The sequence below is a fragment of the Mya arenaria genome, chromosome 10 (genome assembly GCF_026914265.1).
Source record: "Mya arenaria isolate MELC-2E11 chromosome 10, ASM2691426v1".
In the NCBI taxonomy this organism is placed as follows: domain Eukaryota; kingdom Metazoa; phylum Mollusca; class Bivalvia; order Myida; family Myidae; genus Mya; species Mya arenaria.
In genome coordinates this window covers 41,584,639-41,728,817 of record NC_069131.1, presented here as the reverse complement: position 1 = coordinate 41,728,817, position 144,179 = coordinate 41,584,639, and the positions used below count along the sequence as shown (strand labels likewise).

Here is a 144,179-nt window from a genome sequence, read left to right as displayed (position 1 = left end):
GATTGTAACCTTGTATTTAATAGTAGAAAGCCCAAAAATATTAAATGATTGGTGAATGCTAAAAGATTTACTGTGATCTACTATAGTCTCATAAGGTAGAAATACCGTATTTTATGCTCATTTCTTTTAAATTAAACACGGTATCCTTCATAAAAATGCTCATTTCTTTCAAATTAAACATGGTATCCTTCATAAGAACAATTGTTTTCAACATGTATTCATCCTTTTTGGGAATTTCAAAACAATATTATTTAATGTGGTAAATCTTATCTGGGAGTAAGAGTGCATCATTCAAAAGTGTCAATTTTATTGCTTATCTGTACATAAATCACATATATACTTTGATTTGATAATTCATGTCAATGGGTTACACATAATAATGCATTAAACAAAAATAAATAATTTTGCACCGATCAAGTGTAACCTATATTTTGTCCCTTTAATACTGTGTCAGTTTGGCATTCGACACTTCATGAAATACATTCAGCTGTTGTGTTTTTTTTTCTATAAGTACCATGCCCTGAACCCACCTCTAAGGCAGCGAATAACACAAGTATGTAAATCATCCTGGTTCATAATGTCAGTTTGGCTGCTCCAGACCTATGTGTTGTTGTTATTCACACAAAACAATGCCCTATGGTAAACCTGGAGCCAAACTGTAACACAATAAAACCATCCCATTTCTACCTGTGTTTTGACTGATCTTGTAACATATTCATTGGTAAATTCAACCACATTTAGGTTTTTCTAGTCATACAATGCCCTGAGCAAACGAGTAGCACAAAAACAATAATATCACCCCTTTGCATACAGTGTCAGTAAGGCCTTCAATGCATCCACAAATTCATGAAACCATATTCCTCGTGATGCAATGCCCCCAGATCAACTTTTAAGCAATAATATCATCCCTTTTCAAAATGTGTCAATTTGGCCTTTAACTGCTTAACATAAATACACTCATCATCATAGATTCACCAGTACCAACACGTTACTGGTTCCATCCTATTTCCAACAGTGATTTGACCTTCGACGGTTCCAGAATTGTCTTTCCTTAAACAAACTCCTGAGGCTTACAATTCCTTGAGCTCAACTTTAAGCGAAACAGTAACACATAAATACCATCAACCAATTTCAAACTCGGTGAATTTGGCCTTTGACTTCAACAGGAACGTGTTTAACAAGTTCACGAGGTAAGCATTGCTTTGAGTCACACCATAGCCAAAGAGTAACACATCAATGACATCAACCAGTTTCATACTTGGTGAACATGGACTTTGACTTCTCGGGGAATATGTTAAACAAGTTCACGAGGCGAACAATGCCCTGTGTCCCACCATAGGCCAACCAACAACACTGCAGCTGGTTTGGATTGAACTGGACCTGAAACAGAAGCCATTGCAATAAATGAAGGGTGAACTGGACCTGAAACAGACGCCATTGTAATAAATGATGGTTCATTTGGACCTGGAACAGGTCATTGTAATAAATGAGGGGTGAACAGGACCTAGAACATACATGTACATGTAGGTCATTGTAATAAATGACGGTGAACTGGACCTGAAACAGAAGCCACTACAATGAATGAGGGGTGAACTGGACCTGAAACAGAAGCCACTGCAATGAATGAGGGGTGAACTGGACCTGAAACAGAAGCCACTGCAATGAATGAGGGGTGAACTGGACTTTAAACAGAAGCCACTGCAATAAATGAGTAGTGAACTGGGCTTGAAACAGAAGCCACTGCAATAAATGAGTAGTGAACTGGACCTGAAACAGAAGCCACTGCAATAAATGAGTAGTGAACTGGGCGTGAAACAGAACCCACTGCAATAAATGAGTAGTGAACTGGGCGTGAAACAGAACCCACTGCAATAAATGAGTAGTGAACTGGGCTTTAAACAGAAGCCACTGCAATAAATGAGTAGTGAACTGGACTTTAAACAGAAGCCACTGCAATAAGTGAGTAGTGAACTGGGCGTGAAACAGAAGCCACTGCAATAAATGAGTAGTGAACTGGGCGTGAAACAGAAGCCACTGCAATAAATGAGTAGTGAACTGGGCGTGAAACAGAACCCACTGCAATAAATGAGTAGTGAACTGGGCGTGAAACAGAACCCACTGCAACAAATGAGTAGTGAACTGGCGTGAAACAGAAGCCACTGCAACAAGTGAGTAGTGAACTGGGCGTAAAACAGAAGCCACTGCAATAAGTGAGTAGTGAACTGGGCGTGAAACAGAAGCCACTGCAATAAGTGATTAGTGAACTGGGCGTGAAACAGAAGCCACTGCAACAAGTGATTAGTGAACTGGGCGTGAAACAGAAGCCACTGCAATAAGTGAGTAGTGAACTGGGCGTGAAACAGAAGCCACTGCAATAAGTGAGTAGTGAACTGGACCTGAAACAGAAGCCACTGCAATAAGTGAGTAGTGAACTGGACCTGAAACAGAAGCCACTGCAATAAGTGAGTAGTGAACTGGGCGTGAAACAGAAGCCACTGCAATAAGTGAGTAGTGAACTGGGCCTGAAACAGAAGCCACTGCAATAAGTGAGTAGTGAACTGGACCTGAAACAGAAGCCACTGCAATAAATGAGTAGTGAACTGGGCGTGAAACAGAAGCCACTGCAATAAATGAGTAGTGAACTGGGCGTGAAACAGAAGCCACTGCAATAAATGAGTAGTGAACTGGGCGGGAAACAGAAGCCACTGCAATAAATGAGTAGTGAACTGGGCGTGAAACAGAAGCCACTGCAATAAATGAGGGCTCAATGGGACCTGGCACAGAAGTATTATTTATAATCATATTCACAAAGTCCTTAATATTTGACCTACTGACCCCAAAATAAATAAGAGGCAAATCCTTATCATGACTTATTCGCATACCAAGTTCAAAAGTTAGTCATCAGAAATAACAGTGTTACCATGATGTGGATTATGAGATTTTAAAAATTGTCCAAAATATTAAACATTGTAACTAAGTCTGTTTGATTTAAAGAAAAAATGTCATTCAAGTCAGAGAGTGGTCAAATACGATGGACACCGCCAATCCACCATGGGTCATACAATAATACGTCCCATTTTTAAACAGCATATAAAATTAACCTAGAAACCAGAAATATAAATACTAATAACCAAAGGAACTTACAGCTTTAAAAGCATAGGTTGGTGGTTGGTCATATTTCTCCGCCTCAGCTACATCATCTCTTACTTGATCAAGACGCTGTTGAGAAAAATAACACAAAATATAAATTGTTTCCTGAAGGCTGTATGAATTTATTTTTTTGTTTTGACAAATTTTGGTAGAAAAAAATAGGAATGAACAAGCAATATTACAAAAAAAATATTTCATTCAAAAACCATGAAAGTACAACCATTTTTTTCTATATAATTAATATTTAGAATTATGATCCTGAACAAATACAGTATCATTTAAAAAAATTGCTTTTACTGAAAATTTGCTGCATGATGATTAACAGCTATTTATTATTAATACAAGAGGCCCAAAAGGGCCTATGCTCTACTGGCATGGCTCTTGTGGTCATTTTCAATCCAGAGCATGTACATTTGAGTAATAGGCAACAAATATATAGTTCACTTTTAGTGTTTGGGTTAGCTGAAAACGCTGCACGTTCAACATCTGAGGACAGGAAGTGTTGTAAGCAGATAAGTTGCATGAACTATTTTAATATTTGCAAAGTAAAGGTATTCTGAGGGTAAGAAGTATTTGCTTTTAAAACTGTACTCATCGTCAAAATTTCATTTCTGTAGCCTTAAAAATAAAAAGTCGGTCAAAGGTCAAAGTCAAGGAGATCCGAGAACAACATTAATGCTTGTTTGCAAAACCGTTTACATGGTCAAAATTTCATTACTGTAGCTTTAAAGATTAATAAGTAAGTCAAAAGGGGTGGGGCCAGCTTTTACCCAAGGGGCATTATTTCAAATGTTTTCAATTGCATCATATGATGCTCCACAACAAATTTCAAAGGTATGGGCCTTGTGGTTTGAAACAAGAAGATTTTGAAAATATTTCTTAAATAAGTCTGTAGGAAAATTGTGACACCCAAGGCAGTGCCATAATTTGAACAAACCTTCACAAGCAATTGCGAATTTACATGTACACCTGGCTAAAAATAGACTTCGCTCATGTAGTCTTGGCTAAAAATAGACTTAGCTTAAAATAGCATTTTTTATACTTTCAAGACCCATAATCCAGGCATGCATGGGCAAATCTGGCTGGTTTTCAAAAGGAACCGAGTTCTAATGGATATCTAAATACTGTACAAGTTTCATCGAGATACAATCAAAACTGAAGACTGTATCGTGTTCACAAGCCAGTGTTTACACAATAGCATTTTTTTATACTATCAAGGGCCATAATCTAGGCATGCATGGTCGGATCTGGCTGGTTTTCAAAAGGAACCGAGCTCTAATGGATATCTAGATACTGCACAAGTTTCATCGAGAAACAATCAAAACTGGAGACTGTATCGTATTCTCAAGCTCGTGTTTACAGGATAGCATTTTTATATACTATCAAGGGCCATAATCTAGGCATGCATGGGCGGATCTGGCTGGTTTTCGAAAGGAACTGAGCTCTAATGGATATCTAGATACTGTACAAGTTTCATCGAGATACAATCAAAACTGAAGACTGTATCGTGTTCACAAGCAATTGTTTACAGACGCACGAACGCACGGACGAACATACTACGTACACATTACCATCACATAAAATAAAAGCATTTACACACCCATAAACTGTTACATATACTTTCATGGGTTGAAAATCATAAGCTTTTAATCTTATCAACATGTAAATGACATGGTGTAACTGGACATATCTTTGGGCCATCAGAGCGAAGTTTCTCCTCAATATAAGAATTGTTCCTAGGTCACTTGATGAAATGGTCACTTATTTTTCTATATCATTGTAAAACAAATAGGTTCTCATACTTACATGATACATATCTACGTACTCCATATAATTCAGACAAGGTTTGGATTTTTTTTGTTCTGAACATGTGCATTTATCTGTTTTATCTGGTTGAATAGTTTTTTCACGATTATTTTGTAAGCTCTCTTCTGATTGGCTGCATTCCTTTGTTTGGCCATTTTCCAAAGTCTTCTGTGACTGGCTGATCTTTGGTTGACTATCTGATTGTAAGCTTTTAGTAGATTGGTTCTTTTGACATTTAGCACATATATGAGTTTGATTCAAGTCCTCCTTTGAGTCAAGAAATGTCACATTAGTTTCACATACTTTCTGAAAAGGAAAGGATTACATTTAAGCTTTATTTCTATCAAGAAATGGTGGTAAGAAACATTCTACAGGAAACAATAAACAAAAGAAGAGTGTGTCAGAAAAAAGGACATAATTCAACAAACATTAAAGAGCTTTGGACCTTGCTTAACTTGGCAGTATTGTCTCTGACAACATATGTACATGATTATGTATAGTTTCGTGTGAATACCTGGATATGACCAAAGTTAGTTTTTGCAATGCCAGCACTGATACTAAAGCTTTCACAATACCGCAAATTCTTTTCTTAAAAAGAACACAGATAAGATTATTAAAGTGCAATAAAAGTGTATGAGGTACGACATTGAGATTACTACGGAGGTTACAGTCATCAAAATCAGACTAGGATGAACACGCGCCAATTCTTACAATGATGCTTGGCAACAAAGTTTAGCATGGTGAGAGTGGTCTAGTAGTATAGGTGCCCGCCACTCACCCAAGAAGCCGTGGGTTTGATCTCAACCTAGGGTTATTTCTCAGACTTTCAGAAGGACACCAGTACTTATTTTTTCCCAAGGAACAGACTTCAATGATATAAATCAGCTTTGAACTGTCTTTACAATCAAGCTAAAAATACATTATCAATAAAATCCAGATTTTGAACAAGCCTGGACAGCATTTTTCTAGTGAAGGGCTTTCGGGCTTGTGCTAATTACTTAGTTTATTACCATTCTGAACTTGTATGTCTTTGTGTCTGGAGATGTATACTGCACATCTCTCATAGGTGTGGCAGTTATCCGCCCTTTATTATCACACTGGGCACTCATACACAGCCAGTCAGAGAAGGTGATATCCTGTAAGAAAACATAGGATTAGATCAGTCTTCTTCGAGTGGGAAAGACATAGAAAAATCAGACACATTGAAAGCTCTGATGGGACTTTTAACCAACTAGTATAGTACACTGTAGCGGAAGTTATACATTATACCCACGGAGTACATGGGTCATGTGCAAACAGTGCTGTAATAAATATTGAAAATCTATGCTGGCTGCCAGGGAGAAATACTTTATTAACCTTGCTGTACTGTAAAGCATTAAGAAACATGATCACCATACGCAGATGTCAAATGTTTCTCTCTTATTTCATCAGAGGGCATAACTCAATAATGATTAAATCAAGTGTTATGGGCATTGCAGAACATGTGTATATTGTTGCTGGTAATATGTGACCCAAGTTTCATGTGAATAACGAAACAGTTTTTTGAGTTATGGCCAAGATAGATCTGTTTGCAATCCAAAGCTTTCAACAAAGACACAACAGCTATCAGAATACCATGACTTTTATGTTAAATTTAATTCATAATTAAAATTTGCTGTGTCCTTTCTCTTTTTCGTAATACATACAATGCTTTGGAGTTTTCAATTTTTGCATTTCTTTCGGCTGATGCTTTCCATTGCTCGAGTTTGCGATTAAATTTAATAAAAGTTATGGTTTTAATTTTATCATCATTGCCAACGGCTCAATGAACTGACAAGCTTATTTGTATATTCCATACTTTAAGGATTTTTTTATTCATTGATTTCTACATGTAGTGTCAAACAATCACTCACCCAGATACAGCAGTACAGATTACCAAGGTAGTAGCACAAAATGTCGGGTACTCTTTTCTTCGCCTGCCCTGGGGCGCCTATATACATCAGGGTGTGGCATTCCCGGTAGCGAGCCTTGTTTGTATTCAATCTGTAACATACAATAATAACAAAGTGAACGTACACACTTGAATATAGTAGCACACAAGGTCATATTAATCTGAATCAGACTGTCTGTGAAAAGCAGTGTGTGGGATTCACGGCGGCAAGCACATTAACTCCTCAACACAATAGCCACCTTTTATACAAGAATGGGAATGTTTACACTTTTAGGCAGTACTAGTGTCATAGGATGCTTTGTTTATCAACATAAGACTTCCTCTGTAGCTTTTGGGGATATTATTCCCTCACTCAGGTGGGGGAGAATGGAGAAAATTTCCTGGGGATTTTTTTTCCCACTGGCAGAAATGGTATGTATGAACACATATGGCCACTTAATAATTCAACCAAGTAAACATTCACATTTTACATAATAAGTTTAAGGTTACTTTGTTCACTGTACGGGACCTCCTGGGTACTAGTGATGAACTACCAGTAATTGATATGACTTTGTTTAATTAAAGAATATACTGAATCTAAGTCCATGTGCATAATCTTAGCTTGTCCATTGTTCCATAGTGTGAGTCATTAACTTTTATTATATGATTTTAGCAAAGCTGCAAATATCTGTTGTTAAAATTATGAACAAAGATGATCAATTGACATATTCTGAGGATACTGTACATGTAGAACGATTTAGTTGTATAAGTGGCCATCTGTCACTTACGAGTTAAGAGGTTGTGTCACCATGAAAACTTACGCATAATTGTCATCTGAGGCCAGGAAAACACCCTGCACAAGTCGTGAAGAACAAGATGACATGGCACAGCAATACTCTTCTGTGTACAGCGGGACTTGGGGGTTTTCCACATCCCAGAAGTGGGAATCCAGGCCCTCTGAACCTGAGGAGTGAAATCATAGGAATGCCATTAATTGCTGAAAAAGAAATGACAGAAAAAGGAATGTTACCATTTCTGGTAATAGAAGTTTCAGGATATTTAAAGGCCTAGTTTAATCCTTCTATAAGTGACCCCCTCATCAAAAAAAAAAATGTGTATAGTAAACAACCTCTGTGTATTGATCTTAATCTAATTGCCTAATTGTCTTATCAGATCTCCCATCTTGAGTGTCCTGCTGTAGAGTTTTGTAGGTTTTATAATAGAAATGGACCCGAAATGGCCCTGAGCCAATAAACAAATACACAGGAAATTGGTCCCTACTGTGACATCAGTGCAATTTGTAGGAGATGCACAGCAGGGGATTGTCATGCCAAACATTTCTTAAACTAGGCCTTAAAGACGTAAATGCAAAACATCCTTCTGTTATTAGAGGCTGGCCTTCAGGCTGTAAATGGCATAGTTGTAAATGGAATATACAATGAAGACCCCATCATCGCCTTATCTTCAATTTAAATATCATGTCTTTCTTATTTTATTGAAGTTAACAACAACAGAATATTTAGTTAACCGCTCCAATCTTTTTTCAAACTGCCAAAAACCTACTGGTCACAACAATGTTTGTTAAAGACGCTATCCAGGTGACAGTTCTGACAGGAAATGCGTGAATCTGATGTGTGGCAACAGGAAGTAGCTTTTCTCCCTCCTCACTTGAGAGTTTCAGCAAGGGAGAGCACTCAATGAGATTGAAGATTCTTACACTTCCTGTAGAAGCAAAGAAATAAATTAATTATTAACATGTGACATGAGCATACAGGAAAAATGGTATTTAAATGTCACAATTGGCAGTTGTTATAGCGCTAACTTCTCATCGAGGCATAACAGGTTTGATTCCCAGGACTTTGAGTATGTCATTAGGTCTGATAATTCAGTTTCCTCTGGGTACTCCGGTTCCCCCAACAACTAAACACCTCACTCTCACATAACATCATGAGTTGTGTTATTTTGTGATTTACCTAATTTTGTGATTTAAAGGTATTGGAGTTATAAGTGAAAATGACATAAACTTGCCATAATCCCAATAATAATGTCTGCCATGCTAAAAAGACGACAAACAAAATAAAATGACAAACTAACCATCAGTGTAGCCGGCTAGTATTCTAGGGTGACCTTGACTAGGGTCCCAATCCAGAGCTGTACAAACCAAGCCACAGTTTACTGGTGTTCTGTTGGGTACTAAGGTTAATAATGGCTTCACCTTTAATGTGAGTGGAGTTTCTTGATCAGCTTGTATATCTGGAATGCTACAAAACAAAACAGACAGTTAATTCAGTGCATATATACAATGCTCCCAACATTTCAACGAAAGGAGAAAAATAAAGTGTTTTTTTTTAAATAAAGATGTGGGTAATTTTTCTGCAAACAAATGTACCAAGTTTAATTTCAATACCTTAAATGCTTTTTGAGTTATGGCCTGTGTAATTTCTATGGAAACATATGTACCAAATTTCATTTGAATACCTTAACACTTTTAGGGTTATGGCCATTGTTTAAGTATTTCAATGCCAACAAGGCAGAATCCACAGAGACAGAACCAAGGCCAGTACAATACCAAGGCTTTTTCCTTCAAAAAGCAGAAAAAATGACATAAATTTCAATTGTCAATGTTTATAGCAACATAAAAGAATGGCAACAAAAGTCACACCAACCTAAATATTCTGACAGTTCCATCTGTCATAGAAACAGCTATAAGTCCTATCCTCCTGTAAGTTTCGTCACTGTGACATTTGGACTGCCATACCCCTGTGGGACACCACTTTAGTCCTGTGGCCAGGCCAAAGTCATGAACCAGGGTGTAAAGTTGTCTAGGGGCTGTGCGACTTAGTCTGAAAAAGCAAATTATTTCAATTATGATAGTTAATCTTACTTCCAAGCTCCTGTGGGGCACCACTTTAATCCTGTGACTAGGCCAAAGTCATGAACCTGGGTGTACAGTTGTCTCGGGGCAGTACAACTAAGTCTGAGTAAATAAAAAGAGTTAATCTCATGGCCAAGCTCCTTTAATCTTGTGACTAAGCCAAAGTCATGAACGTGTAGTTGAATGACTGGTGGTGGTGAGACATTGTCGGAAAGAGTTAATTATGTCAATTATAAAAGTAATTTTGAGCTTGAAATTCTGTCTTCCAAGCCCCTGTGGAACAACATTTTAATCCTGTGACCAGTCAGTTGTCTAACAGGGTGTACAGGCCCTCATTTTTCAAAAGTTATTAAAGGGACTGTACACCAGATTGGCATAAAAAAAAATACTTCTGTAAAGAATCTCAGGACAATTATTTAATAAAATGTTCTACTCATTGATATCATAACTGTAAAAAAAAAAAAAAAATGTAAAAAAAAAATTGTGTTGGAGACCGGGTTCGAACCGGTGTCGCCAAAAATTGCAGTCCAGTGTTGTATCCACTGTGCTACGAAGGCTTACCCTAAACAGTTGGAATATTTAATCTATATACCTAACTTGGTAATATCACGTGATAACATCCACTAGCCAATCACGCCTAAGGAATTAATTCTACTAGGTATGAAAACATAGGAAAAAATTGCGAAAAATAAATTAATTGTTAACTATGTGGTACTTCAGTTAGTAAGTTTCAATGCATTGTACACATCGATACCAAGTTTATGTCATTTTTCAAGAATTTTCTTCTTTTTTTTCCGCTGTTTCATCATACTGAGTGCAGCCCCTTTAAGCATAACAAGCTTAAGTAGCTTATTCCATTAAGCCAAATATCTTACTTAAATCATTTTACCACATAAAAATTAGTTCATCATGAATTTCATGAAAAAAAATCCTTAAAAGGTTCAAAATCTCTTACATTCTTGAGTTGTTGGTAAGGGAAGTCCATTCCAGGTGTGAGACACATCAAAAAATCCATTTTTGCAGTTCTGTTCATGCAGGAATGTGTCCAATAGGGGCTTGGAAGTCAAAATGTCAAAACAAAAATAGTGTGCTTAGCTTGATTGCTTTATTAGAGCCTTAATGTCAGACCTATACCGAAAGCAATGAAGTCAATATTTTTCTCTATCAGCAGAAGAATAAAAAAACAAACATATTTTTTACCATACTAAAAGGTATCATGTACATGATGTATTCCATATATGAATCATACTTAACAGAATTAACACAACATCAAAAGTCATTTACCAAAAAATTGACCATACTGTAGGGGTTTAACATGAAAATAGTTTTGGAATGGAAACTGAAGCGAAACGCCATTACTTTTCACAATTTTGAGGACGTTGCTTTTCCTGAAACAGCTGGCAAAACCCAAGAATTAGCGTTTCACAATGTCATAAATTCCTTTATAAACAGAACTGTAAATATATTTATGTGAAAAAGATTTTTATGTGTCTCACACCTGAAATGGAACTCCCTTATCAACAACTGAAGGATGTGGTAGATTCTTATCTATATTCACACAATTTCTAAGACTAACCTCGAATTACATGTGACCCCTGTGCACCATATCTGTATGACACCAGGGCCTGAGTACGTCTTTTCCCCACAAAATCTGGTCTTCGGGTTTGTCTTCCCCACTACAGCAAGTATCTGGAATTTAAAACATGACATGACCATCATTTTGATAACTATCACCTACTCTTATTGTCTTTATTGATTATCTAAAGAATGAAAATGGAAGCTTAGTTTCTACATTTTTGATTTAAAATAGTTTATATTAAGACAATAGCACTGCCTAAATTTGACCAGGCTGTATCTTGATCATACCTATACATTAAAGGATTTTCAAAAAACTTGTCATGAAGGTTCACAATGATGAGGCAGCGCATCGCGCACAAGACCCAGGTCTGTATCTCAAAGACCAAGATTAATAAGTCAAAGGTTGAAATTATCCTAATCCAGACTGTAGCTTAACCATGCATTAAAGGATTTTTTTTAAAAACTTGTTGTGAAGGTTCTCAATGATGAGGCAGCATGTCGCACACAAGACCCAGGTCTGTACCTAATAAGGGCTGTATCTTGACAATGCATTAAAGGATTTAAAAAAAAACTTGTTGTGAAGGTTAACAATGATGACAACAGCTGAACATTTCTTTTCTAAAAATAGACCAGTAGCAAGCTACTACCAAATAGTGATCTGAAACAGACTCCCAACCTGTTCATGCTTGGAGCCGAGTGGCATTGGACACCAGGCCAGTTTCCATACTTCTAAGCCTGTGTAGAAGATCGGAAAACCTGAAAATATAATGTTCTGTCTATGAAAAACTTTTAGAAAATATATTATATGATTAAAACTGCTACCCTAGAACATGCAAGACAAATACAGAAGATAGCTACTGACACTTGTAAACATTGGTTAAATTAATTACTGTTTGGTCTACGTTACATTGAATAAAATCCCAGTTATACTATTAAGCTCTGCTGCATTATGTACTGTTGGACATTTCACTAGGAAAATCTTGTAAACATGAATAAATAATGAGGAAGTTTCAGAATAGGGACCTCTTTGGAATCTAAGCCAATGAAATAACATTGTGTGTCCTTTTGAATATTTACTAACAAAAATCCTCCATGATGTGATGGTTGATGAGTATAGAATTGTAAGACAGTATTTGATTGGAAGAAGAGTTCTCTCCCTTATTCATAAATATTCACGAAGGAGAGACTTTGTGTCAGTAAATTTCCCAACAGTACGGAACTTACATAGTTCTAACAGAATGAAATAATGAGGATATCAACAGTAAACTGTATATTTCTCTATTATGCTTCACATACTCTACAACCAGGGTTTTTATATTTCCATTCCAATGATATCAAAATTGGCTGAAATGTGATTAAACGGAGCATCATAAATTATGACATTTAACAGTTTTGAGATAAAAACAATTTGAAACTCTTTTCTTTACAGCACATTGTAGTTTGTAAAACCATCATTCATTTTAAATAATGAAAAAATTCAGACAATTTTTTTTTCAGACCAATAGTGCTTTAAAATTTTCAGGATATTTTAGGTATTGACAATAAGCTATTACGAAGTACAACATATCATTCTGCAAGCATACAACCAATACCCACCTTCAATAATGCTGCCAGTTCCAGTTTCCAGTTGTGTGTGTTCAGCTTGTTTCCCTACTGTAAAACTAACACTGGTTTGACATATAGGCCGGAAGGGCACGCTTTCACTGAAAAAAAAACTTGCCCAATAAATACATGTAAGAGCCCTGGCCCATTCAAATACTTACTGTTAAATCATTTTTAACACTTATTTTCATTGTATCCAGAGTAGCATTGTCGGCAACCACAGTCCTTTCTTGCGTTACTCTTCATACGTACTGTGTGACAATTGACTGACAAAATCTCGTTTTAATGAATATGCATGGAGATACAACTCTTCTTCCAATGAATTTGCATGATACACTCAAATATTGTTAATAACTTTACAGTGTCAGAAGCCTCTGTGGTATTGACAGTTCAACTCCACCAATTGCCAGAATATTTTTCAACCATAAAGCATCTGGAACTTTGAGGAACCAATGAAATTGCCTCATGAATTATTCATGAATACGAAATTTTTGTAGCCAAATTGCCCACAGTACACAACAAAGCATAGCGTAAGTGTGTATTGGGGGTATCCTACGATGCCTGAGTAGTGACAACCACAAAATTTAATGTCAAATCCTGCTGAAATAACTACTGTTGATACTTGATACACAAAACTGAATATTTTTATAACACAAGAAAATATATTGTTTAAGAATTTATAGTATTTTACAGCATGATTATAGTTCAGTTGATCAAAATTGACATTTCTTGCCACACATTGTTGTATATGTACCTACCCATGTAAATATAGGTTTTTCAACAGCTTTAACATTTTTCACTTTAACTATGATATATTTAAAATGAATTCAATTCTGGCCTATATTTCCACTGATGCCGTTGATGGTGAATATAATCCAAAAGCAAACCTGCTATTGCTGTAGTAAATTATGGTTGCAAGAGAGCTATGGAGCAAATCCCATTCAACGCTTGACTGATGTTCTTTTTTTAGTCAAAAATAACTTCACAAAAATCTTCACAAATATTCACAGCTATGAAAATAACTGCCATACTGTTTGAACACTGTTTTTATGTAACATCCTGGTAAGATGGATAATAAGGCATAAAAAAAATGTTTGTTTTCAGTTTCATGCCCAAAAATGGAGTAGGTTGGTCAGAATATATATTTATTTCTTTTACGCAAATTGTTACTTGGATTTTCTGTGACCAAAAAATATAAATTATATGCTAACAAAATCTATACAATCAGTAAAAGTATCAATGGTATTAAAAGCCAAAAGCACCTAATCTTTAACTTTAACTTTCAAATAAAAGGTTGTTTTTTCAATGCAATAAAAAAGTTAAAGCTGCACTCTCACAGATTTACCATTTTTACACAACTTTTTTATTTTTTGTCTGGGAATGAGCAATTTTTTGCATAAATATCTGCAAACCAGTGATAAAAGACTACTGACAAAAGATCAGGTTGTAGATTTTCATATTTCCATTCTAAAACTAATGTTGTATGGCTTCAACCGTTACTAACAGATTCAGAAAAATGCTTTAAACATCATTTTTTGAACTTCAATATACAAATCTGCCATCAATTTTTTTTCTCAGCAGTCTTAAATGACTGGTTTACATACATTTTCGAACAAATTGGGTCGTTCCACAACAAAAAATAACAAGAGCTGTCACAATATGTGACGAATGCCCCCAAATGTGACATTGACCTACGAACAAGGTCAGTACATGAAAAGTTGATCTTGCCTTTACGTGTCAAATACATATGGCAAGTTATTTTAAATTGCCTCTGAACATAAAAAAATACCACCCATACTTGACAACCTAAACTGTTATGTCCTTATATTCAGAATTCCCCTGTGAATAAACACTTAGTGTATCTTTCACCTTAAAGGTAGGGACATGGGTCTTGCACACGACACGTTGTCTTCGTATGTGGAACACATGTAGCAAGTTTTTTTAAAATCTGTCCATACAAAGGGAAAGCTACAGCCCGGACACGACAACCTATACTCTATGTCCTTATATGCAGCACTCCATTGTGAATTAACACTATGTGTGACCTTGACCTTTGAGGCAGGGACACGGGTCTTGCACGCGACACGTCGTCTTGGTATGTGGAACACATGTGGCAAGTTATTTTAAAATCTGTCCATACAAGAGAAAGTTACAGCCCGGACACGACAACCTATACTTTATGTGCTTATATGCAGCACTCCATTGTGAATAAACACTAAGTGTGACCTTGACCTTTGAGGTAGGGACACGAGTCTTGCACGCCACACGTCGTCTTGGTATGTGGAACACATGTGGCAAGTTATTTTAAAATCTGTCCATACAAGGGAAAGTTACAGCCCGGACACGACAACCTATACTCTATGTCGTTATATGCAGCACTCCATTGTAAATAAACCCTAAGTGTGACCTTGACCTTTGAGGTAGGGACACGGGTTTTGCACGCGACAAGTCTTCTTGGTATGTGGAACACATTTGGCAAGTTATTTTAAAATCTGTCCATACAAGGGAAAGTTACAGCCCGGACACGACAACCTATACTCTATGTCCTTATATGCAGCACTCCATTGTAAATAAACACTTAAGTGTGACCTTGACCTTTGAGGTAGGGACACGGGTCTTGCACGCGACACGTCGTCTTGGTATGTGGAACACATGTGGCAAGTTATTTTAAAATCTGTCCATACAAGAGAAAGTTACAGCCCGGACAAGACAACCTATACTCTATGTCCTTATATGCAGCACTCCATTGTGAATAAACACTAAGTGTGACCTTGACCTTTGAGGTAGGGACACGGGTCTTGCACGCGACACGTCGTCTTGGTATGTGGAACACATGTGGCAAGTTATTTTAAAATCTGTCCATACAAGGGAAAGTTACAGCCCGGACACGACAACCTGTACTCTATGTCCTTATATGCAGCACTCCATTGTGAATAAACACTAAGTGTGACCTTGACCTTTGAGGTAGAGACACGGGTCTTGCACGCGACACGTCGTCTTGGTATGTGGTACACATGTGGCAAGTTATTTTAAAATCTGTCCATACAAGAGAAAGTTACAGCCCGGACACGACAACCTATACTCTATGTCCTTATATGCAGCACTCCATTGTGAATAAACACTAAGTGTGACCTTGACCTTTGAGGTAGGGACACGAGTCTTGCACGCCACACGTCCTCTTGGTATGTGGAACACATGTGGCAAGTTATTTTAAAATCTGTCCATACAAGGGAAAGTTACAGAGCCGGACGGACGGACGGACGGACGGTGCGATTTTAATATGCCCACCTTCGGGGGCATAAAAAAGTTGTCAAAACGGTCAATCTGTGAGAGTGCAGCTTTAAGTGTTGGGAAAAGAAATAGACTAGATCAGGAAACCAGAAACAATTTTTACACTTTTACGCAGAAAACAGATTCAAGGACTTGCAACACTAAACATCCCCATATCACAATTTACAAAATTAAACAGACTCTTACCTCTCAGATAAGGGCTGAAAGAGGGTCTTGTGAGGTAGAAATTGAGGGAAGAGGTCCTTTTTGTTGAATTTCTTCATATTCTCCAGGGTTGGAGCATAAAAGCGAAGCTTGAAACAGTCCAGGTTCACAGCTGGTGACAAAAACACAAGTTCTTTTTTTATTTATTAGACAAAGGTGCATAATTCAATTGTTATTTAAGCCAGAATTATGAGCCTTCTGAGCATGTGTGCATTGTGCCTGGCAAAATGTGTACCAAGTCTCATTAGTATAAAATGGCCATGTTAAAGTGTTGGCACAATGACACAAAGGCTAAGACAATACTTCTGTTTCAGAAAACAGACTAGCTAAAAATAATTCAATGAAGTATACATTTCATACTTAGAATTTCCAAAATGGGGCTCAAACCCGCAAACCTGTAGACCTTATTGACTGAGCTAGCCGGGAAAACCCTTAAAAGATTGCATATCTGACCATAAAATGCTGACACCATTCCACAAGACTGCATTGCGAAACATCAGAAAAATACATAATACACCCCAATTAATATTAAAGTTCAAACAATTCTGTAAAAATCACCAAAAATAATGAGACGGTATTCTAACTATTAAAAGAGATGGTTAGACTTTAAACCATCATTTCAATAACAAGAGCTGTCACAGAGACAGCGCGCTCTACTATTTCGCCACTTTTCAATGTAAGGATTGAAAAGTTTTGGCGAAACATGCATGGTTCACTGTTAGAATAGATTTCAATGCAATACATGATGTGCTGAGATATTAACATAAATATGGTTATATGGAAAATTTTGACAAGAATTTTTAAGTCTAATAATAAAGGGCCATTATTTGAACAAAACAGTTATCTAACTTGGTTATTCACTTACACTGGATGGTTGAATACCATTGTAAAAAGTCTCAACGCAATACATCAAGTAGTTGCTGAGATATTAACCTATGTGTGATTACACGCAAAACCTTAACCAGAATTTCAAAGCAAATAAGGCCTATTTTTTGCATGAAATGCAATCTAGAGTTATCTAACTTGGTTAATTAAGTAGGTTGGATGATTGAGTACCATTGTATAAAGTCTCAATGCAATACCTAAAGTTGTTGCTGAGATATTAACCTATGTGTGCTTGCACGCAAAACCTTAACCAGAATTTTTAAGTCGAATAATAAAGGGCAATAAATTGCATTTAATTCAAACTAGAGTTATCTTACTTGGTTAATTAAGTAGGTTGGATGGTTGAGAACCATTGTATCAAGTCTCAATGCAATACCTTAAGTTGTTGCTGAGATATTAACCTATGTGTGCTTGCACGCAAAACCTTAACCAAGGTGTGACGCCAACGCAGACGCCGAAGCTTGGGTTGAGTAGTATAGCTCTCCATATTCTTCGAATAGTCGAGCTGAAAACAGAATTCCCACTTACTCAAACTGTAGCCTTTTCCATGTGCATACACGATTTTGTTACCACCCCCTTCATCTTCCTCATCATCCTCACCAGCGTCATCTTCATCATTGCTAACATCTTCATCCACTTCAAACTCTTCAGCATCATCATCACTTTCATCTGCATCTTCCAGCTTAACCTGTACATTAACATCAGATAATTTTCATTTATTTTAATAAGTTTTTAAAACAAAACTTTTTTTTTCCAAACAAAAATCAACATATAGATTTAAATTGCAGCTATGTATGTACAGTTCATCACATTTTTCCAAGGCCAAATGTTTGCCAAGGAAATCTATTTGGGCAAAGGATTTATGAAAAGGGACACCAGTGATGAGAAGCTAAATCATTTTTTCTCTGGCTACTTGCAAAGTTTTCATATCTGACAAACTTTTTTGCCAGGTTTTGAGTTTGACTTTTCCACAAACTTTGGTATTAACAATTCTATGGTGTCAAGAATTGCTTCACTATCCAAGACACAAAATATGAACCTGATTTTTTAATTCAAGCAAAAATAAAACCATGAAGCTATTATAACTCCATAAGGAAATCCCTATATACCTCTGGATCATCAACATCAGAAACATCGCTGTCTCTACTGGGTTGCATATCTTTGGAAATGTCGGCAACCATTTTCTCTGCTCTGAAAAATGGGATAATGGAAACTTTTGCAAAAGTGTTTGATTAAGGCCTTGTTATGAACTTCTTTATTCTAACGATTGTGAAGAAAGTCATATTAACTTATATTAAGTCACTCTCGTTGGCACTATGTTGCAGAAGGCTGTGGTCTTGTGTTGTTTAGGGAAACACGTGGACCCAGAGAAAACCCACTTGTCTGGTTTGGTGACCACAAACCAAAATCAAATGCACCCAGGCCGTGAATCAAACAAAGGTCCCCTTGTCGAGAAGCAAGTGCACTTACAACTGCCATAGCTAGACAACTATAAATATAACCTTAATTATAGAATGTTGTATCTTACCGTACATTCAATGTTTGGCCCAAATATGAGTTAAGGATGAAAATAAATACCGTAATGATTTATATATCATGGATGTATTCCTAGTCAACCATGCACAGCAAAGCAAATGAAAATATAACTTTACATAAGTGAGGGCATATAAAGACTGTCTTTTAAGAAGTTATAAAATTGTTTTACATCAGAAACCCTTATTAAAAGGACTCCTTCAAACAATCTGTGAGTGAAACCCTATAAAAGGCATCAACTAAACAAGACTCACTTTTTAGCTGCTTTCCTCTTCTTCCGACCCCCTGGAGTGACCTCTTTATTGACATCTTCATCAAGCTTACTCTTATCTTCTACAGGGGCATCAATTTCCTGGATTTCTCTCAAGGCCGGGCAGGTATTAATATGAACTTGCTTCCACATCAGCTTAAGATCGTCTTTGTTGCAGTGTTCGCATGTGTACGTCAAGTGCTATCAATAAACATGTGCAGGTCAAATGCTATCAATAAACATGTGTACGTCAAGTTCTATCAATAAACATGTGTACGTCAAGTGCTATCAATAAACATGTGCAGGTCAAATGCTATCAATAAACATGTGTACGTCAAGTGCTATCAATAAACATGTGCAGGTCAAATGCTATCAATAAACATGTGTACGTCAAGTGCTATCAATAAACATGTGCAGGTCAAATGCTATCAATGAATAATGTGTCGGTAATTTTCTGTAGATAAATAAGTGTTGGAAAAACTCTGCCAATGAACGACATTAATTCAAATCCTGCCAATCCATTAAACATGTGTACATTAAATTCTGCCAATGATATGTGTACATAATATTTTGCCATTAAAAATGTATTTAAGTAAAATTCTGTCAAAAAACATGTGCAAGTAATATTCTGCCAAATCTTGCGTATGTTATATTCTGTCAAAACATGTGACCTGTAACAAATTATTCCAATAAACATGTTTAGTTGATATTCTGCTAATACATGTTCAAGACAAATTTGGTCAATAGATATGTGTACCGTAGGTAAAAAAACTGCCCAAAACAATGCATTCTATAGTTTGGTGAAGTAAAAACCATATGCGGTGCTGCTTATAGTAGTGTGTAGTACTAGACCTACCTCCCTACCACACCATATGCGGTGCAGCTTATAGAAGTGTGTAGTACTAGACCTACCTCCCTACCACACCATATGCGGTGCTGCTTATAGTAGTGTGTAGTACTAGACCTACCTCCCTACCACACCATATGCGGTGCTGCTTATAGTAGTGTGTAGTACTAGACCTACCTCCCTACCACACCATATGCGGTGCTGCTTATAGTAGTGTGTAGTACTAGACCTACCTCCCTACCACACCATATGCGGTGCAGCTTATAGAAGTGTGTAGTACTAGACCTACCTCCCTACCACACCATATGCGGTGCTGCTTATAGTAGTGTGTAGTACTAGACCTACCTCCCTACCACACCATATGCGGTGCTGCTTATAGTAGTGTGTAGTACTAGACCTACCTCCCTACCACACCATATGCGGTGCTGCTTATAGTAGTGTGTAGTACTAGACCTACCTCCCTACCACACCATATGCGGTGCTGCTTATAGTAGTGTGTAGTACTAGACCTACCTCCCTACCACACCATATGCGGTGCTGCTTATAGTAGTGTGTAGTACTAGACCTACCTCCCTACCACACCATATGCGGTGCTGCTTATAGTAGTGTGTAGTACTAGACCTACCTCCCTACCACACCATATGCGGTGCAGCTTATAGAAGTGTGAATAAACCATATGCGGTGCTTCTTATAGTAGTGTGTAGTACTAGACCTACCTCCCTACCACACCATATGCGGTGCTGCTTATAGTAGTGTGTAGTACTAGACCTACCTCCCTACCACACCATATGCGGTGCTGCTTATAGTAGTGTGTAGTACTAGACCTACCTCCCTACCACACCATATGCGGTGCAGCTTATAGAAGTGTGTATAAACCATATGCGGTGCTGCTTATAGTAGTGTGTAGTACTAGACCTACCTCCCTACCACACCATATGCGGTGCAGCTTATAGTAGTGTGTAGTACTAGACCTACCTCCCTACCACACCATATGCTGTGCTGCTTATAGTAGTGTGTAGTACAAGACCTACCTCCCTACCACACCATATGCGGTGCAGCTTATAGAAGTGTGTATTACCAGACCTACCTCACTACCACACCATATGTGGTGCTGCTTATAGTAGTGTGTAGTACTAGACCTACCTCCCTACCACACCATATGCGATGCTGCTTATAGTAGTGTGGGAATCTTGTGGTTTTCCCGCAGTCTTTACATTCCAGGACTTTGCGGTGCTTTAAAATGTTCATCAGTTCACCATGGGTTTCTGAACTGCCATCCATGTTAGCAATGGTCCACTAAAGAAAGCAAAAATGTTATATATATCATACACAAAAAGCACAAATCACAATTGTTGGATGAAGTAATTTTAACAGTCAGTTACGGTACCATGTTGTCAAGGTTACTGTGTAATGAGTAGCAAGATTATCTTGAAATAACATTGTACTTTATCTGAACACTACTATTTGCATGGTTGCTTGCTCTGTCTCCTGGTCGCCATTTTAGTATTAGAATTAATGCCTAAAAGAAAAAAAAGATAAAGATTCTTCAAAATGGTTCTAATTACATGTTAACTTAGTTATCCATATAAGTGAACTTGCACATCATATGAACCTTCATGCAAAATATGCTTTAATTCCATATTCCCCTCTGTTGACATAACATCATTATAACAAGTTTAAGTGTGCAATGATAAAATAATATCAGACAACAAAACACAGAGTGTGCTTCTATGTGACTTCTTAACTTCTAAATGAAAATACCCCCTCACCCTAATCTAAATGCAGTACTAATGATGGTAGACCTTATATTTTCTTATTCTGTGTTTAATTATACATTAACACAAATATGTGATCACTTCCATCAAGCTCATACAACAACACGTAAATCAGGCATTTTTTTCCTTCGACAAACTACATGACCTTGATTATTTAAATTTTACAGCATTTTTTCTTCACCACTTGCAAATGGGGCCAGGGCCTCTCTGATTGAGAAAGATGGGTCTTAACAGTAAAATTTCAGAATTTTAATTTTACCTAGAAACAAACAAGAATGCTATAAAAATATACAGAAAAGCAAAAAGAATGTGATTATGTTTGTTTCTTTAAGAATATACCATTTCTTCTATACAAAATAAGAGAAATCAAAATAAATAAATATAAACAAAACCTGATGTTTCAAAACAGTTGTATGAAATTTCAATATAAATGGGGGAAAAAAGGTACGGTACACATTTAATCCTTGCGAATGGGGCCAAACCGTGTCTATAAATTGGTCAAATAAAAACACACGGTCTTACCCAAAGATGGTGGACTCTGGCAGAGTGAGACTCCATGGCGGACTTTATCCCTTCATATTCACAATGTCTACACTGGTACGGGGCAGCCTGGAAATGTAATTGACCGCAATGTTAAAATTTGACACCTGGTGACCTTGGATAACTTCTGCATTTATTGTAATGGTATAAGAAGCCTGTTGATTACCAATTTTGGAGAGAAAAATGTTGAAACTACATTACATATTAAATTATGACAGTGTATGTTTTTGATCTTTAATTCAATTTCATATAAAAAATTGGACGTGAAATTACAAGATTTGCAATGGAAAGCTTGTTTAAAGTAATTATTCATTCATTTTAGGATGTTTCCAAAATCAGCTGATGCCAGTATACTGGATCCCTTGATATCCAAAATTTCACACTAAAAACAATTAAAATTATAACATAGTCTGTTACCAATGGTCTATCATAAAGAGATATTCAGTTTGCAATGGCTTGATCAAGAGTATTGTTTGTCAACAGCACACAAACTTATGGTGACCGTAGCTGCTTTTTCATGGTCTCTATTCAACGAAGAAATTCATGGTTTTATATTCTGTCATCTTCTTTATAACTTAAAATAATTGTCATCTGTCATCACTGCAAAATTTGCAAAACAATTTGAAAAAGTCTTACAAGCAGGTGAGATGTTTAGTGGTATAGGTGTCTGCCTCTCACCAAATACTTTGTTGGTTTGATCCCTACCAGGGGAACTTTCCCATGGCCTTTAAAATGGACACCTAATTTCCACCAAGATTATGGAATTGTGAGTGATACACAACAGCTTCAGCTGTCTTCACAATCAAGTTAAGGCATCAAACATAATTTGTTTGTTTCCAGTTTCATGCCCCTCCCCCATCCCCTCTCCCCCCCAAAAAGGGTCGGGAAATCTTTTTCTTTTTTAATTAGGCAAATTGTTCCTTAAAAATTTTGTTATCAAAAACAATAAATTATATGCAGCAATGCTTAAGAACATCGATACGATCTGTATAAGCATCATTGGTATTGTTCAAAGCCCAAAACACTTCATTTTTAACTTCAAGTGGATAAAATCAACAAATGAAAAAAAAAAATTCTCAAGGCGATAAAAAGGTGAAGGTCCAGAAACCGGAAACAAACATTATTTTTTACGCCTTATTAAAAAAAAATTGTAAATTGAAGAGTTACAAATTGTACCTGCGTCTGCTCGGCCTTGGTTTTTTTCTTTCCAGTCCCCGAAGTTTTCTTTGCTGATTGATCACCATCTTCAGCACCATCAAGAGTTTTGGTATTGTCCAAACCTTCACCAACTGCAGATGCATTAGTTTTGACTTTATCCTCTTTGTTAGTAACTGATGAATCATTCATTGCTGCCTTTCTTTTTCTCCCTCTAGAGCTGGTATTTGCCTTGTCACCTAGTGTACTATTAAGACTTGTGTCCTTCAGTGACTCATCTCCAAAGTTTTGACTAGAATCTCCATCATTCTGATGTTCAGCTTTTCTCTTTCTGCCTCTCCTCTTCATTCCAGTGTCAACAGCATCAGTCTTAGATGCTTCACTATTTGCGTCCCTTACTTCATCTACACCTGCAGAGTTTACTACTGCATAATTCACTACTTTCCTTTTTCTTCCTCTTTTACTTTCACTTACATTATGAACTGAGGGAGTGGTGTTTTCTGTTATGCTAGCATCATTTTCACCCTCTATACTTTTGTCTCCATTCAAAGACTTTCTTTTTCTCCCTCGTTTCTTTCCAGTTGGACTTACTTTTACTTCAACTAATTCAGCTTCTACCTTTTCTTGATCTTGAAAACTATTATTAATTACATTTGCATTACCAACCTCTTCATTAGTCTTAGTCACTCCTGATTTCTTTCTACCACTAGACTTTTTCTTAGCAACACTCTTTGCTTCCGTTAAAGCTGGTTCTGTTTCAGACCCTTGTTCTATTTTATCACTTTTATCTTGCCCATGTTCATTGTTTTCATCTTTTTCTTCAACTCTTCTTTCATCTTCTACATCTTGAATTTCACTTCCTGCATCTGTAATAGAGTTTACAGTTTTAATTATACTAGTACTACTTTTGACCTCTGCAGCTGTTGAAGAGATCTTGCATGCATTACTTTTTATTTGGTTATGAATGTGATCATTGCCAACTTTCTGAACCTGCAATGTGTAAGGTATCAGTATCTTATTTCCCTGTTGTCTCTGCTTCCTTACACTTTCAACTGCATTTTTCAATGCAGTTCGCTCTGTACTAATGCTATCAGAAATTTCAGATAAAGTACCATTACAGGAACTATTTTTTTGAGATGTTTCTAACCTAACTGTTTTATCAGCATCTTTTCTCTGAGCCTGCGAATCACTATCATCTACACTATTGTTTTCATCTACAATGCTAACATTACTAGAATAAGATTCATCTATCTCTTGATGATTGCCACCAGCATCTGAGAACTTAAATGATGCATTGATTAAGTTACCTTTCTTTTGACCATTTCCTAACTGTCCTTTTTTATCACTCTCCTGAACTTCCAAATTCTTCCATTGCCTTGGCTTTCGCTCTCTCTTGGAGTACGACTTGCTGCATGGTGTAACCTTGTCATTATCAATTACATCTGATATGTCCTTAACAGGAGTTGCCTCAATTGAATCTCTTTCAAGCTGAGAAGCTATTTTAGGGATTGGAGAAATTGGAATGGCTTTTGGTGTTCCCTTGCTTCTTCTAGTACGGGTTCTAACTGTTGGTGTTGAAGTCTCCATTGTGCTGAAAAAGAATGTCAAAATCCTTACTGGCTTAGACTATCAGTATGAATCTGTTTTTTTATATTGTTAGCGTTATGATTGTCAGTGTCATCATGTATTTGCAAGTTAAGCAAAATAAAACTATGTTTCATGCTTAACCCCCCTGTAATGCTTTGTTTACATTCTGCTTGAAGTTGGGGAAGCAGTAGTCCACCTAAATGGACGTCACCAAGTCTTTTGATGATTTTTTTACTATGGCAGATTTGAGACAGGGATTCATATTAAGAAATGTCAAAATAATAAAAGAGATTCCCTGATCGCTCATTATTGTAGCTAGTGAAAGCATGTGCACGTCAAAGACGTCAATGGAGCTGTAAACTGTTTTGCATGATAACCAGTAAAATATAAAATAATAATGAGATATTTTTTCTATTAGTTTGCTTTAATCAATTTTAGTTGGTATGTTATAGTATTTAAGAGACAGTTTAGGACATTGTCTAATCTATTTTACATATATATAGACAACTGTCGTTGGTCATCTAAAAATCATGGCAGATTTTTATTTCTTTTGTTTTTTCTTTGCCATACAATACAAACCTTGACAATTAACATGTAAAATTAAGGCAATAAATGTATGTGTCAGATCAAACATACTTAATCTGTGTTTTTAATCATTTATTGTTGTTAGAAATCAATTGTACTGAATATTTGGGATGAAAGTCGTTGACAAGTGCATATAAGCTCAGGACAAGTATTGTTTGCCCGATTGGACAAGTGGATTGAAAAGTTAATGTTGAACCCAGGGAATAATGACGGATTAATGTAACCCCATGGACTAACTCAGGCAACTGCTGTATGATGATAATGCACCAGTCAATTGTAACCACAGCCCCCCCAGGTCTGGGGACATACCGCGGATAGCCGGGGAAATGGGCCGTGTTTTTACTTCCCAGGTGGCCCCGAGGTGCCGGGTGAATGTGTAGTCATTCTAAAATGCCGTCCAGGCTTTTTTTTAATGATGGTTAGCCTGGACCCGGCTAACCATCATAAAAAAAAAGCCTGGACGGTGCTTTTGTCTTCCCGCCAAACATAGCGAGGAATGGGCCTTACCTAGAGTGAGGGGGCATTTGGCGGGGGTTTCATCCGCAGTTCGTCCCCGCATGGGGGTGCATTTGCCCGGGCTTGGCTGGACCAAAAGTCAAAGACCCCGCTATTCCCCAGACCTGGGGGGGGCCTAGTTCTGGCTTCCATAACTTTAATGTTGATATTTATTTTTTTGATGTTTACAACGCATTAAAGTTATGGCGTAACCCCCATAGTAAAGTCAACCAGAATCAATTAACTGTGATGATGCAATGCAATCACATGACCATGATGACGTCGATGGATTCTATTTATAGCATCGGATTCACATTGTTCATTTAGTTGAATCCAATTGCAGTAAGGCTGTAAATACCTTTTGATAAGTAAAAACAATTTATTTATTCCAAATTTGTTATTAGTTATTTATTAATTATTCGAAATAGAAAAAATAACAGCAAAATAAACACTAGGTCACATGGGTATTTTCTGAAAATCTTGGTGTCACGTGATTAAATTTGAACACAACTATGACCTAGATAAGGAATGCTTGTAATAGGATTTATTAAAATGCTACATCAACTATCTTTAAAGCGTTTTTTGGTTTTGAAAATGAGTTTGTGAACTACATTTTACGTCATTAACCTATGGATACAGCTATTTTGTCTGTACAATGCATACAAGTGAAATAACAGCGTGACATAAAAATGTCACGAATTCTGGTAGGGTTTGGATACGGCGTTCTCTTCAGCGAACACATCCAAAAAGGTAATATATAACGTGTTTGCTGAAGTTCTTTAGCTAGGGGGGGCCGTGGTCACAATTGACTGGTGCATATTGATCCGTCTTACTGCAAGTTAGTTTCAGTCAGTTCAGCTGCACTACAGAAACAACGTAATGTCCAACATCTATCAAAACAGGAAACATTAACCGAAGTGACTGACAATAAATGAAATTAAATAACTGAACAAATTAAAAAAATATGATGCAAACATCAGAAATACACATTTATCAACATTTTTTGTTTTCACTATTAAATGTCACTGAGTTTAATAACTTCATCAATGTAATGGGCTATATTTCACAAAAGTGATAAAATGTCAAACATAGTGAACATTTTACCAACAAAAGTTGCATGTACTGCAGTTTGCGGGACTCGAACCAACACCACGAATATCTAGGTAACTTCCGGGAGGGGAAAACAAATTATTTCAATCCGTATCAACATTTTGGTTACAAAACACTAATACTTCTGTAATTATTGGTTAAACTCTTTGCAGCGGTTACTTCCCTTTAAAGTGAAAAAGCGATACAAGATACAAGGATCTTTATTTAAAGTTTGGTATATGTTAACAAGAAACATAAGCTCGATGAACTATTTTCCGAGATGAATGAAAAACATACTAAACATATCAAAACTTAACAATGAGCTAGCGACCTGGAAATAAAAGCATATGCATTTTAGTTCAAAATGACCAAATATTGGAACAAGTATTTTTAAAAGCCGTTCTTTGTTATATTCATGCATATCATTACAAAAAGTAGTTGGATTAAAACATTGAAAACAGTGATAACATTAACAAGTTTTCCCGGCTGTATGGGAAATCCACACGCGCACGGTACTGCTAGTTGACGTACCACTGTAAAATGGTTTAATAGTTTTTTCAAAAGTATAACTTAAAGGATACTCGTATACATTTAAAGAGCAAACTTGTAAAAAACATTATATACATGGGAATAACAGCATGGTACTTTGATGTGTATTGGTAAAATGTTATTATTAATCTAGCTAGATAGGAAAAGTCTCTGGAAAGTATTGCTTAGAGAAGGTATTATGTTTATCATGTACAGTTAAACCCCGTTGGCTCGAACTCGCTTGGCTCGATTTCCTTGTTCGCTTGAACTGGATGTAAAGGGCCGATTTCTTTCAATTGAATGTAAGCAATCTCGCTTGGCTCGAATTTTCCGAGGCTCGAGGTATTTTCGCATGTCCCGTGATGTGAGTTCGAGCCAACGGGGTTCGACTGTAGTTTAACTACTACTAGATTTTGCTGATATTATCAGAAACAGTAGCGCGCAAAGGCATTGTTTAGCCCATAATTGGGTCAATCCCTACCTACAGGTAACCATCCAAACCTCTGCCCGGCCACTGTCCTGTCAATAGCAGCACCTACCACTGTGTAAGAATGTAAATTGAAAATGCCAAGTCGAAACACCTAAACAAAATACTTGCCGAAAAAAACCACAAGTAGTTGTATGTGTTCGACATATGTTATATATTAATTTGAAACAATCAAAATAGTAATTATCCATTGTTATTTAAATTGATTATATGTTATCTTTATTCAAAATGTCCGCTGAAATATTTTCTGGTAATTGAATGCCATAACTTGTCCAGTGGGTGTAGACCATCTCACTGAAAACAAAACTCAAGGGTTCATTTGATTTACTCTTTGACAAGCCTTGTAGCTGTAAGAGAAATATGCGCATATTTTCGGCAGACTGGATCAACTCACAGTCGTTTTGTTCCATTGTTTAAAAACCATATACACTCGACGATACGGATGACAACATTTTTCTCACCACAAAGTCGGATGTGTTGAAGTGGTATCGGTGTCCGATTCTCATCTAATTCGTCACCGGTTCGAGATCCACAAGTTTTTTTTTGTTTTGTTTTTTGTTGTTGTTGTTTGTTTTTGTTTTTTTTGTTGTTGTTTTTTTTTTTTGGGGGGGGGGGGGGGGCTTGGGGGTCTTAAATTCCGAGCCACCAGTATTGGGCCCGTAGTTCAAAGACTTTTTCAAGAAATAAGAATTTCTTCAGAACATGTAAGGATAACACCTTTTGCTGTTAGACGCATCTGCGTTGACATCAGTATACATCGTACCTTTTATATACACGGATGCTTTTTTTAAGTCATCGCTCAATTTAAAGACAACAACACATCCTCAAGCACAATTTTGAAACGAATCGTTTTTATTTAACAGAACAACGAACCAATACCAATAAACGTTATAGGTCCGTAATAGAACTAATCAAATCCCTTTCTTATAAGTTCGGCCTCTCCGGTACTAGTCGACTTCGCAAAGCTTACAATGGTTTACACGGACTTTATTGTATTCAGATATGCTTGAACAATTATTTGCAACAAGTTCTGCTCAGACCATTATTTTCTACTCTTAATTTAATTTAAATATACTGTACATAAATGTATAATTTAACTATATATCCTGTTTTGCCTATATATATAAATCTTCTGATCGCAATGATCCAAATAATTATAGACCAATTTCTATCCTTCCAACACTGTCAAAGGTGTTTGAACGGCACTTGGCAGATCAAATCAAAACATTTGTTAAAAATACGAATGTCATACATGAATTTCAATCTGGGTTTCGAGAAAAACATTCTTGTCATACAGCGTTGATAAAAATAATTGATGATTGGATTGATGGAATTGACAATGGAAACTATGTAGGTGCTCTCTTTCTTGATTTACGAAAGGCGTTCGATCTAGTAGATCACCAAATACTTATACATAAATTGAAATTATACAACTTCAGTGATAATTCCGTCCAACTGATAACTTCATATTTGAAAGATAGACACCAAATTGTAAAGTTCGGGGATTCCCAATCTTCACGAAGATGTATAAGGTCTGGAGTTCCTCAAGGATCCATTCTTGGTCCTATTCTTTTTCTTATATATATTAATGACATAACCTTTGAAATTGAAAATTCCATGATTGACTTATATGCTGATGATACTACACTATATGCAAAAAGTTCAAATACGCAGGAAATTGAACGTACGTTGCAAATAAATTTAGATATGGTATCGGATTGGTGCAAAGTAAACAACATGGCAATACATCCACAAAAAACTAATTGCATGTTGTTGGGTTCAAATGCAAAATTAAGAAATGCATGTGCACTCAATTTATTCGTAGACAAAGTACTAATTGAAAATGTAACTTCGAAGAAATTGCTTGGAATTATTATTGATTCATCATTGTCGTGGAATCTGCAAGTTGAATTTGTCTGCAAGAAAGTAATTGCAAAGATAGCCCTTTCAAAAAAGACTCAATTATTTTTTAACGGATCAAATGAGACAATTGTTTTATAAATCGTATATACTTCCTATGTTTGACTATTGTTGAAGCGTTTGGGGGAAAAGTAAGCAAACGCATATGAGAAGAATCACCTTGCTTCAAAAAAGAGCTGCAAAAATTATTCTCTTTAAGCCTATTAGAACGCCATCGCATGAATTATTAAAAAAATTAGAATGGCTTCAATTTGAATACCGTTGCAGATATCAAACGGCTGTTATGGTATTTAAATCTATTAAAAGTCTTACACCGAGTTACATAAGAGACATTATTAAGATATCTAGCAACACAAGATATGGATTACGATCTTCCAAGCGACAAGACATTGCTCACTTTCGACATAAAACACAATACAAGAAACACTCGTTTGCATGCTACAGTGGGAAAGTTTGGAATTTTTTAAAGACATTTAAAACCCGCTGTAAGAAGTTCTATTTACATCATCAATCGCAAAATCCGTTGTAAATATTATATGCATAATTCCATGCATACCACAGGTATAGTTTATACGTATGTATTTGTTGAGTAAGGTGTTAAATAAATGTGTGACTGTCCTACTTACTCAATTAAACAATTTTGATGAGTTTTCTTATTAACATTTAGGTACAAATTGATGTATTATTAAGCATTGATATGTTAAATGAATGTATTATATTCATGTTTCTTTATGTTTTCATATTACATTTTAATACGTACCTTTCTGAAATCCCATTCTAAGCATTTTACATGTTAAAACGATCATTAATTCTAGTTATAGGCCATGACGAAAAAATGTAATAATGCTTTTTTAACAATATGTATTTTTGCGGTATTGTTCAAAAAGTGTTTTCACATTTGTGTTTTGAGTATTAATTATTTGCATCACATCTTATTTAGTGTGTGTGTGTGTGTGTGTGTGTGTGTGTTTGTGTGTGTGTGTGTGTGTGTGTGTGTGTGTGTGTTCTTTCAGAAGGCCGCATTGTAAATAAGACGTGTGTTATGTTTTTCATAATATGATGCCTATGTCTTAATGTGTTACCTTCTATAAATAAAGTTATTATTATTATTATTATTATTATTATTATTATTATTATTATTATTATTATTATTAGTATTATTATATGTATGCATCGAGTCTAGGGGGTTCTGTGTAAAACGAATAAACTATCAAAATGGTTTTAACTTGTACTACTGAAAAAAAGACATTTATACAAACACGAACAATTTTATTTGGTGAAAAAATTCCCAGTAGAAGTAAAGTTACATGTATAAGCATTTTAGTCCCTGAAAATGGCACATTTTTGTAATTACAAGCTCTATATGAGGAATGCTTGAAAATGGCACCGTTTTTTTTTGTGCAATCGCGCATTTCATTAAAATGAGATGCCCGTGTCAAGTCTGAGATATTGGTATACATATTCTGAAAGATTATGATGTATAGAATATTTTAGAAAGTTGATAAAATGCAAAAATCCAATATGGCGGACAAAATGGCCACCGCAGATAAGAAAATAGTAACATACATTGGACTTTCATTTAAAAAAAACGACTATGACGACTAAATACGTATTAGAAAGTTTATATTTACTGATATGTTATGACATACGGAATACCTTTGAAAAATAATTACATGCAAAAAATCCAATATGGCTGACAAAATGGCGGACAAAATGGCCGCCGCAGATAAGAAAATAGAAACATACATTGGACTATCATTTTTTAAAAAAACGACTATGAAGACTAAATACGTATTAGAAAGTATATATTTACTGATATGGCCGCCGCAGCATTATACAATGCATTACGTATTTACAAACATAGACTTTTGTATGTGATAGACCAGGGCCGTATAATGAATTTTCACTAACGTCTGAGATTGAGTCCAATTAAACTTTTTTTTCATATTTGATGAAAAACTCAGCAATATCCCTCCAGGTGGAAATAGTGATTATATAAAAATTGAAGTAGTCATATTTAGTATGTAACATTTACAGCGAATGAGCAATGTTTAACAAATGCTTGACTTATCATTGTTTTAAAAGAAAAAACCAAGATTTGAAGTTTTGAGCACTGGGGCTTAATTTCAGACTCGATGCGTTAGTGAATGCGGGTCCAGTTCAAAATAGCCTTAAGTCACGATTAAAAAAACACACAAATGACATTGAAGTATGTTTTCTGTTGAATTATAGTCAAATCCAGCTATTGGGGTATGTACATTAGAGTGGTCGAAAACACGAAGGAACTATCACGGAGCTAAAAATACACTTGCCCAATAACAAAATAAGGATGCAATAAAGCAAGATGTACAAGTAAGATAGCAAGATATAATGTATATAATAAAGAGGTTATTAGTTCTGCGTTCTTCTGGTAGATTTTTGCAGATTTTGATTTTAAATTCCGAATCTGCAAAAATCCACTCGAGTCGAATACAACCTCCCGGATCAAAACGCAGTACTAATAACCCTATTTTCTTTTTGCATATGTTTAATAAATCTGAGTTTCAAATGTTTTTACCTTCGAAAGCAAAAGAGGTAAAAAGCATAGCAGCAGATACAATGCACTTCATTTTTAATGATTGAGATCATTTTAAAATTTTACATTGTTTTTCTTATCCGAAATAAGATATTATTTTACTCTCGAAAGCAAAATGAGTAAAATAAAGCAACGGATGTTAATCAGCAATATATAAATAAATAGCAGCTAAAGCTTAATAGTAAAGCTGGTAAACACTTATACAAGTTTATACATGACAATAGTCCTTACGGTGTCTGACTAAGTGTCATACATTCTGAAAAAAAGAGCCAAAAGGAGATATCAAATAATAAAGTACTCTTTAACTAGTTCTACTGACCGGTTATTGTCAGACCATTTAAATTGATCTAAAGTAGATAACCCTATTTTTTTAAATGCCTATCATAAATCCACACGCAATTATTATCGCAAAAAACAGTAGTTCGTATTCCACTCCATTGCAATATGGCCGTATTCCACTCTTGTGACGTCACGTCATAACACGTATCGTTGCGTGATGTTAAAATAACAAAATAGTGCTTCGTTAAAATGACATTTATTAAGAAAACATGTGGCTTTTTAGGGATCTAACCAGTAACGTATATAATAAAAGGGGTATTACTATTAGCACGGCGTTTTGATCCAAAATGTCATATTCGACCATCGTTGATTTTTGCAGACATTGATTTCAATCGGCTTGCGCCTCGTGAAATCCGAATCTGCAAAAATCCACTCGAGTCGAATACCACCTCCCGGATCAAAATGCAGTTATTTAATAGCCCTATTTTACTGGGTTAGGGTGTTTAGCTTTTTTTTTAGCTGAATGCGGGAATTTGTATATTCATGACGTCATGTGGTTTACGTCACTTCCGTAAACAAAGCTTGTATAAACAAGTTGAAAAGGTCAAACGTAATTATTGAAAATGCGCTGTCTAGCGTTTGTGTTTTTATGTTATTTGCTGTTCCTCTCGTCGACAGAGGTTCGTGGGATTCAGATAAGGAAATATATCATAGCCTTGCAATGCTGCAACGAAATAAGACGATGCCACCAAGGGGAGAAGTGCATACAGACAAACCAAAAACTTGGCCTTGGAAGGCTCCAAAAAGATCCGTTTATGGCCTGCAGGTAAGGCTTAAACAACTCTAAACCATTGTAAGCAACTCACCTTAAGTAAAACTGTTTCGGCTTCTAAAGGTCAAAAGTATTTTTTTCTTAAATTAAAGACCAAACTTTTCATCTTTATTTTTATCGATGTTCATCAAACCAACCAACATATTAGTTATTACCAAACTCAGTCACATTACCTTAACTAAATTACTAAGGAAACCACTCCCAAACTAATCGACACACCCAGTACCGGGCCCTCTTGCCATAGCCGATACCCGACTATTTCCCAAAAGGCCAGTCCCTGTTTTTTCCCGGAATAACCTCTAAGATTCCCCATTTCCAATAAAAATAAATAAAAATACTTGTATATATACATGTAATGACAAAAACCCACCTCACACTCACTCACTCACTCACTCATTATGCAGTAAATCAGTCAGTTTCCCCACTACACACTCACTTTCGTTTGTTCGTACTCACTCACTGACCATTTCATTCATTCTTTTACTCATGCATTTATTTATTCGTTTGTGCGTTCGTTCTTTCATTTATTCATTTATTTGTCTGACTAGGTGCGTGAGCATGGATGTGCAAGGGAAGCAGATATATTCAGAAAGTTACAACAGTGTGGCATTAATTTTGCCAATATTAGGGACTCAAGTTGGATGATGTTACAAGACAAGACAACATGGGAGATATGGTGAAACTTCAGTGACATTTAAAAAAAACCCTCATTCAACGGGTTTCTATCAGTTATATTTTACAGTATATGATATTAAACATATTGTAAATCTTCACTCGAAAGCAATGTTGAATAAAAAAGTTCTAGATAAAAAGTGAAAATAAAAAAATAGCTTGTTGTACTGAGTTACTGTTACTCCCAAGAGAGCCAAGAATGTGTTTAAAGGGACTGAACTCTGCATGATGTAATAGCGAAAAAAAGTAAATTGTCGAAAACTGACATAATCTTGGTATCGATGTGTACAATGCATTGAAACTTACTAACTGAAGTACCACATAGCTCACAATTAAATTATTTTTCGCAGTGTTTTCGTTTTTTTTCCATTAAAAAGATTACTGGGTATATATACTTAGTAGAATTAATTCCTTATGCGTGATTGGCTAGTCGATGTTATCACGTGATATTACCTAGTTAGGTCTATATATAGCTTAATTATATCACCCGTTTAGAGAAAGCCTTCGTAGCTCAGTGGATACTACGCTGGGCTGAATTTTGGCGACACCGGTTCGAACACGGTCTCCGGCCCTTTTTAATTTTGGTATTCTTTTTTTGCAATATTTATATCAAAGAGTAAAACATAATATTAAATAATTTTCTGAGATTCGTTAGAGGAAAAAACTTTTTTGGTGCCAATCTGGTGTACAATCCCTTTAAAGATGCACTCTTACTCACAAATAAGATTATCCACAATTAATACAATTGTTTTGATATACCAAAAGGAAAAAAAACCCTAAACAATGGTTCTCATGAATGCTAACAAGTTTAATTTGAAAGAAAGGTGCAGAAAACACAGTATTTCTACCCTATGAGACGATAGTAGATCGCAGTAAATCTTTTAGCATCCTACAATCATTTAATATTTTTGCGTATTCAGCTATTAAATATACGGTTACAATCTGATTATCAGAAGTTAATATTTTACATAAATGCATTATTTAGGAAGTAGTTAAAGGTTTATTAGGCCACTCCTTTTTTATTTTTTGGTTTACAAGATTTTTTGGAAAAAATGTCCACTGGGTGGTCGAAAAAAAAAAAAAAAAAAAAAAAAAGGAAAAAAGTCACAAAACATACTCTTAAAGGGTGAAAATCAGAAAACAACATAAAAACAGTGAAAATTTCTTTTATATCATTTACTTGTTATTTTAAATTCTTAAACTGCTATTAATGCATGCTTTAATACACTCAAAGTTTCAAAGTTCTTATTAAACACACAGTTTAAATCTAACATACTGTGCATATAAAACATCAATGATATTGACTATAAAACATGTTTACATGTATAAACTACACTTTTAATCAAAGATACATTGAATATCACTCAGCAAGACATCTGTTTAGCTTTAAGGGTATGCTAAAGCAAAAGTGAATGCAGAACACTTAAAAACTTACCAATATTAAATTGAAAAAAAGAGGAGGCGAATTTTACGCATTAAAATACACAAAAATTGCACTGTATTAAAACAATACATTACATTTTCTAAACATTGTTTAAGTTATTTTAATATTGGAAAATGTCAATAAAGTGAAATAATTACCAATTTTGTAAATAAGGAAGTAACATTTATGAAGACATTTGAGCTTTAATATTGTGAAAACAATTCCTGAAAAACTAAAAGCTTAACAAGACCTAGATTTGAGTTTTAATAACTCTTACCATGCGGGTTCCTAGTTGTGTGTAACCCGATTCATGCTAAGTCTGGATATTTTCGGACCGGGATACTTACCATGAGCTGTTCGCCAAATCCATTTCAAATTCTTGCAGCAAATTACCACATCAGTACATAAAAATCACATAGCAAAATAATAAATCTAGCATGTGGCTTAACTTTATGTACCAATGATAGCGAACTGACAGAGAAATCCATAATTATTTATCGGATATTTTCATCTTCTCCCAACTCCGCCATTTTGTGTATATATGCGTTCACAGGGCATCTATACTTAATGCTTGTTTATTTTTTTTCATTTTATAGAGTATTCCTTGGTGACTACAACAAATCTCATTTATAGTAAAATATCAAGTTCATTACAAATTGAAATGGACTTATTCAAAATAGTTTTCCGTGTTGTTTTATCTAAATGTTTTGCACACCACTCCCGGCATGAGTTAATGTCATTGACACGTGTGTTCAACTCTTTGTTTGTTTTTTAACCCAAACATGAATAAACATGTAATCTAGAATAAACACAAGCTTTACATTGACCCAATGACAAGTATTTTAAAACCATTATGTGATTTAAAATCCATAAACACCACCGACCGAACTTGTGAAACTAGGTCACCGGTGTCAACTTAGAAATTTTACTTTCAATTTCACCACTCACGTTTTGTGGACTGTTATTTGATATATAACCATAAAATATTATAAAATGTTTTTCTCACACATAATTTACAGATATTTGTGTCTACTTATTCGATGGCAGCCGCTGACACTTTTATTTTTTATCTATAAACAACAATATTTTCATGACCTAAATTAGCGGGGAAAAAACAACAATCATGTGACAGTTATTGTTTGTGTCGGCTGTTAAATTTGCAAATGTTTATTGCTATTGTTATTTTAACAACTCCTTCATATTTTAATTAATTATTTTATACAAAGAATGACTGCTATCGTCAATTCCGCCATTGCCAACGGCGCTGCCATAACAGTTGACTTGCTCATATGCTATCACTATAAATTGGCGAATATGGCTACGGAACAACAAACCAGTCGAGATCCACTGCATTCGTACTCTTATCGATTCGTTTTTCTTTCGTTTCGCACCAAAACCAATACGGTCGGGAAAATAATTTTGAAAATAAAAGTGAAATTCATTTTTTATTTTTTTTGTACTTTTCAGAAAATTAGACCCGCCGGTTTTGTAAACCAATTTATATAAAAGTAGTGGCCTTACCCAAAATTTATGTTTTTTATACATGTGTATGTATTGATTTTGAATAAGAGTATCACTTTAAATACATAATATTTATATTCTACGGTCAACTTCATACACTGTTTTCATTAGATCAAGAAGAATATGAGTATCTTTCACATAATGGAAATCCGACCCGAGAGCACGTGTGGAAGCCGGTAGCGAGGCTTGCCTAGGTGTCTTTTGACGTCAATGTCATGACGGAGACTTTAACACTGAACTCCCTTCAGAGAGATGTATAAACACAATATTAGGATCAAGGGGATCACAACTGTTACATATAGCAAACCGACATAATCTTAAATCTTTAAATACAATGTCATTTTGTCAGGGTTCGAAGTTTAGCAATGTACCTTTTAATACTAACAGAGAAACGCTTATTGACCAAATTTTTGTATCAAAAATGGCATTTGATTGTTTTACATATTGTAAAATTTTAGAGGATCATGCAACAAATGTTTCTACCCGTAGGCCAATAATTTGTAAACTTAGCATTCCAAGTAACGAGGGCTCTCTTCCTTCTAAACTTGGGGGCATTATCAACTGGCACAACGTCAAACCAAACAATATAGATAATTATAGGAACTTTCTAGAAAACAGCGAGGTCCTGCGTCTTGCACATCAGATATTGACGATCTCTATTCGGGTATCGCTGTGATAATAAATCTAGCCACCGACTTGTTTATCCCTAGAGTAAAATTTAAACCGCATATAAAACCATATTGGAATGTAAGTCTAAATACACTTCACAAAAAGATGGAAGTTGCGCGGGCAGCTTGGACAGCACCGCGACGTCACTTCCGGAAGCTACAAACATTACAAACAATTAAAAGCAATATTTCGTCGAACTCACCGCCATGAAGTTCTCGCATTTATAGAAAAAGTAGAAAACCGGTTTGATAGTGCCGCTGATCTTGATAACAATGAATTCTGGAAATTAGTTAACAAACACAAAACAAAAAAAGAACTTTACACCCGGCTTTGAAATGAATTTTGATGGCAATAAAGACTCAGACCCCGAACGTATTAACCATGGCTAGAAAACATATTTCTCAAAGTAATACTCAGTGAACGGAGACAAATCTTTTGACACCGAATACAAAACGTATGTTGAAAAGGAACTAAACGACTAAACAAATAATACACGTCAGGGGTGCACACAGTTTCCAAGAATATCTATCGATATGGTTACAACAGCGCTAAAATCATGCAAAAAAAGAAAAGCTTGTGGATACGACAATTTGTTTTATGAAAACTACATCCACGGCGGAAATCACTTAATTAAATGCATAACGAAATTGTTTAATCATATGATACAATTCTCGCACACTCCAACAGAGATGAAGAAGGGCGTGATTACAGTTCTGTTCAAGGGAGGCAACAAAATAAGATCTGACCCGTCAAGTTATAGAGCTATCTCCCTTTGTTCTACTATATTAAAACTTTTCGAATAGATCGTTTTAAACCTTCTTGAAAAAAACGGTTCTATACAGTTAAACCCCTCTCAAGGTGGCTTTCAAAAGCACGTAAATTGTACTATGACGTCATTTATGTTACGTGAATGCATTTACTATGCCAAAGAAAATAACTCGAAACTATATAGTATATAGTATAGAAGTATATACATGTTTTCTTGACGCCAAACAGGCCTTCGATCATACTTGGCTATCTTCGCTTCTTCTGAAGTTGTACAGAACCGGAGTTGATATTTCTCTATTTAGAATATTAAAATCGTTCTTTGAAAATAGTTTCAGTTGTGTCAAAACCAACGGATTTTCGTCTGAATTTTTCCCGATCCTACAAGGCACTCGCCAAGGCCAATGCTGTAGCCCGCAATTTTATATCCTCTTTATTGATGAATTACTACATAAGATTGACGCCTGCTTTAAGATACATAACATGGTCTGCGCATGTCCTACATCAGCTGACGATATGGTCATTATCTCTAATGTAAAAAGGAGTCTCGACGATCTCCTAGATGTCTGTTTTCACCATGCCGGAAAGGAAAGATATTACTATAATCCATCAAAATGTAGTTTTAGTATTTAATGAAAATAAAAAGAGCCCTCGGACATGGAAACTTGGCGATTATTTAATTGATGAATCCGATTCATATAACCACCTTGGAATACTTTGTAATAAACAATTAAATATCAATGAAAACATAACAGAAAACTGCCATAAGCTTCGAAAAACGTTTTTCAGTGTGACAAACTGTGGAATCGGTAAAAACGGGCTAAACCCAATCACCTCAATACGCATCTACGAAATGAAAGTTCTCTCAGCCGCTCTATAGGGGAGCGAACTCTGGAGCGGTGTCACTTCGAACCAGTTGCTCCCCTTGGAAAGAATCCACCGGCAATGCCTTAAGTGGATCCAATGGGTCCCAAAAGAATCACGCACAGACATTGCACTCAGTTGTCTTGGAATCCAACCAATTCAAAATATCATTGATTCGCAAAAATTAGCATTCTTATGTCACTTATGTCACGCTGATCCAAATATGAAATTTAAAAAAAGTCTTTGTCAACAGACTTTTATCGTTTATATCACAACCTATAAAAGCTCAGGGATTTATCCCTGATATATATATAGTATTCTAGGTAAATACGAACTCACAACATACTTAACAGAACAGAAACAGAACAGAAAAGGAAAAGTGGAAAAGTAGAGAACACGATGACGAAAACCTGAAAACCTCATACTATTCTCCCTTTTTCACTCCAATTATGAATTTTGTCTGATATGGCGATTTCTAAAAAGCCTCTCAGTCTATAAAAAGCAATGTTTCTCAATGTTCGGTTTATTATGCAAATTATTTGCAAGGAAGTACATCATTACATGCTATCATTGTAATGCAGTAACAAATGAAATTGTTCTGCATAAGGTGTTCTTTTGTCCATATTTTGAAAATGAACTATGCCGGCTATGGTCCAAACTTATAAACCTCTTAGGTGAAGAACAATTTAGAAGCTTGATATTATTAAATCTGAACCATCAACTTGTTGAGATGTTAAGAGGATTCACCGATCTCGACATCACTGATGAATGTCGAATCCAGTGCTTTATTGTAGTGTCAAATTTTGCAAGAAATATAAATTGACAATAAATGTCATTGTAACCACAACACAATGGTAAACGGACTTTATTTCAATCAAACGATAAGCGTCAGTTCCTGTCAAATGACAGAGCCAATGTATTGTTTGTGTATATTGTAAATAACCTTATTCTTTATATGTGCCCATAACGTTTGTGTGTTTGTTTGTTTGTTGTTGTTATTTTTCTATGTCTATACTTTGTATTGTATTGTATATATTTGTGTATGTGTATATAAACTATGCTTCTCTTCACATGATTTGGAGGATAAACAGAATAAACTAAACTAAACTGTATTAATAGTGACAGTGCGTGTATACCACGTGGTAAAGTAAAAGAAAAGTTACCTTTTTTAAAGTCTTTATTGTAAGCAAAATCTTGCCTTTGACGTAGCATATATGGCGAAATTTATCACGTGGTTTACACACATTAAGTTGTGTCGATGTATATATTGTTATGACTCTGCTCTTCTTAAGCGTTCCATTTCTTTAGTATCACTTTCCATCCAAAACTTATTATAAAATTGCGCCAAATTTTTTGGACGGTTTACATAATCAAAAATTGTTATGTTTTCGTCCGCTGCAAGTAGATCGCTTAGTATTTTAATTTTGCAGTTAAAGTTAATGACTTAACTCTTGGTAATCTTAATTATTTTGCAATACTACACTTCACTGGCAACAACTCTTGGTAATCTTAATTATTTTGCAATACTACACTTCACTGGCAACAACTCTTGGTAATCTTAATTATTTTGCAATACTACACTTCACTGGCAACAACTCTTGGTAATCTTAATTATTTTGCAATACTACACTTCACTGGCAACAACTCTTGGTAATCTTAATTATTTTGCAATACTACACTTCACTGGCAACAACTCTTGGTAATCTTAATTATTTTGCAATACTACACTTCACTGGCAACCACTTTAAACTTAGATCAACAAATATAAGCTTAACTGCTACATTTAATTAATGATATGGTTTAAATTTTACTAACTACATCTACTGATGCACCGGCATATATCCGAGATTGTTTTGATAAAAATGGCCGAGGATTTCCGAATGAAACTCAGTTCCGTTGGGCATGATAAAAAATATCTCTGTGATTTATGATTTTTGCCATTCCGATGGTTTATGAAATTGTTTCATTGAGCTCTGTAATTATTATCAAATTGTGTCAAAACAGTGAAATAAAATTGTGGTATCAAACACTGTTTTGTTGTTCAAATCATTTTTTTTCTATAATTTAGTGCCGTCATTGAAGGAATGAATTGCGGGATTGATGTCATTATCGGGGATATGAACGCAATTGGGCTGGTCAAAAGTGTGTGGAGTCTGTGCGTTCATATCCCCGATAATGACATCAATCCCGCAATTCATTACTTATATGTACACCAATAGTTCATTAGTTCATTCAATAATTGTTAATTTTTTTTACTTCATTTCATTTAAGAAAATCTTTTAGTTATCATTTCTTACCCATTTTGTAAATAGAACGACCCGACTGTAACCGGAAACATTTTTCAAATGACGTCACAATAACGCGGGAAAATTGCAAACACTTGAAATCACTTAAACGTTAAATTGAAATACTTATGGCAACAATTCATTTAAAATATAATAAATTAACACTTTCTGAAATGTAGATTTATATTTTACGGATACAGCGGACACAATACAAACAATAACAAGATTAATAGTATTTATGTATATTGTTATGCGATGAATTGCGATCCGAACATATTCGAAGATGTTGCGTTCATCGATTGATAGACGCAATTACCGAAAGGCAGTTCATTTAAAGGGACTGTACACCAGATTGGCACCAAAAAAAGGACAATTATTAAATAAAATGTTTTACTCTTTGATATCATAATTGTAATAAAAATACCAGAATGTAAAAAAAATCAAGTCGGTGACCGGGTTCGAACTGGTGTCGCCAAAATTGCAGTTCAGTGTTGTATTACTGTGCTACTAAGGCATACCCTAAAAGGTTGGAATATTTAAGCTATATACCTAACTTAGTAATATCACGTGATAACATCGACTAGCCAATCACGCATAAAGAATGAATTCTACTAGGTAGACATACATAGTAATCTTATTTAATGGAAAAAATACGAATAAACTGCGAACAATTAATTAATTGTAAACTATGTGGTACTTCAGTCAGTAAGTTTCAATCCATTGTTCATATCGATACCTAGTTTATGTCAGATTTCGACAATTTTCTCCTTTTTTTTTCGCTATTTCATCATACGGAGTACAGCCACTTTATGGAATGGAGGTTGAGGTGTAAACATTTCTTTAATGAAGTGATGTTAGCTAAAGCTCTCTTTTCGAACCGATACGTATCCATCATGTGTTTCAAAAAAAAAATCCGACGAGCATGAGCGTAAGCCGGTCACGAGGCCCAGCGTTTCCGGTCATCTGACCAGTGCTGAAAAAAACTCGTCTTACACCCCCATGTACGATGAGTCACGTGCAACAACGCGCCGCTTCATATTTCTTTTATTGTACGGTTTTTATGAGGAGTACATTATACCATTTCAATAAAGCGAAATCAAATATATGAGTATGCGGGATTTTTAAAATAAAATTGAAATAAACAAACCATCAAAAATGCGATTTTAAGAGGAAATATTTGACGTCAAAAATGAGACTGTGTTCAAAAATTACTACGCTTCATGCAATAAGTAAACAACGTCATAAGTAAACAACGTCGCACGCGCCTTTTGGAGTGATTCCCTAATTATTTCACCTACAAATTGATACAAAAAGAAATATCAATCATGTTGCCGGTCCGGATGGAAAACACCGATCCTTCAAAGGCCCTGGGTACGCTACGTGGCCGATTATGCGGCAAGCTACGTTACCGGCTTACGCGAGTGCCCTCGAGGCGAAATTTTCTTTTCGGTCTGGCACCACAAGAAATATACTTATTATTCTGTAAATGATACACATGTTACTATACATAGTAACATTTTGCTTGAGAAATTCCTTCCCGCAAAAATGAGTATTGGCTCCACCCGTGAGAGTATCACGGCACCTGCTTAAATACTAGTAATTGCCTGACGCAGATTAGCACGCGCATCCCTAACATCATTTCCACGAACATAATATGGTCGACGGATAGGCAAACATTTACACAGGCAAACGTTTTAAAGGGATTTAAACGGAATATTGCTGTAACGAGTGCCCCCGACGGTTTTATTCCCCAGAAATCAACTCGGAAAACCCGAGGAAAGACGGAAAAGTTATATGTAATAATAAGATGATATGAAGGAACAGTTTAATGATTAAGAATTGGCGGAATAAGCAAACCGAAAGAGCCTTTCTTCATCATTAAACTGTTACTTCATGTCATCTAACTGACATAGACAACGCTTTCGCATTGTCAACGCAAAATCTGACACAGGGATTGTGAATCGGATGAGTGGCAGTGGACGGACCTTTAAACACCCGCGATAGTGGAAATTCTTAATGATTAAGCCATTGGCTGAAAATGTAGGTTTCAGTTTAACGTTATTTATTTTACAACGATTGTGAAACAAGTTATTACAACATTATATAAATCATTCGGAACTCCTCGGCCATTTTCATCGAAAACATCCTCGGATGTATGCCGGTACATCAGTTGAAGTAGTTCGTAAACTTTTGAATTATATCATTTATGAAATGTAGTGTTTTAGAATTGTATTTATTGATCTAAGTTTAAATTGATTGCCACTGAAGTATATTATTGCAAACATAATTAAGATTTCCAAGAGTAAAGTCATTAAGTTTAACTGCTAAATAAGATCATTACGCGATCTTCTTGCAGCGGACTTAAACGTACCTCTTTTTAAGTATGTAAACCGTCCAAATACATCCGAGGTTGTTTTCGATAAAAATGGCCGAGGAGCTCCGAATGTATATAAATCACTCTCGTTGGCAAGATTTTACGCGAGAGTGTTGTGCTGGAAACCGGAATACCCGGCGGAATATAAGTTTCTTGGATACCGGACGTGTGTTTCCGGTCATGTGACCAGTGCTGGAAAACCGCGTCTTACACCCCCATATAAGATGAGTCACGCGCAACAATAAAAAAATCAGACATTTTGTTTTGACAGTTGATTCTTTTCCTTTTTAGTATATGTATATTAGGGATATAAAATGATAGCTAATTGTAGTTTCTAGCTGTAATGGTCAAAAGCAAGTTTTGCTATAGTTATCATGCCAATCTTTTTTAATTGCATCGCCTTCACTTAAAATGGTACGATTGACAGTGTTCGACTTTTTGCAAAGATAGTCTGTAAATATAAGCGTTAACGTATCGATGTTACATGCATCATTGATTTCTGCAGTTATACGACTATACCCCAGCAGAGCTACTGTAAAAGTGTCTTCTAACGCGTGTAAGCGGATCGTGCACGTGAATTTCGAATAATACCACAGGCCGATACAATGTATTTAAATAGGCTATAAAAATAATCTTATGTTTCTCTTTCGGAAAAAAAAATATTTCTATTTATCAATTCATAAATCTGTTTTTATTCATTAATGTATTTATCTCCTCACAATATAAAAATTATGCTATACACATATAGTCGTATAAGTCTTCAACAAAATAAGGGTAGAACGTAAATGTAAAATATGTCCACAAAATTCTACTATGTTGTTCCCCTTAGAGTGATATACGTAGAAAACATTGAATTAGATCAAACTGGCCTAGCTTAGTTGAATTTAATAATTTATATCAGATGCTATGAAGTTTTTGCTCATGTGCGTTTGTGTCTTGGCCATATCGATATTTATTTTGTGTAATCAGCCAAAGGCAAACTGCTGATTGGCCAATAAAAACTTGTGACCTGTTTTAAACGAAGTAAATGCATACTTTAACTTCGCCCACCAGGACAGTACACGCTATGATTCATCTAATCAGTGCCAGGACAGCAACAGCTCTAAATTTTAAATATCCAAACAAAATAGACGGTGGAAGGATTATAATTTATTGTATTCAAACAATGAATTCTAGCCCGTGGACATGTGTACAATTAGGTTTGAGTGAACGGAGTCATATGCGGTCAACCTTGCAAATATATACATGTGTTAGCTATACCTTTGTCAGTTGAAGTGTAAAAGCAAACAAAAAAGAAATTCTTATAGTGGCTGCCATAAGGGAAATCTTGTCTGTTTCCAGGTATTTCTTTTGGGTTGTGCTTGGATATAATATTGTGTTAGACTGTGCGTAACTGTTTCCATTGAGTTTTCGCTTTTCTTTCATTTGCTGGTTGTGAAACAAATCGTGCAGGACATTGGATCATTAAATGGAACCAGCTAAACAGTTCAATAGCGACATATTTACAAGAATGTCAGCTTTATCTATTTTTTCTGTTGAACGATTTTATATACGAGTGCTCTGTCCGGAAGCATTTAAAATCAGTTTTATTTAGTTCAAATAGTCGCTGACGTCTCTCCAGGACTCACTGACGAACACCCACGACGTATCTACCTTCGCCCCATGCAGCTGCCATGGAAACATCAACGTAAGGCAAGTTTAATTTTGCTCTGTCCATGTGTATTAGAATGAGTTTAAACCCAAAATAACTCTTTTACAGTTTAGCTATGGCACTATCTGCACTATTTGGATCGTTCCCCATGAAAGGTCAAGGTTAAACTGTTTTCTCTAAATAGGTCACTTTATAATTATTTCAAAAGCTCATCATTCTTGAACTACAACAAAATGGGAAAAAATAAATGATGTTCTCTTATGTTTACAATGAAATCAATAGCTGTGTGAGAGACAAAAATAATCTACGAATTAATAATTAATAAAAAATATTGAAATTTAAAAATTTCAAGAATTCCAAACAGGCTTTTTCTGTTGATTTAAGTGAAAAACATCAAGAAAAAAATCATTATAGTTTTGCTATTTGTTTTAGTAAACTTTTTATTGAATAAGTGACTGAATTAGTTCAATGGTTCAGCTGGTTAAAGTTTTTGGGCAAGTTAGGTTGTAAACTTATAACTCCAATACTATTCATTTAATTCACTTAATACTTAACACAGTTGTTCAGGTCCATCACATAATAAGGTTAGATAACTACAAAATATCCTTTATACAAATTATGGCCCCCGATTGACGATGGAACTTAGGTTAAAGTTTTAGGGCAGGTAGGGATATTTATTAATAACTTAATATCTTTCATTCAATTGACTAAATACTTCACACAGTTGTTCAGGACCATCACACTATGAGGTTACATAACTCCATATTGTCTTTGATACAAGTTGTGACCCCTGATTGACTAAGGCTAAAGTTTAAGGGCAGGTAAAAGTTGGGATTTTAATAAAAAAAACAACTCCATACCTTATATCGACTTGATGCTTCGCAGAATTATTGACGACCATCTTACAACATGGTTACATAACACCTTTTTAAACCAAAACACAAAGTATTGCCCATGAGTGACTTTTTTTATTTATTTTTTGACGGGCATACTTTTATAATCATAACCAGGTGTTCACAAAGGGAAAACTATTTATTAGAATGACATGCGTCATTGTTTGGGCAGGCTTCTGGGATAGCAGCGTGAAAGTCACCTTATGTATCGAATAATTTCATCTAGGTTTGACATATAGTGACCAGACTTGGTATATAGGAAGAGTTTATGGAGACCTTTCATGGGATTGCGTTTGAGGCCCCTAGGATCAGGGTCAAGGTCAAAGATACTATTCATAGAAAAATGGTCAGTATTGAATAACTAAAGTAAGGGTCGTTTTATATAAATGTTACAGCGTCCAGGGTCCCTGTAGTGGCCAGCCATCCAACCGGAAGAGATGCCCTCTGCAGTGGAGTTGGCGAAGAGGCGTTATGCGGCTACAGTTGCAGTCAGGTTTGCGTAAGGTTATGTGGACAACTTCATCAACAAAGATATGTATTATTTTGGTCACTTTCTTGTTTAATTTTTATTTGCATTATTGGACTCAGCATTGTTGTTTTTTAAACAATTCATCTTGAAAGAATGTTTTCACTAAGTAGGTCACTTTATATTTCATAGCCTTATTATGAATTAATTAAAGTATGTGGACAACATTTTTAAAGGTCCTTATTAAATCCATTATTGTATTAAACATATCAATGATACTTCGAATTAATGCTTCTTTTTTTCCAAATACACGAAAATTGAGAATGCATTTTCTGTTGGTTTTAGAAATCTTACAGTGAAAATGCTAAAAGGTGCCAGCATCCTTACCCAAGTTTTCTTTAACCGAACCCAAGAAGCAGAAAATGTTTATTTCATTTTCGTGTATGTAATAAATATAATATTTAAAAAAATAAAATGTTTCACATTGGAGGGGCTTCATTTGTATAAGTCTAAACGTGGTTTATAATTAAACTAGTAGGAAAGGCTCATGAAATGAGAGTGCAAAACAATATAAAACTGATTTAATTCATATGAAAATATTTGTTTAATGAACATAATTTAATTGAATTCGAATGTCATTTCTTTATACCTACTTTAATTCACCTGTTTAACAATTGTATATCTAATTATGACACTTGATTATTTTATATATAAACTGCTTATTGAAATAAGTTCCTGCATCGGTGTTTTATATAAATATAAATGTTACAGCGTCCAGGGTACCTGAAGTGGCCAGCCATCCAACCAGAAGAGATGCCCTCTGCAGTGGAGTTGGCGAAGAGGCGTTATGCGGCTACAGTTGCAGTCAGGTTTGCGTAAGGTTATGTGGACAACTTCATCAACAAAGATATGTATTATTTTGGTCACTTTCTTGTTTATTTTTTGTTTACATTGTTTGGCCCAGCATTGTTGTTTTTTAAACAATTCATCTTGAAAGAATGTTTTCACTAAGTAGGTCACTTTATATTTCATAGCCTTATTATGAATTAATTAAAGTATGTGGACAACATTTTTAAAGGTTCTTATTAAATCCATTATTTTATTAAACATATTAATGATACTTCGAATTTATGATTCATTTTTTCCAAATACACGAAAATTGAGAAGGCATTTTCTGTTGGTTTTAGAAATCTTACAGTGAAAATGCTAAAAGGTGCCAGCATCCTTTCCCAAGATTTCTTTAACCGAACCCAAGTAGCAAAAAATGTTTATTTCATTTTCGTGTATGAAATAAATTTAATATTTAAAAAAAGAATGTTTCACATTGGAGGGGCTTCATTTGTATAAGTCTAAACGTGGTTTATAATTAAACAAGTAGGAAAGGCTCATGAAATGAGAGTGCAAAACAATATAAAACTGATTTAATTCATATGAAAATATTTGTTTAATGAACATAATTTAATTGAATTCAAATGACATTAGTTTATACCTGCTTTAATTCACATGTTTAACAATTGTATGTCTAATTATGACACTTGCTTATTTTATATATAAACTGCTAATTGAAATAAGTTACTGCATCGATGTTTTATATAAATATAAATGCTACAGCGTCCAGGGTACCTGAAGTGGCCAGCCATCCAACCAGAAGAGATGCCCTCTGCAGTGGAGTTGGCGAAGAGGCGTTATGCGGCTACAGTTGCAGTCAGGTTTGCGTAAGGTTATGTGGACAACTTCATCAACAAAGATATGTATTATTTTGGTCACTTTCTTGTTTATTTTTTGTTTACATTGTTTGGCCCAGCATTGTTGTTTTTTAAACAATTCATCTTGAAAGAATGTTTTCACTAAGTAGGTCACTTTATATTTCATAGCCTTATTATGAATTAATTAAAGTATGTGGACAACATTTTTAAAGGTTCTTATTAAATCCATTATTTTATTAAACATATTAATGATACTTCGAATTTATGATTCATTTTTTCCAAATACACGAAAATTGAGAAGGCATTTTCTGTTGGTTTTAGAAATCTTACAGTGAAAATGCTAAAAGGTGCCAGCATCCTTTCCCAAGATTTCTTTAACCGAACCCAAGTAGCAAAAAATGTTTATTTCATTTTCGTGTATGAAATAAATTTAATATTTAAAAAAAGAATGTTTCACATTGGAGGGGCTTCATTTGTATAAGTCTAAACGTGGTTTATAATTAAACTAGTAGGAAAGGCTCATGAAATGAGAGTGCAAAACAATATAAAACTGATTTAATTCATATGAAAATATTTGTTTGATGAACATAATTTAATTGAATTCGAATGACATTAGTTTATACCTGCTTTAATTCACATGTTTAACAATTGTATGTCTAATTATGACACTTGCTTATTTTATATATAAACTGCTAATTGAAATAAGTTACTGCATCGATGTTTTATATAAATATAAATGTTACAGCGTCCAGGGTACCTGAAGTGGCCAGCCATCCAACCAGAAGAGATGCCCTCTGCAGTGGAGTTGGCGAAGAGGCGTTATGCGGCTACAGTTGCAGTCAGGTTTGCGTAAGGTTATGTGGACAACTTCATCAACAAAGATATGTATTATTTTGGTCACTTTCTTGTTTATTTTTTGTTTACATTGTTTGGCCCAGCATTGTTGTTTTTTAAACAATTCATCTTGAAAGAATGTTTTCACTAAGTAGGTCACTATATATTTCATAGTCTTATTATGAATTAATTAAAATATGTGGACAACATTTTTAAATGTTCTTATTAATTTCATTATTTTATTAAACATATTAATGATACTTCGAATTTATGATTCTTTTTTTCCAAAAACACGAAAATTGAGAAGGCATTTTCTGTTGGTTTTAGAAATCTTACAGTGAAAATGCTTAAAGGTGCCAGCATCCTTTCCCAAGATTTATTTAACCGAACCCAAGTAGCAGAAAATGTTTATTTCATTTTCGTGTATATAATAAATTTAATATTTAAAAACATGAAATGTTTCACATTGGAGGGGCTTCACTTATATGTTTTATAATTAAGCTAGTAGGAAAGGCTCATGAAATGAGAGTGCAAAACAATATAAAACTGATTTAATTCATATGAAAATATGTGTTTAATGTACATAATTTAATTGAATTCGAAAGACATTAGTTTATACCTACTTTAATCCACATGTTTAACAATTGTATATCTAATAATGACACTTGATTATTTTATATATAAACTGCTTATTGAAATAAGTTCCTGCATCGGTGTTTTATATAAATATAAATGTTACAGCGTCCAGGGTACCTGAAGTGGCCAGCCATCCAACCGGAAGAGATGCCCTCTGCAGTGGAGTTGGCGAAGAGGCGTAATGCGGCTACAGTTGCAGTCAGGTTTGCGTAAGGTTATGTGGACAACTCCATCAACAAAGATATGTATTATTTTGGTCACTTTCTTGTTTATTTTTTGTTTGCACTATTTGGCTCAGCATTGTTGTTTTTTTAAACAATTCATCTTGAAAGAATGTTTTCACTAAGTAGGTCACTTTATATTTCATAGCCTTATTATGAATTAATTAAAGTATGTGGACAACATTTTTAAAGGTTCTTATTAAATCCATTATTTTATTAAACATATTAATGATACTTCGAATTTATGATTCATTTTTTCCAAATACACGAAAATTGAGAAGGCATTTTCTGTTGGTTTTAGAAATCTTACAGTGAAAATGCTAAAAGGTGCCAGCATCCTTTCCCAAGATTTCTTTAACCGAACCCAAGTAGCAAAAAATGTTTATTTCATTTTCGTGTATGAAATAAATTTAATATTTAAAAAAAGAATGTTTCACATTGGAGGGGCTTCATTTGTATAAGTCTAAACGTGGTTTATAATTAAACAAGTAGGGAAGGCTCATGAAATGAGAGTGCAAAACAATATAAAACTGATTTAATTCATATGAAAATATTTGTTTAATGAACATAATTTAATTGAATTCGAATGACATTAGTTTATACCTGCTTTAATTCACATGTTTAACAATTGTATGTCTAATTATGACACTTGCTTATTTTATATATAAACTGCTAATTGAAATAAGTTACTGCATCGATGTTTTATATAAATATAAATGTTACAGCGTCCAGGGTACCTGAAGTGGCCAGCCATCCAACCAGAAGAGATGCCCTCTGCAGTGGAGTTGGCGAAGAGGCGTTATGCGGCTACAGTTGCAGTCAGGTTTGCGTAAGGTTATGTGGACAACTTCATCAACAAAGATATGTATTATTTTGGTCACTTTCTTGTTTATTTTTTGTTTACATTGTTTGGCCCAGCATTGTTGTTTTTTAAACAATTCATCTTGAAAGAATGTTTTCACTAAGTAGGTCACTTTATATTTCATAGCCTTATTATGAATTAATTAAAGTATGTGGACAACATTTTTAAAGGTTCTTATTAAATCCATTATTTTATTAAACATATTAATGATACTTCGAATTTATGATTCATTTTTTCCAAATACACGAAAATTGAGAAGGCATTTTCTGTTGGTTTTAGAAATCTTACAGTGAAAATGCTAAAAGGTGCCAGCATCCTTTCCCAAGATTTCTTTAACCGAACCCAAGTAGCAAAAAATGTTTATTTCATTTTCGTGTATGAAATAAATTTAATATTTAAAAAAAGAATGTTTCACATTGGAGGGGCTTCATTTGTATAAGTCTAAACGTGGTTTATAATTAAACAAGTAGGAAAGGCTCATGAAATGAGAGTGCAAAACAATATAAAACTGATTTAATTCATATGAAAATATGTGTTTAATGAACATAATTTAATTGAATTCGAATGACATTAGTTTATACCTGCTTTAATTCACATGTTTAACAATTGTATGTCTAATTATGACACTTGCTTATTTTATATATAAACTGCTAATTGAAATAAGTTACTGCATCGATGTTTTATATAAATATAAATGTTACAGCGTCCAGGGTACCTGAAGTGGCCAGCCATCCAACCGGAAGAGATGCCCTCTGCAGTGGAGTTGGCGAAGAGGCGTTATGCGGCTACAGTTGCAGTCAGGTTTGCGTAAGGTTATGTGGACAACTTCATCAACAAAGATATGTATTATTTTGGTCACTTTCTTGTTTATTTTTTGTTTACATTGTTTGGCCCAGCATTGTTGATTTTTAAACAATTCATCTTGAAAGAATGTTTTCACTAAGTAGGTCACTTTATATTTCATAGCCTTATTATGAATTAATTAAAGTATGTGGACAACATTTTTAAAGGTTCTTATTAAATCCATTATTTTATTAAACATATTAATGATACTTCGAATTTATGATTCATTTTTTCCAAATACACGAAAATTGAGAAGGCATTTTCTGTTGGTTTTAGAAATCTTACAGTAAAAATGCTAAAAGGTGCCAGCATCCTTTCCCAAGATTTCTTTAACCGAACCCAAGTAGCAAAAAATGTTTATTTCATTTTCGTGTATGAAATAAATTTAATATTTAAAAAAAGAATGTTTCACATTGGAGGGGCTTCATTTGTATAAGTCTAAACGTGGTTTATAATTAAACAAGTAGGAAAGGCTCATGAAATGAGAGTGCAAAACAATATAAAACTGATTTAATTCATATGAAAATATGTGTTTAATGTACATAATTTAATTGAATTCGAAAGACATTAGTTTATACCTACTTTAATCCACATGTTTAACAATTGTATATCTAATAATGACACTTGATTATTTTAAATATAAACTGCTTATTGAAATAAGTTCCTGCATCGGTGTTTTATATAAATATAAATGTTACAGCGTCCAGGGTACCTGAAGTGGCCAGCCATCCAACCGGAAGAGATGCCCTCTGCAGTGGAGTTGGCGAAGAGGCGTAATGCGGCTACAGTTGCAGTCAGGTTTGCGTAAGGTTATGTGGACAACTCCATCAACAAAGATATGTATTATTTTGGTCACTTTCTTGTTTATTTTTTGTTTGCACTATTTGGCTCAGCATTGTTGTTTTTTTAAACAATTCATCTTGAAAGAATGTTTTCACTAAGTAGGTCACTTTATATTTCATAGCCTTATTATGAATTAATTAAAGTATGTGGACAACATTTTTAAAGGTTCTTATTAAATCCATTATTTTATTAAACATATTAATGATACTTCGAATTTATGATTCATTTTTTCCAAATACACGAAAATTGAGAAGGCATTTTCTGTTGGTTTTAGAAATCTTACAGTGAAAATGCTAAAAGGTGCCAGCATCCTTTCCCAAGATTTCTTTAACCGAACCCAAGTAGCAAAAAATGTTTATTTCATTTCCGTGTATGAAATAAATTTAATATTTAAAAAAAGAATGTTTCACATTGGAGGGGCTTCATTTGTATAAGTCTAAACGTGGTTTATAATTAAACAAGTAGGAAAGGCTCATGAAATGAGAGTGCAAAACAATATAAAACTGATTTAATTCATATGAAAATATTTGTTTAATGAACATAATTTAATTGAATTCGAATGACATTAGTTTATACCTGCTTTAATTCACATGTTTAACAATTGTATGTCTAATTATGACACTTGCTTATTTTATATATAAACTGCTAATTGAAATAAGTTACTGCATCGATGTTTTATATAAATATAAATGTTACAGCGTCCAGGGTACCTGAAGTGGCCAGCCATCCAACCAGAAGAGATGCCCTCTGCAGTGGAGTTGGCGAAGAGGCGTTATGCGGCTACAGTTGCAGTCAGGTTTGCGTAAGGTTATGTGGACAACTTCATCAACAAAGATATGTATTATTTTGGTCACTTTCTTGTTTATTTTTTGTTTACATTGTTTGGCCCAGCATTGTTGTTTTTTAAACAATTCATCTTGAAAGAATGTTTTCACTAAGTAGGTCACTTTATATTTCATAGCCTTATTATGAATTAATTAAAGTATGTGGACAACATTTTTAAAGGTTCTTATTAAATCCATTATTTTATTAAACATATTAATGATACTTCGAATTTATGATTCATTTTTTCCAAATACACGAAAATTGAGAAGGCATTTTCTGTTGGTTTTAGAAATCTTACAGTGAAAATGCTAAAAGGTGCCAGCATCCTTTCCCAAGATTTCTTTAATCGAACCCAAGTAGCAAAAAATGTTTATTTCATTTTCGTGTATGAAATAAATTTAATATTTAAAAAAAGAATGTTTCACATTGGAGGGGCTTCATTTGTATAAATCTAAACGTGGTTTATAATTAAACAAGTAGGAAAGGCTCATGAAATGAGAGTGCAAAATAATATAAAACTGATTTAATTCATATGAAAATATTTGTTGAATGAACATAATTTAATTGAATTCGAATGACATTAGTTTATACCTGCTTTAATTCACATGTTTAACAATTGTATGTCTAATTATGACACTTGCTTATTTTATATATAAACTGCTAATTGAAATAAGTTACTGCATCGATGTTTTATATAAATATAAATGTTACAGCGTCCAGGGTACCTGAAGTGGCCAGCCATCCAACCAGAAGAGATGCCCTCTGCAGTGGAGTTGGCGAAGAGGCGTTATGCGGCTACAGTTGCAGTCAGGTTTGCGTAAGGTTATGTGGACAACTTCATCAACAAAGATATGTATTATTTTGGTCACTTTCTTGTTTATTTTTTGTTTACATTGTTTGGCCCAGCATTGTTGTTTTTTAAACAATTCATCTTGAAAGAATGTTTTCACTAAGTAGGTCACTTTATATTTCATAGCCTTATTATGAATTAATTAAAGTATGTGGACAACATTTTTAAATGTTCTTATTAAATCATTTATTTTATTAAACATATCAATGATACTTCGAATTTATGATTCATTTTTTCCAAATACACGAAAATTGAGAAGGCATTTTCTGTTGGTTTTAGAAATCTTACAGTGAAAATGCTAAAAGGTGCCAGTATTCTTTCCCAAGATTTCTTTAACCGAACACAGGTAGCAGAAAATGTTTATTTCATTTTCGTGTATGTCAAAATATAGTATTTTTAAATAAAATGTTTCACATTTGAGGGGCTTGGTTTGATATTTGTTTATTAGCTTTTCAATTCATACCGTTAACATTTGTTTATTTGATGGTGAAACTTGATTTTATTATATAGTTAACGTTGTTGTTTTTTAATATAAGTGACTTCGTTTGTTCAATGTTTCAGCGTGTGTCCCACCATACGGGTTGGAAGCAATGCTCCATGCATTAAGCTTTGGATGACATATCACGTATTGTACTTGGACAGGAGCAGGTGAGCATTGTATATAAAACTTGAGTTTGAAAGAAATGATAAAACAACGATTCGGTTACACACGGTCAATTGTAATTTTGATGAAAAATGCTTACAGTCACTGTACAGGGGATACTAGTGTTTTTGATTGTCAATTCGGTCTTGCAAAATGATTGTATTTTTCTAGTTTGACCTTTCGAAAAAAAGGAGGGCTATATTTATCGTTTAAGCATTGTTGTCAGTGTGCATACTTTACAGCATTGTTCAGTACCATCACACAATTAGATTACGTACCTTCATATCTTACCTTACTAAATACAAGTTATGACCCCTGATAGACTATAGTTTAACCTTGGGTTTATGTTGTGGGTACAGTGTTTTCTTGTTAAGTTTTAAGGGAAGTTGGGATTTTCACAAATAATGTTTATACTCTTCTTTCTGTTGACTTGATACAACTGTTTACGGACATTAAACAATAACGTTACATACCTCCATGTTATCGACAACGAACTTTTGGGGTTTTTACTAAGATATGAAATGACGTTCATTAAATGGATTTCATTTTTAAAAGTTGTACACGGCCATCTAAGAATAAGATTACAAAATTCCATATTATCCTAAATACAAATTATTACCCTTGATCGACATTATTTTTAATCATGATGACGGTTTTTAACTTTACCCTCACTAGACCTATATGTGGTTCAATATTTCAGTGTCCAGAGAACCGGAAAGTCCCACCTTGCAACCCGAAGTGATACCTCTTACAATCTGAACGATGCTCCATCAGTGGCATTTGCAATGGTACAGATTGATCATAGCATTGCCTGATTGAATTTTACAACTTAAAAAAAGATAATATTTAATGGGAATATCAATGTCATTCGTACAACACAAATATAAACTTTAACTGATATTAAAGTTAATGATTAAAATTATAATGAAGATGGTTAAAACGATAATTGTGGTGCTGTTGTGATGATGCTGATCTTGTTATGTTCAAGGATAATGATTTTGGCGCCAAGATACCTAGATATGATTGACCAGTCTTCCATGAAGCACTTGTGGCTCTGTGTGACAACTCAGTGATAACACAATGGGTTACACCTCACTGGTGACACAATGGCTTGGTTGCTAACCTGTATCCGGCTTTTCACGGGAAACGCAATGGAAAATAAAATATTCAATACATTGACGCTCTATTTTAGGGCCTTGTGTTGATCGATAAGACTTTTACATTTATGTGACAATCTTATATTGTTGTGACATTATGTTATGTTACATTCTTTTACTGAAGTCACTTTCATATGTTGATTTGACATTATTGTGTTGATGTGACATTCTAATGTTATGTGAATTCTTATATTGCTATGACATTTCGATGTTTATGTGACATTAGTATATGGATGTGACATTCTTATATTGATGTGACATTAAGGTGTTGATGTGACATTCTTATAACGATGTGGCGTTCTCATATTGATGTGACATTCTTATATCGATGCGCGGGTCATTTGAGCGTGAAGGTCCCGTGATATTCGAGCAAGGGTAGTTGGTTATATTGGCGGGAAAATCAGTTGTAGTCTTGACTTCTAACAGCGAACATCGATTTCATTCAAATTCGAAAAAAGAATGTTTGTATACATATTTTTGATATGTGTTAATACATGCATGCATGTCCGGATGGATTCCGTAGTTCCTATATTCTGAGGAATGAATTAGGGCTTATCTGTTTTAGTTAAGCCCTACGTGCATCGCTACGGTAAACACGTTTCATCCTCCGGGTGTTTTTCGTGGGCGGCTGTCATTCCTATGAAGGATATATGATCAAATCTGTATCACCGTTAGTAAGAATTAAGAGGCGCAATTAAGACTCTTTGAAACTTTGTAATTATTTATTTTTGACGACTGGTAGTATACAGGTTTGATCAGGGCATGTGCCGGAGGGGCCGGCAACATTTAGACAGAATGGAACAGTATGCTCGAGCTTTTCAGTGTTGTTAAAGTATTTGTGTAGAGAATTTGCATTATAAGAACATTGTTTGTATGCATTTGTGTGTGACACACTGCTCCAACATGTGACAAAATAAATATCGAAAACTTGCCCCTGTAGTATTGTATTGTATCAAACTATATTGATTTTGTTTGAACTTAATAAATATTAAAATTATTTTTTCGTTATGTTTAATTCTTTGATGAACTAATATTTCAGTTGTTTGGGAATACCCAAAAAGGTATTGAATAAGGTCCAAATGTTAATTGGTTACCCTACAGGAGAGGTGTTTGCGTGCAACCACTATCTAGCAAGGAAAATTACCTCGTATTAAGAAAACCTACATGGACCTTGTTGTGGCATTCTTATTAAAATAAAAACACATGTATAACCATCATTAATTTGACTGATAAACCTTTAACTACTTACTAAATAATGCATTTATGGAAACTATATTAATAACTGATAACAAGATTGTAACCGTTCATTTAATAGGTGAAAACGCCAAAAAAAAGATTGGTGAGTGCTAAAAGATCTACTGTGATCTACTGTGGTCTCATAATATTATTCATCGTTTTGGGTATATTAAAACAATTCTATTAATTGTGGTAAATCTTATTTGGGAGTAAGAGTGCATCTTTAAAGTAATTGTGTCTACCAAAGCATGGAAAAACATACAAGAGATTACACTTATCGACGTTCAACCCAATGTGAGAAACGTGGACATATGGGGGACTTGAGACAGCGCATGGAACCTGACAGGTGGAATTTTGAAATATAATAATCATATGACGCAGAAAACATCATTTAAAGATTTCTCACTACGCCATTCTTGAAATTATAAGTTATTGATATGATTTTAGCGAATCTTCTTGAAGTCGTTCCAATATCCCTGATATATGCAATCAGTCGAACGACCTTATAGAGCACTGTATAATCAGTGTGGAGTCATTTGGTTTACTTCTTTGGATATATTAGTGAACTCATTATATATATATTCACCTGAATGAGTACAGTGTTAGTATCAGTTATATAATCGATACAAAATATAAAATTGGTGTTCGTCCTAGCGAAACGGTTTCTTACCTCTGTAAGAAATATATCACTTTTGAATGATAAACGAGTAACTGTATCTGACTTTAACGGCGATAAGTTTATTGCATATATTAGTGAGCAAATAAATGCATTAATCAATAAATAAATACAGATTTATAAAAAGATAAATATTTCCCGAAAGATAAACATAATCAGTGCTTTTCTAAATACAATGTATCGGCACGTGGGAGTACTCGAAATTCTCGTGTACGGTCGACTTACAACCGTTAGAAGACACTTTTTCAATAGCTCTGCTGGGGGTTTAGTCGTATAATCAATCAAATTGGCCAAGTCATACAAAAAGACCTGCCAAAGCAACCGTTGTGGAGACATTATGTGTATTATCAATTGGCTCTCCGATACGATGGCACAGAGGTGACATGTGTCTATGCGACAAACTAAGTCAGAGTGCACACGAGATACGAGATAATTAAGTCGTGCGCACGACATAATTGGCCAATCAGAATACACTTCACTTACAAGAATATTGTTTGAGAATGGCTAATAAATAGCGCAAAAAAACGGTGGCCGAATCAGGCCTACATTACAATCATCAAATCTCTGTGACGGCTAAGGTAAGTCAAGAGTAAATATTTTTACTTGACAAATACACAGAAATATTCGACATCTCCTCTATCAACCTGCGTCCGTCTATTTCCTATGCATACGTAAATAAATTTGGATGTCAGTTGGCAAAGTGTCAACAATATTACTTATCTGAAACGGTGCAGTGAGGATTATAACGCAAGTAGTGCTTTTTCCCTGTAGTAAAGTACACACATAAACACTGATAAATTGGTCCGGTATTTTTTTTATATATAAATGGACCGCTGTTTTGGGCCGAGGAGTACTAGGGCCGTCGTTTAATTTGGTAAAATTCTCACATTTGAAATCATCACCTGTATACAGTAGAGGAATTCAGGAAAAGAACTCCACAATTGCATTCACAGATGGATCATACTTAGGCAATCCAGGGCCATGTGGATCAGGAGCCTGCATATACTTTAACAATCAGGAAAGAGTAGACCTGAGCCAGCCAATTGCCAAGAGTGCTTCAATACTAGTTGGAGAATTGGTGGCAATAAAAATGACTTTACAGTGAATTATTGATGAGGGAAATAAGAAGCAAATACGAAATGTAAGGATACTAACAGACAGTTAAACCTCAGCTGGATTTCTCACTTTAGGATGGTCCTTCTTTTCTTACAAAAGCTTGATCACTGAAATTCGAAACCTTCTGCAATCTTGTGAACAATCAAACATGCATGTTAAAATTTCCTGGCCATGCTGACATTCAAGGAAATGAGGTATCTGATATGCTGGCCAAAAAAGCTGCAAAAGAGGCTAAGCTGCTGAATGAGGGTCTTATGACAGTAGTTTCCCAAGGTGACATCAACTTAGTAGCAAGAAACGTGCTTCATATCAAATGGGCAAGAAGATGTGACATTTCAGAAAAGGCAAGAAGACTACATTCCAACCGCACCTCTGCATCCTCGGCACCCCACTGTATCATAACCTATATCATGCTTGGTTACTGGGGTGACGAGGATGCACCTGTGTTAAACAGAAGAAAATTTCATTCAACTTCCTTCCAAACCTAAGCATTCTTCTACAGCTCCAGAGTGGGCACTGCAAATTGAATGATCACCTTCACACAATTGGAGTTAAAGAAACACCCTGGTGTATATGTGGTAAACCTGAAACCGTTTCTCATTACCTGATTGACTGCAATCTCTTCAGTGCTGAAAGGGAAATAAAGTTCTCTAACCTCTACAACATAACTGGAATACAGCACCAAGAGGTCACAGAACACCTTCTCCTCATTTCTGGACAAGATGATCCATGGGAAGAACATAGATAAATTATCGCTGAAGAATAAAGTACTTTCGTCGAAAATACAGAACGGTTTTCAAGTTAAATAGTAAATGGACTCCGCAATGTGATGTCACTAAAACAGATTTACCTGTGAGACTTTATTTGTTGACATATACTGGTGAACGAGTTCTGCTGGAAGTTATTGTGGTTAATTGAGGCAAAAGAAAAAGACAATTTAACATATTTCGCTTTGAATTGACACTGTCTAGTTAATGTAAAACTCTGGTATATCGTATGTACAAGTTATGAAATCAACAACAAAATTGACTTGACATTCTATAAATAAAACGCAGTCTCAACATTTGTTTTCAATTTACATGTAGTATTCGGATTTAAGAATAAAATAATTCGGATAAACGATCGATTTCCATAGAAAACTTTGTGTGTATACTGTAAAGAGAGTAGATTATACATGCATTAATACTGTCTAGTAAGTGATCGTTTTTATGTATTTTTATTCTTAAAATGTTGCATTCTTTATGTATACAGTACAAGTAGAAATGGAGGGATTTAATAATTTGTCTGGTCCGTAATGGCCATGGTCTGTTATGTCCGTGATTCTATTCATGTAGTCAAGTCCAAATAATGCATCCATAGAATATTTTTTCCAGAGTTGGCATAGATTAACATCATGAAACCTTATCTACATCTACATCAACGTTAAGGATTATGTCTGATTTGCAATTCACCGTTTTTTTTTCTGCATACTAGCATACACTATCTGTCCATAACATTTTTTTTGGTGAAGCGCAAATATGCCCTATACTATTCATGGTAAACTGGTAATTGTATAAGTGTATATCATATGTTTCCGATATTGATAGAAAAACTGCACCCAGCGTGCCCGAGGGTCGTATTTTTCGATCGGGACCAAAATCACACTATTGATATTTTTTCTTGCATATCTTAATTTATGAATTTGTGGAAAAATGAAGTAGAAAATGAACTTTTGTACATTTCACCAACAAGCGCGTGCGACATTGTGTATTATTATACCTCACGTGAACTGCCCATATTAAATTCTCATATACCCATCGTGGGTATTTTCGTACTGCCACACACTGTAAGTACCGTTTTGACCAGTTGACATGATACAGTCACATGGCACGCGCGTCTAAAAATAGGTTCGCCTAGGGTAACAGTATTTCTCTCATGCTGACAATATGTACTGTCACACTGGAAGCCATGCAATATTTATATACTGATGTCATAAAGCGCTGTAATTTTAAATCACTATTGACGTCAAATAGTTCCTCTAAAAATCGCGGTTTTAAGAATTATTATTTTTTTCAATTTTAATTTAAACTATTGCATACTTATATTTTTGATTGCGCTTTATTGAAATGTCATAGTACTTTTCATAAACCATACAATAAAAGAAATAAGAAGTGGCGCATTGTTTCCCGTGACTCATCTTACATGGGGGTGTGAAACGAGTTTTTCCAGCACTGGTCACATGACCGGAAATACACGTCCGTTATGCAAGAATGAATGTTATTACAACTTTAATGGGAATGATCTGGCCATTCTGGGTAGTCTAGTGGATAAGAAACTGGCACATTCACCAGGTGCTGTTTAGGTCAAAGGTTAAGACCTACATGCACCGGTTAACAGTTACTGTGAAGAATATAAGTATCTTCCATGGCCAAGAGTGTAAGATAGGTTCATCCCGACCCGAGCGTAGGGTGTTTTTCGGAAACGAGGTTTACCGAATATCTTACACGAGCGGTTAGAACTCTTTTGCGCGTAGTGAAAATAAATGCGTATGGATATATGTGATAATTTGTGCTTGTCATGGACATGCGCGCAGTGAATCAGATTATGTTAAAAGTGAAATCGGTATTTTAATAGTTCTGAGGAGAGTGAAGCATTATTTCTTGAAAGGTGCGTGAAAACTTTTTTTATGGTGACATTTAAAGCGAGAAATCATAAATAAGCATTCTAATTATTGCCACAAGGCATGGATTTTATGATGCTACAGACGACGCTCTTCAACAAGGGAGGTAATTACAATGTGATGACCATTAAAAAGGAGTTCCATGCGGGCGTTTTATCTTTGCCCGTGGGCAAGATAAGAATTTCTAGCATGGTTAAATTTTTGGATCTACTTATCTGAGGTGGGAAAAATAAAATTCCTTAAGTTTTGAAAAATCAGAGATCCAAAGAGCTCGTTTCCGATTAACCTTTATTTTATTTGACTTATTTAACAAAGACCAACGTAATTTCTAAAAATAAAGGTTTATAATGACAAATGAAAATCTAATGTTTTATTCCGTTCATTCCTTAGATTTTCACACTAAGTCAGGGTGAATCCAGACGCCTCCCGGCCAAAAAATACATGCACACGAATATGATTTAATGTGTCGAATATGATTCTAGACACTAATTATCCTTGGCAAAATCTTTGCAACTGATGGAAAGTGAAACTTCCCCGTATATGTACAATACCACGATTATGTGTTTCCCCTACACAGTGTCACAGTCTATATTTAGCACATACTGACACAGAAGAGCATGTCACAATAAAGCCTTATGTACATGTATATGTATACGATTCCACTGTTGGGGCGTGGTCACAGCGTATTCCACCTAACCACAATTTACACGATCAATCCTCCTCCAGATACCCCAGTTGCCTAATGGCGCGGTATTGGTCGGGGATTTCCATGAGGCAGGCGAGAGCGAATGCAGCGGCCGGGTGCGAAGAGCTACTCATCACTTCAGCAAAGTCTACAAATTGGAAGTTGTCAAAGTTGCGCGTCGGAAGTCGGTCATCAAACTCTTTCATTATCCCCCAGGGACCGTCCCCGACTCCTGGTTAAAATAAACGAGTGTTAATTTAACAATCACAATTTGTTCTGATATTCAATATTCAACTAACTAAGTCAATCTTATTGGCATACACCATTGATTTTTATTGTGTAGGTCGGTTATTTATATCGAAAAATCCGATTAGTTACATCGTTCTTAGGTTCAATAAAGACCTATATTAAATACCGTCCCAGATCTAAATGGCCGAAATGTCAGTGTCCTCACTTTTAAGATATTGCCCCATATAATGACTCGATTTTAAATAAACAGAAGTGTTTATTGTATTCTGACAACTCAGAAATAAAAGCTATAATATATTGTTCGATGTTCTCTGCCTTTGTAAATTCAATAATCTTAGGCAACATCCAAATTATTCCATTCGTTTTACAAATATAAATTTGAACATTAAACATTTCAACACTAATAAAATTTCAGCAAATTTCATCATCATAACTTTAATTTAAAATCAATGAAATATTTGCAGTTTTGCCAATTTTGACTGAACTCCGATTTGAGACTTGTCGTAAACATGACCCCATATTTCCAAGTATGTTAAACGCTCTTTTAGTAATTGCTTATTTTAAAAAAAATCGCACCGACACCGCTATGTCTATGACAACCTCGATGTTTTTAATTGTCTCCGAAAAAAGACCAGCTAAAAACAGTAAAAAAAATCCGAAGAATTTAAAGTTACTACCTATCACGATAATTGAAAGTGGGTGATGTGATGCGGCCACGATCGCGTGTTTGGTTTCGTCTTCCGCTGTTACCTGTCCGTCCGCTACAATGACAAGGATGTGGTACTGCGCATGCACCGGAAATCGAAATCAGTAACATGTCAAAATAGGCAAATATGGAAGGCAAACGGAGGATACTGGAACTTGAGATTTTGTCTGAAATGGTGGCTAACTGTATAACTAGAACAGTTCATCTTATATATAGAGCACTGCACATGGGTTTGTACTTCTTAGTTTAATCAAGGCACGTAACTCCACAATGATATTAGCCTAGTTGTTATGATTGCCAAAATTGTAACATATTCTGCATATATTTGTTATTCGACTTGTATCGCTCATCTATACCCGCGTCTAACTGTGCCATTCACAAGTAAAATAAGCTTACCTTTTTTGTCGCTTGGACTATACTAATGGCTTTGTAAATCAGAGGGGCAAAATTTGTGGGGCGATGTAGCTTTACCGACGGGGTAATGCGGTTGTAGGCGTCAAGGACTTCCTTGAATCCCTTACAGTCACCCTGAAATCAAAACCAGTTAACGTTAAAGGCAATCGGTCATGTTAATAATAGTTTTTTTCTTTATTGATTTCGAAATTGTAGAAAACAACAATTTAAGTATACAAAACTGGTTGTAGTGGGGAACGAACTCTCGCCAGTTAAGTCATTTTTTGGAGAAAATATTAACAACTAAACCGCTCGCCCACAAGGACTCTTACAAAAGTTGGTTGATAAATAACCTAGTAAGCCTTTTGTTGAAAACCGTTACTAACACTGTTCAAAATAATGATAAACCACTATTAATTTTAGTCAGAAATAAATGCATTTTACAAAACATAAGCGAGCCCCTTCAAGTTAATTTTACAGATGTGTTTGCTTTTAATTACAGATGTGTTTGCTTTTAATCAAACATATTTGAAAACACCAAGGAGCGTGGTATATTTTACCAGTATTTGAAAAAATATATCGTATTTAAACCAAAATCTGTCTTCTATTTCTTTATTATGTAACATAACAAGGTAGGTAAGCAAATTAGAGCACGGACCCCTTTTTTGAGAGCAAATATGCCCTGATCCTTTGTTGTGATGTCACCAAATCCGTAAGAAGGGATGTAGTTATCGTCGTCAAAGTACTCTAGTGTTTGGCCTAAAATCTTGATAACCTGAAATAAATTTAAATGAATTGGCCTAAAATCTGGATAACCTGAAATAAATTTAAATGAAATCCTAATTCGATGCTTAATGAATCCCATGTACAAATGCAATCGGAACAACTCGGCAAATATATAACATACTTGTCTATCCCGAAGCTTGCCGGAGATGGCCGAATTGTTACGATTGTTCCACAATTATGAATCTACATTAATAGATGGCTAGCTACGCCCCTGCTAGTGACCACATATCAGTGTTGCATCGTTTAAAAGGGAATTGTTACATGAATATCACTGCTATGTAAGAAAACTGTGTAAACATCCACTTCAAATGAGGAAGTCCTTACAGTGTTTGTCTATGATGTAATTCGGCATGGTCAGAAAAGCTTGTTTGTAATACTTTGTTCCGTAAAACTGTACAAAAACGTTGTCTTCAGTTTAAACCCTTTTAAATGAAACCTAATCGATATTGGGTCACCACTCACTAGGCATCCCAAAATGACATCCTTGTTTTTTGAATATCATAAAGGGGCACACTATACGTTGAATCATTTTCTTTTAAGTTAAATGCGTTATCATGTTTAAATAATTTGACTTTAATAATAAAAAACAAAACAAAATATGATAAGACATATCAGCCTTTATATATTATATAAAACTTGTTAATATCTATCTACGTGGCCATTACTTTCACACTTTAAAGGCGCCGAAAATCGCCAATATGTATTTCATATCTTTATACAAATCATGTTGTGTTATAAACTCACAATGAAACAAATCTCATTTATTTTTTAAACAACAGTGACTTGATGGCAGGAGCTCATATTTGTCGTTTGTCGTAAAATCTGTTAAACTAGCTAAAGATATCTTTAACACACACTTGAACATATAAATCATTTATATAATGTATTGCTTTAAACATTACAGATATATGACATACATACATACATACATGTCATTTAAAGGTTTCTGCAAGTTCGATATCATAGAGTAACATAATGATATAATAAGTGTTTCTAGATACATTGCCGTGAAAATGCTCAATATGCACTATTTCGGACTAGAAATTGATAGAAAAAATTAGGGGAGCAATTTCTCAACAATTTAACCAAACTAATATTGGTTCTGATGGTGGGGCGCAAGTCAAAAGGCTACGCCCCTAAACAGTACACCCCATCTAAGACTAAATCCTTAATCCGTCCCTTAAGGATAAGATAGTTAAGCCTATGATAACATATGATATGAAAATATAAGAAAGAATGAGAAGAAATAAGGTATATAATTTCACAAACCTCTTGGTACGGGTTGAGTCTGTCCTCGCATATTTCATGTAAACTCTTCCCATGAAACGTCTTCTCTCCCTGCACTTTGTTGCTCATCGTGTAATCTATTCCTGCAAAATGCATTCATTTATCTATATAGAGCCATGATAACCTGCCCTCAACTGTGTTGCTCATCGTGTAATCTATTCCTACAAAATACATTCATTTATCTATGTAGAGCCATGATACCTTGCCCTCAACTGTGTTGCTCATTGTGTAATCTATTCCTACAAAATACATTCATTTATCTATATAGAGCCATGATACCTTGCCCTCAACTGTGTTGCTCATCGTGTAATCTATTCCTACAAAATACATTCATTTATCTATGTAGAGCCATGATACCTTGCCCTCAACTGTGTTGCTCATCGTGTAATCTATTCCTACAAAATACATTCATTTATCTATGTAGAGCCATGATACCCTGCCCTCAACTGTGTTGCTCATCGTGTAATCTATTCCTTCAAAATACATTAATTTATCTATATAGAGCCATGGTACTCTGCCCTCAACTGTGTTGCTTATCGTGTAATCTATTTCTTCAAAATACATTCATTTAAACTATATAGAGCCGTGATTTCCTGCCCTCAACTGTGTTGCTCATCGTGTAATCTATTCCATAATCTATATAGAGCCGTGATTACCTGCCCTCAACTGTTGCTCATCGTGTAATCTATTCCATAATCTATATAGAGCCGTGATTACCTGCCCTCAACTGTGTTGCTCATCGTGTAATATATTCCATAATCTATATAGAGCCGTGATTACCTGCCCTCAACTGTGTTGCTCATCGTGTAATCTATTCCATAATCTATATAGAGCCGTGATTACCTGCCCTCAACTGTGTTGCTCATCGTGTAATCTATATCTTCAAAATACATCCATTTAATCTATATAGAGCCGTGATTCCCTGCCCTCAACTGTGTTGCTCATCGTGTAATCTATTTCTTCAAAATACATCCATTTAATCTATATAGAGCCGTGATTCCCTGCCCTCAACTGTGTTGCTCATCGTGTAATCTATTTCTTCAAAATACATTCATTTAAACTATATAGAGCCGTGATTACCTGCCCTCAACTGTGTTGCTCATCGTGTAATCTATTACTTAATCTATATAGAGCCGTGATTACCTGCCCTCAACTGTTGCTCATCGTGTAATCTATTCCATAATCTATATAGAGCCGTGATTACCTGCCCTCAACTGTGTTGCTCATCGTGTAATATATTCCATAATCTATATAGAGCCGTGATTCCCTGCCCTCAACTGTGTTGCTCATCGTGTAATCTATTCCATAATCTATATAGAGCCGTGATTACCTGCCCTCAACTGTGTTGCTCATCGTGTAATCTATTTCTTCAAAATACATCCATTTAATCTATATAGAGCCGTGATTCCCTGCCCTCAACTGTATTGCTCATCGTGTAATCTATTCCATAATCTATATAGAGCCGTGATTACCTGCCCTCAACTGTGTTGCTCATCGTGTAATCTATTTCTTCAAAATACATTCATTTAATCTATATAGAGCCGTGATTCCCTGCCCTCAATTGTTGCTCATCGTGTAATCTATTCCATAATCTATATAGAGCCGTGATTCCCTGCCCTCAACTGTGTTGCTCATCATGTAATCTATTCCATAATCTATATAGAGCCGTGATTCCCTGCCCTCAATTGTGTTGCTGATCGTGTAATTTATTTTTTCAAAGTGCGGCCGTTTATCTATATAGAGCCGTGATTCCCTGCCCTCAACTGTGTTCCTCATCGTGTAATATATTCCTTCAAAACACATTCATTTAATCTATATAGAGCTATGATACCCTGCCCTCAACTGTGTTGTTCATCGTGTAATCTATTCCATAATCTATATAGAGCCGTGATTACCTGCCCTCAACTGTGTTGCTCATCGTGTAATCTATTCCATAATCTATATAGAGCCGTGATTACCTGCCCTCAACTGTGTTGCTCATCGTGTAATCTATATCTTCAAAATACATTCATTTAATCTATATAGAGCCGTGATTCCCTGCCCTCAACTGTGTTGCTCATCGTGTAATCTATTTCTTCAAAATACATCCATTTAATCTATATAGAGCCGTGATTCCCTGCCCTCAACTGTGTTGCTCATCGTGTAATCTATTTCTTCAAAATACATTCATTTAAACTATATAGAGCCGTGATTACCTGCCCTCAACTGTGTTGCTCATCGTGTAATCTATTACTTAATCTATATAGAGCCGTGATTACCTGCCCTCAACTGTTGCTCATCGTGTAATCTATTCCATAATCTATATAGAGCCGTGATTACCTGCCCTCAACTGTGTTGCTCATCGTGTAATATATTCCATAATCTATATAGAGCCGTGATTCCCTGCCCTCAACTGTGTTGCTCATCGTGTAATCTATTCCATAATCTATATAGAGCCGTGATTACCTGCCCTCAACTGTGTTGCTCATCGTGTAATCTATTTCTTCAAAATACATCCATTTAATCTATATAGAGCCGTGATTCCCTGCCCTCAACTGTATTGCTCATCGTGTAATCTATTCCATAATCTATATAGAGCCGTGATTACCTGCCCTCAACTGTGTTGCTCATCGTGTAATCTATTTCTTCAAAATACATTCATTTAATCTATATAGAGCCGTGATTCCCTGCCCTCAATTGTTGCTCATCGTGTAATCTATTCCATAATCTATATAGAGCCGTGATTCCCTGCCCTCAACTGTGTTGCTCATCATGTAATCTATTCCATAATCTATATAGAGCCGTGATTCCCTGCCCTCAATTGTGTTGCTGATCGTGTAATTTATTTTTTCAAAGTGCGGCCGTTTATCTATATAGAGCCGTGATTCCCTGCCCTCAACTGTGTTCCTCATCGTGTAATATATTCCTTCAAAACACATTCATTTAATCTATATAGAGCTATGATACCCTGCCCTCAACTGTGTTGTTCATCGTGTAATATATTCCTACAAAATACATTTATTTATCTAAATAGAACCATGACACACTGCCCTCAACTGTGTTGTTCATCGTATAATCTTTTCAGTCTGCAAAGAAGTAAATGTTGTTTGCATCAACAGCAACCGCAACACCATAATAAAATTAGGAAGTAATTGTGAAACATGATTTCTCAAGTTTACGCATATTTTGATCAGATTTACCTTTTACGTTTTTACTTTATTCTGGATTGTTGGGATAAGAGTGAAGTTATGTACACAAACTGGTTAAAACCGCCAGAAAATTTAAATTTATATATTATATCTGATATCTGATATAGGTAAATCTGATATATATATATATATATATATATATATATATATATATATATATATATATAGTATGAATGCACTGTGCTGTTTGTAGAGTTTTGTGCTGTTCTTCCATGTTTCTTGTGGGTGAGTTTTTGTTTTTATGTTCTATGTCCTGTTGGTGATTTTTTGTTTTTATGTTCTATGTCCTGTTGGTGATTTTTTGTTTTTATGTTCTATGTCCTGTTGGTGATTTTTTGTTTTTATGTTCTATGTCCTGTTGGTGATTTTTTGTTTTTGTGTTATATGTCCTGTTGGTGATTTTTTGTTTTTATGTTCTATGTCTTGTTGGTGATTTTTTGTTTTTATGTTCTATGTCCTGTTGGTGATTTTTGTTTTTTTATGTTCTATGTCCTGTTGGTGATTTTTTGTTTTTATGTTCTATGTCTTGTTGGTGATTTTTTGTTTTTATGTTCTATGTCTTTGCCGTTTACCCAGTGCCATTAAACCGGGTTAATGTTTAAACTTTTTGCTGCTGGGCTTGTTTCTGTAGCTTTTCGCATAAATATAAATAAAATTCCGAAAATATCTTGGCATGGGCAACACGAACCGCTTTATGTTTTATGCCACATTTTGCGATGCATTTCTGCAATCAAATCATCATGTAAATTACCAATTATCTAAACATTGGTAACATGGTACTTTTTCTAGGAAATCGTGTTTAGCCGATTGTGGGAATTTATTCACCCACGACGTCATGGTGTGTACGTCATTTCCGTAAACAAACTAGCAGGAAACATTATTAAAAATGCGTTGTTTGGCTTTTGTATTTCTATTTTGTCTGCTTTTCCTTTCGTCGACAGAGGTTCGTGGTTATGGGGGCTTTTTAAAAAAGGTTTTATCGTTGAATTGCTGCAATTCAATAAGACGATGCTTAAAAGGGCAAAAGTGTGTAGAGGCAAACACATACCTAAGCTATCGACAACTCAATAGAGATCGTTCTAAAGCTTGCAGGTAAGACTTAAAAACGACACTTAAATATTGTGACCATTTCACCTTAAGTAAATTTGTTTCCGTTTATAAAAGGTCGAGTGTAACTTCATTTTATTTGCTTACTCACCCATGACAAAACATTCCGTGAATCATTAAACCAACCAACAGATCACTCAGTGACTCACTCACACCCTCACTCACACACTCACGCGCTCGCTCGCTCACTCACTCACTCGCTCTATCACTCACACACTAACTCACTCGCTGGCTCGCTCACTCATTCACTCATTCACTCACTCACTCACTCACTCACACACTAACTCGCTCGCTCGCCCACCCACTCGCACACTAACTCACAAACTCACTCACTCACACACTAACTCGCTCGCTCGCTCGCTCGCCCACTCACTCACGCACTAACTAACTAACTCACTCACTCACTCACTCACTCACTCACTCACTCACTCACTCACTCACTCACTCACTCACTCACTTCTTCCCCCAATCATTCCCCTATTTTGTTCGCTTATACATTTATTTACGCACTTATTTATTCATCCGTTTGTGCGTTCGTTCATTCACTATTCACTGTTTATTCGTTATGTTTCTGACTAGGTGCGTGGAAATGTCTGATAGAGAGAGATACTCAATGCTTCGCGGAGGTCCGTTTCGATATATATTCGGATAATGAATCACCACCCTACCATGCAACGCCCACACTCGTCACCAACGCCATGGATGATTGACAGACACGACAACCACGGGGCTATGGCGACAAACCCCACCCTTTTTTAAAATTTACTGCACATAATAAATTATTAACTGTTTGTGAAATGTTGTTTTAAAAAATAAATATATTGTATTATACAAAGCGTTACTGGTTGTTTCAAATAAGGCAATGATCTGTTAAAATTAATAAACAGTCGACCCCGTTGGCTCGAGTTCGCTTGGCTCGAATGCCTCGTTGGCTCGAGCTGGATGTAATGGACCGATTTCTTTTAAGGTAAAAACTCCCGATTAGCTCGAAATTTTCGAGGCTCGATGTATTATCTGGTCCCTGGAAGTTCCAGCCAATGGGTTCGACTGTATTCTACGTTTAAACACTTTTTTGTCGGGTAATCGATGAGTTATTATCAGCTTTCCTATTTTTATTATTTCGGTGGTTCATAAGAATTCCTCAGTGACCTATTATTTATGTCCATTTGTTTCAAAAAAGTGAACTAACATTTTTTATATCAATCACTGTTTTGAAAAAAATGACCCGTTTTGCTGTTTAAATCAAACTTAAGCGCGTACAATCACCTTGTGGTGAATCAGTGACGTCATTTTCGGAATGACTAGACGTTAACAATATAATTATTTAAATCTCTATTCGGACATTATGCAAATACCATTAGACAATGTAGTATAAGTCAGTTAGATGACATGAGTAAAATCTTAATGATTAAGATGGGCGGAGTTAGCGTTGTGAATGAGCCCTTCTTAATAATTAAGATACAACTTCAGGTCATCTAACTGACTTAGAATACAATCTCAATGGCTGACACATTGTCAATGACGCAGGGATTGTGTATCAGATCACTGATTAAGTCTAGTACCGAATGATTGCAAATCTGCAATTATATTGGCTGAAAATGGAGGTTATATTCTAATGGCGGTTGTTTTCTTAAGCGCAAGCATCGAGCATCGAATACAAGATGGAACACACCGGCCATTTTTCATCAAAAGCAACCTCAATGTCAAAATATTTAACATTTAAGAACGCTACAAGCAGATTGCGAAGTAATTACATTAGCAGTTAAACCTTAGTACTTCACTCTTAGTATTCTTATTTTTTTGGCATTAATACACCTCACTAGGAACTTTGTTATAAAAACACGTCAAACACTTAGATTATTTAAAATTATTATAATTATTTTACGAACTATTTCACTGATGTACATCCAAGGTTGTTTTCGATGGGAAATGGCCTCGGTGATCCGATTGTAATAAATGGTGGCCCTTATTTGAACTATGACCACTGCGAAAGTGTTTCTATGCACAACGGCATCACCACCGACAACAAAGAGCATATATATAACAATAACTCGATAGTTTTTCTTTGGAAAAAATATAATAAATTCTCACCAAAAATGAGTCCGCATTTTCCAAGTCCCTCCTCTCTGATGGCTTCCGCGACTTCCGTGAGCGTCGAGAAGCGGTCCGCGTACGCACGGAACTTCCGGGATGCCATACCTGGAATGATTAATTATGAGACAAACAAAATATACAACAGAATGAAGAAAATAAAGAACAGATACGACTTGTACGACTAAAAAAAACAAAATAGTAATCTTTAAAGGCATGTCGCAAATATTTATGTGTGTGCCATAACTGGTAACAATCTGACGGTAACGCAACCACAAAAACTGAAGGTTTTGAAACGTACTATTCCACTCAAGGTTTACAATAAAATAATGGCTCGATTACGCCTACATAGAGTGAAGTTTTGTGGAATTTTGGTATAAGATACATGTATAAAAATTACCCACTGAAATTATCCATATATTCCTCCTGTGCAGGCGTAAATAAATCATCCTCTCGTTGTAAGGCCCGGGCATGTTGAAGGCATATGAACCCAGTTTTATCATGTTTATGTTAGTTGTGTTAAATTCTTAGTCATTTTTCAAACATTCGGGGGAAAAATGGAGTAAAATGTCAGTGAAGCAGTAAATATATTACCAATAAACATCGTGAAATACACATCCAATAAAAATGGGGAATTTCAAAGGCTTTAGGACGTAGCCGGGCTACGGCATAGATGAGGACTGTGACCTTGACCTATCAATTTAACCTTGTTTTAGAAAAAAAGATACATGTACAATCGGGACACCACGGCCAGTATCCAACAGAATTGACTCCACGCCGATTACGATAAGGCTACGCCTACAGTGTCACGTGACCCCTCAGTGGGGGGCCCCGACATGAACACAGAAGCAGACGATAATTATACGAAATTTATACCTGACAATCAGAAAAAAAATGCATGGAACATGGTAAAACATAGCAATAAAAGCTAGTTTAACATTAAATTAGTTAATTATTATAAGAAGTTAAATTCAAAGCTAAATTCAGGTAGAAATAATTTAATGTCTAAACTTGAAAATAATTAATTTCTAAAATTCATCGGAATTTTGTTTCAGTAGAAAGGCAGTCTTTATTGTAAACCGCATACCTAGGGAAACAAAACATGTATTAATTTCCTTTACGAAAGTCAATTTATTGTTGATGTTTATTTAGATCAAATGGATTTTGCTGCCGTTTCTCCTTTCTCCAAATCAACTTTTATACAAGTTTAGTGAATTGTTATTATTGATATAACTACGGTAACCGTTACTGGCGTAATCTTTCTCTCAAATTGAATGAATTAATATCCGTATTAAATGAAATGCGAAACTGTTCCAGTAAGGAAAATACACGTAGGAGTTAGAAGTGATCATAGTCATTATAAATACATTGATTTGCGTCATTTACGAGGATGTTTTTTATCTATATGTATTAACGTTTTGTGACCTTTAGCTATATGATATTTTAAGAGGCAATACTACAAATGTAACTTTTACTTCCTGTTGAGTATTGATGATGAAAACCTGCTGATTTTACATCTATTTGAATTGTACAATTAATTACATTTATTTCTGTTTATTTAGAATATTGTTTTGGTAATTTAAGAAAACTTTAAAGTCTTTGTTAAGGTGGAGTCTACAGGGGCTCCAGGAATTGACGTTAGAGGGGGCGCAACCTCCTGGCATACGCCCCTACCCTAGAACCAAAAGTATATGGCAGAAACTATTTGCATGGTGGGTTGAGGTTACTCCCTCATTTTGTTTATCAATTTGTAGTCGGAAATGGTGCATTTTTTTCTCCCATATTAAAATAAAAAGTAAACTTAGACGATATCTAGAGGGGGCGGGCGCAGGGTGCGCGCCCCTCCTCTCAAAATCAGCTAATGGTCTTGACTTGAGACTTGACTTGAGAATGTTCCTTATCATGGGCCCAGGTAGCCAATTATAGTAATAAAAAAGCAAAAATAGTAGTAAATATCATTTTAAAGAACCAACCTTTTCCCTAGATTTTAATCCAATTATCCAAAATGCAGACACTCAGCACAGTAAGCAATGTCAATTATGTTTATTTCCCTGCTCCTGAGCACACTAGATAAATACGAGAATATATTGGCCGTGTTCAGTCTTTTATACACACATCCCATCACTTGAAACGTAATGTCAACATGCATTCACTTGCTTCCTGATCGGGTAATATAATCCATGATGATAAAATCAATGACGATCAAGCTTTTTGCAGTGAATACTGTTCATCTTAAGACACATTTCTTCATTAAGCCATTGGCCTTAAATGTTAAATCATGATGCCCAGTGACCATGTCGATATCATTTGAAAAGCATTAACTTGAAGGTTACCAGGCGCGTAGATGCCTTTACGCATGTACGCGGCTGAACCCACATTATTTTGACAAAAAAATCAACCAAAGTTGCAGTATGCGTAATTGACTACATGATCCTAAAACTGTCCATTTTCCAGTACTAAATAAAGCACCCCAGAACGCCCAGAGGGCACCAGATTGCACAATGGTTTTCAAAATTTTCCGAGGGGGCATGCCCCCGGACCCCCCTAGCACAATTATGAATCCACGTGAATAGAGGGCTAGCTACGCCCCTGGTTACTAATATATACACTTAATGATCAGACTCATACTTCAGTCAAGGCCATCGCAATTTATATTTGTGTGCTTTATTTCAACTGAAATCGGAAGTGAACTAACCGATTGTTCAATCTTTCAAAATCAAAGTCGCAGTACATGTATACTATTCACATATTCTTCCTCTAAACATTAAACCATTTCAAATGATACCTGAATAAAATGATGCGTTAGCAGGCATCAACAATTAACAATTAACATTGCTGTACACCGGATACCTCAAGTTATAATAAACTATCATATACAGGTGTGTTTACCACGACCCTATATATGAAATACACTCTCAAGTAAACTTCAAAAACTCTTATTAGTATAAAGTTAATACTTTATTCAATAAACAAGTTTTTTTCCAGTGAAAACATATTATCTTATTAACATAAATATTAAATATAAGTTTATCATGGCCTACCTTTTATAAAATATATTCACAGGTAAATTTAAGTTCATACAACTTGATAACAACTTTCACTTAGATCTACATGTAGAAATTACGTAGAATTAAATAAACATACTTTTATCTATTCCGTTGATTTTCCACTATGTGAATGACAAAATGCAATCACATTCATCGAATATATGGTCAACAGGTTAAGTTCACACTTTCTACTCATAAATAGTATTATCCTTAAACTGAAAAGTACGTTTTGGTACGGTAGTTCATACCATACTCATCCTAGATGTTCAACTGTGTCACAATTAAAACTTTGATAACACACTCATATTATGAATTAAGTGCAGTATAGCACTCGCATCTATACGACTTAACTTTGTCCTTCAATGCAAATATAAGCAAACATTGATACTTCACGTTTCCTAAGGTCAGACATCGAAACAAATAATATGATGTTAAATGTTTACAAAATGCTTGTAACAATAATGAAATATCATCAAAATTTTAAATAAGAGTTCTATTTCATCCCATTTAGCCGCTTGTAATGATAAAATTGAATGCTGGTTGGCGTTTGTTTATAAAACAATATTGTGGCTGACATACTACCAGCAAGAATCCCTTTAAGTTACTCTAAAGTTTGTTTATAAAATGTTATCGCCGACATACATAACATGTGAATAGTATACATGTACTGCGACTTTGATTTTGAAAGATTGAACAATCGGTTATTATTTAACAATGTCCAAGATAACTAACGAACATATCTGCACGAGTCCCTTTAAGATACTAATTAAAGAGTGTTTGTAAAAATATTGTCGCCGACGATATCTCCATGGATTGTTTATTCGGTCAGTTACCTGTATCTTATACATGTATGTAGTGCGCCTTGTTAAAGGAAGACTTATATCGTATTACAGTGAGAATTATTACTGTGTACACGTTTCGCATATGGTATATTTCTATATTTTATGGTAACTTAATTATTGTTTGGTATTCAAACAACTAAATTAGTAATGCAGTCCTAATTGTTATGGTTTTCTACTAGTTATATTATGCAGGCTCAAATTCAGATGTAATCATTAAGAAGATTTCTGACAACCAAACGTCCATTGAGCAGATTAACCACACAAATTACAAAAACAACCGCTTAAAAGTTCATTATGTGTTTATTAAGTGAGTTATTAAGAAGCTCGTAAGTACTTAAACTTATTCATCTATATGCCACTCACCATAACATAATTAATTATTTAACAATATCCAACATAACTAACGAACATAGCTATATCCAGTTGTGTCGTATGTCGGGAGACACCATATCTTTGCAAGTTAAGGTCATTTTGACAATTGATCTTTTGGCCTCGAAATAAAAAGGGGGTCATCTTCTGACCATGATCAATATGCCTACCAAGTTTGAAAACTCAATAGGTATTGAAGAGCCCGTAATGTTTCTAGTTAAATGACATTTACCATTGACCTTTTGGCCATAACTTAATCGACCATGCCCAACGAGCAAGCCAAGTTTAAAAACGCTTTACCTAGTCGTCGCCTTGTCGGACGTATAGCCAGTATGAGAGCAAAAAAAATATTTGTAAAACATCTATGCCCCCCCCCCCCGCGGCAGCCAAATTGTCATTTGTGAGATGTACGCGCGTCGGAGTTTTCTATCCATACCGGAAACACACGATATATACTTATAAGGCCATACATAACCAGCCCCTCCACCAGGTTTGGGGACCCTGGATCCAAGCGCTCTTTTTACATTGATCGGCCAAGGTTTTTGTGTTTAAAGACACAGTGGCCCTTGCTTTTTACCTGCTGACTACACAATTTATACGGGTCACCAAAAGGTCTTGACCAAGAACCATACCAATTTTGTGGGTCGTAGGCCTAAGCATATTATAGTTACTAATCAGACAAGCACTTTGTATCCAAGACCATCGCGACTATGACCTTTGATATAAATATAAACAGGGTTCATCTTCTGGTCAAGACCAACCTCCATAACATTCGAGGACTGTATAACCAATCATTCTCTAGTTATCAATCGGGCAAGCTTTTCTGTGTTTGAGGTCCTGCTGCCGTGATCTTTGACCTTCTGAGATTAAAATAAAAAGGGGCCATCTGCTTGTAATGACCAACGTCAATACCAAGTTTGAGGACTGTATGAAAAGCAAACTTAAGATACCAATCAGACTGCTTTTTGTGTCCAGTGTCGCCCCGACTATGACATACATGTATGACCTACTGACCTAAAATTGATACGCGTCATTTGCTGGTCATGACCTAAGTTAGAGGACCGCAAGGGCAAACATACTCTAGTTATTCACTATACAATATTTGTGTTTCTCTTGTTATCAAACAGGGTTATCTGCTGATCATAAGCAGCCTCCATGCCAAGTTTGATTATCGGTTTACCAAGTATACTCTAATTATCAATCGGACAAGCTTTGTGTGTCCAAGGTTACCACGCACGTGACCAACTGACCTCATAATACATAGGGTTTTTCTGCTGGCCATGACCAATCTGCCTGCTTAGTTTGAGATCTTATGTTCAAGCCTACTCTAGTCTTCAATCGGACAAGGTTTGGCCTACCGGCCGACTGACAAACAGGTAGAGCGACGGACCGACAAGTGAAAAGCAAAATTACCCGCTTCTTTGAGGGGGGGGGGGTATATGAAACAATTATGATTTTTTTAATATCGGTGTGTAAAATCAAAAAGAACCTTTTAGAAAATAAATTCATATTTACATATTTGTAATCAGCAAGCAATATTTTTTTCAAATGGTACCAAAATGGCATTGGGTTACCAGTTACCCTCGTCCCCAACTGACGATGTATAACTCAATCTGTTCAACAACAAGGGTTGTCAAGAATGTTTTGATTTGGTACAAATTATCAGTATTAACAGAAAACCAAATACATCGAATCATGATGTTGGCTACTAACTGTACGCCCCCTTCGAAGAAGTGAGTGTATGTTGCTTTGCACATAACGTTACGTCGATCGGTTTATAGGCCAAACGACTGATAGGGTAGTCTTCGACCTAAGGGCTTAAACTTGGTAGGCACAAAATGCTTGTTTGGTTGATAATCAAGAGTTTGCTTCACCCTACGGTCCTCAGACTTGACGGGAGGGATATGACTCCTATTCATTTTGAATTCAGTAAATGTGAAAGGTCATGGTTGTTGTAAGTCATGAACTTGGAATTTTAAATAAAGCCTGTCCGATTCATAACTAGATTATGCTTGATCCTACGTTTCACAAACTTGGGAGGTTGCTCATGGCCAGCAGATGACCCCTATTCATTTTGAGGTCAGTAGATCATGGTCGCGACGACTTTGGACACGAAAAGCTTGTCCGATTGGTTAATAGAGTATGCTTAGTCCTACAGTCGATATTTTAAGCCTTGCCTGTATCTTGATAGGTGTCCTCAGGTTTTGATGATTAGAAACAATCTTTAACTAAAAGACATTAACCATAACAGTTTAATGACCTGTTGGTTACGTTTAAGTTACCATTTCAAATTACAATACCCAAGTTAAAAAAAAACCATTATACAAAGGGGTTTAGTTTCTAAGAAGGAGTGTAAAAATAAATCTTGAAAAATAGAAATTCAAAAAAAATGACAGCGTTTAATTGTTGTCAACAGTCTCCTTTAGTTATGGTAAAATATATTATTTAATAGTGAAGTTCTTGAAATATATAATTTAATGACACCAACTATGAAATTTCGCCCGCAATCTATCTGAAAAAAAAATCTGGTGGTGGCAGGGACATGACCCCTAGAACACGGACTACACTCTATTTTCAGCAAAGCTACGCCCCTGTACATGTACAAATATGCTTCAAACATCAGACAACATGCATTTGAAGCAGTAGCATTAAAATGTCTCCTCATGGGATATATGGCCCCAAGTGAGAAGCCTCCATTCTAGAAAAATATAATATTGCAATCACATTAAATTGAATTTTAATGACATTTCACTCACTCATTTTGCCAGGTCAAAAATCTTTTGATCAAGGCGATCTTTTCTTCAATATGGATCAATACATAAAATAGAATGATAAGGTCTTCTTACCCAAAAATAAGCTAAATTGATACTGGTCAGAAATAACTAGAAGTCATAAAACTTTATTATAGAGACATACCAAAAAACACCAATAAATGTAAGCTTAAAGCAGCCAGTATTATATACAAATGAACACAATATAACTTACATTTAAAATTGAAATTATTTCCCCTACTTAGCGTTTGATGATTATTATTCACATCTATAACATGCAGCTTAGCTCAAACTTAATTCACAACAAATGTGAAGGAAGCTTTAATTGTCAAACTTGGTAACCACCAACAAAATTCACATAGGCCCAGGCCAGGAATGGTCTGTGCTATGTCTTGTCAATTTTTGAATGATCTTCATATACACATTACACTTGAACTGTGGCTATAACTACATTGTAGTCTGGCAGCTTGTTGATAAAGGTTCTTGGCAACAGTCTGACTAATTCTAGTCTCATAGCAGTGTGTTCATGAAGATTCTGGGCGACAAACTGTCTAAATCTAGTCGGCAGTGGTTTGTATCTAGATTAAGTCTCATCTGGTGCTGGCTGCTGTCTTGGCGGTGATTTGTATCTAGATTAAGTCTCATCTGGTGCTGGCTGCTGTCTTGAGCGGGTCCGTATTGGTTCTGTTCTATCTGGGATGAAGTGTGTCAAAATGAAGTCCCTCTTGTCCATGCTCTCTGTAAATAAACGAGAACATTTATGACAAAAGATATACATGTAATGATAAAATTGTAATGAATATATGGTAGAGAACTCCCACAAAAACACAGTTATTGTCATATTTTTCAAAAAAACAAAGAATATAATATTATCCAGTCAGCAAAATTAAGACTTTTGGATGAACATGCCCGAGTTCTTATACTTTTGCTCTGCATCAAATTTTTTAACAAGCAGTGCTATAAAAATTTAGAATTTGAGCAAGCCCGGATGACATTTTACCAGTGCAGTCCATTTTGCCGGCCTGAGTTAATTTCGACCACTGCTAATCATGTAATGAAAGCAATTAAGTTTGCACTGTTGACATATTGTTTTTGGTTTCAATACCACTTATTCTTAACGCTGATAACAATACAGTCTCTGATGTCCAGATATTACAATTAGTCTGAAAAAATCCCACGCTACACCAACCATCAAAACTATAAAGCACACAGTGAACATTAATAAGTTTCTGTGGTTAAAGGGAACATACTTTCCCCGTATTCGTCATCCATATCTTCCTCCGTGTCAGATGCCCCTGCCCCCTCGTCATTGTCACTCACTCTACTCCTTCTCCAACTCCTCCGTCGACGCGGTCTCTCAGGCTTCCTCCTCTTCACCTTTTTAATGGCCCTCTTTTCACCTTCAACTTTATCATTTACCTGGTCTTTACTCTGATCTAACACACTATTCACAGCATCTTCCTGATCAGCTGTAGTTTTTAGTTCTGCAGGTACAGCGAAATCTAACTTCACTCTTTTTCCTATTGGATCTTTGATAAACACTTCTTGACTGATTACCCTACCTTTTGGATTACTAGTGTTTCTTATTTCTGTATCCCAATGAAGTTCAGTATCCTCTTCAGCTCTTTCAAAACGTTCGAACACAAGTCGTCTTTCATCTTCATACTCAGGAAAATTGTCAATGTCAGGATTTGTCCATTTTCTATCTTGACCAGATTCACTAATAGCTTCGTTTATGTATTTAGGTCTCTGTATCATGAAGCTTGTCTTATCAGCTCTTGTTTTGTTAACGTCTTCTTCAGAAGAGTCTGTGTTATAGTTGTAATCCGGATTGTTTTCTTCGTGAACTGCATAATGAAAATAAATACAGTACAGTGGTTGGCTGGTATTTATGAAACATCTTATGTCTCTTCCTTACTCAAGTCATTTTCCTAAGTCAAGTATCATACTTTCAAGTGATATTTTAACTTAAAATTATCTGAAATACTTTTTTTTATTGATTGTATAGAAAAAATAATAATAAAATTTTAAAAACCATATATTTTTTGTTTGATATGACAATAAACAGTTTAAGATGGTGACTTAGTTAGAGTTTAGAAGCCACTTTTAAGATGTTTTATGAAGACCGGCCCTCATATTCAATCGGTTAAAAAACAAACACTTTAATTTTTACAATAATGACTGTTTAGAAAAAACAATTTCTAATACATTCTGTTCAGTCATATCAAACAGAACCAAGCATTGAGCTACCATTTAAGAAGATAAACATGCTCTAAAGTGCTGTCATATCAACTTCGGTCCAACAAAATGAAATATTGTAAGATCAAGAGTTTTAGTTGAAGGTTGGATTAAGGCCACTCAGGGTTCCCACAAATTATAAAAAACATATTTCCCTGACCCTTCCCTCGCCAAAGCTCAATTTTCCCTGACCATACTATCAGTAACTTTAAAGCTTTGGAACTAGCGTCATCCTGCAATCTTAGCCTTATTTCCTTCTTTCTGCTATTTTCCATGGCCCTCGATCAAGATTCTCAAGACTTTTTCCCATTTCTGAAGTTACCCTGACAAATTCAAAATTCCCTGTCTTTTCCCTGACCTTGAAAAAAGTTATTTCCCTGACTTTTCCCTGACAGTGGCAACCCTGTCACTTATTGAATTGCGTCACTTGCAAATTCAAACTAGCTGTGTGTTGAGTGACCAGTCAGTTTGTTTCCATATAAGTAAATTACTACTTGGGATTACCATATCATAGTAGTGTATGTATGCTAGGATGGTTGACATGAATCTGTTCCTGGCATTTGATATCAATCATCGTTGGATATCTCAAGGCGCAACAATGTGAATTTTGGATGCCTGGTTAACCCCATATCAATTTAGTAGGATTTAATAGAGTTATATATGAGTAGAGAAAGAATATGTAGAACACTTACATAATTCAAACTAACAAGCTTTTTTGGCCTTAAAAGATGGCAAAAAAGGTAAGTTCTAGCCCAATTTCCTCTGTTGGTGATTGTATATGTCCTGTAAATCCATTGGTTGCTGCTGTTACTAAACATACCTTGACAGAAGCTCAGGAAATCATACAGCAAGTGTGAGTTTGACTGTACAAACTCATCCCCTCTGTCTGTTCCAATATTTCCCGTCCATCCATTAGTTGCGTTCACTGTCACAACAAAACATTCTTCCCCAAGCTCTGATAGCTTTGTGCACTGCAAATGAACAATAAAGATAAAACCCTTTGAATAGTTTGATGAAAAATTGATAATAACAGCAATAAAATTAAATTTTCTATAAGCCTTTGTACCCAAAGGTTTGTCACATTTAATATTTATGACTCGGTTTTTTTTAAAACATACACGGAGATGTGAACTCTATCATTGGTAGGTAGAATCTACCGCTTTTGAGACCATCCCCTACCGCTATACCGACAAAATCTTCCTCTCTTTGAAAAAAGAGAGCAATTTTTGGCTTTAAAATTGAGATACAGATTTTAAAATATGTAAACAAAAATATAAAATTGGCCTTTGGCCTTCTTTCTAATTACAACTGAGGACCATGTCAATTATGACAGGCTGTCTGCCTAAGTTATTCAATAATCATGTTACATACCAGATTTTTCATGGACCTCTTTATGTCCCATCGCAACAGTGACTTCTGAATATTCAATGTCTCCTGCCAGGAGTTGCTGAAAATGTAATAATTACACTTGTAAATATTTCACCAAAAAGCGTGTGTGAAGTTGTTTACTGACGTCATAAAGCCAGTAATTTTAAATCACTTTAAACATCAAATAGTTCCTCGAAATACCGTGTTTTTACATTTACTTATTTTCAACTTTAATTAAAAAGCTTGCATGTATACTTATATATTTGATTGCGATTTATTGAAATGACATGATATACTTTTCATAAACCATACAATAAAAGAAATAAGAAGTGGCACGTTGTTGCACGTGACTCATCTTACATCGGGGTGTTAGACGGGTTTTCCAGCACTGGTCACATGATCAGAAACACCCGTCCAGTAAGTCCAAGTAATTGTACGATGACAGATTTTTTTACCATTTTTAATATGGCAAAACCTTCAAGATAGGGATGAGAAGAATCCCGTATAACATGTCTATTATTTTAGACTACCCTCCCGTATGCAAAAAATATATACTCACTTACTAGGCTAACCCAAGTCAAACAAGCATTTTCAGTGAAAAGATATCCCCCGCCAACGATGGCTTGTTTGTGCTTGATGACTTGTTTGTGCTTGAAGGTTAAAAAAAATCTCTGAGAGAATAAGATAAGCACATTGGTTTTACTGAGAAACGGCTGCAAACAATGATTTTTTAATAAATCAAGGGCAATAACTCTAAGGAAAATTGACAAATCCAAAAGAAAAATAGACAGGCATCATCACAGTATGTTGGTTCTTATTTATTCCAAGTGTCATGAAATTCTACCAGCTAGTTGCATAGAAAAGGCTGCAAACATGGATCTATTAATAAATCAAGGGCAAATAACTCATATAGAAATTACACAATCCAAAATATAAATAAACAGGCATCATCGCAGTATGTTGGTTCATATTTATTTCAAGTTTCAAGAATTTCTACGAACTAGTTACTGAGAAATGGCTGTAAATGAGAGTTTTTCAAAAAATCAAGGGCAATAACTCCAAGTACAATTGACCAATCCAAAAAAAATGAACAGGCATCATCCCAGTATAGTAATTCATATTTATTTTAAGTTTCATGAAACTCCAAGGACAATCATACATGCCATATCCCCCGGAGGGGATAAAATCCCCCGGAATTTCAGTCCATCCCCCGGTCTCCCAGCGGGAGATGCAAATCCCCCGGAATTTCCAAAACAAAACAAAACAGATTTTTTTTTTTTAAACCTCCGCTTACGAGCGTGTTGTGACTGGTTTTATTACCCGAGATTTGATCCGCGTGTTTACGGTAAGGAATTTGATGCGCTATGTTTTACATCTGGATTATTGATTGATGGTGTGTATACAGCCTTGCACAAACTGCCAATCAGTAGGGTACAATGTTTTGATTGTTACACAGTGTGCCATAATAGCGCCTTTGATCTCTGCGTTATACGATCGAAAGGTCGCAATAAATTTGTATAGGTGTCACTAATTATTATTGTTTGTTTGTTTTTAACCCTGTAAGGGTGTTGACATTAAATTACAAATGAAGATGTTAACACGCAAATATTGGACAATTTTCCGACGTGTGAAAATGTTACGGTATACTGTACTGTTTCTGATAATGATGGATTATTCGACAGACAGCTGCCTGGCAGATCACAGAGGCAGTTTCCTACCATTCCAAAGGTTGCTCTGGCATGCTTGGCAATTCCGCATTCAAATGCTGACCCAGAGCGTTGTTTCAGCATATTGAGAAAAATTCAGACAGACTCAAGGTCAAGATTGACTTCAGAAACAATTCACAAACTGCTGAGTGTAAAGTTTAATGAACATAACATTTGCAGCTCATTTGTTCCTTCCAAGGACATGCTATATAAATCAACCAATTCATGCAATTAATTGTGCATGTGTTTGCTATCCTGATTGTCATGTGGACCTAGTGCTGTGAAGTGCCTAAAAATGATTTTTTTAGTAGTGCTTACTTAGTGCTGTGAAGTGCCTAAAAATGAATTTTTTTTAGTAGTGCTTTTAGTAAAAATTTACTTTTTTTATTATTTAACATTATATATATATATATATATATATATATATATATATATATATATATATATATATATATATATATATATATATATACATTGAAGTGTTATATGCATAATATATTATGAATTGATGTTAGTTCAGTTGTCATTGCAATATTGAATGAATATTTTTATATAATTATGTGAATAAAATACAAAAAATTGATATTTCGTGAACTTAGACTTTCGATATAAAATCACCCTGAATACTTTCCAAATCCCCCTAAATTTTAAGCCTTTTGACCAAATCTCATGGAATGGTCTCCAAAAAATATGGCATGTATGGACAATTGACCAATCATATTTTTTTTTGGACGGGCTTGATTCCAGTATAGTGGTTCATATTTATTTTAAGTTTCATGAAATTATACCGTCTAGTTACTGAGAAAACGCAGGTGACGGACGGAAGGAAGGAAGGAAAGACGGACAGACGGACGGACGGACAACGCCATTTCAATATCCCCCTCCCTATTTCATAGGCGGGGGATAATAAACAGCTGCTAACAGAGACTTTTGACATTGTCTTTTTAGGGGGCAATTAGGGGCTACATAAAGAATGTTCAAATATTTAAAAAAGATCCCCTCGCGCACATTAATTATTATGGATAGGCCAAAATGATCCAGGCCGATTGGTAGCTGGACAGAATATAGTCTAAAATAATAGACGTGTTATACGGGATTCTTCCAATCCCTAACGTCTAAACGGGAATGTGCAAAAAACGGAGGTGTTTTAAAAATATTGAAATTGTTTGAAGTGAAGTATTTTATGGTTGAAATTGATCATAAAGAGTTATATTCATATTGAACCATGTAAGTGAAATGTTATTTTGCACTAAACAAGCATTTAATGCATTAAACAAGTTGTTTACCTTTCCAATAAAACGAAAGTTGACTGACACAGAAAACAATTATGCGAAGAACAACTCAATACAATCGTAATAACTCGGCCTCCTCCGACAATCGAAATCGTACATTATTCAGTGATAATAACTAGCTAATAACTTACCTGTATAGTTGACTGTTAACTGTATTCATTTTTTATTCTTATTTCGCATGCAAAATACCTTATTGTAATATATTATTAGTGTACACTTATTGTTTGCCTGTTGTTTAAACAGCAATGAAATATTTACAAACAAGGGAAGTAATTAAGTTTTACCTTTGGTTAAATGGTGTGATGCTAAAACCCGGTTAATACCGGGCTGGTGATACTGGGTTAGAATCAATGATAATGCCCGGGAACATCTGGTCCGGTTTTTATTGCCTATTGAAGTAATGGTTATCAGAAAAGATCGCTGTTTTGTAAGAACACTCCATTACTTATTTTCCTTTTGTACCTCGTATGTTTAATTTTTCGACATAAGTGATAAAGTTGTAAAAAAATGCTTAGTGCAAAGTCATACAAAAAAAAGTGTTTCATAATTTATGAATGGTTGGAATAAAAAGAAATGCGATTGACAAAATAAATAAAAAAATGTCCATAACGTATTATGTTTATGATAATTGTTTTCTTAATTGTAACTGGGGTTATTATTGGTCCCAGATTGTAATAATATCATGCATTTATTGAAATTGTAAAACATCAATCATATGACTGGGTTATTATGTATAAAATATAACATTTCTGTTATTTTAATCTTAAAAGATTGTTATGATAATTTCAATACTCTTTTTTTCATTTCTTAATAAAACCTTGAGTATTGCACACTGGCTAGACCTCGGAGATCTGATAGATCTTTATTTCATTTTCTTTATATTTATGCTAGGATATGAAACAGATTCTTTATTTGACTGCAATTCCATGTGATATGTGTTATATACTTCATCATTTTTCTTAATATATGTATCACTATATATCAGTTCTTCGGGTAAGTGTCTGGCAAAGGTTTTATTATCAAAAAATAAACAAGGGGAGATAACTTTACCAAAAAAGTGCCACATTTATAATTCTTGCAAGAGGCACATCATATGATGTCATTGGCACTTATCTAAGTTTGAATCAAGTTAAAGAAGAAGAAGCATTAGGAGAATAAAGAGTTGAAGGGGAGACACTATTAATGTAGTTTTAAAGCTGCACTCTTACAGATTGAACGTTGTGTCCACTTTTTTTTAATTTTTTTTGTCCTGGAACGAGCTATTTTTGCGACAATGCATGGAATCCAATTATACAGGTCTGCTGACAAAAATAGATCGCAGATTTTTATATTCAAGTTCAAAAATTGATGTTTTATGCAATTTTTTTGAACCGTCAGTAACGGTTTAAGCCATAAAACATAAGTTTTTAAACGGAAATATGAAAAATTGCGATCCTGGTCAGCAATCTTTCATCATTGGTTTGCAGATATATACGCGAAAAATCGCTCTTTCCAAGACAAAAAGGTGTAAAATCGGTATATCTGTGAGGGTGCAACTTTAAGGTTGCATGTATGTGCAGAGCGTTTTTTCAGAACGGTACGGCTTCTTAAACTGCGACAACTTCCCTTTAAAATAGATAGTGGTTGCATCTCTCATGTAGTGTATAACCAGTTGACATTTGGACCTACCTCAATACTTAGGCGAGTGCTTCCAAACAAATGAGATCATGATATAATAGGTCTTAAGGCATCGAAAAGTTAACCGAACGAAAAAAAAACCACAACATTTTAACATTTATTAAGTTCAAACAAAATAAATTTTGCTAAAATACCGGCAAAAATCTGCCATAATACTACTTCTTGATTAAGACCATTCCAATTAGATTTCGAATCACAATGTCAGGAATCATTTGCTGAATTTGAAAATAGTTTAGTATCATTTACATGTATCTTTTATTTTAAGTGAAAAAGTCATCATAGAAGACATTATTATTCAAATATAATCAATAATTTTCTAAAATGATTGATTTGAATTCAAATGTCTTTGTTTTCCTTCACTTAAACAACAACACATGTACATGCAATACCAGACGAGCAGTTTATTGAGTGATGACGAGCAACCGGAAAAGGAACAATGTCAAGACAATGTCAAGCACACTATAACACTGAAGCATTAAACACTGGCTACAAAAGTCCTGAGCTGTAATGTCCGGCATACATCCGAGGTTGTTTTCGATAAAAATGGCCGAGGAGTTCTGAATGCATGCATGACAACCGACTGCCGTACATGCTGTCGTCACAGACAATGATTCCAATTATTTACACTCGAATTCACGCGATTCTCACGATTTCGGATGTCCGTACCAAATGTATGTTGTTGTTGTTGTAGATAACGCTTCCTGGTAATCTCTGATGTCTGTATTAATGGCGTTGCAACTGACTTTGCCTTTCGTGATAACCGGCGTCCAACTAAGTATATATACTACGCCGTAATTACCTGCGTGCGTATTCATGCCGCCGTTTCCTATTAGGCTTGTGATATCCGACGTCCATGTACGACGTTGATTCCTTCTATGCTTCTTGTGATAACCGACGTTTGTGTGTGCCGTCGTTTTCTACTATACTTTTTGTGATAACCGACGTTCGTGTGTGCCGTCGTTTTCTAATATACTTTTCGTGATAACAGACATTCGTGTATGCCGTCGTTTTCAACTATGCTTCACGTGATAACTAACGTTCGTGTATGCCGTCGTTTTCTACTATGCTTCACGTAATAACCGACATTCGTGTATGCCGTCGTTTTCTACTATGCTTCACGTGATAACCGACGTTCGTGTATGCCGTCGTTTTCTACTATAGATGCTTCACGTGATAACCGACGTTCGTGTATGCCGTCGTTTTCTACTATGCTTCTCGTGATAACCGACGTTCATGTATGCTGTCGTTTTCTACTATGCTTCACGTTATAATTAATATAACCGACATTCGTGTATGCCGTCGTATTCTACTATGCTTCTCGTGATAACCGACGTTCGTACGTGCTTTCGTTAGCGATTAGCCTATAGCTGGCTAGCTATTTGTTGGTTATTAGTCACCGTATTCAAGCAATCTTCAGATTTTGTTCAGACTTATGAAACGTTTTCCATGCGTTTTGTTTTCTCGTGGTTTATGAATAAACGCCCGTCTGGCTCCATGCCTTTGTCAGAAACGAATATTGCAGTGTTCATCGTGGCTAATGCCAACCGACAGGGTTTCCTTTAATTGCCAGATATTAGTTAATTTAAACTAATTTAATTTTACAACGATTGTGAAACAAGTTTTTGCAACTTTTATTAATCACTCTCGTTGGCACGACGTTGCGCGAGAGTGTGGTCTTGTGTTGTGGGGAAAACCGGAGTACCCGTAGAAAACCCAGTTGTCCGGCTTGGTGACCTCTCACCAAACCGTCACATGCCGCGGCCCAGGCCAGGATTCGAACCCGGGTCGCCTAGGTGCGAAGCGAATGCGCAAGCCACTGCGCTAACCGGACAACCTTGCCAGATATTGCTTTCAATTTTGAAAAAAAGAGCATAGTTTTCGGTTCTGTTGGAGGGTATGTCGCAATCCCCAAGTCTGTTTTCATGTTGTCTGGAAGGCGACGTATGTACGCGTTCTACCAACTCGTGATAACAGACGTGGAAGCCCGTCATTTTGTTACTGCCCTTACCTTCAAACCCTGGCTCTGCCGTTGATCTTTATCGGTAAAATTGTGACAGCAAGTAGTAACAATTCATAATGAGAACAGGTTCTCAAGTTTTCGAACTAACAGGAAACGGTACGGGAATTAGCAATCTGGATGATAACGACAAAAAAAATAAAATAAATACTCTTCTCCATAGAGGTACAAAGAGTCACGACTGACACCTCGCCTTGCGTTTGCGATTTTTCTTCACACTTTTTACTAGTTTGTAACATTTAATACTCTGTTATAACTATTTATTCCATGCGGAAAACGATGTTCGAAACGTGTCTTATAAACTGTACTGTCTGTAAATACCTGCCCGCGTCAAATATATGTAATTTTTCTTCTCTAAATTGGAGAATGTCGGCACGCGATTTCCATGCCTTTTTAAGTAGAATTCGTGCGCGTTCCAAAACAAAAGTAAAAAAACAAAACAACAAAAAATAAAATTTAAGTGTGTTTTTGGGATAAAAGCTCATTGTTTTGACATTTTGTATCTTGCAGGACAGAAATCCCACCATGTCACAGAAGTTGCCTGCAGAATCTGTGAAAGAAATGGGACCAGGTAAAAATAATTAAATTGTGACCTCACATGCTCCCTCAGTCACTTGTCTTTGCTTGTCATTTCATCATCAATACACTGCATGTCAAGGCGCATAATTTGTATTAATAGACTCGGCCATTATGAAGAATTGGTCAGAAAATGCACATTGAAGCCACATGCCCATCATTTGTAAAAATGGTTAAATTGGTTACCATGCTTTTCCACTTCTTTAAAAAAGTTAAGCTTATTTAATTATTACATTCTAGCCCAAGGATAGTTGTTTTGGCTATTGGAATTGCCTAGATGACAGTCTGTTCAGGTTAACATTTTTGTCAGCACAATAGTTCAGAACGAATTGCCTAGAACCAATTGATCATTGCCAAGATAATCACACATTACTCCCATAGAGCATTCGCCCTGTCAGCGAGGGGTCCCGGGTTTGAGCCTCAGTCTAGCTTCACATTTTTCTCACCCTGTGACATTTGGTGTAGAACAATGACTTCAATGCATTTAGTTCTCAGTCTGGTTTTTGAAATGGTTATGGTCAAAGTGGTTTATAGTGAATGAAAGCGGTTCATCGTAATAAAGTGAGCTCTTACCACACATGAGTTAATGATTAAATATTTGTATAAGATACAAATCCAGAAAATGAAAGCTACACCTGAACAAATAAACATATGGCCTAGGTATACTTAGTCTTAATGTTCTAAATACAATTTTAATATTTAGGCCTGTGAAAAGGCTTGGGGGCGAGTGGTTTTGCTATTCCTAACAGTCAGAGCAAGCAACACATTCTATAGCCATTGAAATGATGAGCTTGAATTTGAATTAACAAGTCTGAATTCTTGCTTAAATTGACTAAGACTCAATATCAACATTTTCAGTAAGCTGAAGCATACTGCGGCAATTGTTTTAAACCCAACTGCAACTAGCTGGTCACCTTTCCCAAAGGACCTATACTTGTTTTTTAGCGAAGCGAATTTAGTCTTATATTGGCCATTTTAATAACTGATATTTGGTTTTGCTCTCATATTTTTTTCAAAATGTTGAATAAAAACTATAATCCGACATTTAAAAAAACCCACTTCACTTTTCTCTTTCAATTGAAGTACTGTTTGAAACAGTTCAACATTGAAGTGGATTATTGTTGAAGTTTTAAAAGTCCACAAATGAATGGTTAATTTGTTTTAAGAGTTTTTAAGATGCATCGTGCGATTTTGGTTTATCAGAAATCAACTATAAAAATGAGTTTTTTTCAATGTCTTAATTTCCTAGTTTCTAATCTTTTTTTCAGAAGGATTGTCATTGGGGCATATTTCCTTGTAATTTTATCAAAATTACTTTACTTGTGTTTCCATAGCAACCACATATTTCATCCCAGCTTATTTTGACTGCATTCATAGTGTTTGGTCTTTCCATAAAGATTCCATGTTAGGGCAACAAAGAACAATTGATATGTTGATGATACTTACAGCACTATTTTACTATTATATTTTCGTTATGAGGAGGTGTGTGTGACATAAAATTTACCATTAAAAATGCGAAATGCATGGTTTTTGCTTGTAAAAACATGTAAACACATATATCTTAAGCAATTTTAGTAATATTGTTCTGAGGTGGTATTCATAATGACTTAGGATGTTATATGATTACCGGCCATGAATTTTTCAGCATTGCTTTCTGAAATGTCCATCAATGGCCCAAAATCTTTATATGTGGCTTATTTAGTATATTCCACTGACATAATTATTTATAAACAATTCTTGGTGTGGTGAAAAACAATGTGAAAACTCCCAATTCCATGGGTAGATGTTATTTCCCCAAATTTCCAAGAAAATAACCCTGCAGAACATGTAAAACATTTCATCTAAATGGTTATTTCAGATGATGTCACCAAGCCTGCCATTCGTAATGCGGTTTGGAAGTACATCGAGGAGAACGACCTGGCTGACTTTCCCAGGCCGGTTAACAGGAGGATACCCAACGTGAAGGTTTGAGACTATGTATTTCAACGTTTTAACAGTGATTTAAGTTTCCGTACATTTTGAAGCCATTGCCCAAATTTCTTACGAAAATTTAAAAAAAAAAAATGTAGGAAAGATGATGTTTTCTTTAAAGAAAAAATCTTATTACAGTCTTTTACTGCATTTATCTCTTTAAGAGTTTTTTTCTATTAATGATTAATGGGAATTTTCCAAAGTTAGTCAAAACAATACAACCATGAAAGGCATTCTGGGTGATTTGACACTTATGGTAGTCTGGTAGCCAAAAATTCTGCCCAATACACAATAAAAAATTAACATAATCCCAAAACACCGCTTATGCCAAAGTGCCAAACTTGATCCATCAAATTCAAAAGTAGTCGATAATAGCTGGTGTTTTCACATAGCCATTGTTTACTTGCGGTAAAATTTGAACTTGAAATGAAAGTGAAAGTGGGACTTAAAAGAATAAACATAATGTTATTCTTTCATGACTGCTAAAAAGCTGGTGAAAATTTTGTGTGGATAATTCCTGTTCTGAAGAGTCAGGATGGATTGTTAAAAAGTTATTTTCTTCCTTCTTTTCCAGTGTTTTGGTTGCGAATTTCTGGAAACAAAAATACAATAAGATATATTGTTTGTAAATTTGGACTATCTGTATTTAAGATCCAGGAGTCTGACTATCTGGTGAATAACATTAATGTCTTACCCTGATTTTGTGTTCTGGCTTGCAGTTCATCACAATATATTATTCAATTTTTAAACACAGAGGAGTCAATCATTGTCTTGAGAATTTAGGTTAGTGAGATTTATATGATGTTATAACTTTTTTTTTTATAGGGTGCTGCCACAGCGGCAGAGCTAATACCTACCATGCAGGAATTCAAGAAGGCCCAAGTGGTCAAGATTAACCCAGACAAGCCTCAGGAACAGGCCCGATTCTTGACCCTCGATGTGAGTATTACCATAGTTTCTTAACATTGTAGAGGACAATATTCAGTATTATTAATGAAAATAGGATTTAGATCTTTCAATAAAGTTTAGGTGTTTTTTTGCTGGACATTATAATTTTACATAATTTAACTGTGCCCAATACCAAGTTTTGATGAAGTATTTATAATATATCCATTTCAAGATATTTTCTGTTTATAAAGCAAATGACCTGACTTGGCATTAACTCACTTTTAAGCTCTTAATCCTGTTGTTCAGAATACTGATCAATTTCCGATACCCATAGAGACTTAGCGGTATGACCCAGACAAACTGTCAAGGTTATACTGTAAGGGTCATACCCCTCAGTGTCATTGGGATTGGAATTTGATCAAATCATGTAATAGTTCAGTATAAACTGTTTTGTATTTGATTTGTGAAGCCTGATAAAGACCATGTGAAGGTCAAAAACGCTTGGTTAGTTAAACAGAGCTCACTGTTTTTTTGCATACTGTCTTCCAATCCTCTCTTGTAAATATAAGTTTCAAAATTTGATAACCCAACAACAAACAGATGCCTCTGTCTAAGATAAGCATAGTCATGTTGATGTATCGAATATGAACAAACACAAATGTCAAATAAAGAGTGAGGAGTGACCTATAAGTGACCAGTACACAATTCGAAAATATTGACCAAATGGCTAAATTGTCCAGGGAAGAGTTTAATCTGACTTCATTTTGAAGTCAAATTATTAAGTTTGAATTTAGCAAATTAGTGGTACATTATTGATATGTTGATATTCAGGCTGGGAAGACATTGCTAGTGCCAACCCCACGCCTAAGAAGTGGGCTGTTCAACAAGATTGCCCCACCTGCTGGGGCCACCAAGGACATTCTGAGGATCTGCGCCACCTCCCAGGTAATGTGAGGTGATAATCATTTGAGAAATAATTACACAGGGATTCACCAGCTCATTTTAAGCGAAGATATTTTGCAAAAGATTTTAATTTTGAAACTATCCCTATCAGAAAATGCCTGTATGGAAATAAAAAGAAGGAAAAATTATAGACGCCGACAATGTAGAAGCAATTGAGACCTGCGATACATGAAACACATATATGTCATATGCACTTCCTTCTGGTAATACAGTTATATTGAAACCCCTGCATATCTTGATATGGTTGTACTTTGAAATATCAATTTAGATTATAAACATTAAATAATTTAACTGGTAAAAAAATAGTAAACATTTTCTTAATATTCCTATATTTGCACAGTATAATTTCATTTTTTCAAACTGCATAGACGTAAGAACCATTTTATCACCAGACTTGTTTGTTGTATGATAACAGTTTGAGTAGTTTGAATAAATGTTTCAAACCTTCCCTCTATCAATTGGTTTAGGCAATAGTTTTTGTTTTATTTTGCAAGTAAATTGTTCAATCTAGTGTGTGACACTAGTTTCACATGTGACTGAAACTCTTGACCTTATGAAACTTTGCTGTGTGCTATTTGATGAGATTACACAATAGATAATAATGATACAGTATAAGGCAAGAAAAAAATATTTGTTTCCAGTTTCCTTGACCTACGCTAAATTGTTAACCTACCCGTAATTGTTTTTTATGCTTCTGGATCTTTTTAGTGACTGTCATTTTTATCTCCTTTTGGGAAGTTAAATGCAGCAGAAAGAATCTTAAATCTTCTTTATAGATCACTTTGACCCACTCTAAATTTGGACAGTTTTAAAGTGTGAAATTGTTCTCTAGACACAGCTGAATCTAAAAAATAAGACCCAGACCCATTTATCTTTAAATAAAAAAAGCAGTGAAATGGGTAACTATTTGTTTATGTTTTGGCCCCATCTGCAATGTAACTGACTACCTACAGGGAGTGCGGGAGTACAGCAGCACCATGAGCTTGGATGAAAAGCTGAAAGTTGACCTGGTCATCATCGGCTCCGTGGCCGTGTCTCGCTCAGGTATTGAACGATGCTCACACCAGGCATTGTGTTGTCTTCTTTGCTACAGCTTTGTGCTTGTGTTCTACCTGGCTTTGTTTGAAGAAAACATTTTGCTCAGGAAAAAGCTGCCTTTTTTGCCTTATATCAGCATGCTGAGAGCAGCTTTTTCCAGCTTATAATTTCTTCTTCATGCTTTGCATTGCAAATACATGTACTTGTAGGCCATGTACGGTACTTGTTCTAAAAGATGTGCAGAGCCAAATTTACCCCCTGCAAGCTTATTATGAACCTGATTACCTGAAATATATTGTAATAATTATAATATATGTTTTTTTGTGTTACCTCCATAGTGCAGTGGATAGGGTAGTGGGTTAAATTCAATATGTCAGTAGGTGTGCTCAAAACAAAATGGTGGCCAGTATGTTTACCGCATAAAAAACTTTTCAGTAGCTGAATCGGACAAATACCCACAAAAGACCCCCTACATAATTAAGGATTAAGCTGTAAGAATGCAGGAGGGCTAACAAGCAAACTCCATCAAGCGCACTGCAATTGGCTATTTTTTGTTAAAGAAAGGTTACCAGCATAAAATGTTTGTATAAAAGAAAAGCTGATATTTATAACGTCACATAACTTTGGTTTAATGTCGCTCGATTCCAATCAGAGCTTGATATTAATATAAACAATGGCTAGATATACAAGATGAATGTCAGGTATGAATATGCATGCACTTCTTTAAGGACAAGTATGGCAAATGATGACCTACTGTATTTGCAATGTTCTCTGCCTAACAGACTATATGTTATAACTATGCTCTAATTGTTTTGGCAGGGAATCAAGGACTATTCCAAGCCAGTTGGCTTATATGATAAAATCACTGTTGACATGGTTGTCATTGGCTCTGTTGCTGTGTCAAAAACAGGTTAGGGTTGTTCAAAATAATCAATGAATGAATTTTATTCGACTTCATATTGAGGGCTAAATAATATAATGAAAAAGGATTTTTTTTAACAAACTTAAAAAATCTCTTGTTGTTTTAATAGGAGTAATTCTAAATTGCTAAAAACTTTTTCTTTTCCTGGTAAATGCTTGTAATTTATATTCAGCCCTCAAAATTGTTTTTCTGCCTACTGTAAAAAGATAATACCTTTCTCTGATGATTTATGATAGAAATTTGAACTACACTAGTACACTGTTGCTTCATGCTTTTACTGAAATCCCTGGAGCTACCTGTATAACCTAATGGAATTTATAAAACTTGAAAGCACCTTAAGGTATCCAACTCACATATCTGCTAATTTTGTATGCCTGGTGACCCCATATTATTTTGGTATCATTTGAAAGAGCTTTCGGTGTAGAACAAGGTTATGTAAATGAAATTACCGAAAATAATATCAGTGAAAATATTTCTTGGCCTTAAAAGATTGCAAAAGAGGTTATTTAACGTCTGATTTCAGTTGAAATAAAGGGCAAACATGAAAACTGTTAAAACTTGGTGTTCAATGAATTTTGCTCATATATTTTATTTATTAATAGAAATTCAAATGGTACTAAAATTATATGAGGTTACCTGTCGTCAGCATTCTACAGAATGGTTATGAAAGAACTAGTTTATTTATGGGTCGGAATTTTTAAGTTAAAATAGTTTCTTTTCCTTAAATTCAACAACTTTTTTAAATGTTTTATTACGTTTGTAGAAAATGTATATTATGCAACTGAAGGTTTTTGAAGAAATACAACAATTTTTCTTCTTTTTTTATAATCTTCTGTTATATTTTCTCAGTACACTTACAATTTAAAATTTGCTACTTTCATTGATATTTTTGTTTGCTGCAAAGCAAGTTAATAATAGTTTGTTATCTGGCTTGTCTTTTTGTCAAAAATATAATGTACAATTTTCGTAACTCTGATTCTATACACATTTGTGAACATTACATTTAATTTGACATCATTGAAAGAGACTATCAGTTAAATTCAGATGCAGTTATCTCATGAATGTATAATGCATAATTTGCCATTCTGTGCAGGTCTGCGCATTGGAAAAGGAGAAGGCTTCGCTGACCTGGAGTGGGCCATGATGTCCTCTATGAAAGCTGTGAACACAGACACTGTGGTCATCACCACTGTCAATGACTGTCAGGTATGTGATATGATCAAACAAGTGATGCTTCAATGCTCATATGTTCATGGACGGAAAAAAGTTCTGGTACAAATGTCACAAAAATGCCAAAGTCTTGGTTTAACCAGTATTTCAGATAGTAATACATAATATATATTTGGCATTGAAACTGAAAATTAAAGGATGATTTTTTTAAAATGATGATTATAGTGAAGTGAAATATAATTAAGTACAATGATAAGTTGATAATGACATAGACTATGCATAAAATATAGTTGAGTCAGAAAATTGAGGAATGATGTTTATCAAAAAACTACATCTAAACGTGAAACTACCGTTATTAATAATTTTGATTCATGCCATACTGTTTTTGTAGATATTAGTTGAGCTCAAGATAGGGAAACAACTTAGGTTTTTTCCTGATTAATTGTATAAATCAGGTTAAAGCTTTGGTGTGGTTAAAGTTTACCAAAATGATTATTGATTGACCAATGCTTATCCATATTAACCAATCAAATCATTTGAATGTGCAGACTAGCCAAAACATAATTTGTTAACAGCTTAACAGGGTTGCTAGGTGTAAAAACATATTTATTTTGTGCCTGTAGATTGTGGACATCCCTGACAGCCTGATCGAGGACCATGACCTGACTGTTGACTACATTGTCACCCCACAGGAGATCATCAAGTGTAACCGTACACGCAGCAAGCCGTCAGGCATCATCTGGTCGAAGCTGGAGCCACTGAAGGTATGTGACATTAACATGCTGCACATGAAATAGTTTACATATCCCTACACTGTTGGAGCTAAAGAGATCATAAAATGATATTGTACACAGAGCAAGCAGACCAGCATCTTTCCTACTTAGCCCCTGCTATGGAAATCATCAGATGTAACTGTATACAGAGCAACCGGTTCAGCATCATCTGGTCCAAGCTGAAGTCATAAAAGCAATCTGACATTATCATGCTGCATGTAAAATTGTTTTGATATCCCTACACTGTTCGAGCTAATGAGATCATGAAATGTTATTGTACACAGAGCAAGATTACCAGCATTATCTGGTTCAAGCTGGAGTCACCAAAAGTATGGTACAGTTGAACACCGTAAATCCAAAATCCAAGATATCCATAAGTTTATTTTGAAATAGCAATATTTCGGATTAACAAATTTCAGAAAATGACAGCGTTCGCGAATTATAGATGTGAACTATTATGTGGTGAAGATTGCAGTGTCGGTTACATGTTACCAATACGATATGTTCGGTTTGAGTGATTTTTCGTATACATGTTTGTTGAATTATTGTTAAATAAATGACAAATAATCCGTTATTATACTACTTTATTAAAACGACATTAAACATTTAGAACAAAATGACAGCACATGTATGCATTCGAAACATAGCACAGTTTATAAAAAGCATGTATAAATAGCACTTTGTTTACTCAGTATTGTTTGGTTAACTTAATGATGTGATGTCGCTCAGTTGATTCCGTTTGTGTTTCTTAGTCACTTATCTGTCCAGTTTGTTAATGAAGTCCTAGACATTGATGTTTGTAACAAACACATGGTCATTGTTATTTTTTCACAAGCGCTAAATGTGCTCCATTGTCACCTTAAGCCGATGGAGTGCTTTCACATTATGGTGTGTAAAACTATGAGATGATTGTGTTTGAGTTAAGGATTGATAAATAGGTATGAAATACCATATTAGTTCTGTAATTTTTACTTCAGAATAGCGTTTATTTCAGACTAGCGATTTCGGATGAAAGATTAAAAAGTTAGTTTTAAACAGAGAAGGAATAAAATCGGGACCGAAAAAATAATTTCAAAATAGTGATCATTTTGGATAAACGATGTTCTGAATAGCGGTGTTCAACTGTAGTTTACTACTTGCTCACATCAAATGCATCAGGCATCGAATAAAAGTAACAATCATGGACAAAAAGAAACGATTAAGCATGAAAAGTAGTAAAATAAATATGCTTTGCATGATGAAATTTATACCAAAAAAAGAGGAACAAAATTGTTTCATTTGGAAGTACTTCCCCTTGCACAAAGGTTTTTTTTTCCAACAATGTTTAGACAGAAGTTGGGCAAAGTATGGTATGATTATTTTATTTTCAGCTGAAGCGTGTGCCGATTCTGCGCAAGCTGTGGCAGACGGAGAAAGATGCCGGTGTTGACGTAACACTGAAGGACGGTGCAGAGTTTGATCTTGAGGCAGCTGAGAAAGAAGATGCTGAGCGTGAGGAAAGGCGCCAACAGGAGGGCGGTGACCAAGAGGGAGGGCGCAGAAGGTAGTTTAGACCATTTGTTTGTAGTTTAATGTCCTTTATGCACAATGTAGTAGGAAACCATATTGAGTCACTTACATACTGGTACAAAGGCGAGGAATCTCAGCGCTGCATAGTTGTACAAATTTCTGTCAATTCGCAATTTTGGCCAAGGATTGCATCATAAAATACAAGCAAATCTAAAATATTTCACAAGTGTGAAATCAGAAAATAGCAGTCTTTTATAGGCAAAGAAATATTCTCATATCTTTTTTGTCAAAAAAGTTATTTAGAAATTAACGTCACTTGTTTGTTTACTACCAACATTATTTGGGATGGGAAAGTAGGTGTTTTTGTTTTGTTTTTTTTTACTTCCTGACCCCTTTATTTAGTAATGAAAATGATGACCATGAAGAGTCTTGAACAACTTTTTGGTAACTGTTCCTTTGTGTGAAATGGTCGAGGGAAACTAAACGAACTATTGTTGCCTTATCTATAGTAAATACTAGTTTTACTTGTATGTTTTTAAGAAAACATTTTATTGCATTTTTAGGTACCGTCGTAGGTATGGCGGAGGATTTGGCGGGCGAGGACGTGGGCGCGGCAGGGGCAGAGGAGGCCGGGGTGGGAGGCCCACCAGTGGGGATAGGGATCGTACAGAGTCTGAGGGCGGAGAAAACACAGATGGGGAGAAGGGAGCTGGAGAGGGCAGCACTGAACGCAAGCAACGCAGGAGGTAGGCTAATGTTATGTCTGGGTTGGGGTAAATCAGAAGGTAGAGGGATCGCAGAATCTGAAGGAGGGGACAACAGTGATGGGGGATAGTAGCTCTAAAAAGTCATAAAGGAGGTAAAAGGGGAAGATCTCTGGGGTTAAAATTAGGATGGGTGGGGGCAAAACAGCAGGGAGATGGATTATGAACCAAGGCAGATGGGGGGAAAGGCAGTCTGGAGGGCATTGCTGATCACAAGACACAAAAGAGGTAGATGGGAGTGATATCTCATGTTTAAAATGGGAGGGATGGGAGATGGAACATAACAGTTGGGAAAGGGATTGCACAGAGTCTGAGGGCAGAGGGTGACCTAAGAAGGTGCTATTTTCAGGCTATAAGGTAATTTAACAATTTTGGGTGGAAAATACAACCAACATACAGTTTGAATTTAGATATGTGCAAAGTGGTGATTATTGCGGCTATTAAAAATAACAAACTTGTTTCAGGCCAAGGAGGTACAGGCGTCGCCCAAACCAGCGCAGGTCCAAGGACTCTGAGGGAGAGGCTGATGGGAGTGGGGATGGCGGAGAGAGGAGAGAAAGGCGTGAGAGGACCGAGAGTGAGGGGGAGGGGCGTGACCAGCGCAGAACTCAGAGAAGGTATATGTTGTACAATGTAAATTCCTTTTTATAAGCTTATATATCCCACTAACAGTTGAGCATGTTTATGGAGTGCTTTTGGGCTCTTCCTTAAGGGTTTGGAATTTTGGGGTCAAATTTATGGTTTGAGTGGTATAGGTGTCTACCCATCACCCAAGAGGTTGTGGGTTTGATGCACATCAGTGGTACTTTTCTTATGTTCTTTCAGAACAGACACTTCTGGATTCTACTCTGGAAACGCACTTGGGGTGATGCAAATCTGTTTTCAGTTGTCTTCACAACGGGGCTAATAAAGCGTATTGTGATAGTATAGCCCTAAGAAACATATATCTTATGAGCATCCCGAATAAGATATTTTCTGTGTGCAGTTCTTTAGTTTCTGCCTTTCTCTCGTTATTGTAGGTTCAGGCCAAGACGTGGACGCCAGCCAGCCCTGTTTGTCGGTGGTCTGCCTCGTTCACTGCGCGTGAGCACATTCAAGACAGAAGTGCGCGGCCGCGAGGTTGATCCACTGCGCGTCATCTGGCACGGCGGGAACGGCCATGCTTTCCTACAGTTTGAGAACAGCGAGCTCATGGAATCCGCTTTGTCTGCGTTGGGCGACCTGAACATCAACGGCAAAAAACTCCGCGTCGAGGAGGCTAAGGGACGTGACACTCGCCAATCGGAAGATATGGGGGAAGCTACTGAGCAGAGGGCTAATGTTGACTAAGCAGCAAATGAGCAGTTTGGCCGTATAGCTTGTTTAGCTTGATTTGTCAAGACGGCCCCATATATGCCACTGTAGGCATTGTATATTCATTTACAGTATAATGTTACATAAGCGTCGTTTTTGCTGTAGTCGACTGATAGTAATTGAGCCTATTGTAATTCATACGGTTTAAGGGTGTACCATAGCGGATAATTGAAACTTGTGACTGATCGTATATGACAACTTGTGTTTATGTCATTTTTTTCACGTTTTATTATTGCGGAAAATATTAACCCCTCCCCATGTTAGCTTTATTCTGCAGAGTGTTAAAGGTCTTAACACATTTGCCCAAGTAGGGCACTGTTGTAACATAATGACATTGATATGATGTATCATAGCCTTTTTTCATGTGCTTAGTAGCATATGCTTATTGCCAGGGGCTATACTTTTGGCCTGAAAAATAACTGCCTTAAGTGGTGTTTGAAATTGCAATAATTGAAAAAAGTGATTCGAAGGCAGCAAAAATATAGATATAATGATAATTCTTGTTCCAACTCAGTGATTTATATTCGATTTCATGTGTTCACTTATTTTAGTATTGTTCAAGGTTTTAAGTATTTAAGAATTGTTTGCGATCTAGTTCCCGCTTGTTTTAAAGTTAAGGTGTTAAGAAATTGTTTTAGACGTTTGATACTTCATCAAGTGCTGAAGTATGACTGGCATTGAATGACTGAATATGTTTGAACTTTGAATTATACAGGTAACTTGACACAAAAATGTGCTTAAACATTGAACATAAGACTTTTGTTTTCGTATCATTTAACTCAGTTGTTGTTTGAACATTAACATAATTTAACATTATTCCGCCTGCAGGAAAATTAAAACAACATTTTTTAAGACTTTTTAAGAAACTTGCCAAAGAAAGCAATATTATATTGTTTGCTAGATAGACAATAAAAAGTGTGCTTTGACATTTTAAAACATTTCAAAATTGTTGAGTTTCTACATTTTCATATGAATTCTATGCAATAATAGTCCTTGATATTAATCTATTAAAGTACTATTTCTGTTGTTAAGAATGCATGTATTTTATGACATATCTTTAAAAATGCATAATCGTTTTTTGGTGATTTTTTTTTTGTTTTCTGTATTAAAACTTTTTTTATATGTTTATGCATTTAATTATATTTCTTTAAGGTTTGTAAAACAATTCCTTAACCTAAACGTTGTCAGTATTTATTAAAAAAAGAGAATAATTTCTTCTTGTTTTTAGGTATAACTTCTCTTTTTACAATTTGTTACATTTATAACACATTTATTTTAAGCTACTGCTCATTTCCAATTCTGTTTACGAAGGTTACTGATTTTTGTTGAATGAATTTATTTATGTGTGATCGTATGCAACTTTGTAGATCATTTCTTTCGTGTGACTAGTTCTGACAATATAAGGGTTTGATTCTCTAGAATTCCAGGGATATTTATTTTTTTTATCTAGTATTGGTTCTTTTACATATGGGGAGCATTTCATTAAGAATCCCAGGAGTGTTTTTTTTTACCATGAAGAGGTTTTTCAACAGTGTTAAATCTCTCCTAGGTATGAAGACTGCTCCTAGAATTCTTAATGAAACAGCCTGGATGATATTATATAATGTATCGTGGGTTTTTGTTTCATGTATATTTTCAGAACTAGTCATTGTCATTTTATTCATTAGCGTATGTCCGTCACAAGTATTTTGACAAATAAGAAAATAAAGTATTTTCATGAATAAGTTGTCATGTTATTTCTTCTCAGTGCAAGTCTGCGTGTTAACATGACGCAAGCCTCACCGCCTAGGCACTTTTCGGAGGTTGCCTGCTTGTACGAGGTGGTCAAAATTATCCATTGAATTATACAACAATATTTGATTACAAAAATATTTGATTACTCATTGATGACATTTGGTCCTTTTCATTGTTCAATGAAATGCTTGAATGACAACCAGCATCCTGCTAATTTTTAGGTTGAGTGGGGATTTTTAAAGATGGAAGCGTGGTTAAGTTATGAAACTGTTTGTCTGGAAAGGAATATCAGCGTGATGTGTGTTTGAATGGATCATAACTACCACAATGCTAGAGATGATGGTGAATCAGATGACATATGTAGCATTGATGATGATGCTGAGATAGATGATGACACCGAGTATGATTGTGATGAGGTTGATGACGGAAAGATTATGATGTTGGGCAGGGTTAACATTAAAGGAAGTTCGGAAGTATATTACTCCCTAGAAATGGGTTAAATTGGATGCTTTGGAAGTACAAAATACTTCTAAATTTATTGTAGAACTTGCAAAGTTAAGGGATTTGAAGTTCCAAATATCAAAACCTGCTGTTAATGTTATTTTTATGGTGGCATTTTCAATCAGTCTTGAAGTACCATGAATTATTACAATAAAAAATGTGAAGCTGGAAAGATAGTTGATTTTTGTTTACATAAAAGTTGAAAAATAGTGGAACAAATTTCAGACTTATACTTCCACATTTCAGTGAAAATCTTCCATTATTATGGCAATGATACAGAAATTCATACTTTCAGTTTCAAATTCTTATTGATTGGGTAAATATTATTGAAGATAATTATAAGGTAGATGCTGGGTAGACCATATGAACAATGATAGAATAAGGATGAGAGAATAGCAGTTTAGCTGCTGCTTTAATGTTGACAGCTAAATTTGATGGTTACCATTGTGGTGATGGTGAAAATAGTATTTGTGATGTTATTAATGATGTTGATGTTATTGATAAAGATGATAATGGTGATAAAAATGGTCATGGTGAATTTGATGGTGGTGATGATGGTGCTAATAATGAAAAGATGATTTTGATGATGATGATGATGATGATGATGATGATGATGATGACTGGGAGTAGGATTTGTTATTGGTCCCAGATGATGATGATGATGATAATGATGATGATGATTAAAAGATTTTTTGATGATATTTATGTTGCTCGTGATGATGATGATGATGATGATGATGATGGTTGTTATGACGGCGATGATGATGATGTCAGCAGACTACATTGATAACGACGACTCTAGTCGTTAAAATAAATCCACACGTGGGTTGCGCAACTGTCAAACTGATAACTGTCCGTATTTTCGACAAAACGTGAAATGGATCTGGCTCCATTACAGCCGTCGACTGCAGTAAACTACATGTAAGAGTTTTGTTTATATCTCTCTTTTTGGTATATGCCCCCGTTTCCTCAATTTTCAGTACCAATTTTACGATTCAGGTGTAAACTTGGTGGGTGGGGTATGTTTCATAATGTTTATTTACATTTTCTTTATCAGTGTGTTCATGATTTAATAACAGAAACTAGTCCATGTCATATTGAAAAGTGTGTCAGAGATCAAATTTGTCTTGATGAATTATTAAAAGAGAAACCGAAACTTCACGATATTAGCCTTTTTAGGCCGACGGAGGCACCCCTTGTCCAAATAAATGTACGTTTACGGACTTTTTTACGATTTTTGATATGGCAAATCCTTCACGTACAAATTGTTTAGTATCAAAAGTGGGTAGTTATTCCGATCAGGATTCCGGGTTAAAGCATTTAACATCTAAAAAATATCATAAAAACAAGAAATATTCCCAGATTATGTTATTTTATATCAGTTCCATACATATAAATGTCATACCCTACGAATGATTATGAGTTTGACGTGTTTTTTTTCATTTCTCGCTGTCAAAACTTAGCAATATATACATGAAGGGCACCTGCAAGGCTTCAGGGCACAATTTGTAAACAATCGGAACATTTCGGCCATGGCCGAGTTGTTACGATTGTATTTACGAGGTCTATCTCGAAGCTTGTCGGAGGTGGCCGAGTTATTACAATTCGGTCGAGTTGTTCCGCTTGGCATAATTGTTGTCTGTGTCAGTCACATTGCGTTTTATTGGAAAGGTAAATAATGAGTTTTAATGCATTAAGTCTCGTTTTGTCTTGTTTTTAGCTTTGCACTTCCATGGTAAAATAGGAATTATCCATTTCAACCCTAAAATACTCACTAAATACAATTTCAATATTCTTCAACCACCCACTTGTTTTGCACAAACCCGTTTAGACGTTAGGGATTGGAAGAATCCGGTATAACACGTCTATTATTTTAAACTAAGTGTCATAGAAGCTCTAGTGTAGTAAAGATTTTTCATTTATTCTCTATCAGTCTTTGTAAAGTCTGATCACAGACAAATATCAGACCTATGAGTCTGATCAGAATTAAATCTGATTTTTGTCTTTGTATTTAAAAAGTCATTGTGATTGAAGCCCTATTTGTTTAGTGGCCTGTGGCTTTAACCCACTTGCAGTTAGAAAACACATAAAGACAGAAAGTAACATTAAATGTCCTATTTCAGACTGTGTTGTCAATGCGGCGTACAGATCGAACCCAACCCATCAAACATGTGCGTGGCCTGTTTGAGGTCAGAGGTTGATATCTCAGAGGGCATTCCAAAACAGGCAGTCCTCTACTTCTGCAGAAAGTGTGAAAGGTAGGAATATACAAAGATGTATTTATATTTATACTGGTTGAGAAGCAGTTTCCGACAGTTTTTATACGTTTTTATTGAATTATTTATACGTGATTAAATACCTACTAAAATTATTCACATTTTAGATAACAACAGCTCAAGCTGCTATTGTTGATATATTTTTCACTTGTGTGACGTCACATATGGTGTATCTAATGGGGGCTCAAAGAGGGTACTTACCCTTTTCTGATTAGCTTGTGATGAGAAGCAGTTTCCGACAAATCGAATGCGGGGCAGATTTAAGGTGCCTATTGTGTTTTTTATTATCCGTTTATTTAATATACTGAACATAAGACTGTAATAAGAGAAATATTATTTAATTTTTCAGCATTTACGAAGAATTTAAACCTTAAAATTTACGATAGTCAATTCATACTCGAGATCAGGCAGACACTGAATATCAATGATATTTTGATTCATGTCTGATAGAAACTTGTGTTTGTATACATTTAAGTGAATTCAGGTGCGAAACAAGCATGACGCCAATGTTCACAAATATGTACACAATGATCATCGTTTGTATTTTATAAGTCAATTTAGGTAAACCTTGTAGCTTTCATAGATATGCAAATAAGGTTCACACCCATGCACAATACGCTGGGCGTGCTGATCCCCTATGTGCAAGTTTGTGTACAAAATGAAAAATAAACATTAAACATTAAATAATAATAAAAGTTACTTACGTGTCTCGGTAAGAATTTCAACTTTTGATTACCTAGTTACCATATAGTTGAATTGCAGTACCTTCTTTATGAAGATCTAAAGAAAGTACGCAAAAAAGTTATTTGTCAGAAACTGCTTTCCGTGGGAAACTGCTTCTCAACCAGTAGAGAATAATATTTTTGATGCCAAGCACTTGTTTCATGTGCTTAGATTCAAAAGTCTTATTTCAGTGAATGAATAATGTTCAGTGGATGCACAACATAGGCAATTATCGATAACGATCATCAATAAATGGTATCACATTTTGTATAACATAAACAACATAAAATATCAATTGTTTTTAACTTGAGTCATTAATTATAATAACGTTGTATATCCAAGGTTGTGCTATGAGATCGATGTACTATTAAAAAGTTATAATTTTCTCTTTTGTCAAGCAGTATGTTGGGCTATTTTTATATGTATATGAAATCATGATAGATGCAATGAACACAAGTAAAGTGTTATTTTCATACCAATATTTAGTTAAGTATGGAAATAATTTTAGATTTGTATTCATGTACATGTTTCTCAGTGGTCAAAATTAGCCGCTGAAATTCAGGATTTTAAAAAGCAGGACTTGCAGATTTTTTATGCCTTAAGCAGTGAAGCACTAGTATGGAATTTGGGCTTTTCTTCCACATGTTTAATTTTGATGACAGGTTTCTAGGAGCATTGTAAATGGATTTTATTTATTATGCCCCCCTTCGAAGAAGAGGGGTATATTGCTTTGCACAGGCATGTCGGTATGTCGGTCGGTCCATCGGTAGACCAAAGCTTGTCCGAGTGATAACTCAACAATTCCTGGACGTACGGTCATCAAACTTGACATGAACGTTGGGCCTGACCAGTAGATGACCCCTATTGATTTAAGGGCTCATCGGGTCAAAGGTCAAGGTCACAGTGACCTTTAATGGTAAATAATTTTAAAGCTTGTCTGAGTGATAACTCAACAATGCCTAGAACTATGGTCATCAAACTTAATATGGAAGTTGGGCCTGACCAGTAGATGACCCCTATTGTTTTTTGGGGCCAAAGGTCAAGGTCACAGTGACCTTGAATGGTAAAAGGTTGTCCGAGTGATAACTTGACAATGCCTGCACCCATGGCCCTCATACTTGACATGGGGGTTGGGCCTGACCATTAGATGACCCCTATTGATTTTGGGGGTCATCGGGCCAAAGGTCAAGGTCACAGTGACCTTGAATGGTAAAAAGTTGTCCGTGTGATAACTCGACAATGCCTGCAACCATGGCCCTCATACTTGACATGGAGGTTGGGCCTGACCAGTAGATGACCCCTATGGCTTTGGGGGTCATTGGGCCAAGGATCAAGGTCACAGTGATCTTGAATGGTAAATGGTTGTTCTTGTGATAACTCGACATAGCCTGGCCCTCAAACTGGACATTTAGATTTTTTGTGACCAGCTCCTATGGATTTTGAGGTCAAAGGTCATGGTCATAACACACTCTTTCCTCACACTTTGAATGGTCATAATCTTAAAACTGCCTCAACGGCATCCAATGTCAGTGACAAACCAGCTGTCATTTCGGTTCATGCATATTTCATTCAATTGTCCATATAATCCTGACAACATGGCGCTCAGGGGGGCATAATGTTTGACAAACATCTCTTGTTTATGTTATATTTTTCATAGTCAATTCCAAACTTCAGAACATAAAGACATTTCCAATTATTATTAAGCATTTTTTAAATTTCCTGTCTTGTGTAGGTATCTTCAGCCCCCAGAGCACTGGGTTGTTGCATCCCTGGAATCCCGAGAACTGCTCTCCATCTGCCTCAAGCGTCTCAAAGGACTGAACAAGGTAAATGCTGTTTATAATGATGTGATAGACCATTCGGGGAAAAGCTTGGCAGCCAAGAACTTAATGACATACCCAATCTCATTTCACCTAGCCATTGGCGACGGTGCTTTTTTATCCTTCTTTGCCGTAGTCAATACCCTGCTACTTCCTCTTAAATGCCAATTTTCAAAAAATGTTTTTATATTATTTACTTCTTTGTTGATATTTTACTCCATTTGCTCCCAAAATATACCATTTAAACATATTACCCCCGGGGAGAAGGCACTTCTGAATTTTTCCAACCCCTTACAGAAGCAAATTTACCCTTTTGGTGTTCAAAATTATTGAAAAAGGACACCCACCCATATACTAAAAAAAATCTGCCTTCCCCCCTGGAGTTATATGTTTTACTGGAATAGCACTGAGAAAATTTCCCCCAAACGGAAGTAACGAAAAAAAAATCTCCACAAAAAGGGCTAAAAAAATTCCCCATAACTGGTAAAGAAACACTAGGCGATAATGCTCTATTTTGATGGATGATGACTCTGTGTAATTTTTGTTACCATTTGAAAGGGTATTGCTTGCTGATAACTACCGTATGTAAAACAATTGACTGAAAATACACTATTGATATCATAATGTTATTACAGTTTATGATTTTTTTCTTTCTATCCACTAAAATCAGGCATGAAAAAAAATCATTTTGAAATATTTCAAGGCAAAGCAATCTTGTGTGTAATATTTTTTTGATATAATTTGTTCTGTTTCAATCTTGACTCATAAAACCTTTTCAAGGGATATCAAAGTAATATAGGGTTACAAGGCTTTGTTCACATAGCTTTACATCATATAAAATTATAAGTCCCTTCCATGGCCAGTAAGATAGGTTCATCCTGACCAGAGCGTAAAGTGTTTTGCGGAAACGAGGCAAAACACCCTGTGCGAGGGTTGGGATTAACCTATCTTACATGAGCGACTATGGTAGATGCTTTTTCTACCAACTCAGTTAAACAAAATTAGGTAGAAATGTATTTTTTGCTGGAACTCTTTTGTGCATAGTGAAAATAAATGCGTATGGTTATGTGATAATTTGTGGTTGTCATAGATATGCGCCCAGTGATTCAGATTATATGTTAATAGTCAAATCGGACTTGAAATAGTTCTGGGAGGTAATTACGATGTGAAAACCATTAAAAAGGAGTTCCACACGGGTACTTGTTTTATCTTTGCCAGTGGGCAAGATTAGAATTTCTAGCATGGTTAAATTTTGGTATCTACTTATCTGAGTTGGGAGAAAATGTAATCTTCTTATGAAAATTATAATGAATGCTTGTCTTTGCAAACAAAAATGAAGTATTGTTATAACCAAGACTTCTTGATATATCTTCAATATAATGGTCCAGCCTGTGGATTTTTTATAGCCTCGCTTTTAAGATGAGCCCCCTACTTTCAGGTTAAATGAGGACCCAATTTCCTCGTCTTGTAAGCAGGGAAATACTGTATATTTATTTGATTATGATCTGAAATCTTCACTGTAGTAGATGATGGCTTGTGTTTAACATGGCAGCAGTGGTCGAATATTGCACAAGCCTGCAAGCACTGCACTGGTAAAATGTTTTCCGGGCGTGCTTAAATTTTTGGATACTATAAAGGAAGGCTTGTTGAAATTTTATTATTACAAGCACTTGTGAGAGACCACCTGGTTAGTTCTTTTAATTGTATAATTTGTGGTGAAATCATCAAAACAATCATGTATTGTTCGCTTGTAGGTACGGCTGGTGGATGCAGGATTTGTGTGGACAGAGCCTCACAGCATGAGAATAAAAGTCAAACTCACAGTACAAAAAGAGGTAAGGCTCCTTAATATCCTATATATCAAAAAAATTATTTTCTAAAATAAATGAGAAATATAACTATATGGATTGAAATTCATTTTGGTGGCATTTATGCGATCTTGAATACCATAGATCAAACTGGCAATTAACAGAAGAAGCGCTAGCGGCTTCATGGGAATTGCCATTTCACCTAGTGCATTCAAGATCATAATATGAGCCCCATCGCCCCATTTTAGGCCTTCAGACATAATTATTACAAATGAAATAATCACTAATAAAAAAAATGCGAAAACTAAAGATTTTTTCTATGTATATCAATTTCTTCCAAACTCTCTTTGGTGTGTATCATTTTTTCGACGATTTATGACCATTGGTTTTTTGTTTCCATAGACTGCATTAATAGTCTGTGTTTAAAACGGCCAAAAGTAATAAAATACAAAAATGATTAATTATTTTATACAAATTTATGTAAAAAATAATTTAATTACTTAAAGATTCTGAGTTAAGAAAATAATTTAAATTATAAGCTAGTTGAAATATTGATACTTTAATTCTGCACGTCATTTGAATAATGTGCTTTCGTACCAAAGTCATATGAATGATGTTAAATTTAGTCGAAATACATGGTCTCACTTGTAAACATGTATCTTACGCAGTTTAAGTGATATCATCAAGGAATTTTCACAATTTCTTCCTGAAATATCATTTAATTCAAATACCTTAAAACATTATAATAGCAAATATATGTCCGAAGGCCCAAAATAGCACGATGTGGCTGATATAGCCATGGAGTGAAATTTAAATCCTTAAAAGATATACTCATAATACTAAATTCCCATTTAACTAGTGACACACATGCATATCAAGGCCCATAACTCTGGTTGATCACATGTTTCAGGTTCTGAATGGTGCAGTGATGCAGCAAGTGTTTATCGTGGAGTATACGGTAAACAACCAGCAGTGCACTGACTGTCACAGGGTGGAGGCCAAGGATTACTGGAGGGCGTGTGTACAGATCAGACAGAAGGTGCTTTGTCACGACATGCTTTGTATTTATCTCAATATATTTTTTTTTATCTCAACATATATTTATCTGAAAATATTTTGTATTTATCTTGACACATTTAGTTAGTAGGTTCAAATTATGTTTTTATCATGCAGTATTTATGTCACAGTTTACTGAATGCAGGGCCTTTTCTGCCCATTTTGGGAAAAAGACTTGATAGACATTTTGGGAAAATTTGCGTCATAAAATATGCAGAAATTGGGAAATTTTACAGTTTCCTGCTAAAGAGGAAATTATAAAATATAATTTATTTTTCCCTTTCCAAAGACCTGAAACAGCTGAAATACCAATCCTTGATGTGTAAATAAATATCTAGTGCAATTGATTAAATTTTAATCATGAATACTATTTCATACTGATCTCTGAATGTGATGAAAATTAATGATTCCTGAATTCAATTATCCCCAAAACTCAACATCACATAATGCATTGGGATGTTGAATGAACCAGTACAAGTTAAAAGACTTTTATAAAAAAGAATAAAGAGTTGTTTTTTGTTTGTATGTTTTTTTACTTTTGATTGGAATTTATTCTGATGATTGGGAAGTATATCATATTTTGCGGGAATGGGTTTAAGAGCTGGACCTGTGGGTACTACAGAAAAAGGCCTGACATGTCATAGTGAACTGTATGTCATGGTGTACTGAATGTCACAGGGTACTGTATGTCACAGGGTACTGAATGTCACAGTTTACAACTTCAGATACCCTAATACCAGTGATTGATTATAAAAGTAAATTGATAAAAAAGATTACCATCGACAACTGATTTTGTTATCAGTATTTGGAATTTTATGCTCCTTGATTTTTATACTAGACTCTTTTGTGATGAATTCAGACAGAGCACAAGAAGACATTTTTCTACCTGGAGCAGCTGATATTGAAGCACAAGGCTCACTGGAATACAGTCAACATCAAGCCTGCCAGTGGTAGGTATATTTGAAGTGATATAAATTTGCCAACAGGGCTTTTAATTGACCAAAGCTCCTGGGTTTTGACGCGCACAAATCATAAATGACAAGAAGTATTGTAAAGTTTGTCTTTAATCATGAGGCCTGGATGAATACATTCAATGTCAATCTTGCCAGCGAAATGTATAATTATGGTTTAATATGTAGTGATACACTTGTGGTCATGAAACCATGTACAGAGCTACAGATAAGGGTCGTAATGGGCATAAATACACTTTAAAAATTGCCGATTACGACGTTATAACAAAACAGCTGTTCATACCGGTACGATTAAATAAAATAAATTGGGCGTAACGTTCTTCCGAGTATTTTTGACCGTTTTTATGCTAGATGTATTGACTAAATGTTACACCGGTTTGTAAAAATCGAATCACTATCCCATGCAATGGGTAAGGGGACGTAACGGCTTCGGAGCGTTTTTTTTATCGATTCTATTCTGTGTAAATCAACTTTCACAAACTTTAAATGTTGCTCAGCAAATTAGATAGGACTTTTAATTTGCTGAACAACATTTCAATTTTGTGTAAGTTCTTATATATGTGCTTTATAAGTTTATTTAATAAAATGGGTCATTTATATTTGCAATTAAATGTACCAGTACACTTTGGAAATCGCCATTACACTTTAATGAATGACCCAAAGGTGTATCATACACTTTACTAGATTGCATAAGGGTGTAAAATACACTTTAAGTAAAAAAGTTATCTGTAGCTCTGCATGTACCATTGTGTTATCTGGCGTGTTGAGCGTAAACAATCTGATCTTAAAACACAAGGCCCATTGGAATGATGTCATGTAGAGATACACTTGTCAGGGCAACATTTGCAAATTGCGAGTGACTTTTATTCAAGCTCGCAAAATTCTGCGAGTGGCTTTTTCTAGACCACAAAATGTATAAAGGAAAGTAGAATAAACATGAACCTAACTCGCTTCTTAGTCGAGTGTAAACAGCCTATAAGTGGCATGTTTACACTAACAGTATAAAGAAGACAGTAGGGAGTCACGCTCTAGTAAGTTTTCAAAAATAGAACAAATACGGAAAAGGCCGAGTTTTCACCCCTCAACAAGCCATCAACAAGTTCTAGCAGTCGAGTCACTTAAGATTGATACTTTTTAATATTCATAAGCAAATAATAAAATTGCAAGTTGATTTTTCCTTTTGCCAGTTGCCTCAAAAAGCACTCGCAAAATCTTGCAAGAGCTCCTCAAAGTTAAATTCAAACCCTGACTTGTGGTCATTAAACCATGTACATGTACAAAGTATAAATTAGGGTGTTGGGCCTAGAAAAGCTAATCTTAAAGGCCTAGTTTAAGCCTTCTATAAGTGACCCCCCCCAAAAAAAACAACAACAAAAAAACAAAAACAAAACAACAACACAACAACTGTGTACAGTACACAAGCTCTGTTGATTGATCTCAATCTACTTGCATTGATCCCTCTTATCAGATCTCCGATCTGAGTATCCTGCTGTGCAGTTTTGGAAGTTTTATTGTAGAAATGGACCCTAAATGGCCCTGAATCAAGAAACGAATGCACAGGAAATTGGCTCCTACTGTGACACAAGTGCAATTAGCAGGAGATGCACAGCAGGGGATTATCATGCCAAACATTCTTTAAACTAGGCCTTTGAACCCAAGGCACATTGGAATGAAACTTTATGTAGATATACACTTGTGGTCATAAAACCATGTACACGTACAGAAGCCTAAGCCGATTTAAACAAAAGGCCCACTGGAATAGAGTAACAGCCAACCTAAAACCTGCATGTAAGGGGTGAATATTGAAATTTTAGTTACTAAGTGGTATAACTGTGGCGTCGTCATGAAAAAGCGTTCAAGATATTCAAATGTGTTATGGTACAGATGTTGTCAGTATGCGCTCGTATTACAAGGCCTCTTACTCTGTGTCGAACAATTGATGAGTTATGCCTTTTGCTTAAATTGAAAGAAACCCACATAAGTGTGTTGTCTTTGGCCAAAGATTATTATTGTATATCAGTTTAAAAGGTTTTCCTATGAAACAACCCACTTGCCTGAAGCATCTGACATGTAAAATTAAGACAGGGCAAGATAAACATTCAGACAGCCCATTTTTTTAAGACCAATAAGAATTTGTGTGCCAGCAGGAACAAAGTCTGAAGAAATGATGGTTTGGTGATTCCAGACTTTGTATTTAATCAATCTGTGTTACAAGTCTATAACATTTATTTCTTCTTTACAGATGGACTGGACTTTTTCTACCAGAAGAAAGACAGTGCCAAGAAGATGGTGGAGTTCCTGTCTTCCGTTGTGCCGTGCAAGTGAGTGATTCCCAGGATTTCTATTGTTTGATAACCCAAGTACCGGTACACTTTTATACTCGGCTTCCTTTGATTACCGCTCGGCATTACTCTAGGAAGATTTCGTAACCATGATTAACTAATAATGCAGTTTCATTGGTGCCGAAATAATGGTGTGTTTTCTTTTCAAAATTTAGTAACAAAACCACTGTATTATATCATGAATCTTCTTCTAAAAGTTGAAGAGTTTTAAATTGTAACATGCAACTACATGGCTTTACTCACTAGTATGCATGAAAAAAACAAAGTTTTGGTGTAAAAGGAATACATTTTGGGGCTGTTTATCATAACCGTGTCTTCCCCTCTGTAAATGAGTGATATATATAATCATTCTTTTACTTGCTTTTTATGGCAGACCAATATGGGTCATGTGATGCCCCTTTCCATCCTATTCAGCATTTTCTGGGGGGAGAGGAAACTTTTAAATCACATAAGATCCCTTTTTATTTCCTTTAAGTAAAGAAAACCCTTATAAACTCTCTTAAAATAAATGGTGGTGTGCGCTGTATAGTAGAAATGGCTGAAAAAATTACCCTGAACACAACCAGTTTTATACTGGTACAATCAAAATGTGCATTCAAAAATATACCAGATCATAATGTCTCCAGACATGATTTGATACTAGTATACTCCTTTGTACCTACATGTAGAATCAATAATAAACATCATTTTCCCAGTTTGTACATGTAATATAGTTCCATCAATGTGTTTCGAATAAACAGCATGTTTTCATCAAACTAATTTCATGTTCAGCACAATTGTCTTTATTCTGTACATAATGTATAAGAAACACTAGTTAGTAGATAATAAATACACTAGATACATGAGAAATACTGTTGAGTTGTGTGTAACCTAAACTCTAAATATAGACTGTGGTAGTGGATATTGATCAATCTATTTATATCCGGATTGTACTGCCTAGCTGGTTAGTATAAAGTCAATATTTTAAAGCCTGTATTACCAGTGTCAGCCTAGTCGTGAGGTTACTTCGTTATCAAATACCTAGCTTCTCCCTGCTGGATTTTCTGCAGGTTCAAATCCTGTGAACACCTCTGACGCAAACTGGCATTTTTTTAAAAACTGTAACTGTAAATAAAAACGTTTAAAGTCTGTTTTATCATTTCAATGTTTTGTCAATATGAGAAAAAGTTATTGAAAAGTTATAGAAGTTTTCCTTGAGATCTACCGGTTTATGTTTTAATATTACAAGCATGAATCTTACATTGATATACATTAACATATGAGCCGCATCGCGCGATTTTGGGCCTTCGGACATAAATATTACAAATGAAATAATCATTAATAAAAAATGCCAAAAATAATGAATTTTTTTTGTTAATAAATTTCTTCCAAACTTCTTTCTTTTGAAGGTTTGTCATTGGTGTGTCATTTTCTCCACAATTTATGACCATTGGTTTACTCATATTTCCATAGCAACCATGGATTTCGTCCCGACATATTTTGCCTGCATTAATAGTCTGTGTTTAAAACTGCCAAATGTATTAAAAATACAAAACTGATTCATTATTTTTATCATATATGGTCATTGAAGATTCTATGATAAGAAAATAATTTAAATTATAAACTAAATGTGATATTGATACGTTAATTTTGCACGTCATTTGAATAATGTGCTTTCGTAACGACGTCATTTGAATAACGTAAAATTTAGTATTCAAAATGTGCAATACATGGTCTTACTTGTAAGCACGTATCTTACGCAAATTTAAGTAATATCATCATGAAATTATCAGAATATCTTCCTGAAATATAATTTCATTCAAATACCTTAAAACATTGTAAAAGCAAATATATATTTCCGAATGCCCAAAATCGCGCGATGCGGCTCATATGTAAACAAAAAATGAACACTGAAAATAAACCAACATGAAAAGAATAGTGCCTGAAAATAAAGAACATTGCTTATTCACATCTTTAGTTTTGTGTGGCTGGAAACAGGGACATATGGGGATTACTTTTGGTTGCGGCAGCATCAAATTCCTTGTTCAGACAATTATAGAAGTATTTATTATTCAATATTGATGAAACTTAATGGTCAGACTGTGCATTCAAAAACATTTATATTTCATAATAACTCCACAACCATTTTTTAAAGATGTCTTATCTACTTGATTCTGAAATTTGTCAAATGATTTCTTGTACTCCTTCCTTTTCTTGGTGCAATTTACTGCCTTCTAATGGGTTTTTCCCCAATTAATCATAATATTTTCCCAATTCAGTATAATTCATTTTCATGATCAACAAAAACATGTATTCTTTGAGAACAAACAAGATCTTGATGAGATCAGCTCTAATACAGTTAAGTGTTAAAGTATGCATAAAAAATCTCAGACATTTTTATTTGCTTTTACAGGTTTATTCACTATTTTTGCCATAATTTTGTATTTTCCCTGAAAAGAATTATTTTCCAATTTGTAAGGAACAGGCAGATTTTCTCCTTATATCTATGTCCTGTGTATCTTTATTTCATTGATGTGTTAAATAATTGAGGTTAACAGCATGTTATTGTCAAACAAATTTTGTTTCATGCAAACTTTTCTTTTTCCCCACTTATGTAAATATAAACACGTTTAATCTTTTGAAAACACTATTTAGTAGTATGTAACCTATTGTTAAACTCTAAATATAGACAGTGGAATTGGATATTGATCTTTTAATATTTATACTGTAGTGGGTAGTATAAAGCCAATATTATAAAGCCTGTATTACCAGTGTCAGCGTAGTCGTGAGGTTACTTCGTTATCAAACACCTAGCCGGTTTTACTGCAGGTTCAAATCCTGTGAACACCTCTGACGCAATCTGGCATTTTTTAAAAGAAAATGTATTTTGTCTTCAGTTGTTTTGCATTTTGGGATTCATATACAACTGCTGGCATATAAATGACTGCTTGTCTGATTTGTAACTGAAATAAAAAGGTTTAAAGTCTGTTTTATCAAGCTAAAGTGTTGTCAATGCAAGAAAAAGTTATTGAAAAGATATAGGAGTTTTCTTTGAGATCTTACAAAACTTGTTTTAATATTACAAGCATGAATCTTACATTGATAGACATGAACATAATGTAAACAAAAAAAATGAACACTGATAATAAACCAGCATGAAAATAATAGTACCTGAAGATAAAGAACATTGCTTATTCGAAATATGGACATTAATAACATTGTATTGTGGTCCTTTATGTTTCTCAAGATGGTCCTAAATGTCCCGAAATATCATCCGTTATGTCTGGCCCATAATGGTCTGTAATGTCCGTTCCCTGCTTATTCACACTTTTGGCTTTTGTGTGACTGGAAAAGGGGACATATTGGGATTACTTTTGGTTGCAGCAAAAATGTCTCTGTCCTGTGCATTGTTATTTCATTGATGTGTCAAATATTTGAGGTAAGCAGCATGTTATCGTCAAACAAATTTTGTATCATGCACACTTCCCCTCTTCATTGTATATATAAGCACATTAAATCTATTGGAAATACTTTTTAATAGTATGTAACCTAATGCTAAACTCTAAATATAGCCAGTGGAATTCATACATGCCATATTTTCTGGAGACCATTCAGGGGGATTTGTTCAAAAGGCTGAAAATTCAGGGGGATTTTGGTTGTATTCAGGGGGATTTTTTTAGCAGAATTATTTTATGTCATGATTTATCATATTCTTATGCTACACTGTCATGTCATACTGTAATGTACTTGCAGAACAAAATATGTCATTGGAAAAATATGTTTTCGAGAAAATTAAATTAAATTTACCTTCCTCCAAAGTCTTTTAAAAAACTGTGCTTAATTCTATCAGCTTGATGACTTTCAGACAATAAGAGAATAGAATAAATATTATTAATTTCTTCCTTCCAAAATAGTAATATTTCTTTGCCTTTGATAATTACTACAAATTAATTGATCATTTGTTGTAAAAGTTTCCTTTTGGCATTTTACCCTTGTGGAGTTGTTTCTTTACATTCAGTCACATACTGTGGTTTCACTTACTTTGTCATTATTGCCTGATGTAAAATTTCTAAAAAAAAAAAAAAAAAAAAAAAAAAAAAAAAATTATAATTCCGGGGGATTTTTATCTCCCGGGGATGGATCGAAATTTTATCTCCCGGGGATGGATCGAAATTCAGGGGGATTTTTCCCCCCGCCGGGGGATATGGCATGTCCACTGGAATTTGATATTGATCTATCTGATCTATATTCTAGTGGTTTAGTATAAAGCCAATATTATAAAGCCTGTAATACCAGTGTCAGCGTAGTCATGAGGTTACTTCGTTATCGCAAGCCAATTGGATTTTCTGCAGGTTCAAATCCTGTGAACACCTCTGACGCATCCTGGCATTTTTATAATTTTTTATTTTTAAATTTATTTGGATTTCAGTTGTTCATTTTAGGATTTATACAACCAGTGACATATGAAATGCTGCCTTTCATTTAATTGCTTTATCTGAAAATTAGATGGTTTAAAGTCTGTTCTGTCATGTTAAAGTTTTGATAAAATTGAAGAAAAAGATCTAACAAAACATGTTTATTACAAGCATAATTCTTATATTGATAGACATTAACATCTTGGTAAAAAAATGTTATAAAAAAAAGAGAACAATGTTCAGGCCTTTTTCTATAGTTAACACAGTTCTGACTATTGGACCCATTCCCCTAGCTAAGTATATGATATATTTCCCAATCTGGAAAAAATATCCCAATCAGAAGTGACACAATGAAAGTCTTTTTACCTGTCATTATTCATTCAACATCCTAATGATTTGTGTAAGGTAAGTTTTGGGGATAATTAAATTCAGAAATCGTTGTTGTTTTTTATCACATTCAGAGATCAGGTTGCAATATTTACTGTTATGATTTTTAATATTATTGCAATAGATATTTATACTGACACAGATTGATATTTCAGCCATTTCAAGTATTCTTAAGGAGAAAAGGAACTGATATTAAAATAATTTTTGATGTTTAATGAACCAGCATGAAAAGAATAGTATCTTAAGATAAATTGCATTGCTTATTCACATGTTTTTTTGTGTGTGTGTGACCTGAAAAGGGATAATTACTTTTGGCTGCGGCAGCGTCAGAAGCCTTGTGCCGACAATGATGGAAGTATTTATTATTCACTACTGTTGAAACTTGGTGACAATGTATGTGATCATGATTTATGTCACAGAACCACAGTAAATGCCCCTTTTACATTAAAAAATAGTATGCTTGCAGACACTTACTTAAATAAATTTTTTTTATCTAATCATAATAAAACTTGATGACTATGTTTGTTGGCCTAATGTCTCAGTGGAACTTGACTGTTGAAATCAATAGCTGTGGAAACCCCAGAGTTATGCCACTATAAAGTTAATAGTAGTAGGCTAACATCTTGTGCATAGTATCATTTGGAGTACCGGTATGTATTACAACTGAGGATGAAACTTGGTGACAGCGTTTCCAGATTTGATGACATTGTTTATGGACATAATTTTGACTAAATGCACCTTGTCTGCTCTCTAACTAGATCTCATCCAGTCTGAATAAAACTTGGTAAAATATGTATGGGCATTAATAAAAATATTGAACAAATTTGATCCCAGTTGTTGTACTCAGATGTTATTTATATCTTTTCACAAGTCCCATTCAACAGACTGCACAAATATTCTTAGGTCATTTTTCTAGGGTATGTTAATGTTATTGAGTGTTGTATGATGATTTATAAATGTTATTCTCCAACTCTCGTGTACCATCATGACATTAAACCAATTAATCGGGGTGACGGCCGAGTGGTAAGCATACTGGATTCTGGATCGCTGGTTTGATTCAGTTTTAATTGGTTTCTGCTTTGATACTTACCCTCAGAGGTTTGTCAATATCTATCTAGAACTGGTGTTAGTTTTTCCAAAAATCTTGAAAATAACGTGTTCAAATTTCTAACACTAACTTGCCTATTATTTTTTTTAATTAAACACAAATGAAATAAGGTTGTTTAATTTATCTTTTGTTCTTCAGAGCTTATGTTACTCGATCTAGCAGCATTTATAAGATTGATTTTTCATTTGCTTCCTATTTTATCATTTTCCAGACACGTGTGTGCTCAGGAGTTGATATCCCATGATGTCCGCAACAATACCTTCAACTATAAACACACCTTCTCTGTTACGATTGTACCTATATGCAAGGTATGGATATGTAAAACACTAGTTAATGTTAAATATTTACACTCATTTTCCGTAACTGTTGTACTCATGTAATGTAAGGATATGCAAAACTGATGCGAGGTAATGATATGTAAAACTTGGGCAAAATATGGATATGCAAAACTTATGCAAGGTATGGATATGTAAAACACTTCTAGATAGTTGATGTTAACCTTCATGAGGAAGATGATAATTTTGTTGAATCATTTATTTTGATGAGTTTGCCATGAATTTTTTTACAGGACAACATAGTATGTCTCCCAAAGAAGCTAGCTTCATCACTGGGCAATATCAACCCGATATGTGTCTGCTTCAAGGTCACTCAGACTGTCCATCTGATTGACCCAAACACTCTCCAAGGTAGGTCAAGGCATTTCACCCTATAATCTTGGCTTAAGGTATCTGGGGCTATGATTACAAACAGTTTTAAGTCTAAGACTCAGACTCAGAACTGCTTTTTATGAAGGAACAAAAAAAATATTAATTCCATTTCTTTTACAAAAAACATATTTAAATAATAGTACAGCACTCAAATGATAATATATTTCAGCAAATTTCACATCAATGCTTTGCTAGAAGGAAATGTACAATAAACTTTAAGTTTTGCCATATTGAGTCATGATTCTGAAATCAGACTAAAATGGATTCCTTTATACTTGAATGTTTCAAATTTATCATTTTTGGTAGCACCCTTCTGCCCTCATGGAGACTAACAAGGGCACCCTTCTGCCATCATAGAATGCAATGCTTTAACTTGAAAGCTGTAGTTTAGGAATTTGTTTACTAGTGGGAAAACTGGTAATTTGGAAAGATGGAGATTTGTTAGTTTCATATTTTCTTCCATATTTTGGTTTCCATCCTGTTATGAAAATATGACAGTTTGAAGTATCATCATACAGATACGAAATTACATATTAAGGGGGGAAAAAGTTCTAAATATTACCAAACTCACGAAATTATGAATGTTCTGTGTAAAATATAGCAGTCATATTTCTTTTATTTCGCAGTTGCTGAGGTGAGTGGTCCGGTGTACTGGCGTTCACCGTTCGCGAGTCTGTGTTCGCCTCGTCAGCTGATTGAATACATGGTGATGGACGTTCAATACGTGAATGATCGGGATAAACCTGTGATCAGGGGCCAGGTCTCCCAAAAGGTAGGTGCTATATTTGAGAAACTTAATCATGTTGGAACTAAAATTGCCATTTTTGGCATTAGGCATGGTCTATGCATGTCACATGCACACACATATTTTCTGGTTGTTGTTTTTTAGCAATCAAAGCACAAAGCATGATTAATTTATGTATATATTTCATCCACTAAGTACATTGAAAATGTAATCCATTCCTTCTTTATTGTCAGCACGTGCTAGCCGACCTGTGGGTGTCGCGCATGAGCGACCTAGGAGTGAACGACCAGCAGTTCTTCTGTAAGACCCACATCGGGCACCTGCTGAATGTAGGCGACACAGTGCTGGGGTAGGTGTATTGTTTGTTTTATTTAAAATACCTGATATTCAAACACTTTTATCATGCCATTAACTATGTTAAATTTTGATGCTTGGTGACCTCATTTACAATTTTAGTGAAAATGTTACTTCTTGCTGATAACTAATATGTTAAACAATTGACTGAAAAATGGTTATCTGTAAAGGTATTGTAGTACACATGTTTTATCGTTGTTCAGTATGTTAATCTTTTAATGTTACAGGTTTGATTCATTCCATGTTACAGGTTTGATTCATATTATGTTGCAGGTTTGATTCATTCCATGTTACAGGTTTGATTCATTCCATGTTACAGGTTTGATTCACTCCATGTTACAGGCTTGATTCATTCTATGTACAGGTTTGATTCATATTATGTTACAGGTTTGATTCATTCCATGTTACAGGTTTGATTCATTCCATGTTACAGGTTTGATTCATTCCATGTTACAGGTTTGATTCATATTATGTTACAGGCTTGATTCATTCTATGTACAGGTTTGATTCATATTATACTACAGGTTTGATTCATTCCATGTTACAGGTTTGATTCATTCCATGTTACAGGCTTGATTCATTCCATGTTACCGGTGTTTGATTCATATTATGTTACAGGCTTGATTCATTCCATGTTACAGGCTTGATTCATTCCATGTTACCGGTTTGATTCATATTATGTTACAGGCTTGATTCATTCCATGTTACAGGCTTGATTCATTCCATGTTACAGGTTTGATACATATTATGTAACAGGCTTGATTCATTCCATGTTACAGGCTTGATTCATTCCATGTTACAGGCTTGATTCATTCCATGTTACAGGTTTGATTCATTCCATGTTACAGATTACAGGTTTGATTCATTCCATGTTACAGGTTTGATTCATTCCATGTTACAGATTACCGGTTTGATTAATTCCATGTTACAGGCTTGATTCATTCCATGTTACAGGTTTGATTCATTCCATGTTACAGATTACAGGTTTGATTCATTCCATGTTACAGGTTTGATATGTTCCATGCTATAGATTTGACATAATCAATGTAGTAGGTTTTACATGTTCCATGTTTAAGGTATGACATATTCCATGTTACAGGTTTGTCATATGTTCTAGATTGCAGATAAGGCAAATTTCATGTTGCAGGTTTTACATATGTCATGTGACAGTTTAACATATTCCATGTTACAGGTTTGACATGGGTAATGCTAACCTCAACAACGATCACATTGAAAAACTAAAGGCTGAAAATCTACCGGATGTTGTAAGATTTCTTTGCTTTCTTTATAACTTTGTTTGATAAAATTCGAAATGAAAGGTTTTAATAACAAATGTGTATGATCATTTTTACTCTATCCTGCTTGCATACAAGTACACCATTAAACTTTGGTACATTTATTCTTATGTACAGGATCAATTTCCTAAAGTTTATGTAAAATGGGCGTTTAAGTTTGAACAGATTTAATTTCACCCGATTTGGAAGACAGCTTTAAGCTGATATGAATCACTCTTCGGTCCATTTCCATGGTAGAAATCAGTACTGGTGCTCTTTGAGAGGGTATGAGAAATAACCCCTGGTGGGGATTGAACCCGTAACATCTTAGGTGTGGGGTGGACACCTAGACCACCAGACTACTCTTACCCTTGTTGGGCTCTTTGTTTCCTGATCAAGCAGTTAATTGTCACAAGAACCCCGAAAGGGAATCCCCTCATTTCCTGATAAGGTCTCCATTCTTATTTTAAAAAGGTTTGAAAAAATTGATTTAGTTCAAAATTGCCACGAAACACAACTCTTTAAGATGAGCAACGATTTGTTTTGAAATGTGCGTTTTATATCTTAAATCCAGTTTAACAACTTATGTTTTAATTATAATATATCAGCGGTGTAAAGCTAACAGACCAACAATTTAATGCGATTTCTAGACTGTATTGCCATCTTTATATTTTCGCAGGTGATTGTAAAGAAGGTCTTTGGCGATAAGAAGAAGCGTGATCGCCACCGTCGCTGGAAGCTGAAACATCTGAACGACAAACTTCACCAGATAGAAACTGACACTGCCATGAAGTGAGTTACAATGTTTAGCTCTAATCTAATATGATATGGGGTCGACCCTGGTGATGTATTTAATAACCATCTTAGTTCTAACCTAAGTTTGGTTAAGGAGTTGAATCTGAGTCTTTTGATCCTGTAAAATTAATTGGCCACTGAACTGAATGGAATCAGTGAGGCATGACTAATAAGCCCCCCCCCCATAGTACACAACTTCTGTGTATTGATCTGATCTAATTGCCTGGTGCCATCTTATCAGATCTCTGATCTGAGTATCCTGCTGTGCCATTTTGGAGGTTTTATAATAGAAATGGACCCTATTGGAGCCAATAAACAAATACACAGGAAATTGGCCCCTACTGTGACACCAGTGCATATACAAGAGATGCACAGCAGGGGATTGTCATGCCAAACATTCCATAAACTAGGCCTTTAACATTCCCCAGTGTACAGCACTGGCACACAGGATCCCCGTGGAGAATCATACCTTCATCACCTGGGTGGACAGTTCATGGTCTTACAAATAGACCACAAATCCACCACTAACTGCTATCATTAACTATATCAGGGCTTCATTCTGCCAATTCTTGTCCCCTCAACACAAGACCGCACTCTTGCGCAGCATCGTGCCAATGAGGGTGATTAATAAAGTCATCTAATAACTTTATTCACAATGGTTGTAAAATGAATAATTTTTAAACTAATACATCCTTCTATGTTTCAGTGACTACACTGACTTCCTGGAAGACTTGGAGGAAGATCCGACCATCCGACAGCATGTCAACATCTATAAAGGTTGGTACTGGAATTCAATGTCCTGAAAACCCTCATTCAATGCTACTGTGTTTGGTACTTAAGAAGTAAAGATATAAAAATATTGTGATATTCAGCATGGTTTGGAAAATCTACATGTATTAGCTTATCTCATGTCCAAGGTTTTATTGTTAATTTCCGAAACCAGCTGAGATCTATTTTCATGTTTTTATAATTATTAAACTGAATTAAAAAAACATACTCATTATGTAACTAAATTCTGCCTAAGAAGTTTAATATGGATTGATTTACAAACCTATACCACTACCCCTTTGCAGGAATCATGTCAATTATCAATTTCTACATTTTCAACTCGTACAAATAATCAATTCTTCCGTTGTTACTATTTATAGACAGTGACAAGGTCCCAGTTGACACAGATGACACGGATGATGAGGGGGTTCCCCAGATCAGCCTCCAAGAGATGCTTGATGACCTTCATATTGGAGATGACGCGACTGGTGAGGAGGGGGCCGCCATGATCGACTAGAACTTGCTTTGAACATTTTTTGATGACCCTTGTATAAACGTGTATTTTTTGCCTTTAAAGCTGCACTCTCACAGATTTACCGTTTTGACAACTTCAATTTTTTGTCTTGGATTGAGTCAATTTTTTCGTAAATAATTGCAAACCAGTGATATAAGACAGCTGACAAAAGATCAGATTGCAGATTTTCATATTTCCATTCGAAAATTAATGTTTATGGCTAAAAGCGTTACTAACGGTTTGAGAAAAATGCATTAAACATAAAAAATTTAACTTAAATATGAAAATCTGCGATCTGATATTTCGTCAGCATACTTATATCACTGGTTTCCATGCATTTTCGCATAAATTAGCTAGTTCCAAGACAAACAATATTTTTTTGTCAAAACGTTCAATCTGTGAGAGTGCAGCCTTAAAATCGTATAACTGATCAACACATTAGTACAATACTGAAATCAGACTTCAAGAAATACTTCTTATTTTTTTCAAACAAAACTTTCACATCAGAGGATGTTGCAACACCGGAGGAGTCGCCTCGGCTATGTTACTGAAGTTCATTGCATAAGCCAATTTGTTGTATTAAATGAATAAATGGAGAGAAAATGTTTCTGTACTCTGTGTGGAAGAAAAAGGGATCGATGTGGTTACAGAACTTCTCTGAGTAGAAATACTAATAAATATAATGACATACCTTTACTGTATCTCGGTATTTGAATATATTGTTGCATATTTAAGTGATTTATTTTTTTCTGAAAATGTATTTGTTATGATTATAAAAATCAACTTCATAGAAATTTTGTGCACTTTTGAATCTTGTTATTATTGATTTGTTTTGGAAAAGAACCTTCTGTAAATAAACTCCTAATACTTGAACTTTTATTTGTTCTTATTTAGTTCTCGGGATTTGAAAAGAATGTCAAGATATTGTCATCGACTTGGTGTCACTGGTGTCGTTAACACTGAATGTCAAGATATTGTGATCGACTTGGTGTCGTTAACGCAGAATGTCAAGATATTGTGATCGACTTGTTGTCGTTAACGCAGAATGTCAAGATATTGTGATCGACTTGGTGTCGTTAATGCTGAATGTCAAGATATTGTTATCGACTTGGTGTCGTTAACGCAGAATGTCAGATATTGTATATATTGACTAGGTGTCCTTAACGCTGTATGTCAAGATATTGTGATAGACTTGGTGTCGTTAACGCTGAATGTCAAGATATTGTGATCGACTTGGTGTCGTTAATGCTGAATGTCAAGATATTGTGATCGACTTGGTGTCGTTAGCGCTGAATGTCAAGATATTGTGATCGACTTGGTGTCGTTAATGCTGAATGTCAAGATATTGTGATCGACTTGGTGTCGTTAATGCTGAATGTCAAGATATTGTGATCGACTTGGTGTCGTTAATGCTGAATGTCAAGATATTGTGATCGACTTGGTGTCGTTAACGTTGGTCAAAGTGTTGGTGTTAACGGTTGCAGATCAAAACGTCCCCAGGTTAAAACGTCCTACGGTCAAAACGTCCCCACCAAAAGTCAAAACGGTATTAACTACATCTTTTTCAATGTCTGTTTTAAACATTATACATGTGTTGACCTGGCCCCAATTTTGAGTGCCTTGCAATAGGATTAAGAACAGAACAGAATAGTTTATTTGGATTTAAACATACAGTTCATCGTCCATCAACATGATCATACATATAAACAATAGTCAATGTATCATTTAGTATTACATTAAGAATACATTACAAACATATCAAATATATACTAATTACTATTTAAAGGAGAACATGGATCGAAACATTATCAAAGCAAATATTATACTAGTATCAATGATAATTTATAAGCATATGGCATAGTTTTACGTCTTATTTTTATGAAACAAACATAATACAAAAAACATCAACACAACAAGAACAGCACATCATTAAGGTAACAAATTCGTTCGTATTTTACGCCCACAATTTATGAAAGTCACTAATTTCAGAATAAGTTTCTCATTACTTGTGTTTGTGTTTATGAAGTGAAGCTGCCTATTTTTTTCTGTAATTTGCGTAATAATTACTGCATAAGACGTTACAAGACTCTGGATAGGAATTATGATAAAGATATCTACGTATTTTGGCTAATTGAAATAAGCTACTAAAACCAGTTTAGCTTGAGAAGTTTCAAGAAGTGACGGCCGTTAAGTCCTACTAAAACCAGTTTAGCTTGAGAAGTTTCAAGAAGTGACAGCCGTTAAGTCCCTTATAACAGGACCAAGTTGAGCTCAAGTTTTGTTTTGGTAAAATTTGTTTATTATTTACACTCCACAAATTTTGGACTTGAAAAGCAGTTTATCTTATAATTCTCTAACACTGCTGGATTTTCATACATTGTTCCAGATGCAAACTTGTGATGTGTACAGTTTTGCATATTTTGAGTGGCTTCCAGTAAAATGCGTGAACATGCATGCGCTATTACACGGAGGATCATTTTTCTAATTTGAATTTTAAGAAAACGAACAATGTTTGTACACCAAAAATATGAAAATAAGCAAGAAAATGGTCTAAACAATATATGCATATGAATAAATCTGATGAAAAGTAGCGGGTATTTAAAATAATCGTTGTCAAAAATTACGAAATTCTCACTAAGTTGAAAATATTCACTAAGATGCTTATTGAATACGGCCCCTGGGCTATGCGGTTTAGGGGAAGTAGATTTTCAAACTGTTTGACTACATAAGTATAAAGACATCGTGTTACCATCTGTATTATAGCAAACTTGTATGTGTACGCTTGTGCATGGAAAGCTTTAATGGCATAAAATTATGAACGGCATGAAGCACAGGCGCTGGTGTTGATCACTTTGATTCTAAGGTCAGACTGTTGATGTCCCCTCTACTATTTCGTCGTTTAATATCCACCATTGTCTTATGCACAATTAACTACGCATTGAAGCTATGTGCATAACACATATTCCTGTCCTGCTTGTTTTAGATTATGGCCATACTTACCGACAACATGTCGAAACCAGTGCTATTGTCTTTCAGTTCTAAAACCTAACTATGTAAACGATATAATATACATGAGTATGGTACGACTCCTCCAAATATGGAATACGACCATGGCGTGTTGGTAGGACAGGAGAAGGACTTTTCAACCCCTTCTCAAAATTAAGTCAATCTTTTCAACTAAGTTTTATTCAAGCAATGCATAATGAGATAGATGAATAAGAAAGATGGACTAGTAGCCAAATAAACGTGCATACGGTTAAACATATTCCAAATTAATAAATGTCACACATTCCAGTCACTACACAGTTATTGGATTTCGTTTCTAACCTGAAATTAATGGAGTTGAAAGTTAAAGTGATGATGTCAGAAACTTACAAGACTGTTTATGATGATGTAGAACTATGAGTACCTTAACAAAATATAACAGACGTTTGTAGCAGTATTAGCACAGAACGGACTCCAAAGCTGTAAAAGACAGCGAACAATAGCTATGGTATTGGATCTTTTATCAAGGCTGTACCAGACAGTAAGTCAGACTCTCCAAAACTTGAGCACAGGATCCCTTAGAAAGTCCATGTACATTCGACTCCACAGCATATGCCTCCATTACAGCTGCGGCAAGTTGGCCTGCAGCTAAAGCCTCGACGAGCTCTGGACTTACCTGAATATAATTATCAACAAGTTATATTTTTTCACATCATAGATTAAGCTAATTTGATATTGCGTCATAGTGAATGTCCAAATTTGACTTGTTTTTACCCCAACACTCATTGTAACCATTTACTTTCATGTGATCAGCCCTACGGTATATGTTATACGCACGTATGGGTATTATGTGTCCAATGCACTAAACAAATGCTATTCGCAATTCCAACACAACACACACCTTATTAGAAATAAATATCAATCTATTGTTGCAGACATCTTTTACAAGTAAATACATGCCATGTACAACCGTTACGGTCAGTTCTTATTAAGACTAGTTTGTATAAACTTGCTCTTACAAGGCGAGTATTTCTCGGCAAACACCGCCTTTCCTCGGCAAATCTCGGTAATCCTCGGTGGCACAGCTTCATCGGTCATCGGTTCTCGTTCTTTGCAGGTCGATCTATCTTCGTCTTCGTCTTCGTCATCGCTGGTCTAGTAACGAAATCGAATATATGTATGCATAAAGTATTTCACAAATAAACCCATCTAAATGCATCGCTAGTCCTTGGCAGTTCTCCGCAAGCCTCGGTAACAGCTCTTTATCCGTCAACGTTGCCTGCTCAGAACGCTTCATTTCTTTTTCGGGCATCCTCTGTTTTAAATGAACAGTTTAAATGTTAATATAACTTGCAGAAAACACAAGTGTCTCCTAACAAATGGCCGCCTTCCTAACCCAAGAATTTTAGGCAGTTTTTCATCTGAAATGATATGTTAAAGTCATGATCCAATACTGACAAAAACAACGATTTCCGACAGAACCCTTTGACCCCCCCCCCACACACACACACTACAATAGGCTTACAATGGTATGAGTCGCACCATACTCTTAGTCAAGGTCCAGTGATTTAAAAGGAACATGTTTGATGTAAAATAACCATGAAAGACTTATGCAAGCTCCTTTATTTTTCGAGAACAATGTCAAGGTTTTATGATAACCAAGTGGCGTCGTCCGCGTCTTCATCGGTGTGCAAAAACTGAACCTTTTGCCAAACTCCAAAGCAGTAGAAATTCAAATGAAACTTGGCATATATGTTGTAAGGGACAATGCAAGTACTAAGTACTTAAACAACAGACGATCGCAACAGTTGGCGTTCGCTTCACGGCGCTCTTGTTTTATTTCAATTATGATAAAATAGCACAACAATATATCACCTTCTGAAGTGGTCTGACGTTGCACACTTCCTGATCTCCGGGAATATTGACGATGACACCCTGAAAAAGAATGGAATGAGTTGTATTGTGCCAAAAACACGACTAAGTCGGTCAAAGTGTCGAGAACGGATATTTATGTTTTAAAATTTCTTTTTTTAATATTTTGAATACGAAAGATCATTCCACTTTTATACATGTACTATTTTATGAGTAAACGAAAAAGTCTGAGATGAAAACCAATTTATCATATGGACAGAAAGAACGTTATCGCCATCAGAGTTGAAAACACGCTGAATCACGTGGATTTGTCTACCTCGCTTTTTAAAACGTGGGTGACGTCAAGAACGTTGCCGGTTGGAGTTCTGTACGTTAACGTCTTTTGCCCTCCTCTGACGGAGATTTCGACGTCGACGTCACCCAAGGTTTCGTCATCACCCAGTTGGAGGAACGGCTGAAAACATTATTTATTTTCCTGAGTTATCGCCTTGAAGTTAAGATGTACAGCTGATACATTCAGTAATAAATATGTTGACTCTTTCACGTTTTATTGGGTCAGATATCGTATAAAGGTATTTCGGTGTGAAATGTGAAGAAAATGCTTGTTTTAAATAATAAGACATCATCGAATGGTCAAATTGGTGCTCGATATATCAATAGATATATAAAAATGGGACCGGAAATGCTCTATTTTGCCCTTATAGATTAGTAACGCTATTGAAAATTGGATAAATTAGGGCTTGGATTGACCTTTTGCTTGCAGCGCATGTCTTTTGTTTATATATATGAATTTGGTGTTTTTAGCAAAGATCTCTTTATACCATTAACCGTATTTTTGACGCGATCTCAGATTTTGGGTCCAAATGAGGTTACCCAGATTTCGAGAAAATCGACCATAAAGATGAAGTTTTAAAATCATAGTTTTTTCTTATGAAAATAAAATTTAAGTGGTTAACTATCGCATGCCGATAAACCCGATTAGTAAATATCGAGATAAATATGTATTTATTTCCATTGCGCAGTAATCCATTTAATAAAAATATACACGAAGAGGAAAAAAAAACACGAAAAATGATTGAAAAAAGCTCGTTCATACCGTTGCAGTTGCCGCAACAACGACAGCAGACAGAATCAGCGCGACCTTCATCATCATGGCTGAAATGGATTTCAACGTGATTATATTTATGAAGGTTACAGACATTCATAGTATATTTGTATCAAGTTAAACAAACGCTGGTAAAGGCAAGTACATAACATAAGCTCTGTGGATGTTTAACTCGAACAAAAAAGAGAACGAACATCATTACCTAGTGCTGCAAAATAAGTGTTTATTGTAGACTCGTACATAGTACTTCGTCAATATACATAAAAAACATAATTATTAACAATGCAATGTATCATCAAATTAAATCGATATATAAACATTCATGTGTCAAGTGATTTAACATTATTTTTGGAAAAGAAAGAAAAAATAAAATGCATTTTAAATTAGAATAATAAAATGATTGTTAGTTCTTACCTTTTCCCCAAAATTCGTCAATGCATTATAAAAACAGCAAAGCATCTTCTTAAATACATTTGCAGACCGGCACTTGAATGGCTGAATGGCCAGCCAATGGTACAGCATGCTTTCTCTTCACCATCATTGAAAAACATAAAATGAAACCAGGTAGTTATTATCATCGTTTGAAATACCATTTATAATTAGTACATTTTAGAAATTGATATTATATTTTTTCCGTGTCATTGAAATATGAAATGTCGGAATTTGCAAACATCAGAATGCACCTATTAGCACTAAATTTATGCGCAAAGTAATAAATATTTTTATGTACACTTTTATACACTTTTATGTGAATGAGAGATATACCAATTAATTGTGCTATACATATTAGCATTTAAACGGAATTACAACTATACATGTTCTTGTTTTGTTTTTCATTGAAATTAATTTTACAAAAATGTACATAATGAACAAGTAAGCATTTACTTAATGTGCCGATTTCTCTCTATAACTGGCGATCTGCACTCGGAAAACAATAACAATACCTTTCATTGACCAAACAAGGTATCGGATGAGGTTTGCAAGAATGAAAACGGTATAAATTCGTAGTTTTGGAAAATAAAAGGCATTGAGTAAGTCGGTAAGCCTAGTAAGAACGTGCATTGTTTTCACGGGATATTTTGACACAGACATGATTTTTATCTAAAACAAGCATCATTGTAAACAATCCATTGCTCTTCATTCGGTGCACAAGGTCGTTTCTAAAAATATCGTTTTAACATAAAAAAAAACAATGTTTATATTCATCGAATCGAGGAAGTTTTTCACCCCAAACAATGATATAGGAAACCTGGACGCACCTGAATTACTGTCCTTGTTATGTGTCAGGTGATTTTAATGTATTTTCAATGTTAGACACCATGCCTGTTTTCTTATTGAATTTAAAATGACTTTCAATAAACAATCGGATGCTAGAGATCCTGAAAAGGTTGACAAAATAATATGGGAAGAAAATAAGCAGACTGATCTCAATGATAAATTAATTGCAAAAAAGATAATATTTGATAATATCATTCAGTCATTATTGAACAACGAAACGTATTAAAATTCTTGCATAGATAACTTATCATATAATATTTATGATATTTCTAATCAATTACATGGCAAAACATTTACTGCGAAGAAAAAATCAGCCACCAAAAAAACCAACAAGCTGGTTTAACCTTGAGTGTTAAATAGCCAAGATAGTTTCTATTGCTGTAAGAGAACATTTTCTTTTGTCCAAAATGATGTTAATCGGTTTCTTATTGTTGCAAGCTAGATTAAATTAGTTCAATCGGACATTAGTAGTAAATTGTTAATTATGTTAAAATCCTTATACCGGAATGTTACATCGTGCGTGAAGGATATAGACTACATGTAAAATTCGACTTTCCTTGATATATATCACTTGGGTCGAAACAAGGAGAACCACTTTCCCCACTCTTGTTGATCTTTTTATCAACGATATTAGTGATAATTTGTTCTGTTAATTCTGTACTTAAATTTAGCTACAATGGTTCTCTCAATGATGCTGTGAAAAACTCCATGAACAAACATTAAATGGTTTTAACAATCACTTATCTATATTGTAACGTTCCGCTGTAGTCGGAGGTGCGTTCATAGTGAAACGTTCTGCTGTAGGCAGAAATGCGTTTATAGTACGTTTATGTTCTTGGTTGGTAATATGCACATTGGCATAACCAGTATTCCGTGTGGAGGTTTATGACCTATATATTAGACCGGTGGAACCCTTCAGGAAAGAGCATTCTTTTCTCTGAAAGGATCTGTTGCGTCTTTGGCATCGCACGTTACAATATTTAGCAGAGTTCAACTGGATATAAAGTCTAAACTAGAATTATTTGACTCTTTAGTTGAGCCTATTATTATTTACGGCTCTGAAGTGTGGGGAATTTATAAGCTTAATGAAGTTGACAACTTACATCACAAATTTTGTAATTATATTTTTGGCGTCCGTCAGCAGACATCAAAAGCCGCTGTTCTGGGGGAACTTGGTCGCTTCCAATTATTTTTTCTTTGTTAAGAGAGAGAGAGAGAGCTCTAAAAATTGAACTTAGTATTGTTTATTACAATACTGTAAACGACAACTCCATAGTCAACGTAAACAGAACTGTGCAAAAGCAGAACTGGGCAAAAGCTGTTAAAGGTCAACTTGATGGATTAAATTTAATTAATATTTGGTTAAGTTAAAACAATGAAACAAACTGTTTCAACATGCGTAAACAAAGAATACGTAATCAGTATGTTCAACGGTGTTTTGATATTGTTAATTCACAGAGTAATGTAAAATACTATGTTAAGTTTTAAAAGGAATTTATATTTGAAAAAAACAACAACAACAAACAATATTGAAACCATTGATAGAGAGTATCTTCGAATTGCTTTGTCAAATTTAGATTGAGTGCACATTCATTAGAAATAGAAACTGGAAGATACAGCAACATAGAGAGAACAGAAAATGTAAAATATGTAATACTAATACGGTTGAATCAGAGTACCACTTTTTGTGTATTTGTCTAATTGAGAACTAAATATGACCTGAATCGATCTTTTAACACTATTAATAAATTTGTATCCATCATGTCTAAAAATAAAAGTAAGGATATTAGAAATCTTTCTAAATTTGTATTCAATGCTATGACAAACCGTACTGATGCACTCGCTATCGTTGCTTCTTGATTTGATGCAATGTTTTGCTTTATTTATTTGATATTTATGTAGAGTGTATATTCTTCTCATACACAATTACTAGTATGTTTAATTGTTTTTTTGTGCATATATGATAATATTTGTGTTTGGTCAAAAGTATGTATCAGCTGAGATTGCCAATATACTGAACCTGAAATTGAACTGTTATCACTCTAAATGTCATATTCTACACGGTATTTCGCCATAGTGCATTCAAATCAAGGTCATCTATTTGACGGATCAAGTTAATCAAGGTAGACCACTTAAAAACATGTTTCAACACATTGTTAACACCATATCTTCGAAATACGTTATCAAAATGATTGTCCTCAAAAAACTTATGCGACCCCTTAGTGAGGGCCCGCCGAATTGTACGCAGAACCACACGATACTACACAAGTTATATTTCACAATCAAATGACAATGGCATGGATCATTGTAATTCGTAACAACAAAAACAAGTATAACAATAAATTAGTTTAATATTATTAATCGAATGCAATGTATGGTTCACGGTAGCAATAGTTTTATGTCTAAAGTATTCTAACATAGGAATTTTGTTAGAGTGGAATGTCACTTTCTAATTTTTAATTTAACACGTTGTCAGCAGTTTCAACGATTGTTTTACATATAATGACGTGACATACAAATAAAAAGGATCCAACCAGTAAGACATGTTATTAAAGAATGATATAATTCAATAGTTTAATGATTAGTTGTATATTAAGTCATTAACATTAAAGTTATTTAAAGTAAATGTTTGTTCGAATGCATGTTCAATTCTTGACTGTTGACTTTCTTATACTGGGAGATGTACATGTACTCATTACTCCTTCAATTGAAACCGCCTTTTGTTAACATCTGGTGAAACATACGAGGGCCCACTCCGTCTCTTAAAGAGGTACAATGAGTATTTGGGACGCATCCCCATGACGGCCTACCTAGAACATAAATTTAACATTTTAAAATGACCTTTACTATAGATTAATTTTATTACAAGGCTAAAGCACAAGTCATAGAAATGGCGGAGCACCATGATGAAAAGCGATCGTCTTCAGTGAAAACAAAGACGAAGCATTGAATGGCATGGCAAAGGAAATTAAAGTGTGTCGGTTCTCTTTGGGCTAAGGGATTTTTATTCAGCTTGTGCATTACTTTTTGAGCCCTGGCACAGTGTGCCTTTGTTTAACCACTTGGGTCACGACATTCTAGACATTGATAGGAGGCTTATCAAAATGCAGACTGCAAATTGAATATCCAGCCTACTTCGATTGTTGAACCATTCCAATTCAATGCTTCATATTCTAGCCTAGCTTAAACTGTATCGTACCAGCAAGGCAACATATAAGGCTAAGCAAGTACATGACATTGGTGATTGTGATGAATGCTTTACCTGGAGTTTTGATCCTTGTCCTAAAAGCAGTCATAGGACAACTCATCTGTGTATTCAGAACTTGTATTTGCATAATATCCCGACAAGTTCGATAAATATCCATATTGCTATAAGCACTCAAACCTTTACGTATTTTAGTTAAATAATGACCTGGAATTCATCTTGTCTGCTCACTTTTTTAGAAGCTTTTGTCCAAATTTTAACATTTTTTTCAGAAGGTGTATGCTCATATTGTCTCGGATATTTTGATTACCAGCTGTATTGCTTAAATCATTCAAAAGTAAACAACCTTTAAATATAGAAATTAAATTGGTATTGTCTGATCAATATCTTTAGACGCCTTTGTTTAATAGAGAATTATACATGGGACAAGTTCGTTAACCAGTAGCATTACTTGAGACACTCCAGAGTAATCGCCCAGTGATTATAAAACATACCAAAAATCGGTCCTGTTCGGTTAGTGACAATAGAATATACCTAAATTTTGTCAGAATTTGTATGGGCAGAATATCGTGTCCTGTTTTATAACCAGCCGTGTCTACTCAGTCAGAGTAATGACCCTTGAATTGTCGAAATAATATGAGTGTGCGCTCCTTAAACTTGGCTTAACGTAGACACACTATTCAGGAAACTTGGTTTCCTGAAATAAGGACGAGCATATTGTGTGACTGTTGGCGCTCTAGTTGTGTACATACATGCATACACTACTTAAGCAAATTCTGTTAAAAACAATTCAGCAATGATATTTTCTTCTGTATGAGTATAACATTTCATCTTTATAATGTTCATGTACGGACGTCGCCAGTTAAATCACAATTTGTATTGTAATACATGTGGTTTCTTTGGCAAAGCTTATTTGTTGCTCGTAATAATTTTTTTTTATCGCAACTACTTAAAACATTTCTTTAAAAATGTATTTTTAAATGACGTTATTCCGATATTAAGTCTTTTTCATTAAACATTAATTTAAGGGGAAAAAATTCAACACTTTTAGTTGCTTTAACAGTACCCGGTTATCTTTTTTATTTTCATATTTCTAGATTCTATTTAATTTATAACTTCGTGTTGTTAATGTATTTCGAAACAATTGGAAATAAAACCTCAGCTTACGACCCTAAATAATCAGGGCAACATTCTACTGCAGTTATAGAATTGATGATGTATCAATGCTCGTTTGGTTTAGATGTTGCATTCTTTATAACGCCTATCGGCCAAAAAACGTTCAAAATTCAGTCTCATTTCAACTTATAATTATCATACCCAAAGCAACCGAACAACAACGAATGAGAACTCCTGTTTTATACCAAGCAAAATGCAAAACATAAAAACGATCCCAAAAATGCAGTAAACACATAAAACATGAAATGTAATATTGGCATAAAGACGAATAAGTACACATCAATGCTTTAATAAACAATAAACAAATGCGACAATCAAGCGTATTGTTTCACAACTGACATATGTTGTGGTTCAGAAAAATATAAGTCAGGGCATTTGTGTCATACATAAAACTAGCGAGCATGAGAGGTGAAAACTAATCGAGCATTGGGACTAATAAAAAAACTTAACGTAACTATGAAATAAGTGTGCACTGTGTTGGTATTTGGTAATACATCACGTTGGGAGAAAAATGATGTTTAGATAAGACTAACTTTTTGTAATTAGTATAAATTTGGTAATATTATCCGTTCAAAACACATAAAGTAGACAAAATAATCACAAATGAACCATGGTCAATATTTGTTTGGCAATAATAATTCCTACTAGCATTAAAGTACACATTAACAGCACTTCTGTTACTTATAAGAACAGTCAACATGTGATATAAAATACCAGAATTGAAATGATAACATAGTTGATGCTTATTCAAAATAATTCACTTAATATATAAAAGAAATATTTCAATAAACATACAAATAAAGAATAGTTTAACAAACATTACTTCACATTTAATGTTATTAACTATACTAGAAACGTAACGCTTTTGCTGACTTTATTGTTTCCCATAATGTACTTATAAGGTTAAACTATTGTTTTTTATGTTTTATCACATTTATTCAAATTTTCTTCTCAAATATATCATTTCAAATGTTTTGTGTACTGCCTTAACGTCTGTCCACTAAGTACAAGCACCTACATATTCCTGGTTTGGCTAAGGAATTGGAAATGAATATATGCGCAAATCAGGTTCCTTGTTAGAACTATCGCGCTATGTAGAGCAGTTCCCCTTCCTTTGGGTCTCCTTATTTTCAGATATTTTGACGAAACCTCCAATGTAAACTATCAGTAATTGTATGGCATATATAGCGACGAAATCCGACCAGTATATTTCATTCCATCTTTTATTTTGGGTTGAATAAGACAATTGGTTGTCCACATTAAAGTATTGCAATGTTATACTAAATATTTCAACTGCTTGGACTGCTGCCAAAATCACGAAAGCAACAGTTTCCATGACAACTACACCTTTCATAGTAACCGTTTTTTTATTTTTAAGGGAAATAAAACCATAAAAAGTCTTTCGACAGTGATGATGACCAGTGACTACGTGGACATGGTTAAACCACTTACAGTACCCCATTCATAAAGCATACTTCTAACGGCCGTGTTAAGGTAGTAGTAGTCGAAGAGCTGGTTAATAGCACAGTTACTTGGTATATGGACTGCATTTTTTTGGCCAGTCGAGCGATTGGTCCCTAGGGTGATCTCTTGGACTGAGAATCATAAAAAAATGTGTTTTAGTACTCTATGATACACATAATAAATAAGTAATCAAATTTTGGTCGTTTATTTTTAAACATTAAATATTTTGAAATTTCATACAATCTTTATCATTCATTTAGAAAAGGCGGAATTTATGCTTAATGGTGGGGTTAAGCCTTAGGTTGTACGTAAATAAACGAAACAATGGGATCTGCCGTCTTTTTATACAATTTCAATTAAACGAATATAAAAAAATCTGATAACATCATTAAGAAATTATGATTGTGCATGGAAATTAAAGGCAGAAACGAAGCAAACTTGTATCAATTCCCAAAGCCTTATTTTTGGTAATTCGCGAATCTAGGCAGTTTTATCAATTGATCTCATTTGATCGCCTATTCATTCTGATCCACAGATTATTCTCTCATTTCAACGTAAATCAATCATTATACAATTTATTCTAATCTGTGTATCAAGAGATTGTTTTGCAATTTAAAAACTGTTCTGTATGATAATATAATATACAGTCAAATGCCAAACGTGAGATACGATTTTAATCATCAGAATTGTGTTTCATAATCTTAGTCCTTAAGGACTGTTAGATAATTGAAGCTTATATCAATGATATATGGTTTCTACGCACGATTGTATATAAGATTTTCTTCAAATCCGTTGGTATTTCAATTGAAATGTTTTTCATAATGGTCGATCAAAATGAATATAAGGCAAAGGCGTGAACTCGTGAATAACATTTGTTCTAGAAGCCCAAATAAAAACACAATGAAAATAATGTTTATATTGTCTTTCGGAGAAAAATCCCGCGAGCTGAACGTGTAAATATATTTGCAAATGTCAATCCTGAAATTTTGAACAGAGCAATCTAATCGATATTCTTTTGTGTTATGATTCATATGTTAAAAATAAGTGCCTAAAATTGTGTCTTGATTCTAAAAGCCAGAACTGATCTTCTGTACAGGTAGTGTGTGTGTGTGTGTGTGTGTGTGTGTGTGTGTGTGTGTGTGTGTGTGTGAATACAAACCACCACATGACAACATGATTTGCTATCTGCTGTTGGTATTTTGAAACAACAGTTTAATTAAGCTTAAAGCAAATCTCAAAACACTTTGTACGTGATATTTTGCTATTTTAATTCATAGATAATTTTATAATTTATAAAGATAATATCTCCCTTTAAAATCATATTTTTCCTTCTTTGAGTGTATTTAAATTGTTTATGAAACCTTATTCATTAACATGCTTTTATATTCGAAAAATAGTTAAACGCTCGAACTCCTACCTTCAATAGTGTTTTGGGTTTACAATAACGTTTCAGTTGGGAAGAGGCAGCTTCACATGACATGGTGATTCTTATAAATCACTGTTGCGGTAAAGTCTTAGGGCAGTTTAACTCTAACCATCTCAATTACGCTTAAGAAAATGTGTGTGTGCTTTAAACTATTCCTAACACTGATTTTAACTAATACAACCAAGAACTTACTTACGCGATTTTAACAAAGAAAAGGCAATGGAAGACTACCGGCGCAGAATAAATTACGGTGCAAGGATTAAGATTCGGCTAGTAGGGGTTCTACTTTACCCTTCAAATTTCAAAATCCAATTAAAAAAATGATAGGATGCATCTTCCACACGCCGAAAATGCCTACTAGCCTCAAATGACGACAAACCTCACCAAGTAATTGTAGCAAAATTTTGACAAGCTGACCGAACTTATTTTAGACTATCTGCGCATGCGCGCATGTAGTCATAAGACCGCAAAATCCAAAGAACTACTTCTTTTCATGTCGTTTTAACTTTAATTTTTTTGTCTCAATGCGCTCTATGTTTAGCAGAATGACCACGAAATTATAAAAATAGATTAGTTGTATTGCAGTCCGAGTATGAGTTCTTGCTTGTTCGGCTATTTCCGCGCTGTATCTCTGTATCCCGGCGTTTTATTTTTAGCAGAATATAACTATTTTTAAATCATTATATTCATCAGATTAATGTGGGTCAAAATAATGGAGGCTCTGGTAGGAGGGTAACATACTGATATTCACTCCGAGTTTAGCCCAAAATGTTCTAGAAATTATTACCGACCGCAAGTGTCCCATCATCTACAGGGTTATAACCGGGTGTGACCCTGAAGCACGCTTATTTGTAATGGTGTATTTTTTATATTAATTTTATGAGATAAGAAAAAAATGTTTGTCTAAAAGTCAAAATAGTTGAATCTCAGGTTTTGCGTTGCTAATGCTTCAAATACTATGATTTGCCTGCTAAATAATAACAAAATACTATTCATTCTATGATTTTAGGCGTATACTTTTCTAATAAGATGTTTTCATTTTTTTGCGTAAAAGCTTCGTTCCGGTGGTATTCTTGGCATAGTTTTGGACATTAGGCTTTTAATTTATTCTAACACACATGCCCTGGTACGACAGTGAGTTATGCATACGTTTGATGAAGCAAAGTAGTTCGGAACTTAACCAGTAAAACATCCAAAGAGTGCGAAGCATTCATAACAGCACTAGTATTATTTCTACAAAGATACTTACATAAAACATTAATAACATTTATTTATCAATAAAACGTAAAAAGCACAATCACATTCCCATTTTTTGAACAGACAATTTCCGACGATTTAAAAATAGTTTCAACTTCATCAACTGACCACATGTTTGTCCTCGACGCGGGAAAACGACCATCTGATAAGCTCTGCATTTTGATAGGTATTATTGCTAAAGTTGCTCGTAAAATTGTTTTTTCCCTTAAACAATTAAAACGTGTATGTTCATAAAACTTGCCTAACGTATGATATCTAATCAAAGCACCGAAAAACCTTGAGAAGCGATTGAAAGGGGCATGTATTGTAACTTTAAATACATGGGGATACGTTGACTGAAGTGATAAGCTGTGCATTTTGAATGGAAACATTGCTGCAGTTGTTTGTCAAAAAATATTTTCCTTAAACAAAACGAGTATGTTCATAAAAGGAAATGATACATAGGATGTATTGTATTTTCCTTTCGTATGATATCTAATCAAGGCAACGAAAACCCTTTAGAAACGATTGAAATGGGCATGCATTGTAACATTAAATACATGGGGATGGAGGATTACGACGATTGAAGTGACATTTACATAAACAAAATGACACAAAACGCCATAAAATAGATATAGACATGTTGTGTTTTCTTCGCCCAGTGTAGGCACTAGCGCTCTTGGCCCTCGGCACATTTTTTCACTTTTATCTATGTGCCCTTCACCCATTCCCATAGTACAAATAAAATTTGCAACTCTCACATATTTTTTCGCAGATAGTCTTTCAGCGCCTTGCGCTTTGATTATTTTTGTAGTGTCAAATCCTTCAAGGCCTCCTTTAGCACACGGAGCATTTAATTTCTCTTTTTCTTACGTGACGAAGCTATGGCTTTCCATGATTGGTTTAGCAGCTTGTCTCTTATTTTGAGCGGTTGTGCCTATTTGACCAGACTTAGTTGTTCAAAGGTCCAAACAGTGTTATGTTATATTAGTTCGTATGACGTTTTGTCATTTTCTACATACAAATTTCAGTTTATACTGCAAAGTTAAAGAAAACATAATTTCATTTTTGTTTACCGCGCTGTGACTTTGTAAAATTGTTCTATCCAATAATCAGTGTGATAAAGTACGCATGCCCAAACCGCCAAGTTTGCCGACAGGATAGTTGTCTTGTTTTTTATGTTGCATGTATTGTGTTGTTCAAAGAGCCAGGTTTTTACTTACAAACCGTTAATAAAATAAAATACGCCCTACATTTTCAACCAATGAAATTGCAGATAGACAATTTCAGTCCTTGGCAAACTTTATTCAGAAGTTCAACTTTTGCGGGTGTTTAAAGGTTCGCCTACTTCCACTCATCTGTTATACACGCACTGCTTCAGATTTTGCGTTTACAATGTGACAGCCAATGAATTTGTATTCGAAGTGAATTAGATAGCCTAAATTTATACCTTAATGATTAAGCAAGGTTCGCTACGCTGAGTCCGCCCCCTTTTCATCCATGTCATCTAATAATATGAAATAATGTACAGTTTGTATTTTTCATCACTGGTTCCCAATACCTCATGCAGGCTGTTCAAAACAACCATATAATATTTCGCTTTAGATATTGAAGTGTTCTATAAGGATACTCGGCCGACAGCAGCATACGCTTCATTCTCATTTGTAGTGTTATGTATTATACCAAAAGCAACTTAAAATAACAACTATGGATTTTACACGTTTATTTCAAAACAACATGAAACACATAAGAATAAGCTTATTACAAAATCTGAAAGGATAGACGCACAATCACAGTCTACAAACATTATGCATATAAATATGTCGGGAAAAAACTAATTCATCAATCGTTTTTAAATATGATCTACCCGACTTTAAATAAAGGTTCTTGTATCTCGTATATTGGCACGAAGACAACAAAGTAGACACATAGACACACAAAG

The 144,179-nt window shown here is 35.0% G+C and overlaps 6 protein-coding genes across 11 annotated transcripts in view; 2 read left to right on the top strand and 4 right to left on the bottom strand.

The window, feature by feature from the left end:
* Positions 1 to 27,250, bottom strand: part of LOC128206809 (uncharacterized) — a 29,635-nt gene extending 2,385 nt beyond the window's left edge. Inside the window, exons 1-21 of the mRNA XM_052909492.1 lie at positions 27,172 to 27,250; positions 24,708 to 24,991; positions 23,422 to 24,266; positions 22,228 to 22,314; positions 21,074 to 21,226; positions 19,088 to 19,284; positions 18,410 to 18,491; positions 17,829 to 17,988; positions 16,398 to 16,527; positions 12,915 to 13,021; positions 11,995 to 12,074; positions 11,317 to 11,429; positions 9,532 to 9,708; positions 8,960 to 9,126; positions 8,429 to 8,587; positions 7,687 to 7,828; positions 6,849 to 6,978; positions 5,967 to 6,092; positions 4,957 to 5,262; positions 3,145 to 3,219; positions 1 to 1,380 (exon numbers count right to left, since the gene is read on the bottom strand). The exon at positions 1 to 1,380 is cut by the window's left edge and continues 2,385 nt beyond it. Coding sequence (XP_052765452.1) covers positions 1,243 to 1,380; positions 3,145 to 3,219; positions 4,957 to 5,262; positions 5,967 to 6,092; positions 6,849 to 6,978; positions 7,687 to 7,828; positions 8,429 to 8,587; positions 8,960 to 9,126; positions 9,532 to 9,708; positions 11,317 to 11,429; positions 11,995 to 12,074; positions 12,915 to 13,021; positions 16,398 to 16,527; positions 17,829 to 17,988; positions 18,410 to 18,491; positions 19,088 to 19,284; positions 21,074 to 21,226; positions 22,228 to 22,314; positions 23,422 to 24,266; positions 24,708 to 24,987 — 3,654 coding nt within the window. The 5' untranslated portion in view covers positions 24,988 to 24,991; positions 27,172 to 27,250 and the 3' untranslated portion in view covers positions 1 to 1,242. The remainder of the gene's footprint in view (positions 1,381 to 3,144; positions 3,220 to 4,956; positions 5,263 to 5,966; positions 6,093 to 6,848; positions 6,979 to 7,686; positions 7,829 to 8,428; positions 8,588 to 8,959; positions 9,127 to 9,531; positions 9,709 to 11,316; positions 11,430 to 11,994; positions 12,075 to 12,914; positions 13,022 to 16,397; positions 16,528 to 17,828; positions 17,989 to 18,409; positions 18,492 to 19,087; positions 19,285 to 21,073; positions 21,227 to 22,227; positions 22,315 to 23,421; positions 24,267 to 24,707; positions 24,992 to 27,171) is intronic.
* Positions 27,251 to 62,830: 35,580 nt separating this feature from the next.
* On the bottom strand, positions 62,831 to 76,323 carry LOC128207000 (copine family protein 1-like). Of its 6 annotated transcripts, none has more exons than XM_052909778.1 (8): positions 76,104 to 76,323; positions 74,933 to 75,222; positions 72,960 to 73,067; positions 66,556 to 66,656; positions 65,159 to 65,275; positions 64,504 to 64,635; positions 64,079 to 64,184; positions 62,831 to 63,384 (listed from the first exon to the last, which is right to left on the bottom strand). In XM_052909778.1, exons 3-8 carry the CDS (start codon positions 73,063 to 73,065, stop codon positions 63,179 to 63,181), a joined length of 768 nt encoding a protein of 255 aa, XP_052765738.1. In that variant the 5' UTR covers positions 73,066 to 73,067; positions 74,933 to 75,222; positions 76,104 to 76,323; the 3' UTR covers positions 62,831 to 63,178. The 6 variants fall into 6 exon arrangements, with proteins under 6 accessions (XP_052765738.1, XP_052765739.1, XP_052765740.1 ...); XM_052909779.1 differs by having other exon boundaries at positions 74,933 to 75,119; XM_052909780.1 differs by having other exon boundaries at positions 74,933 to 75,025.
* Positions 76,324 to 80,100: 3,777 nt separating this feature from the next.
* On the bottom strand, positions 80,101 to 86,833 carry LOC128206228 (uncharacterized). The gene is made up of 5 exons (XM_052908558.1): positions 86,724 to 86,833; positions 83,598 to 83,673; positions 83,047 to 83,197; positions 81,239 to 81,835; positions 80,101 to 80,726 (listed from the first exon to the last, which is right to left on the bottom strand). The coding sequence occupies exons 1-5, from the start codon at positions 86,750 to 86,752 to the stop codon at positions 80,623 to 80,625; spliced, it is 957 nt and encodes a 318-aa protein (XP_052764518.1). The 5' UTR covers positions 86,753 to 86,833; the 3' UTR covers positions 80,101 to 80,622.
* A 3,604-nt stretch (positions 86,834 to 90,437) lies between these two features.
* LOC128206134 (methenyltetrahydrofolate synthase domain-containing protein-like) lies at positions 90,438 to 103,937 on the top strand. Its single transcript, XM_052908402.1, has 12 exons — positions 90,438 to 90,514; positions 90,797 to 90,857; positions 92,721 to 92,827; positions 93,659 to 93,772; positions 94,553 to 94,666; positions 95,638 to 95,728; positions 97,738 to 97,850; positions 98,438 to 98,578; positions 99,958 to 100,130; positions 100,660 to 100,842; positions 101,325 to 101,477; positions 101,880 to 103,937. The coding sequence occupies exons 2-12, from the start codon at positions 90,812 to 90,814 to the stop codon at positions 102,187 to 102,189; spliced, it is 1,545 nt and encodes a 514-aa protein (XP_052764362.1). The 5' UTR covers positions 90,438 to 90,514; positions 90,797 to 90,811; the 3' UTR covers positions 102,190 to 103,937.
* A 1,320-nt stretch (positions 103,938 to 105,257) lies between these two features.
* On the top strand, positions 105,258 to 127,363 carry LOC128206450 (60S ribosomal export protein NMD3-like). The gene is made up of 15 exons (XM_052908875.1): positions 105,258 to 105,369; positions 106,572 to 106,706; positions 109,180 to 109,273; positions 111,022 to 111,102; positions 111,986 to 112,114; positions 112,991 to 113,081; positions 115,345 to 115,423; positions 121,545 to 121,641; positions 121,902 to 122,019; positions 122,667 to 122,812; positions 123,019 to 123,134; positions 124,332 to 124,404; positions 125,093 to 125,205; positions 125,915 to 125,985; positions 126,357 to 127,363. Exons 1-15 carry the CDS (start codon positions 105,326 to 105,328, stop codon positions 126,491 to 126,493), a joined length of 1,524 nt encoding a protein of 507 aa, XP_052764835.1. The 5' UTR covers positions 105,258 to 105,325; the 3' UTR covers positions 126,494 to 127,363.
* Positions 127,364 to 128,126: 763 nt separating this feature from the next.
* Positions 128,127 to 132,921, bottom strand: LOC128204150 (uncharacterized). Its single transcript, XM_052905522.1, has 6 exons — positions 132,867 to 132,921; positions 132,444 to 132,502; positions 131,664 to 131,801; positions 131,351 to 131,410; positions 130,495 to 130,630; positions 128,127 to 130,151 (listed from the first exon to the last, which is right to left on the bottom strand). The coding sequence occupies exons 2-6, from the start codon at positions 132,498 to 132,500 to the stop codon at positions 130,054 to 130,056; spliced, it is 489 nt and encodes a 162-aa protein (XP_052761482.1). The 5' UTR covers positions 132,501 to 132,502; positions 132,867 to 132,921; the 3' UTR covers positions 128,127 to 130,053.
* Between the last annotated feature and the right edge of the window lie 11,258 nt (positions 132,922 to 144,179).

Bases quoted from the DNA above. Each gene is read 5' to 3' on its own strand.
- LOC128207000 (XM_052909782.1), bottom strand. From the start codon at position 73,065: ATGGCATCCCGGAAGTTCCGTGCGTACGCGGACCGCTTCTCGACGCTC. The intron at 66,657-72,959 runs GTGAGAATTTAT...TGCATTTTGCAG, and splicing joins AAAATGCGGACTCATTTTTG to GAATAGATTACACGATGAGC. The intron at 64,636-65,158 runs GTCCGTGCTCTA...TTTTGATTTCAG, and splicing joins TATTTGCTCTCAAAAAAGGG to GGTGACTGTAAGGGATTCAA.
- LOC128206228 (XM_052908558.1), bottom strand. From the start codon at position 86,752: ATGAATACAGTTAACAGTCAACTATACAG. The intron at 83,674-86,723 runs GTAAGTTATTAG...TTACATTTTCAG, and splicing joins GTTAACAGTCAACTATACAG to CAACTCCTGGCAGGAGACAT. The intron at 81,836-83,046 runs GTATGTTTAGTA...TTCATTATGCAG, and splicing joins TTTCCTGAGCTTCTGTCAAG to TTCACGAAGAAAACAATCCG.
- LOC128206134 (XM_052908402.1), top strand. From the start codon at position 90,812: ATGTCACAGAAGTTGCCTGCAGAATCTGTGAAAGAAATGGGACCAG. The intron at 100,131-100,659 runs GTAGTTTAGACC...TTGCATTTTTAG, and splicing joins CAAGAGGGAGGGCGCAGAAG to GTACCGTCGTAGGTATGGCG. The intron at 101,478-101,879 runs GTATATGTTGTA...TCGTTATTGTAG, and splicing joins CAGCGCAGAACTCAGAGAAG to GTTCAGGCCAAGACGTGGAC.
- LOC128206450 (XM_052908875.1), top strand. From the start codon at position 105,326: ATGGATCTGGCTCCATTACAGCCGTCGACTGCAGTAAACTACAT. The intron at 122,813-123,018 runs GTAGGTGCTATA...CTTTATTGTCAG, and splicing joins GGGGCCAGGTCTCCCAAAAG to CACGTGCTAGCCGACCTGTG. The intron at 125,206-125,914 runs GTGAGTTACAAT...TCTATGTTTCAG, and splicing joins GAAACTGACACTGCCATGAA to TGACTACACTGACTTCCTGG.
- LOC128204150 (XM_052905522.1), bottom strand. From the start codon at position 132,500: ATGATGATGAAGGTCGCGCTGATTCTGTCTGCTGTCGTTGTTGCGGCA. The intron at 131,411-131,663 runs GTAGACAAATCC...ATTCTTTTTCAG, and splicing joins CCCACGTTTTAAAAAGCGAG to GGTGTCATCGTCAATATTCC. The intron at 130,152-130,494 runs GTAAGAGCAAGT...AATTATATTCAG, and splicing joins TGCCGAGAAATACTCGCCTT to GTAAGTCCAGAGCTCGTCGA.